A 142957-nucleotide genomic window follows, 5' to 3' on the forward strand; every position below is an offset into this window, starting at 1 on the left:
AATGAGAGAGGACACAGTGCCAGAGACCACGAATTGAACGTCACTGCCGACACGATTCGACGTCAGATGTGGAACCGATGACTGGCGGACTGTGATGACCTCTGCTCGCACAGAATCACTCCGACTCTGGTCGTGATTCGAACTGAACTGGGGTGCGCTCGACCTACTGACTGTCAGTGTCACAGACTCAGTGTCAGCGAAGTGCGTACATCCATCTGCTACAACAGACTCCGGATCATTGGTACACTCTCTAGCAAGCGGTGGCAGCTGGCCGAGCGACTCTCGTGATTGATACTGCCTAGCTCGAAGCACGTGCCCGACATGACAGGATTGTTGACAAATCAGTACTAAGTATTAGCATTGGATCGACGACGCGTCCGTGTCGCTCCCAGAATCCTGAAATACGGAACGCATCGTTGCCGTCCATCTCGGCCCGTCGACTCCCGCAGTGACCGTCCTAGCTGTGCTGGCGGGTGTCTCCTGATTTCATGTATCTGCACTCCGCGCCACGCGCTGTGAAGAATAAAAATAGGGAGCGGTGCAGAATTAATGACTATATGTTCGATTTCTAGTTTTGATTGGCGAAGGAGATGAGGGCAGAAAGGTCATCGCAATGCGTGATGTACATCCAGTTCATCGTCCTGCATTTGTCTGCTACTCCGTAGCATTGCTGCTGTGCTGTTCGACTTGCTTGTACGACCTGCGCCTTGTGTGCGTTGCCGCTGGTCAGGACCTCACGAATCAAACCGACACGACGGACAATGGAGTCCCGGTGACAACATCTAGTGATGCCGGTAACGCATCGGCTGCACCGGTGTCCTCATTATCCGAGGATGTCGCAGCTGCAATCGTGAATGTTACCACGTTACGCAATCGGCTGAAACGCTCTCAGCTCGTATTGAAGAACATCACCGAGGCGTTGCGGCTGAATCAGGACGGAGACAGTAAAAAATGCACTCCAGCTCCGCCTTTGAACATTAGCTACGCAGTATACCGGTACCAGAAGCAGGCAGGCAAACAGGCGGTGGCCAATTCCATATTTCTGTCCAACCTTTGGGCTCGGCAAGCCAACCCAGCTGGTGCATGCAGCAAGGTTGAACCAGGCACATGTGGACGTACTACTGTTGGTGGTAGCAGTGATCCTAGTGTATACGCCGACCAGCTAGTCGTGTTCGAGCGCTTGCGGACGTCTACGCTGTCTGATACGAACATCTTTGCAACCGGCGGCTGCTTCGGTGCACCCATAATGTCCTTGTCCTGCAACCTCACTTGTGTATATGCGAGTCGTAACGTTACGTATGCGCAGGTGAAGAAGAATTCCTCACTGGCAGACAAGTATGGTAAAAGTAGTTTGGATGAGTTCAGCCAAGTCATCATCGACGAGTACATCGGCAATGAGCCAGAATGGTTCTACGGGCCAAGAAACAGATTCAACAAAGCCATAGCTGATAATCGAAGTGAGGAGTTCAGGTACCGCCGTTTGCCAGCCTCCCTGGGCTGGTCACCAGCAGTGGGTGAAGACAGTGTATGGGACACCCGTGTTACGTACGAGCACGGCTACTGGACGCGGCCATACTTTGATTGCAAAATCAGCTTTGTGTGGATGATTTCGTTCATGATGCCCATCGTGATACCAACCACGCCATCATCACACAGCACAGCAGTGGTGTCGCAGGGTACTGGAAGTGAGTTAAATTCTACAGCAACGACAAGTGACGTTCAGTTCATGGGTGTGACCGGCGTGGATATTGAACTCGGCAAGGTGGACATCAACCAGTGCCTGGAAAAGAACACCCATGGCCAGGTGTTCTCTGATGACCTTACCAACACTCACCTATGCCCATCTAGCACTGACTGTGTATTCGTCAGTGGTGGTGGCTTCACAAGCGGCTCGTACAGATGTCGCTGCAAAGACAACTACTACTACGATGCCTCGGGCTCGGCACAACCGTACGTGAACGGGTACAGTGGGTCGGATATCGACGCGTTTGTCCTGAGCCTAGCCGAGGGCAGGTGCAATGAGACCGGCATCGACGCCCTGGACTGTCTTGCCGCCACCATCACGCGAGCGTTCTCGTGCAAGCAGTGCCACCAGTCCTGCCAGACCTGCAACGACAGCAGCCGCTGCCTGTACGAGAACAACCAGGCCATGGTCATCTCCATGTCCGTTCTCAACCTCGCCGGCGTCGTCATGGCGATTGTCTTTGCGGTCGTCATCATCGTCTGTCGCAAGCGCAAGGTCATCAAGGCGGCCAGCTGGCCATTCCTGGTCACAGCGCTGGTCGGTGCCATGCTAATGTTCGGTCCAGGCATCAAGCGGCCGTACGTCTCGGTGAGCATACAAAAGCTCCGCTGCAAGCTGGACGTTGTGCTGGAGACGGCGGGCTTCTCGCTGCTCTACGGCTCCATATTCATCAAGATCTGGCGCATTCAGCAGCTCATCTCGCCGAAATTTCTCAAGAAGACTCTTGTGCGTGGACAGAACCTGGACGGCCGTGCAATCGCTCGTCGCCTTCTGCTGCTTCTCGTTCTGACGGTGCTGTTCCTTGTGCTGTGGATGTTAGCCATGCCACCCGAGTTGTCCTTTAAGGAAGTTCCTGGTGATCTGAACTACTACCAGTGCAACAAAGGGCCTTTCGGCTATGCTTCGTTTGGAGGTAAGCAGCGGGGAAAGTGCCTGAGTGGTGACTTGACGATGCCATGGGCTGGGGGAGTTTGCCGTCACCAAGTGCTTCTGCTGTGTTCTGTGCACATGCTGAATGTTGTGCTATCTTTTCACACACATCAGCCAGTTAGCCCGTACGCATATACGCAGGCCAGCAACTTATCGATTCCACAGACAACTGGCAATATCCTGGCTGTTTTGTCCTGGGCAAGATGTATACATGGCAGATTCACATAAATAAAATCAATATTCAGAAGCCCCTTCTGCCCCCCCCCCCCCCCCCCCGCACACACATTTCCCGTAGCAACTGCTGTGAGTAGATCTAGGATCTTTGACTAGGTGTGTTTGTGTGTGTGTGTGCATGTGCATTGCTTTTCTCGTCTTCCTGTTTTTCTGCTACAGTTCAGCTTGGCTTGATGCTCTGGGGTGCGTACCTGTGCCAGCGTACCAGGAACGTTGCCGCCAAATTCACCGACAGCCGCGAACTCACCATTTCCATCTACATGTTCATAGCCGTCGTTTCACTGGCAAAGACCCTCGAGTATGCACTGCTAACAGGCCATGCAGACGAGGAGCAGCTGCTCTACACGCTGCGAGTGCAGATCACCGTCACCGTCACCGCCCTGATCATCTTCGTGCCCAAGGCGCGCGAGATCTACCACTCGTCGCTGTTCTACAAGCGGCGCGTCTTCAGGCGTGACTCGTCGCGCAATCGCCGCACCGGCCGCATGTCCCAGGTGTCGATCGGCTCTGTCGACCGAGGCCGCTCGTTGCATCGCGCCTCGATCCTCAGCCGAACGCGCAGTGATGTACTGAGCGCGCCGCTGGAGAAACGAGTGTCCAAAACAACCGTCAATGTGCCCGACAGTCTGCCGGTGAGCAACGGAACCCACAGGTTTATTCAAAGAACTAGCTCTATAGCGTCACCCAACTCTCTATTTGCATCCCAAGTTGTCGAGGCTGATGAAGCCAATTTGTAGCTAGTTCAACCAGAAAAATAGCTTTAAATGTGTCTCAGATATTTTCGCAGAGACCTTGAGAAAGTTGAGCAGCAAGCTGACACAGATATATAATTATATCTCTTCATCTGTTGATTCGCGAATAGAGATATCCGTGTGATTGGCTTCTCCATTTTTTGTGTGTCGGCTTTCCTTGCACCCACACTTTCTCCTGTATGCCTGGAGAAAACAGTGCCAAATTTATGTGTAGCAAATTTCCAATCAAAGTAGATCTATTATGTGGCTATTTCTGCTTGTACGTCCAAGCAACCATTTACTAGATTTCTATTCAACTGTTAGACTGGCATGCACCGCCTGATGACATTATTATAGCTGGTGCATCAAGGCTTGATCATTACACACCTACTTGACAATATCTGACTTGTTTTCCTTGCACGCATGAGCTGAAGAGAAGAGATCCAGTTGTACTGCGTTGTAACTTGATGGTTTATGCCCAATTTGAATACAAGCCTGATTTTCAAGATGGACTGTCGGTGCTTGCCATAGGCCTGGTTTTAGTGTTGACACACATGGAAATACTCGATTGAATACCATGCATGATATACATAGAAGCCTAGCACTGAAATCAGCTTCTACAGGAAAATGCCCTGCCTTTTTAGAGAGGGCACTACAGTAATTGCGTTTGTCAGTGCATGTACTTCCTGTCAGAACACAGAGGTTTCTGTTTTGTTTGCAGATTTACACTCAGTCACTGGCATGAATAAATTGTGTTCCCACCGTGTAAAGTAACTACTATCTGTTATCGCCCTCTTTTAAGAGGGCCGATAACAGAGTTGTGTTCATCACTGTTGAGGCTTCCGATGGAAAATAAAAGAATACTACTACCACCTCTGGTCGCTTCCTGCGTAGCTACATTGGTGATCCAGGGGGAGTCTCTTCCTTTGTCTGTAGCAGAGAGAGTGATTGGGTTGATGGTGTCCACTGTCTTGCCAAGGCAGCAAAGACGTACCCGCAGTCAGCACACTCCGCGTTCACGAGATCCCTCTCGTGCATGCGCGAGTGGACCTACCTCCCGCGGGTGTTGGAAGGCAACGAGACCGAACCAGTGTCTGCTCCAGCGCCGGGTGAGCCGGGTAATCCACCCGGTTGGGCGGCGCTTGGACCCGGTTGAAAATATAGTACCGGGTCACCTGTGACCCGGTTGGTACTTTACACTTTCGAACTTTGAAAGGATTGACTACATGGCTTGTATGTGTCAGATACTTCTTCTTCTTTCGTAATTTTCCAATTCCTGTCCTCTCTTTTCTAAATGCGGCTTATCCATTCGCCTTTATATCATTGGACCTAGTTCCCGTTTATTGTCCGAATTAAAATAAACCAACCAACCAGTTAAAGCATGTGACTCAGCTGGTGAGACAGCGCCAGTGTACCCGGCTCCGACCCGGTTGAAATGGTTGCGCCAGGTACACGTGTACCCGGCTGTCCTACAATCCTGGAGCAGACACTGTATACCCCCTGCGGGACACTATCCGGCACGTATTCGCCCCCAGTTTGCTCGGTCGCGAGGTGCTTGACATTGAGCAAGATCTATTTTTTTGTAGCTGTTGGCGCCCTTCCAGCCAAAGTGGGGGGCCTCGGCCTGGCCAATCCCGTCACGTCAGCTCCTGATGCTCACGCCACATCGAAGCGCGCCACTGAGATTCTGCAGGTCGCCATTTGCACCGGTGCACCGGTCGACATGGCTCACCACATCAGCCAGTGCCGTCAAGTCACCAGCGAGGTCAGTCGCGCTCGAGACTGCGAATTCAAATAAAGTATACAAACAAACAGACCTGCAGATGATGGAACGTAGTAGAGTCCAGCCTCGAATGCCTCACTACAACGCAGCCTAGATGAGCTTCACGCCTGGGGCAAGAGATGGAAGATTGCGTTTGAGCCATCGAAATCGCAAACTATCACTCGATCTATCGCACCAGCGGAAGGATACAGCAACTCCCCAGCTGTCATTCGGCGGAACTCCTCTCCCACCAGATGAATCTGTGAAGGTGCTCGGAGTGACGTTTGATTCTAAACTGAGCCACAGACTCCACCTTCGGCAAGCTGCCTCACGTGCGAAGCAGCGGCTGGGCCTCCTGCGGAAGGCAGCACCCCTCCTCAGTCACGCGGGCAGGGTGACTGTCTACAAAGGATTCGTCCGGCCAATGCTGGAATATGCCCCCCTTGCGTGGATGGGATCAGCTCCCTCACATGTGCACACCTGGCCATGCTGGATGCTGTCCAGCTCCACGCCCTAAATGTCATTGGCCCTGGCCTGGTACCATCCTTCCCAGCCTCCTTGTTCGGCGAAAGGTCTCTGCTCTATGCCTACTGTACAAACTGATGTGTGGCCATGGTCTGCCTCAAGTTGCAGCCATGTGCCCCCCCCCCCCCCCCGCCGGCGATTCGCCGCACACGAGCAGCCCAAGCACAGCACCATCCCCACCAGCTTGAGCTGAACCTCTCGCCACGAGCTCCTGACTACCTTCTGCGCTCTTTCCCATACCGCATCGTGCCAGTGTGGAATAGACTGCCACATGCAGTTCTGGACAAGCAGCTAACCCGGAAACACCCGCAGAGCTTCAAGATAGCTGCATACCGTCACCTGCAACAGAATGACTGGTGCTCTGCTCATGACTGGTGCCAGCCATGCACATGTATCACACTGGCCTGCCATCAGTGGACGCAAATCATTATGTTGACCCTCTTCTAAAAGTAGCATTATAGTCATAGCGATAATATGCCGCTGAACTCTTTCTCTGTATACTCATATCTCTCCACCTCTTTCTCCCTCTTTCCCTCACTTACCTATCTCTCTCTCTCTCTCTCTCTCTCTCTCTCTCTCTCTCTCTCTCTCTCTCTCTCTCTCTCTCTCTCTCTCTCTCTCTCTCTCTCTCTCTCTCTCTCTCTCTCTCTCTCTCTCTCTCTCTCTCTCTCTCTCTCTCTCTCTCTCTCTCTCTCTCTCTCTCTCTCTCTCTCTCTCTCTCTCTCTCTCTCTCTCTCTCTCCGCCATTCCTCTCACCCCCCCCCCTCCCCCATGGTGCTTGCTGTGTACGCCGATCCCGAGACCCTTGGTCGGGGGAGTCCACTACATCTCACCAGCGCAGCTCATGTAGCGCCTACACACCCATTGTTGTCTTTTTGTTCTGTCTTCGTTTTGTCTCCCCTTCTTCCGTAGGTATGTGCAATGTGATAAAATAAATAAAAAAGTCCTCCGTGCTGCGCTTCCGCGTCGCCAACAGCGGACCCTCAACCGCATCGTTGATGGCAATGCTTCCGGCTGGTTGACCATGCTTCCTCTCAAGCAGGAAGGTTATGTCTTATGAGTCGAACTTATGACATGTCGGCGCCTCGGCGGTCCAGTTCCGCGATCAGTTGGCTATTCGCTATGGCCAGGAGGCGAATGCTCTCCCGTCGCATTGCGATGGCTGTGGAGCTGCTTTCTCCCTACAGCATGGTCTGGATTGCATGAAGGGTGGGCTCATCAAGCGCGGGCACAACGATGTCCGCGACTTCGATGCCCAGCTAGCTGGCAGACGTTGCCGCTGGGGATCGGGCCGGGAGGTGTGGCTGTCGAGCCGGTGATCATGTAATCATGCTACTACCTACTACTACATATACATGTACTACTACAATGTACAATACATGTACATACAGCAGGCACTAGGCAGACAGCATGGCCGTACAGCTCACAGAACCAGGGAGAACTAAAAAGCTCAGAGCGGAATCAGCTGTATTGGGGGCCGTCCGTAAATATCGATATTTTATTCAAGACGATATTTTGTTCATCTCTACCCTCGGGCCTCCCTCCTCCCTCCCCCCTCAATACGAACATACACATGTTTATGCAGGGGATCAATATTTTTTTAATGAAGTGCAATCTCCTCATGAAACGTGACCAGCTGCAACTCTAATTCACCATACACCTACAAAAATGTAGGTTTATGTTGCCACGGTCGCACAGCCTTGCCATGGCTGTGTTCATGTGTTCACGAGGTTGACTTTCACTTTGTGTAGACTACAGTGTAGGTCATAAACTACATGTTTTGCACAGTGCCCGCCCGTACCCGCCGTAGATAGAGTTCGATATTTTTTGTTACAAAGACGAGACGAACAGCGCCCAAACCCCCTCCCCCCCCCCCAAACGAACGAATATCTTCTCTAAAAAATATCGATATTTGTGGACGACCCCTTATTACTATTATTTGTATTACTCATTAATATTATTAGTGTGTGTGTTGGGGGGGGGGGGGGTGTATACTTCAACTACTGGGTGCATTTTTCTGTGGTATGTACATGCTATGACATGCACAGATAAATTAATGAACACAATCAAATGTACATTGTAGATCTAATCGGGAAATCGTCAAATACTTGACGACTCCCTTCTGTAGATGGATGCCATGACAGTTGCCGAGTCAATGCTACATAGCCATAGGCGGCACAATGCCCACTGCTTGCTAGCTGTACACAATAGAGCTGAATAACACTACAACATGTACTTGGTGCACATACTAGCAAGAGTACATAATCCCGGGGGTTATGATGTGTGTGTGTGTGTGTGTGTGTGTGTGTGTGTGTGTGTGTGTGTGTGTGTGTGTGTGTGTGTGTGTGTGTGTGTGTGTGTGTGTGTGTGTGTGTGTGTGTGTGTGTGTGTGTGTGTGTGTGTGTGTGTGTGTGTGTGTGTGTGTGTGTGTGTGTGTGTGTGTGTGTGTGTGTGTGTGTGTGTGTGTGTGTGTGTGTGTGTGTGTGTGTGTGTGTGTGTGTGTGTGTGTGTGTGTGTGTGTGTGTGTGTGTGTGTGTGTGTGTGTGTGTGTGTGTGTGTGTGTGTGTGTGTGTGTGTGTGTGTGTGTGTGTGTGTGTGTGTGTGTGTGTGTGTGTGTGTGTGTGTGTGTGTGTGTGTGTGTGTGTGTGTGTGTGTGTGTGTGTGTGTGTGTGTGTGTGTGTGTGTGTGTGTGTGTGTGTGTGTGTGTGTGTGTGTGTGTGTGTGTGTGTGTGTGTGTGTGTGTGTGTGTGTGTGTGTGTGTGTGTGTGTGTGTGTGTGTGTGTGTGTGTGTGTGTGTGTGTGTGTGTGTGTGTGTGTGTGTGTGTGTGTGTGTGTGTGTGTGTGTGTGTGTGTGTGTGTGTGTGTGTGTGTGTGTGTGTGTGTGTGTGTGTGTGTGTGTGTGTGTGTGTGTGTGTGTGTGTGTGTGTGTGTGTGTGTGTGTGTGTGTGTGTGTGTGTGTGTGTGTGTGTGTGTGTGTGTGTGTGTGTGTGTGTGTGTGTGTGTGTGTGTGTGTGTGTGTGTGTGTGTGTGTGTGTGTGTGTGTGTGTGTGTGTGTGTGTGTGTGTGTGTGTGTGTGTGTGTGTGTGTGTGTGTGTGTGTGTGTGTGTGTGTGTGTGTGTGTGTGTGTGTGTGTGTGTGTGTGTGTGTGTGTGTGTGTGTGTGTGTGTGTGTGTGTGTGTGTGTGTGTGTGTGTGTGTGTGTGTGTGTGTGTGTGTGTGTGTGTGTGTGTGTGTGTGTGTGTGTGTGTGTGTGTGTGTGTGTGTGTGTGTGTGTGTGTGTGTGTGTGTGTGTGTGTGTGTGTGTGTGTGTGTGTGTGTGTGTGTGTGTGTGTGTGTGTGTGTGTGTGTGTGTGTGTGTGTGTGTGTGTGTGTGTGTGTGTGTGTGTGTACTCTTGCTAGTACATGCAGTACAGTCAACTTCGCTTATAACGACACTCGGCGGGGCATCAGAAAAGTGTCCTTATTCGCGAAGTGTCGTTATACCCGAAGTCTCATTATATGTATTACATGTATACAGTTGGATGGGACTTCGCTCTGGGCATGGAAATTCTGTCGTTATTCGCGAGTTGTCGTTATATCCGCAGTCGTTATTAGCGAAGTTGACTGTACATGTCGATTGTACTGTATGTTTATCTGCTGCTTGCATTGTATTGTGACGTGGGCCTGTACACTCTAGACTAGCACAACCCTATACCCTATACCCTATACCCTATCAGGGCCTGCTCTAGACATTCAACACAGCCCGGTCAGAGTGTACCTAGCGCATGCAGGCTAGCCGGGTCAAGCCGGGTCGGATCATCCGGCAGAAAACAACCAAAAAGCCTGCTCAAAACGCAGCAAAACAGAAAGGCGTATTTATCACCGGAAATCGGACATTTTTGAGAACAAGGCGAACTATCAAAGTCCGCAAACGTAGAAGGTAAACGACATTACGTGAAGAATGCAAAGCAGTTCCATTGGATTCTGATTTAACAATTTGAAAAAAGGAATTCTGTTTTCTAATTAGTGCTAGTAGCAGGACGAACGACCAAATCCACCGCCGCTCGTCTTCCTTTGGAAATGCGTCTTGCACACAAAGCGCATGACATGGATAGACTGGCATGGTCTTAGTCCAGCCAGGGTCGACCTTTCTTCCAAGAGTCTAGGAAAGCGTGTGTTCTTTTTCTCTTCGCTGCGGGCTCCATCGTCCAAATCACCAGTCGGCTGAAAACTTGCAACTGTGTCAAAAGCTATAGCCAAAGTAGTTACGCTTTTGACTGCCTGCCCCATCGACTTTGAATGTCCTGACTTCCTGCTCGCCGCTGGCCAGATCGCGCTCGAACCAGTTGACCCCAGTTGACCCTAGCCGAGTTTCTGTCGCTTGTAGACTGTAGTGTGTATGGTTGCGCTGTAGATTTGCAACAGATGGGGTCCGCGAGTCGTAAAATACCGGTATTTTAGGAATCCATTGTCAGTTTGAGACATTTTTCAGCCGGGTGAGACTGGACCCGGTGGTATCTGTTCAGCCAGGTCGTGCAGTTCTCCAGCCGGGCGCGTGACCCGGCTGACCCGGCTCTCCAGCAGGCCCTGCCTATACCGGGATACCGGTACTGGTTTCAAGTGGAAAGCGTAACAGCAAACCCGATGACCGTGTGGAACCTAACTGATCTCAAATACGCATGCACAGACGTTCACACGTTCATTTTAGTCAGCGTTTTCTTCGAATCGACAGCATGCAAGTCACACGGAATACAGCACACAAACCCGGTACATGATCATGATGACCGGGACTTGAGAGTAACCAGCATCCAGTATGGAAAAACAACAAGCGTAATGACCAGCACTACCGTGTCACATGCGCTGAACACGTTCTTTAAAAAAAGAAAACGGGGGAAAATAGGAGATAAAATAGTGCTGTCCATGGTTACGGGGCAGTACAGCAGTACACCATGCATAGCAGAGAGTCGTGAATTGATATTTTACGACTCCCTGATGCATAACTGTACATAGCATACCCTGCATGGACCTCTATCATTGCATACAATACATCTAGTTCGGCAGCTAAAAAAAAGCAAAGTTGTGCGAATAAATCCGTCCGCCCAATATGGCGCTGCCGCTAAGGTATTCCAGAAGCAGGAGCTACGAGACTATGGCCAATTGTGTTCGACTACATCCGGTATTGTGTGCAATGTGACCAGCAAAAGCACAGAACTAAAGAGGAAAAAACAGTAATAAAATAGCTGCATAGCAAACAGAGGCGGCAACATCAGCAGCAGCGCGAGGCATGGCGAAAGAAAGAAATCTCGGTTTGGAGGAGAATCCACATGTCTAATGCCTTGGTGGAAGATCTACACTAATCATTTCGTCAGTTCAGATCAGTGAAGGGTAAAAGCAAGAATACGTCCAAACCATTCCTAAACAAAAGAGAAAACTAAATAGCTTTACCTCTGATATATTATTACCGGATCCTCCTGATCAGCATGTGTGTGTGTGTGTGTGTGTGTGTGTGTGTGTTTGCGCGCGCGCGCGCGCGCGTGTGTGTGCGTGAGGAATGTGACGGTCATTGCGTTTCATTGCGTTGATGACTTCTCAGTATTGGAACAAGTCAAGGCCCACACGGCACTCTCTATTCTATGAACGTGGACGGTGCCCAACCTTCTTGCCCGGACGAGGTGCGCACATACCACCAGCCAGTGTCAGCCTTCTCGACGATTTCCAGCGTATCGCCCTCTTCGAAGGAAACCTCTCCTTCTTCACCATGGTATGCGGCGGATGCGCGATTGCCGCCCTTCTTGGGAGGTTTCGGACGGCCTGGCTTAAGAGCTGCAGTACCGCCACCACGGCTGCTGCCGCTAGCTTTGACAGTTACCTTCTTCTTTTCTAGATAGGTGGATGGCGCCCATCCTTCCTTGCCACGGGAACGCACACACCACCAGCCACTGTCGGCCATCTCCAGCACGGTGACATCGTCGCCGGAGCGCAAGGAGATCTCATCCGGCCCATCCGCAGTGTAATCAGCTGACACAACGTACAAGTCCTTGGTATCGCCAGCGCCCTTGCTACCGCTACCTCCAGTAGAAGGCGGCGCAGACGGTTTCTCCGGCTTTTTCTTGCCACCACCGGGCGAGACTGATCTTCCAGCAGGCTGCGGCGGCTTCAGTGCCGATTGGCGTTTACCAGAAGATGATGGCTCGGACTTGCTACTAGCACCCACTGTCTTAACAGAGCCAGGAGTCTTCGCATTCCCTGGAGCCGCAGGAAGTGTTGGAATCGGAGGGCCCGTTTTCTTCGGTTTCGGTGGGTCGTCCGCTATGGCGTCGAAGTAGGTTGATGGTGCCCATCCCTCGCAGCTACCGAGCTTCATCAACCACCACCCGCTGTCGTTCTTCTCGACCAGCTGCAGAACGTCACCTTCCTTGAAGCTCAGGTTGTCCTTGTCCGTGTCTGCATAGTCTGCTGTAGCTTTGTAGTTATTACCACCGGTAGTTGACTTTACCTTCTCTGGAGTTTGGGGCTGCGGTTTCGCTTTGGGCTTTTCATCCTTCTTGGCATTGGGAGTGGCAGTGGATTTCACTGAAGACTTATGACCTGCACTAGGCTTGGAAGTCGGGGAAGGTGGGAAGGTTGGCTTTGGAGAAGTTTTACCTGACGCCTTGTCCACTTTACCTCCTGGTGGCCGAAGGGGCCTGGGCGATGCTTTCGGCTCTTTCGCTGCAGGCAACTTGATTGGTTTGCTGCGTGTCTCGTCACTGCCATCAGTTTCGTGAGCCAGTGGACTGGCTTTGCTGCCCACAGGCTTAAGAGCCAAGGCTGCAGCAGCAGCCGCAACAGAACCATGTCCTGAGCTAGCTGCTGCAGTGCTGTGCACTGAACTTCTGGACTTGGAGCTGGTCGAGGAGTTGTCACTGCCCTGTGCTGCCGGTGTAGGCTTTGCCGTGCCGGTGCTCTTGGTGGGCCTGAGGGACACCTTGGCAAGCTGTGACTGCATGGCACCAACGCCACCATCCGTACTGCCGCTGGACTTGGCTGAAGTTGCCGCAGCAGGAGCAGCACTCTCCATCGTGGGGGTGGACTTGGTCGGACGCAGTCCCACCTTGCTAATGTCAATGGCCTGCGGTTGCTTCGCCAGAGATGTGTTGCGACTGCTGCTGCTGTTCTTGCCAGAACTGGGTGGCGATACAGGGGCTGAGGAGGACTTGGCTGCAGCATCTGACTTGGTGTCTTCCTTGAGATATGACGAAGGTGCCCAGCCCTCCTTGCCGTCGATAACAACATACCACCAGCCGCTGGAGGCCATCTCCAGCACTTTCACGGGCCGATCGGCACTGAAGCTGATGCCGTCATCCGCCGCAGCGCTGAAGTCGGCGACGGTCACATAGCTGGTATGTGCCTTGTCGTCCACTTTGGGAGAGGTGCGGCCAGGCGTATCCGGAGGACTGGTCAGGTCTGACGCACTCGAGAAACTAGAGCTAGGCACCCAGCCTTGCTTGCCGTTCAGGTCCACAAACCACCATCCACTCTCGTTGCGCTCAATGACCTCCACCTCGTCGCCTTCGTGCACCGACAGCTCGGAGTCGCCGACGGCCTCGTACGTGCAGGTAACGAAGGCATGGCTTTCGCTGCTTGGCTGCCTGGCAATCGAGCTGCTGCTGGCTTTCTTCTTGGCCTGAGTGCCAGCGGGGGTCTCGGCCACGGAAGCTGCCGCAGCGGCTGAACGGAGAGCACTGGACGTGTCCTGCTTGGTCCGCGTCTGGCTGCGCATTTTCTTCGTGACCTGCATCAAGCATAACAGATTCGCCAAAACACAAATACGACGATGAGCGCGAAAGAACGATTCTTTGCAAAGGCACAAGTTGACATGACTAAAAAGGCCAGAGGCCAGAAACGTCTCCAGACAGGTCCCTCTGTGAATGAAACGAGAGATAACCCCAATTGACGCAGAATGGCCAATGAGCACATAAGTCATTCCCGGTAGTAGCAGTACTTACCTTGATGGACTGTCGACGTGGAGGCAAAGCACCTAAGTACAGCAAAGGAGAAGATACACACACAAGATGTACACAAGATACACACCTTGTTGAAGACAAGAGGATGACTCTACTTGTGCACACACAGTCACACCCTTCAGACGACAGACGTGACTATTATTGAGGTAGATTCGAAGTCACTGATCACTTCATCAATGCTCTGATGCTCTCATCATCATCACACAGTTTAGCACACCAAAGGTGCACACAAAAAGAAACCAGCAACAGTTTATCTTTCTTTTTTTAAGTGAACATACATCAAGTTTTTTCTTCTTGGAAAGGATGCATGGGGAGGGGGGGGGGGGGGGGATAGGACTTTTAAATGCGACACAAATACGACCGGAATCACAGCTATACCTGATTGTCGATGGTTGCTCGGAGAGAGCAATGGATTGTCGGGAACTGTTGGCTTCCGCAAGCTTTCGGCTGCCAATCCAGCTGCGGCTGCTCCTCCTCCCGTTCCCGGTGTTTGCTTGGTGTTCTGGAGTGTGTCGGTGACGGCTGCATGTGCGGTGGAGACCACCTGCACTTCTGAAGTCGGTGCATTCTCTGCAGGCCTGGCACTCATGTACTGCAGATACGCAGCAGGAACAATACCTTCCTTGCCTTGATACCTGTGCATGAGACGCAGAAAGAGCGAGAGAGAGAGAGAGAGAGAGAGAGAGAGAGAGCGATAGAGAGAGAGAGAGAGAGAGAGAGAGAGAGCGAGAGAAAGAGAGAGAGAGGGGGGGGGGGGGTAGATCGATAGACAGACAAACAGACAGTGAGTGTATGTGTGTGTGCGCGTGTGTGCGCGCGTGTATGTGTGTGTACCATACGGAGTGGCGTGCCAATGCCCACCGACCACACAGGGCACCCCCTGCATCCAACTACAGTGCTGCTAAATGGAATCCAGTCACTGCACTCAAGTTTGCGCTTGGGTCTCGCTGTCAGTGTACCTACTAGTATGCATAGCAATCCCCCGTCCCCGTGTCTTTTTGTTCCTAATTCATGTATACAATCTCTACTCAATGTCTGGCCAGCTGGTGGAAAAAGACATACGGCTCGTCACAAGAGGAACGCACTAGACAGACATTTGTTAGGGTCAAAATGCCCACGCAACACCCCTGCGTCTTATTTGCAACGCCAGTATTCCGACAAATTTCGTCTGATCTCAGCCAATTCACTCTCCCTGCTCGTAACAACTTCAATTTTTTACAAACTGATGTGACTGCATGTGCCATTTTCAATGAGTTACCACGTCGCTGCATGGCCAAGTAGGTGGGGAAATCCCTTTGCAGAGCCCAATCACTGGCCAGAATTGGTTTGCATTGCCGTCAGCTGTAGAAACACACCTCCCCCCCCCCCCCCCCCCCCCCGCTACTGTCTTTCCAGCGGTTATTGCTATGCCACAGCATAACGCGACAAGTTTCAAAAGCAGTGGTTCACTTACCGTACGCGCCACCAGCCTTCAAGATTCTTCTGCACCACCTCGACAACTACGCCCTTCTCGAAACTGATCTCGTCCCGTGCTTGTGCCTTGTACTCTTGAGTTGTGACAAACTTCTCCTCTGCGATGACAGCACAACACAGCACAGTGCAACTCAAGCAGCGCCATGAACACCTAATTCTGTCATTGGTTTCCTCCTTTCGCCCTCCTTTTTTGCCTTTCTTTCTCTCTAACGTGGTGGGGGGGAAACACTCCACACTCTCCAAATCATGTTATCCACCAGATACCTTACGTCAGGAGTGCTACCAAGTCATTTCAAATAGAAATTTGCAAAGGCAGGGCCTGCTGGAGAGCCGGGTCAGCCGGGTCATGCGCCCGGCTGCGGAACTGCATGACTTGGTTGAACAGATAACACCGGGTCCAGTCTGACCCGGCTGAAAAATGTCTCAAACTGACAATGGATTCCTAAAATACCGGTATTTTACGACTCGCGGACCCCATCTGTTTTTTTTTGTTTTTTTTTAAATAATTAAAGCCTCTTTTACGGGCGAACAAAACACGGAGGATTGGAAAACAAATCACTTAATGATGACGTCACATGTGATCAGAGAGCAAGAGAAGCATAGCACAGTCCGCACAATCACGGGCCAAGGCTCAACGGGACACCCTAGCCTCCACGACAGCCAGGGAGGCACAGCCATCCATTGGAGGCTGCCAAACTCGGCGAGCCCCACGCAGACACATGACACTCGAACGCAGCAGGGCGAAAGACAGCCTGCAGCGGAGGTGGGCAATTAGCACAGAATACGCCTCCCTCCCACGTAGCGACTGGAGATGTGCAATCCGGCTCACCAGTGCAGCGGCACCCTTGCCGCATCCTCCGGTGGAAGAGAGCACAAAGGGGAGAAAAGTGGATCGCTCCACTTCTCGGACTCTCCGATCGTATCGACGCCGTTTCTCTTGCTCGTGGGACCCCATCTGTTGCAAATCTAGCGCAACCGTACACACTACAGTCTACAAAGTACAAGCAACAGACTCGGCTACGGTCAACTGGGGTCAACTGGTTCGAGCGCGATCTGGCCAGCGGCGAGCAGGAAGTCAGGACATTCAAAGTCGATGGGGCAGGCATGCAGTCAAAAGCGTAACTTTGGCTGTACAATGTAGCTTTTGACACAGTTGCAAGTTTTCATCCGACTGGTGATTCGGACGATGGAGGTCGCAGCGAAGAGAAAAAGAACTCACGCTTTCCAAGACTCTTGGAAGAAAGGTCGACCCTGGCTGGACTACGAGCATGCCAGTCTATCCATGTCATGCGCTTTGTGCAAGACGCATTTCCAAACTTTGGAAATCCACCGCCGCTCGTGTTCCGGGAACACGAGCGGCGGTGGATTCGGTCGCGATGCGTGGTTGAAAGGTAAGAACTCCGCGGCACTGCTTCGAATTATCGGCATGCTGCTCGGCTCCTGGGTGCTGCAGGCACCCCCCCCCCCCCCCTCCAGTGCTCTATTATGTGAACATGTTCGTCCTACTACTAGCACTAATTAGAAAACAGAATTCCTTTTTTCAAATTGTTAAATCAGAATCCAATGGAACTGCTTTGCATTCTTCACGTTATGTCATTTACCTTCTACATTTATTTTGCAGACTTTGATAGTTCGCCTTGTTGTTCTCTAAACGATTTCCGGTACTAAATTCGCCTTTCTGTTTTCCTGCGTTTTGAGCAGGCTTTTTGGTTGTTTTTCTGCTGGATGATCTGACACGGCTTGACCCGGCTGGCCTGCATGCGCCAGGCACACTCTGACCGGGCTGTGTTGAATGTCTAGAGCAGGCCCTGAGAGGATATGCATGTGCATCCCCCGGGTTCCTGTAAGAGAATCAAAGCCGGTGCTTATACTACAAGGAAGAATTGCACGGGTCACACAATGCAGGATGTGCAGTTGTTTTCACAACATCTACCACTACACGAGCGAGATGCCCAAAAGTGAGGGTACCGGCTTCGGACAAACAGACTGTAAACCACCATTGCCTTTCTTTCCCTGAGTGAGAATCAAGCTAATGCAGCTATGAAGCACACCACACAGCAAGTGCATCCACGACGGGTACTATATTTTCCGGAGTATAAGCCGCACTATAAACACCAGTAAATTATCCCCCCCCCCAAAAAAAAAGTCGGAGCGGCTCATACTACAACGGTCAAATTGTCTGTATTTCGTGACAACAAATCTGGGTGCCGCAGCTTATACGGCAGAAAGCATGGTAGGTAACCAGCCCTGTTCCGCTTTAGCAAACTGTACACTCTACTAGTATCTTACCATCGCCTTTAGATGCAACCGTCTGTGCTTCCTTGGCCTGACCTCCGCCCTCTGCTGGCTCCAGATAGGACGCTGGCACCCAGCCCTGCTCCTCTTCGACATTGACAAACCACCAGCCTGAGCAGAACACAAGAGCAGGTGCCAAGGTGTGAGCGGGCACTTAGTAACTTACTATAGCAGTGCAGAGTACAGTCAGTAACATGAGAACACCATTACCAAGCGTACATTACCCGCATGGGTGTGTGTGCAACTGCCTGCACTTTCTCTAGCCAATGCTGCGACGGAAGAGTATCAGATCACATGACATTGGAATGATTGAATCAACAAGTTACGCTGGCAAGTGGTGCAAAGTGGAGACCAGAGAATTGCATCCGCAGCAGAGTTGCGTACAACCCTGTGGCTGGCGTGCACATGGTGCAGACACGCGGTGCAGACAGGGTGCATTGGTCACGGTAATGTGATGTGAAGTTCTGCCGTCATCGACCCCATAGACTGCAGTTGCACACTCTTGGATAGTGTAACAAAGGTAGTACATGTTGTGATAAGGCTTGCCTTACATCAGCAAACAGCCTACACGGAAACAGAACCGTACATGCATGGACAAAGATCAATAGCGGAACCAATGTCAATTGAGATGGAAAACATATACATGTATCGTATAGTTAAGGCAAACCCGTCAGAGGCTTGAACTAGCCTCAGCGCTTACCATTCTCGTTCTTTTCCACAACTTCCACGCTTACTCCCGCCGACAGATTCACCTCGTTCTTCTGCTTCTTCTTGTAGTCGGCAATGGCCACGTATTGTTCAAGCAGCATTGGTTCGGAGATGACTTCGCCAACCACTGGACAAGGTACATACATGCAGCAGCAGCAGACAGTGAAGGTATGCCAAGTGAGAAGCCACGTCGTGCACATCACAAAGTCAACTTGGTCGAGCTGCACTCAAACGCCTCTCACCTGAGAGCCTTGGGACCGGGCACCCGAGGGCCGAGAGCCTTGGAGACCGGGCGCTGCCCATATCTCAGATTAGCCCGTTGCTCATGACAGCTCATCTATCATGTATCGTTTCACTTTTTGATGAAGTTAGTTTATTAGGCATGCATTGCACATGTTCAGGATAAGAAAAAGAATCTTTTGATGAAAATGAGTGGATTACACAGGCTGACAGTGACAAGACGTATTATTATTTTTTTTTAAAGCACACGCACGTATTCGATTGAATAAAAGTCCAATATCGAAGCAGTTTTAGCCTTAACAACTTACGCTGAAGGTGCCCGGTAGAGAGACAGGCCCGTATCTGAGGCGTCCAGATAGAGACGCTTGCGTGTATTTTGTATTCGTTACAAGACATTACGCACAGTGTTGTCTCCGAAGTCGTAACAACCTCTTCTTCACAGTGTTACCTGAGTTATCATATTACTACTGATTAAGAACATGCTCAAGTATTATCTCGTTATGAGCAGGTTATGACTCACTCTTCGATTTGCTCGTTGAGCTTTTTCCATCTGTAGTACAGCCCAACAACAATATTAGAATTGAAGAGCGTTAGCAGATCAGAGGTGGAGAGCATGTGTGTGTGTGTGTGTGTGTGTGTGTGTGTGTGTGTGTGTGTGTATGTGCATGTGTGTGTGTGTGTGTGTGTGTGTGTGTGTGTGTGTGTGTGTGTGTGTGCGTGCATGTGTGCGCGTGCGTGTGTGTGCTTGAGTGTGCACGGCTTTTGAAGTGTACAGTGTGACCATTTTCCCTGGTCATGATTGCATAAAGTGCTGCACACTAATTAATTGTGTGCTCTTCTAGTGTACGTGTGCTTGGAAATCTAGCCCTACAATATGCATGGTTCTTAGGTGCTCAGTGATGAGACAAGACCTGTTGGGTCGATACAGCTATCTGAGCGGTCAGTACCCGCTGAGTTGGAGCAGTTTTGTTGCTTGTTCGTGAACGTGGTTGGCCGGAGAGCACGTGCAGTAGTGGCAATGCGCTGTGACTCTAGTTGAATCAAAATGCTGAAAGCTTCTGCTTACCCGCTTCATATCAAGCTGACGGCACAAGTACACAAATTAAAAGGTTAATGTAGTCTTGCTCAAGGTAATACGTTATTGATTTCAAGGGAAACGAAAGTTACGTCCAACTCAAGGTTAAACAAATTGAGGGTACAATTCCCTGTATACATTGAGTTCAGTCGGTAAAGGATTAAATGAATCACAACAGGCGATGAATCAACATTCACCCGCACACAAAAGTACCGTTGATCCCCCCCCCCCACACGCCATGTCGCTTCCCAGCTGGGTTTTCGGCAGGGGGCGGGAAGGAATTAGATCAAGGCTGTCAAGTGCAGTACGATGTACAACAACGTAGAAGTTCAGACTCAATGTGCTGGATTGTGCACATTTTCATCCTGGATTGGCAAGTATTGTGTACAGCGGTGCATGCGTCGGTTCAACATTGTACTTTCGTTGTATACGCCGAAGTCGCTTCACAGGTAGAAAATCGACAGGGGGCGGATCAACGGTACTTTACGGTACATACATACACATGCATAGGGACTATGCATGAGAGAAGACATGAACTGCACTCAAGGAGCAGCGTGGTTCCCTACCTTGGTTTTTCCGCGCATCTTTCCTAAAACAACAAGCAGCATAAAGAGGAGGTATACACACAGGAAAAGTCTATTAATACCGAGCATTACGCACCAATGTGTGAGATACCGTCGACCAGAAATATAATGTTCATTGTATACCGGCAGCAACGACAACAGATTCAATCCTCAATACTGCGAATACAAAAACACATCACGAACTAAGAAGAGCTCCGACGTTCGGAGCAGACACTTTCTTCACGGAAACACATTGGCTTGAATTACGGCAGAACACAGAGTACTTACTCATCTCTGACAGGATTCAAGTCGTCATCCTCCACCTGAAAGAACTGCAGTACGTCAAAGCACTCCGAGATGTGCGGTGGAAGGCGAATAAGAGCCTGTGGAAGAGAATGTGACAGACACACAGACAGACAGACAGACAGACAGACAGACAGAGAGAGAGAGAGAGAGAGAGAGAGAGAGAGAGAGAGAGAGAGAGAGAGAGAGAGAGAGAGAGAGAGAGAGAGAGAGAGAGAGAGAAGTAAGGTAAGGTCATGATACGGAGAAAAGAAAATACCGTATTTCCCCGCTTGTAACTCGCAGCCCCATTTCCAGGTCCATGTCATATCGTTTTTATGTATTCACTTCAGTAGTAAGTCATGCTCGATTGTAAGTCCCCCCTTTGTTGGCCCTAAAGTTAGGGATAAATTGGGGAAATGCTGTTCATGTCCTTGATTGACAACGAGGGAGCCAACCGGAATACACACTCTTACCTTGCTTGGTAGTTAAACATGTTTTTTTCCGATTTTGACAGCATGTTACAAGGCGAGGACGCATAGTGCTCCTGACTACGACCATAACCCGGTTGGCAGAAATGGTCGCAACACCGGGACTCTGCCAACCGGGTTATGGTTGTAGTCAGGAGCACTATGCGTCCTCGCCTTGTAACATGCTGTCAAAATCGAAAAACACTCTTACCTTGCAGTACTCATCAATGTCGGTAAGGCGCTTCATGGCAACATTGCGAACATGGCTGCGGCCAAATATGATCTTGCCTGTAACACAAACATGGGCAAGTGTAGTCACATGACAATGACGTGAAACCACTCCACAGGCTGTGCTCCATCAAAAAGGGAAAGCATACATCCATGACATCAACAACTCACAATCAGCGACAGCATGCTACCAATGTGCGTGCGTGAGTGTGCACACACACACACACACACACAACAGGGGCGTAGGAGAGGTTTTGGAAGTGGTACGACCAAAGGTCGGTGCGGCCGAAGGCCGTGTTGGAGGGGGGTCCGGGGGACCTCCCCCGGGAAAATTTTGTAAAAAGACACAAAATCCTGCGTTCTGGGAACTTCTGGCACACTTCAGGCGCAGTGCAAGTGTGCAGTCGAGTCGAGTACAGTCCTCAGTATAGTACTATACTAGTACGACTGCAGATGCATAACAGATCTACGAGTACGAGTCTAGAAAAATGGTCAATGTCTGATGCGCATACATGTACATATGTATGCATCGATGGATCCTGATTTTTTTATTACGGTTTTGAACGTTCCAGACGGACCACACTTTTCGAAAAGTGGTACGGCCTTGGTCGTACCAGTCGTAGCGGGTGCTACGCCCCTGCACAAACCCGCACAGCTTCAGACCGACCAGGCGCACGTATTGCCGCACACAGCGGTACAGAGCTCTTCTACTTTCTCACCTGGCAAGAAGGGGATCATTCGCTGAGTAGGATCATCCTCACCGCCTTCCTCGGGAAACAACTCGAGGATCCGCACCTAACCAGCAAACACCAAACACACACAAACAGCCACGGATCGTCATCATCCACTACCCTCACGTACACATGCTCCTAACAGTACATGCAATAGCCCGTAGTACCAATGGTGTACGCTTGACTACACACGGCCTCTGGCGCCGCTTTCAGTACATGTTTCCATGGTTGCAGACGTCACTTCTCTCGGGCTCAACATTCTCCACCATTTCCAGCCAAAGTACTACTACACTCGACAAAACAATCTGGCCAATGCTGCACATGGTAGTCTATTTACCATGCATGCAGCATTGGCCAGATTTTTTGGGCAAATATGGTAGCTGACCCTATCGCCGGTAGCTTCCTGAGGGACAATTCTACATACCGTATTATCTCTAATATAAGCACGGTCCTTTATTTTTTCAATGTACCTCCGCCCCGTGCTATTATTGGAGACGTTCCTTTATTGGAGATTGTTCCATTATTATTTCAACCTCATTTCAGAGGCTTGTTGCATGCCAAATTCATGTCAGACACACACATTTCAGGGTTTTTTCGCCGGTACAGATAATGAATTTACACAGTGTGCTTATAATGGAGACTGAGCACTTTATTTTTTGAATGCCGCCCCAAGGTGTTCTATTATTGGAGACGTGCTATTATTGGAGACTGTGCTTATAATAGAGATAATACGGTAGGTTGTCATCTCCATTGTGCTGTCTGATACTCCACCCAGGGCACCCTACACCACTAACCGATGCACCAGGTGATAGCTACATCCATATCTGCAGCCTCAGTCCCCGTCGCTCATGGTGCCACCCAATCATGAACATCCACTGGAGCGCCGCCGGTACAAGCTTGAGTTCAACGACTTATCAGGCAGCTCAAGGTTTCCCATGATGCTTTACACTTGACCCTGTTTGACATCTCAACCGGGGTTGATTTCAAGGAACGTACTGCCATGATTACACGTGTAATTGGCGCCAGGACTGCAAACTCAGTGAAGCGATCATACTGTACTCCATACTATCAAAACGGACTTTTGTCGGCACATTGTAACAATCTCCTCAGGCAACCTGCTTCATGTACACACCCACAATTTTCCAACCGTACCGAATTTCAACCCAGGTTAAACCCGACCCTGGCTAAACCTGACCGGAGTTAAACTCGACCCGGGTTCATAGTCTCCCGAAAACACAGCCTCAGTACTATACACACAGACTTGGTAGAAACACAGGCAGGCTGACCTGTCCTATGCTGGCATACCTGAAGCTCAAAGAAGCGACTGTAGCGCCTGAAAACGACTGTCCGTGATCCGTCCGACCAGTTGACATTGACTACGTATACCTGTGTGTGTGGAGAGATTGTGAATGTGCAGCGTGGTGTTACCACGGTGAAAGCACAAACCCGTATGCAAACGCACACAAACAGTCACACACACACACACGCATGCTCGCACGCACACACACACACACACACACACACACACGTATGCGTGAACACTGTCACAGGTACGCATGCAGCCAGGCACACATGGCGAGAATGAGGTTCATTTACGATTCACTTCGGTCGGCGACGTGCACCAGCAACTTTAACCATCAGTAGTGAAGCCGTTCGAAGACGTAACTACCGGTATAATTATATCATAGCTAATATCTAGTTATGTTAATAAAGTAGTGTTGCTACATGATGTAGTATTGAAATAGCCGTCGACTGTTGTGTTCGTAGCAAGAGTGGGGTTGTCATTCAGACAGTAAACTACCACGCACATTCAAGTCAGATGCTCTGCAAAGCTGAAACCCTCTGATAGGCTACTTGCCTCGCGGTCCTCGCCTGAGTCATCCCCAAAGGGATAACACAACCAGTAGATAAATTCACAAGAACTATAGTGAATTTTGCATGTGTAATGTAAGTGTGACCAGCAGCACTATTCTATGCACATACGTAATGTTTTGAAGGCACTCTTCTCTTCTCAACGTCCACGACGTCCACGGAGTTGACCACGCGTTTCACCATCTTTCCACAACCCCGATTGCCAGTACTGAATTCCTCAAGCTCATGCTCTAGGCCCTCTCATCTTCATCAAGTTTATTAATTTCGAACAATTAATTTATTCGAATAATGTACTACAAATTGTACAATTGGCACAATCATGGAGCTTGGAGGAAGATCCGACGTTCCACTTCAAACTGGCTTTTAGTCAACTTAGAACACGATGCAGCGTCACTCCAAAAGGATTGAAAGGATTACGAACTACTTGGCCAACTTCATACTTCTCTGTGTTGTCCTCACTGTCAAACTCAAAGACACTTGTTTGTACTTCGGAATTTCTGGTTTTCCCTCCACTCCAGTTTCGGACCAGTCGATCGTAGATTTAGATTTACCGTAGCGTGCATGAGGCCGTGCGTGCACGCGTGAGGACGCTTCGAAGACGCAACCCACGGGTGTTTGCAGTGCATGAACTCTGGCCAGTCGTCCCCGTACGCAAAATGCGTACGCATTCGGATCTACCGTACATTTCCTCGTGTTTTGGGCGAACCTGAGCGGTACGACGCTGTCGAATTGGGCCTGAATTTGCCCTGAACCAGCCGCTATCGAAGTAAAATTAGGTGTTTTGAAGACCACACGGGAACACTGCGGCCATGTCTTCTTTCCTGCGTCGTTTGTTTGAAAATCGGAGTGTTTTTGAGCTCGTAGTTTCGTCTTCGTTGTGGAATGGCCGTGCGTACATTCGCCTTGGAATTACCAAAGTCACACCCCGTTTCTTACATTACCAGGAGTTTTGCCGGCAGCCACGATAGTTTTTATCCCTGCTTCCATACATCCTTTCATTGAATAGCCAAACGAAACTTTGTGGCGCGCCTTAGTTTTTTGTGGCGCGGGGGTCTCAAGTTTGTCACTTCGAGTTGTACACAACAGCCACATCATCTCAAAGGACCAAAAACACCAAGTGAGCAAAGTATTTCAACGTTGCGATTTTGCCTGACCTACTGTGAAGATGGAGACTTCTACTCGGTAGCAGATACTCGTATCAATAAGCTGGGAGGGAGAGCGTGGCGAGTAAAATGTTGGGATGAAAAGAGCCACATTCTCTCTCGGAAAAGTCGTCGTTCTCACACACGTACACTTGCTCTACCCAGATCTGCCAGAAGGCTAGATTTTGCATGCACGTGCGAGATTCGCATCCGCCGCGCACATAGCCAGAGTCGAAATATTTGTACTCTCGGATTTGCCGCCATCTTGACGAGTGGCCGCTGCGAAACACCCGTGAACCGGATAACCATCCTGACTGTGCATGTGAAAGTGTGCAACTGTTGTGTTCATGGTGTTCAGGTGTTCCATGTGTAGACGTGATTTTTCTTGCATCAGATCAGGGAGTACATGTATCGGTACGCGGTACTACTTGTAATAACTGCACTGGTAGGTCTATTATTTTGATGTGTATGCAGTGGGATGGGCCGGGCATGCTGAGGCGCTAGGCCCGTAGAGCTCTACGTGCGGGTTGCCATTATTTCTGGCCTCACTGTAGTGTAGCCTGACCGTCGAGTGAGACAGTTCAGGTTCACCACCAGTCCTGTCTTTACAGAACTCAAGCCTTGCCAAGTTTGGGCAACTGCGCAGTAATGACGGTGGCGATCAATGAAACAGACGAATGACTCAAACTCAATGATTATGTGGGCTGGGCCGATCTTGCATAAAGATAAGCCAACGCTAGGCACGGGAATTGACATCACTGCGTAGACTCAATTATTTTATTCCTCCTGGAGTCCTCTTCTTCTTGCACTAGCAACTACATGTACTAGTAATATTACCCGTATAAGTATCTACAGGTGGCCTATACAGAGTCCACGCAAAAATGTTGTTGTAACTCCTTTTTCCTTTTCCTTTTTTTCCTTTTTCTAGTCTTCTTGTACGAGTCTCGTACTGCCCTGCACCCTTTCTTCTTTGGAGACCGCCTGGTGTCATGTACATGTAACACAGTTGGAACCTTTTTTAGTTGCTAGTGCAGTGCAGGGATCGATAAATGCATGATGATCACATGTACCGGATTTGTTCTCAGTTAAAACGGTTTGCCTCCTTCCTGTGACAAACCTGTAATTTGAGACTTGGCGTAACAAGGAATTGCCACTAGCTCGCCACACAGGCAAACAAACGAGCCACATCGTCGTCCAACAGTGAACTGGCACAACAGTGCATGGCATGCTGTCCAACAGTGAACTGGCTCAACACTAGCAGTGCTGCATGGCATGCTGCATGGCCCGTAACCGGTACCTCCGGGACTAGACTGTACTGCCTCCCGGAGTTCAGGAACATCGCTTACTTACTTGTCAGTGCACGTGTTACACAACATTGCCGTGTTGGAATTCTGCAATACAAGAACTGGCAATGCTCTGCAATGTCGCCGGGTGTTCCAGCCGCAGTGTTCCAAGCGGGTGTGATTTTTAAAATGCACATAATTATTGAGAACAGGCGGTTTCGCCTCCTTTGATACATGTGAACGACAGAGGGAATGAGAGAAAGAGAGGGGGTGGGGAGAGGAAGGGTAGAAAATAATTTTAGCGAGTCAACCTCAGGGGCCTGGGCTACACTAAAGCAAAAATGGAATGGGAATATACTATTATACAAAGTAGCATCATACAACTTGATAAACTGAAGGTGGCTGGGCTCGGAAGGGTGCCTCAGAGATGATCAGGACAGGAGGGAGCTGGTACCACAGGACAGGTGCATGTCTTCTTCTATTACTAACAGTAACACGTATACCGGTACTAGCCCTGAAAGAGGATGCAGTAACTACATCAGTACATGTACATGATTGTACAGTGAAACCTGTCAGACGACCCCTCTGTAAAACCATGGTCTCTGTTTCCAGGTGGTCTCCTTATGTAGGGTCATTTGACTGGAAATAGCATACCTTGGCCCTGGCCTTGGTCCTGGGTTCAGTGGTCTTCTAGGACAGGTGGTCGCCTTGACAGGTTTTTACTGTACCGATAGTTACATTGTACAGTGTACATAATTATATGCCTCTCAGTATGAACCTGTTTGCCCGCCGTACTTTCGTTGTCGGTGTTATTCAGCCTGATCTAGAATATGCTCTCCCTGTATACCTTTCGTTTACATGTATATCCGCTAAAAATTGAAACAAGCTAGCCTCACTCCACCGGCGCGCTGTACGAGTTGCTTGTGGCGCATCACCCCAAGCTAATATCACGCCACTTCTTCACCACCTCAATGTTTCCTCTTTCCAATATCGATCAGTATTTTTGTTCCTTGTACTTATTTCCCACTGTTACTGTATTAAGCCGGCTGTTTGCTTGCAGTCCCTCTTTCCCATCTGTACGTCTACCCGAACTACTCGCGGCTCAACAATTCATAACATGAATATCAATCGCTATACAATGTGTAGATCTATGTCTGGCTTTCTGTCCTTTTCAAGTAAATCGGCTCTTGTTTGGAATTATTTACCAGACGACCTGAAGTCCTGCACTACTATCGCAGATTTCCGCGTCAAATTGGCTATTTGGCTAAAAGACAGCTTAACTCTTAATCATTGTTGTGATTTGCTTTCAAGCAATGTGCATAATCAGTAAATTGATGTTGCTGTTTTTGTTTTTGTTTTTTTTTTGGTTTCCCGTTCTCGGGCCGGGGCCTTCTAGGCTGCATTCGATTGTAGAAACTGGATCCCGATCCCCGCCGACCAGATCACTTCGATCGGACGGATACAATCGAATGTGCACAACCGATAATCCGTTTCAAGGCCTTAGCAACCGCGTTGCTACAGCTCATCCCGCAGTATCTCTGTACGCGTTGTGGTAAACTCTTGACCTAGTGTACGCATATTGCGAGTTTTGAGTAGATACGAGTCGTACTATCGAAATGAATCCGTCGAATCCGTCGAATCCGTCTCTGGGAGGTGGGTTGACTGGATCCGAATCCGTGCTCTCGGGATCCGGATTCGTACAATCGAACATGCACAAATTTGGCGAATCCGGGTCCGGGGCTGATGGATTCGTACAATCGAACATGCCCCTATTCGGTACTCTTTGTAGTTGTACTTCTGTACTGTTGAGCTATCCGAATTCAAATAAACATAAAAAATAAAAATAAAAGTACATGTAGTATCAAGAGTACATAAGCTTTGGGTACAACTCGCTTGTGGTCACTTGTCTTTGTACTGTTTGCCAGTGTAACCTTTTGAACCATGTCACGTGATTTGAAGTTCTGCCGTCGGAGCACTACGAGGTGAATAGCAATTTCTGGACATGAAAATAAAATAGAGGCCCACTGGCTGTGTGTTTTACATTTTTCATATCTTTTTGTATCTATTGTATGGCCTAATCCTTCATCTTTCCAAATATGTGACAATTGCTCATGCTGTGATCCCAGAGACTGTATAGCAGGATGTTTTCGACAGGCCAATTTTTTGGCCTAAAATTCAGTGTGTGGAATTCTGGACATGAGAGTAAAATACTGAGCGTCAATAGGCATCCTATACTGCACCATTTTTGTTATTTTTTCTATTGGTGTACTGCAGTTGGCCTCTCCACACTTCCAGCCAGCAGGTCCAAGACTATACAGCGTCTGAAGTGGAGTGCACATGGGGAACCGGAAGCCAACGATTCGTCCATTACTTCTTATTTTACTCAAAATTCAAAATTCTCTTACGACATAGTACCACAAAACTCGTTGAAATGCCTCCCAAGAAAAGGCTATCAACAAGGCACCGACACGAGGAGAAACTACAACAGCCCAGCTGTCAACTACAACAAGAAAAAAGTTCATCAACCTGACTGACTTGACTCTACACGCGACGAAAAATTATTTTACTCGAAATAGCAATTCACCTCGTAGAGGTTGTGCAGGCAGTTGCACACTCTTGGGGGTTATGTACTCTTGGTAGTATGGTGCATTGTGCTGGAATTATGCCAATGATGCGGCTTCGGTCCAATCTAATGGTATGGTGAACTAAATACAAACAACCCTTGGCGGATTATGCTCGGTAAATTGCTGAATTACCGGTATGCCGCTTCCATTTTGCCCAAATTATGCCAGTGAGTATGCTACCGCAATATGCTGGAATTATGCCAATGATGTTGCTATTGTACCCTTGCACTCTTGTTGCACTTTGCAACGACTCTGGCACCATGACAGCACAGCTTATAAGCGGTAACATTCACCAGGTTATTTCCTGTATCGACATGTATAAACATGCCTAAATATGCTTGGAGCATTAAAATCTTCAGCCAGCATCGTAAGGTTATGCCGACCCTCTGGTCTCAGGAGTTAGCCCTTTCCCAAAGATGCCATAATTTTTCGCAACTTTTGCTTTTCGCAACCGTGCCAAAACAAGTGCAAGTATTGGTTGCTGAAATCACATCTATATTTTCAGAAAAAGGTCAAAAGTTGCTAGTATCGCAACTTTTAAAAAATTGGAGAGGGAAGGGAATGCACATTATCGTAACTACCGTTGATCAACTATTTCTCTGAAATGAGTCTGAAGGCAGGCGAGAAATGAGCGAGTATGCAATTATCTGTCCGACATCAACGCCGTGCTATACACATCTGCCTTCGGATTCCCCTCTTTGCACCAGTTCACCACAGCTCCCTCCTCCATCACGGAAAGCTTCCCACCCTTAGCTCACGACTCCACAAGTCCTACTAGCATGGGACATCCACCACCAAACCTCCCCATCACACCTGCAACAACCACATCTTGCACCACAACGTCAACCATACACCCTTCGACAGACAAGGACCTACTCCATCGGACGCGCACACACAAACAGGCACCGAGATTCCCCCATCAACAGTGCCCTCACCCTCTACAACTCACTCCTTATCGACATCACAACCCAACATCGTAGAAATTCTTCCCGAAACAATGCATCCAGTCTTCTTTTGAGCAGTACCTGTTCCTGCTCCGCGCACGCGGTTTCTGATATCTCGAACTAGTAATTAACTACCTCGATCACCCCTGCTAACGTTTTTGCCCCCAATCGTTTTTCATGATCAATTGCTTCTTGCCTCCCCGGTTAATTTCCATCTAGCTATTTCTGCCTAGTATCAGTTCTATCACACTTATCAATCGTCCTTATTGGCGTTACGCCATCGTGGAATAAAATAATATAATAATGTAGTTCGTGATTTGACCGTTTGACCCCATGCCATGGGGCCAAGGTTGCGGAATAGTTGCGAAATAGTTCGCAAAAATGAAGAAAGTTGCGAAAGTTACGATTTCTTCCAAAACAACGAAAAGTTGCGAAAAAAGTGGCGAGCATCTTTGGGAAAGGGCTATCAGGAGTCCTTTTATGCCAGGGCATAATTTTTAGACAAAACCCGAAGATTGTGCCAGAAAATATGCCAAGATAATCCGCCAAGGGCTTGTGCACTGAGTCTGTGTACAGTGGATACACTGAACTGAAGACAAGTATGAGAGGGGGTATGGAAGTGCACATCGAGTCACAGCCAGGATAACATCAGTGTCAACGATCATTCCAGCGTTTCAGTAACATTAGCATTATAGTATTGAACAAGGGCCCGACGAGTGGGGGTGCCGGGGTGGGTATCGACAAGGTTGGCAAGTAACAGTCAGAAATAACGTTACTACGTGGAGAGTGTGCCGGTCTATTTCGGCTAACGGCTGGACGATGCATTAGAACCGTGAAAGCTTGAAATGGGTATGCAGTGAATTAAGAAGAACACTGTTAAGACAAGCATTCGCTTTAGAAGAACTACGGTAGTATTCGTACCTCTATTGGATAAATCACTGTGTACTCACTGGGTATAAATTGTGGATAAGAAGAACTCCTGCTATTGTGAACAAATACATGCACCATCAGTCCCTTGATGATCGTTCTAAAGAGGTTTGACTGTATGTATTATTAAACTCATAGCCGGCTGCAATGCATAATCTCCTGCCTGCCACGGTACATGAGTTCACATGTAGCGGTATGTCAACGGTTAATCCCTAGGTGGATGAGCTAGGATAAATGGAGATTATGGGAATGGAACGGGGTAGCGGAGGGCATGCTCCGGATTGCCAAGAGTTATTCCAAACGATGAACTCCACTTCTGCTTGGCATTTAGAATAGTCAATCCTATGAAGTTGTTGTATGCGTCCGTCTCGGCTGACATTGGTTCTATTGCGACCGCCTGCTCACCGCTTATTGATGCCGAGCCAGTGAATGCCTGAACGAAGCGGAACTCTCTGTCCTGGAAAAGGAACACGGCTTCCTTGGCCACTGTGTCATAGATAGTGGTGGTCGTTGCAGTGCAATTGCTTTTGCTGTCGAATGCCGCCAGTATAGCAAAGCCGTCGTCGATGTAGGTGGGTGCTGACGTGCTTCCCCCGATTGTATGCCCATTGGTGAATAGCTTGGTTGGTTCAGTTTCTCCGGTCGGGATTAACGATTCTGGATCGGTCAGGACGTGACTGTAGTTTGAACATTGCTGAAACTCCACGACTGCATCGGCTGTTTTGGTGACCTTGATGTACGGGTGCCAGCCCATGTAGAACGGCAACGGGCGCGCATCGTCCTCGTTCGTGGCACGAATGTTCAGCACAAAGGAATTCTCCGTCAAGATGTATGTCAAGAGGACGGAAAGTGGGAATGGATAGCCCGGATCGGTGCCATCGAACTTGTACTCCAAAGTCACGATGGCATATTGGTCACCACCAGCAGAATAGACCACCGATAGCTCCTTGTTGTACAGTAAGCCGTGGATCGCGTTTCCCCGCGACGGCTCGTTTATGTGCAGACGATGCGTTCGGCCCATGAACGTGTACGTTCCCTGCAGCAATCAGCGAGGCAACATGAAAACACCAGCATTGGCTAAACGGCAATACACACACAGCCATGCATTATAGACTAGTACATATACACTGTGTTACTACGCCATGGACTGTGGAAGCATGGTCTGGTAATCATAGGGCCAACCTGGGTGAAGACTACCTGTCAGCACAACCAAGTACACTGCAAGTGCTCTGATGCAAAAAGAACACGCACGCATCATCATCATTGACTGGAGCATAGTCAGAATTTCTCTCCCTTGCTTCTGCTCTTGTGCTTTGCGGTGTGGCTGATTCTCAGTTCACATACAGTTATTGTACTAACTGCTTATTGTGCTTCTGCCTCTCTCCCTCATGGTTTCAGCCGTATCTATTTGATTGATAAGTTAGTTATATTTTCAAGGATTATCCAGAGGCAAATGGATGCTTATTTACATGCGGTTGTGTGTTTACTCTGCTGCTCAGATAAGGAATGCAAAAAAAGGCACCACACCTTCATGTACATGCACACACACACACACACACACACACACACACACACACACACACACACACACACACACACACACACACACACACACACACACACACACACACACTACTACTACTATGTACAACTGCCACAAAATGGCCACGTCGCTCCCAGAAGCGGGAGACAACAGCGAGAAAAAAAAGAGACAAGGAGAATAATTGAGGTGAAAGGGGACCGTTCTACACATAGCTAGTGTTTCTGTCTTCGGTGGCGGGTGAGGTCCTGCGGGCGGGAGAATCGTTCGTTACATAGGCTGCATTGAATGGGCAGATTAGTCCTCTGGTCCTTTCGCAGTCGTTTGCCTCGAGTACAATTATGGCGGTTAAAACCAGCCTGACTCTTCATGCAGCGATCACAGATCGAGCAATGGTGCTGGCAGCAGTCCAAATTCAGGCTGCATCACACACACACACACACACACACACACACACACACACACACACACACACACACACACACACACACACACACACACACACACACACACACACACACACACACACACACACACACACACACACACACACACACACACACACACACACACACACACACACACACACACACACACACACACACACACACACACACACACACACACACACACACACACACACACACACACACACACACACACACACACACACACACACACACACACACACACACACACACACACACACACACACACACACACACACACACACACACACACACACACACACACACACACACACACACACACACACACACACACACACACACACACACACACACACACACACACACACACACACACACACACACACACACACACACACACACACACACACACACACACACACACACACACACACACACACACACACACACACACACACACACACACACACACACACACACACACACACACACACACACACACACACACACACACACACACACACACACACACACACACACACACACACACACACACACACACACACACACACACACACACACACACACACACACACACACACACACACACACACACACACACACACACACACACACACACACACACACACACACACACACACACACACACACACACACACACACACACACACACACACACACACACACACACACACACACACACACACACACACACACACACACACACACACACACACACACACACACACACACACACACACACACACACACACACACACACACACACACACACACACACACACACACACACACACACACACACACACACACACACACACACACACACACACACACACACACACACACACACACACACACACACACACACACACACACACACACACACACACACACACACACACACACACACACACACACACACACACACACACACACACACACACACACACACACACACACACACACACACACACACACACACACACACACACACACACACACACACACACACACACACACACACACACACACACACACACACACACACACACACACACACACACACACACACACACACACACACACACACACACACACACACACACACACACACACACACACACACACACACACACACACACACACACACACACACACACACACACACACACACACACACACACACACACACACACACACACACACACACACACACACACACACATGGAACACATTGTGACAACAGCACCACGCACCATTGTATATACCCCCCAGTGTTCTTGCATAAGCCCATCATAAGTGATTGCATGCGACTTAGAAGGAGAATAGAAATAATAATTACATGGAATAGCCTTGACCCGTTTCGATCTACAAGACTACAGCCCCACCTGCAAAGTATTTTGAAGAACTATGTTTGGTTGTAGTCCTCATGGTCATGCGTGCAACAGTGCATGGGAAATCTTTCTGATGCACGAGTCCTACTTACGTTGGCAATGCGATTGGCGAAAGGAAGTAGGATGGCTCCTTTGAACAAGGCATTCTCCTTGATCGCAGCGGGATCGCCGTTATGCGTCAGAATCACGTCACGAACCCGATGGCTGTTGGGAGACATCAAGCGGACAGCCTCGACGCGACCACCTTGTGTGGGCAAGACCCAAACGCTTTGTTGGCTGACGGTATCTACGAGCTGTTTTGTGGGAATTGAACCACCGTGGCCGTCGATTGTTCCATCCTCCACGATAAATCTACCGGCTGCTGATGATTTGCGCTGGCTTCGGCTAGGAACAGAGCCACAGGCGGCGACCATCAATGAGAGGAAGGCGCAGCACGCAATTTCATTCAGGCGCCACATGATTGCGGCTTTCCCTTGGATTGCCTGGGTAGATCTACTCAGTCCGATCTACACCACAGCCGACGAGCTCCTCCGCCCGGGCTTTCTCAAGATTGGTTCGGAGTGGCCGCTGATGACCTTGATACTCACGTTGGTCTTACTGCTTCAGTGCTAGCGCTAAGTTTGGTCAGAGGTGCTGCAACACGTGTTGCTACTTGCTAGACTCGACAAGGCAGTGTGCGGTGCGAATGCGCGAGCGGAAGTCCCACTACTATCCTGGAGTCACTGAGTGTACAGCACCTGCACGGCTGTAGGAAGAATTCTTATGGGGAAACCCGGACAGGAGAGTGATACTGATAGTGTTTTGCGAGCCCAGTGTCTGTTAGTCGTTAGTTCTAGCAGACTAGGTGCGTAGACTACTAAACCCAACCCTGGTTTCACTGCCGATTTTACGCCAATTGACTCTAGTGGCAATGCATGTACTAGTTATAGGCATGGGGAGGTCTGGTCTGGCCCCATCCAAACTCATTCATCATTCAGCACAGACCGCGCAATCATTGCAGACATGATTCACGGTATGTCAGTTCTTGGCATTTTTGGCGTCATGATCACGTGCGGGACAAAGTGTCGGGGGGGGGGGGGACTACGAACGTCACGCGTCACCAGATCAAGCCGCATACATGTATACAGTCATACTGTAACATAGTGATGGCTCACTGAGGACTACGCACAGGGGAGATAAGAAGGTAGGGCTACAAAATAGGGAGCGTCAGTCATCAATTATCACGTCATCGGTTGTAATGAACCAAAAGAAAACAGTGCCTGAGTCTTGGGGGCTTATGTCAGGATTATAGTCTTGGTAATTCGCAACATCATCAGTTGCAACTCCCGTGAGTTTCATTGTCAGGGTTACTTGCACCAAGCATGAAACTCATGCAGAGCTACATGCCTTTTAAAAGTGCCCCCTATTGTTACTGCAACATTGGACCATTCTAAACACGCTGTGTACACCCCACTGTGTATTCTCGGTACATGTGATATCAATAGTTCATGCTGCGGTACCGTTACAACCAGGGAGTAGTAAAATAATAATTTACTACTGTACTTTTACTACTCTCTGTTTTTTTTCATGTACATACATGTATTTTTTTTACGGGCAAAACTCAAAACAATTCATTGAAAACTGGCACGTTCGGACTGTCCGGCCGCCTACTCCGTGGAAAATAAATAAATAAAAATACAGGAAAATGAAAATGCCATAACACATGGATCAAAAAGCAATGAGAGAGTAAACCTACTCCCTGGTTACAACCAATGCCACCAATGCCACGGTGCAAGGTCAGTGCGGTGCAACTGAGGATCAGGTACTATTATGTTGGCAAAGAGCAAAACGAGCCAAACCAGGATAAAACCATTCATGTCTGTAAAAAGTCAATGTGGAGGCTACGGCCCTGTCGTACACTATCATTCCAGTGAACACTAGTACTAGTGAGGAGGGGAAGTGTGGAGAAAATCACGGAAGCTAGGCCCTTCACTTGCCTTGCCAAGGCTAACTGCAACTGAGCTCCTCCACTGCTGCTGGGCGTTGAGTATGGACAAGCCAATGTGATTATTGAATGCGTCTGTCTCAGCCGACATGGGCTCCACGGCGACTCCTTGCTCCCCGCTGATTGACACGGACCCGGTGAACGCCTGTGTGAAGCGGAAGTCGTCAGTCTGGATCATGTACGTGGCCTCCTTCGACAACGTGTCGTAGATGATGTGCTCCAGCGAGGTGCAGTTAGCATCGGTGGGCGCCAGAGCGGCATAGCCGTCATCAATGTACGTCGGTGAGCTGGCCGTGCCGCCTATGGGCTTCGAGTCAGTGAAGGTGCTCGTGGGTTCCGTGGTGCCGGTCGGGATCAGCGAAGTCTTGTCCGTGACGATGTGACTATAGTTGGAGCATGGCGCGAAGAGAACAACGGTGGAGGCCGTGGCCGTCACCTTGAAGTACGGATGCCAGCCCATGTAGAACGGCAGCGGGCGCGACGCGTGCTCGTTTGTGGCACCGACGCTCAGCACAAAGCCGTCGGCGGTCAGTATGTAATCCAGCTGCACCGTAAGACGGAACGGGTATCCGGGATCGGTGCCGTCAAACACGTACTGCAGCACCAGAATGGCGTACTGGTTACCGCTCACCGAGCTCAAGACGGTCAGCTCCTTGTCGTAGAGCAGGCCGTGCAGAGCGTTCTGTCGCTCCGGCTCGTTGATCTTCAAGTGATACGTCTTGCCTTGGAACATGTAGGTGCCCTGCAAGAAGAGCAGCACACATGCCACACAGCATGCACAACACACACGCCACACAGCATGCACAACACACATGCCACACAGCATGCACAACACACATGCCACACGCCACACAGCATGCACAACACACACGCCACACAGCATGCACAACACACATGCCACACAGCATGCAAAACACACATCTTCACAGTATGAAAGGAAGTAAACTATAGCGCAGCAGCACCGGCAGAAGCAGCAGCAGCAACAACAACAACAACAACAACAACAACAACAACAACAACAACAACAACAACACCAGCAGCACCAGCAACAACAACAACAACAACTATCTCTTATTGGCGATGGTGCCATCGTGAGAATAAAGAATTCAAATTCAATTCAAACAACAACAACATAAACAACATCGTGAGAATAAAAGATTTCAAACAACAACAACAACTGGACAACAACAACAACAAGCTCAAGTTACGGCCCAGTACAGCCTTCGACACGCACGCACTTGGCACCTCCCACCCTCCAGAACCGATCGCTGTAAAGACTCCCCACTGTACAAGTCCCTAGAATACTACAATGCCCTCCCTGCTAGCATTCGTGACGTCTCCTCCCGACCTGCTTTCAAACAAGAAATCTGCTCACTGCTGATTAACTCAATCTGCTCCTGCAGCGCTCACCCTCTCCCATACTTGTAAAGTTCAAAGTGATGTAAATCACTTTCCAACTGTTTAACCCACAATCTCACCTTCTCATAAATTTATCTCATATATGGCGATGGTGCCATCGTGAGAATAAAGAATTCAATTCAAAAACAGCAGCAATGGAACGCGGGCATAACCGAACTCAGGATCCCATGCAAGTGTACGGGAAATCCATTGTCCTGTCCTAGTCCTGTGCATGTTGATTCAGCTGGTATCCACACACTGCGGACACAGAAGGGAAGTTAGCATATAGCCCACCTGCTTGCCAGCCTATTGCCAGTATCGTGTGGGCATGACATGGCATGCAGCCAGCCAGCTGTTTATAATCGATATGGATATTACCGAAGTACAACTTACAGCTGCCCGATGCTGCATTTTCACCCAAGGGCACACATCCGTTGGCTGCATAACGTGGATCGACCATTCTGCCACTAGCTGGCTGGTTAGTGATGGTTACAGTGCGTACAGGAATGCAGGGGCATTGAGGACCTTGGCTGGGCTCAGGTAGCTGTTTGGGCAAGAAATACTGGCCTGCATCTAACCATTAACAGCACCAGTGACCAGTCATACGTGCTGGGCAGCTGTGAGCAATCCGACCTCACATCCAAGGCACTGTGTCAAGGCACTATGTCCAGTGCCTTGAATTGGAACGTCTTGCCTTCACATTCTTCTCTCACTGGTAAAGTAAGATATTTCAGAAGGTACTGGATCGTGTGCACTACTGCACACTGCACTACAATGTGTATGAATGGTCAGTATCTAATATTGACTGAGTACGAGGTCTATCATAGGAAAAAAGGCGCGTAAAAGACCGAGGCGACGCCGAGGTCTTTTACAAGGTTTTATTTCCTATACAGTTGAACATCGATTATCCGACCACCTCCGGGCAGACAACTGTCAGGCGGTGTTCAGATAAGGCAAATGTTCTGGATAAGAAAAAAACTGTCACTCACACACTTTCAGTGGTTATTACTAGCCGCACGACCTTTTTACTTTTTTATAGGGGTGAAAGTTGGCACTGAGATCCCGAGTTCGAGTACTCTGATTTTCTCCGATCGAATATTCGAGTATTCGAGTATTTTTCATCTCCTAAAAATTGCACACCAAGGGCTTTAAAATCACATGATACAACCCTGATTGAACCGAGTAGCAGTCATTTTTCTCGGGTATATCAGTTGGTGGGTCATTTGGGCTCTCTCTACTCGTGAACAAATGTTCACCACACAGCCTGCACATCACCATCTGCCGACTGCTGCCCTGAAACTGCAGATTTCTGTAGTAAATGCATGTACCATGTATGAACGAGTACTCTGATTTATTCCGAGTACGATTATTTTTGAAAAAACCGAGCGAGTACTCGAGTACTCGGTATAATTGTTTCACCCCTACTTTTTTACTTTTCAAAATTTTCGTATTTTTTGAATGGCTCACTACATGCACAGTGCGTACTCTACGGCACATGCGCCCAAAAAAACTGTTACGGATAATCGAATGGTCGGATAGTCGATGTGCGGATAATCGATGTTCAACTGTACTGACCAAATACGAAGTCAATATTTGATTTATCACGACTAACCAAAGCCTGTGTTCAATCCCTTAAAAGGAGTCAAGTAAAAGCAGTCAATATAGCCCTATTGAGAAAGGAGTGAAATATGCAGGAGTATTTGACTGCTTACAATAGGTAGCGTTATAGCAAAAATCCATGGGAGTCAATACTAAGGGAGTGATAATATTCTATATCAGTGCATGTTTATGCGAACCTTACGTTGGCAATGCGATTAGCAAACGGCAACAGAACGGCTCCCTTGAACAGAGCGTTTTCCTTGATCGCAGTCGAATTACCGTTATGAGTCAGGATGACATCCCGAACAACTCCACTCGTGGCCGACTTCATGCGAATGGCTTCGACACGACCGCCTTGCGTGGGCAAAATCCACACGTGCTGTCCTTCAACGTTGTCCGTGAGTTGCTTTCCGGGAATGTCGCCCACCATGATATCCTCCACTGTGTACCGATCGCGGGCAGAGGATTTTTCTGCTTTGCGATCACTTCTTTCTGGAGCAGATTTAGCGGTGACTGCAGCCAGCAATGTCAGCAGCAGGAAGGTACACACACTTCTCCTCTGTCGCCACATGATTCTCGAGCGGATGGTAACTGTGTTCTTTCGAGGGCAATGCAGGACTGTAGAGGATCTTCACGGACACGCGTTTTCCAAGCCGCCTACAATATGGGCAAATCTCGAAATGGGGAATGTTCGAATCAATCAACCCTTTTGAAGGATCGCTCGAACATAGTTCCACCATGCACCCTGGTTCCATCCGTAATTATTATGTAGCACCTGCACCATGTGCACTGCTACTGAGCAGATCTGTCTGTTGATCACGGGACTCATGTCATTCTCAGGTCTCATGCCCACAGACCCTATGTCATAGATGCTGCTATGACATAACCGTGCTCCGTAATTACAGGACTGGTACATTTTTATCATGTCCCGGTATGTAAAATGTAGCGTGTGTATACAGAACAACAAGGGCAAGCAAGCCTTCCAAGGCTTGTTTGCTTCTACATTGTACTTAACAAAGTTTCGTGCTTTCGCAATCATCAGGCAACATGAGGATGGGGTGCCGACCATGCCGGTATACATGCCAGGAGAGGGTGGGTCTACTTGTAGACACATACAAATAATCGTAGGAGCTAGAGATTGAGATTCGAATGCACGGGCCACTGGTAAGTGGTAAACATTACTGCATTTAATACTGGGTCCTGAGTTCACCTCTGAGGCGATGACTAAAACCCGCGTGGTAAGGCACAATCTCGTCGGTATAAATGCCGTATTCGACATAATTATAACGGTACGCAAAGAGAGGAAGGCTTATGGCGCTGTATCGCTGAGCTGAAACTGATTCCTCTGGGTTTCACGGGAGGTGGAGAGGCTAGCGACCCCCACGGCCCCAGTCTCGCGAGCGAATCAATCCACTCTTTTGAAGGATCGCTCGAACATATCCTATAGAACCAGCTCCCGCCTGATTTCCGGTCCGAGCCCAGCCACCTTCACAGTTCTGTGCCCTGCTAAAAGCGCATCACGGCTCCATTTAAATGCTTTTCGGCTAGTGTGTGTTCTGTGGTATAGCGGACTGAAGAATAGGAAACGTGTTTCGCAATATTTGTATGATGCTATTTTGTTCCCATTCCGTTTTTGCTTTAGTGTAGCCCTTCCTCTACGTATTTCTGTCCCCCATCTCTCTCATTCCCTCTGTCGTCCGTATGACTTGTATCAAAGGAAAACGAATGTATGAAAGGAGGCGAAACCGCCTGTTTCAAGTGTTTGTGGTACTTCTACAACATGGTTCCACCATGCACCCTGGTTCCACCATGCACCCTGGTTCCACCATGCACCCTGGTTCCACCATGCACCCTGGTTCCACCATGCACCCTGCTTCCACCCATATAATTATGTAGCACATGCACTGCTATTGACTGTAGGGGTAAGCGGATTATGCTCGGGAAATGACCGGATTATGCTCCATCGGATGCTCGCAGGATGCTCGAGAACACAGCCAATTATGCTTATTATATTCTTCACCAAAAGACCAAAAGAACAGATAATCGTCATGAAAAAGGGACTCAGACCATGTCATGATGTGGACTGGCAGCTTTGTGGACGTACAAGACAATAATATGCAAGAGGAATACCAAATTCACAAGCAAACGCTGAACCTTTGGGCGATGTCCTATAGTGGCTGCTAAAATATTATTCCAAATCGACAGGAAGCGCTATGTATAAAAATTTGCCACTTACCCCTACTACTAGTCACTGAGCAGATCTACTGTTGATCACGGGACTCATGTCATTCTCAATCTCAAGTCTCATGCCGGCCCTATGTCATCATAGATGTTACTATGACATAACTGTGCTCCGTATTTACCGGTACATTTGTATATGTACCGGTATGTACAATTAGTTAGCGTGGCAGACACATACATAATCCTGGGAGAGATTGAGATTTGAATGTACGGACCACTGCCACAAGTCACTCGTAAGTGCACTAGTGGTAGACCTTACTGCATTACTGGGTCCTGACCTGAGTTCACGCCTAAAGGCCAGTAAGGCGATGACCAAAACCCGCGTGGTAAGGCTCGTCGGTACAAATGCCTTATTCGACATACCGGTACGCAAAGAGAAAAAAAGGCTTATGACGCTGTATCGCTGGGCTGTAACTGATTCCTCCGCGTTTCACGGGAGGTGGAGAGGCTAGCGAGTAGCGACCACCAGACCAGACTGCACGCTCCAAGTATTCGACGTACAATGTACAGTAGTTACACACAGTCTCTGCCTGTGAATGTGATCCTTTGCATAAGTACAATCATCATGTAGATCGTACCGGAGAAACAGCATAGCACGAAATAAAGCAGGCTCTTCCCTTTCCTCCAAGCTTTGTCTTCAGCAAGTCAGTTTAAGTGTTTTTTAGCACTCTTCATTCAGAAGTATCAGGCCAGCTATTCGCTTCATTTCTGTAGTAGGTAATAAGCGTGAGGACTAATCATAGCTGTAGGGTGTGCATGATGTTCCCTTCAAAATCGCGATGCTGTTGTAGCTGTACTTTTGGCAGCAATTTGTGGTACTAGAGTAGAGTGACATTCGTGGTCTGCATTAGGGGGTGGGAAGGAGGGAAGTACCAGGGAGTCGTAAAATGTAAGGGGCATTTCACGACTCCCTGGTGGGAAGCGCGGGTTTTGTTCAACAAGACATGGAAAGAAGGAAGAACACCAAAGATATTTCAGTCCAAGAGATGAACGACTCCCTGGTAGTACCGCTAGTACTAGCGTAGTCTGCTTGCGAAGACCTACACTCCAATCCTATTTCTATGCGTGAGCTTGTATGATGATTCGCACAATTATTTTGCCCGTGCAAGAGGCTATACTACCTGCATGGGGTACCACAACTGCCGCCAATTACAACGGTAAAGGAGCCAACAGTATCGCCATTGAAAGGAACATCACACCCTAGCCATGATGATAATAATTATTATTATGAAATGGCCGCGAACTTCTTGCCTCATCACAACGAGTACATAGTGTAGTTAGACATGATACCTTAGGTACTGTTACTAGTACTGACTATGACTATGGTATTGTATATAACCCAATACTAGTACACATGTGTAGTATTAGATAAACCTTTGTTATCTGGTTATAGTTCACACTTGTTGTTGGTTTGACAGCATGAACCATGGATGGTTGTAGTAAGGTCACTGTTTCCGAACACAGTGTCCTCCACCTTGTTTCATGCTGTCAAACTAATATTATATATTATAACAACTGTGAACATTGTGTAGTACTGACTACTGTCTGATGAGTGTTTCTAAGCCTATTACAGCCTGGCTAAGGTTTATAAACACGAAACTGCTCAGAGTCGGAGTAACCATGGTAAGGGAGAAAACAGATTTTCACAACCCTTTGCCTTCTGAATGTGGTCTCTTTGAAATGATCTACCTACTGTTGTTTGCTGGTGTTTTGCTTTGTGGTGTACTGTCTTGTTGTTCAGGGTAGCAGGTGAGAGAATCTAGACTAGATCTACAATAATGTAGTGTAGGAGTAGGAGAGTGGGGACTGCCCATCAAAGCATCATGCGATACCAGTATGCATGTTCTATCTGCCTGCATGTAGATGTACATGTATGATACATGTACATGTACATCTACCATTCACGGACGATTACATCTACATGTAGATCTACTATACCACTTACCAGGCAAAAGCCTGCATGGGGTTTGGCCTTTGCCAGGCTTTGGCCGTTTGGGCTACATGTACATCAGATTTTATTCTAGCACGCTACAGCCTAGAGCTATGTTGTTAGATTGACAGCATGAAACAAGGTGGAGGACACTGTGTTCGAAAACAGTGACCTTACTACAGCCATCCGCGGTTGGCAGAGCCCCGTCCCTGCGGACCATTTGAACCATAATTATGGGTGTTGACTGTTGAACCCGGTTCTGACCCTCATTATGCTAGGGGAGTTTTAGACTTCTCCTTACGTCAGTCGTGTATTCTTTGATCGCTCCTGGGTGTCGTCCTGTTAGGAGAAGTCTAAAACTCCCCTAGCATAATGAGGGTCAGAACCGGGTTCAACACCCACTATGGTTCAGATGGTCCCGACGGACCGGGGCTCTACTAACCGCGGATGGTTGTAGTAAGGTCACTGTTTTCGAACACAGTGTCCTCCACCTTGTTTCATGCTGTCAATCTGACAACATGTGTGAACTATAACCATAACCTGATAACAAAGTTTATCTAATACTAGTATTGGGTTATAATAATAATAGCCTACAGCTATGTTTCGCGAGATCAGTGGAGGAGCAGGCGCTATCCGGCGGCTCGGTGCAACTACAACTAATTACTTACAAAATACAAGACACAAGTACAATCAGAATTATTTCGCCGTTACCATGGTTACCTTGGTGTGCCCTGATCTGGTACTATGGTCACCACTGGCACTGGCACTGGCATGGTCACCAGCCTACACACGTACACAGGTGCTGAAAAGTTCAAAATACCAACCCATATCATGCGACACCGCGAAGGCGAAGAGCACGAGACCCCACAACATGAATCATAGAATGGAAGTACATGAAATACGTTTTGCTGAGAATTGGAAGCACCGTCTTCAAAGGATAGCCTGATTCAGCGCAAGGAAATAATTCGAATGGAGAATGACGACGGATCACTCGTCCTTCGCTGACCATCACACCGCCCATTCCCTTGGTAAGACGATCCAGTCTGTACTGCACTGAAATAAAAGGTGGAACGTCGTCAATCAACATGACGCTGTTTATTGGTGTACTCGTGGTGTTTGTAAATAATTATTGTCTTCTTCTTTGGACTTGCATTTGCAATCGCTAGCTAGTGCGTGTTATAGGGGCATCGAGTGAGTCCAAAGATCAACCATAGATTACTAACTTCCTTCCTAATCATGCCCCTTCTTTCAATGGTAGGGTTTCATTGAGCAATGCCTTTCACAGCAGTGTCTGTCATTGAAATGGCATTACTGTCTTGAAAGGCTTGCCGAGGGACCCAGATTTATCAGGATCATTCCACCTCTTTTACGTACACCACTGATCCGGTACCATTGTTGGAGGTCCTTTGGGACAATCAGATCTGCCAATTTCAATTTTTCCGTGCTAGGGAGATATTCCTCCAGGTTGGGTAGCCAGTAGGGAGGCAACCTGCCCTCAAAATGTAGGTGTAACAATGGGGCATGCTATGTACTTGTAAGCACGTTTGAATATGCACAAGAAAAAGTGTCACGCCAACCAGTGCACCGATAATCCGATATACATGTATGGTTAGCACACTTGCCGCAAAAGCGTGCCGACTCGGGATGTTTTCAATTCTGGTCGGGTAGTAGGGACATCAACAAAATCAGGAGATCTCCCGCCTGATAGGTGGTAGATTTGGCCTCTCTGGGCAGTGTACTGGCTGATAGGTATGGATGAACTCAACAAGGTGCTGTACTGGCTCTGAGATCTTTCCTTGAAACTCGGCACCGATAGGTTTGGAATGCTTGTGTGACGTAAGCTGCGTGAGAGCACATGATGATTGCACACATCCACATTCTCTCCTGGATGACAAAGTAATGATATTATGACTTTCTGTTCCTTTACTACGCTACACCCGCAGCTGTGCAGTATGAGGTGCGTCTCAAGGAAGACCTTGCCCGCTACCCCAGCAAGCATGGCCCATCGTCCGAGAGAATGCAGAGCTGCTTCCAGCTAATAGGTAAGCCCACTGACTGTACCTTCACCGCATGATAGCTGGCAATATCTAATGTGGAGAACACTCCTGCTTCATCTATCAGCTGCCGGGTCAGGACTTGTAGAAAAGATCATTGAAATGGAATACGGTATATTCCCCTCAAGCAAAGGTCCCTGGTTCGAGTTCTGGTGGTGACAGTAAATATTTTCTTCAGACTTTCCCTATTCCCCATTCCCTCAACTAGTGAATACGTATAGATTATAGACCGGTTAGAAGGTCTATATATCCTGTATAGACCAACTATGAGGTCTATAATCTATTTATCGTGTTCTCCACGCAATAGTTTCTCTTCATATACGACATATCCTTGTAATTTTAGTATTATACTATAGCCTTTACCGCATTGTACGACATTGCAGGATCAAGGTCATTGTTTAAACTAGGTTCAGCATCGGTAGCACAGTGGCTGGGTGGTAAGGAAGAGTGACTGAGATTCACATGGTTGTGGGTTCAGATCCCATCTTGTGTATTTCTGCTCTCTTAAAAAAATTCTTTTTCTAAGTTGGAGAGAAAATTTCTAAGTCCAAGAAATTCTAAGGAGTCAAATATAAGTAGTCAAATATATTGTGTATTTTGACTAAGCAGTCAAATACGCGATATATTTGACCGCTTAGGTATCAGGGAAATTAGTGGGGTCAAATACTAAGAAGGCGATAAGTATAGATTATAGACCGGTTAGGAGGTCTATACAGGATATATAGACCGAGTAAAAGACCGAGGTCCCCCGAGGTCTTTTACGAGGTCTATATATCCTGTATAGACCAACTATGAGGTCTATAATCTATTTATCGTGTTCTCCACGCAATAGTTTCTCTTCATATACGACATATCCTTGTAATTCTAGTATTATACTATAGCCTATACTGCATTGTACTGCATTGAAAGTCAAGATCATTGTTTAAACTAGGTTCAGCATCGGTAGCACAGTGGCTGGGTGGTAAGGAAGAGTGACTGAGATTCACAAGGTTGTGGGTTCAAATCCCATCTTGTGCATTTCTGCTTTCTTCAAAAATTTCTTTTTCTAAGTTGGAGAGAAAATTTCTAAGTCCAAGAAGTTCTAAGGAGTCAAATATAAGTAGTCAAATATATCGTGTATTTGACTTAGGCTGCGTTTACACGACAACGCTGGGGGCGAAAACGCAACGAAATCCTTTCGGATCCATGGTTCATTTACACGGTACAGGTCGTCCCCCGTTAATACGAGTCCGGTTAGTACATAAACCCCGTTAGTACATAAGAAATCTCAAGTCCCGGACGAAACGTGGTCACTTCCATACAAATTTTGTCGGTTAGTACATAATTCGTTAGTACATAAACCCCGTTAGTACATAACATTTCTCCGTACCCGCATGCCACCTACCTCAATAGTACATAATTTGTTGGTCTTTTGGCCTTCCAGTGGAGGCACGTCGTGTTCTAGTTTCTACTTGTGGACGCAATTAGCTCAGAAATCAGAGCGCACATCACAAACCGACAAAGCTCTGTTTTTTTTTTCGAGTGACTGCATGCAGGCGCGGCTGGGCATGTATCATGTAAACTGTAGAATCTTCGCTGACTACATGTACACTGTGACCGTTATAACATAATTTTTATGTTATATCGAGGGAATCAAGAATATCTCGCTCCCTAGTCATGGCAGCAAGAAACACTCAGAAAAGTTGAAAAAAGTGAAAAATTCTAGTATACAAGCAAGTTATGTACACTTTCGTTTAGTACATAAACCCCGTTAATACATAACATTTGTCAAGTCCCAGAGATTATGTATTAACGAGGGACGACCTGTACGCGGAGCAAAACGTAAAAGTTGTACACCAAAACGGAAGAAAACCAAAACGCTGGCCAAGGTGGAAGAATTTGAAAACGGAAATGTTCTGCCGGATAAATTTGGGTGTGTAAACAGTCGAAACGGTGTGCTGGCCTCGTTTTCCGTCACGTTTGTTTCGTTTTCGGCCGTTTACACGGATCCGACAATCCATAAAATTGTTTTTACAATTTTCGTCATATGACGTGTGTTGTCGTGTGCCTGTTTTCAACCATTACTTGAGTGTGATTGGTGCTTCCACGGCAACACTTGGCACATGACGAACTTTGGCGGATCCTTTGCTCTCGTGTAGACGCTTGAAAACGGTACAAACGGAGACCACCTCGGATCGGCTTTGATCGTGTAAACGTACGAAAACGAAAAAAGAAATGCGGGACTGAAAACGGAAAACTGGCCGTGCGTTGTCGTGTAAACGCAGCCTTAGGCCCTCTTCAGACTAGGTACAAAACAGCCTATAAGTCACATTTACATAGAAGTTTCCAGGACAACAACAAGAATCTGGCGGGAAGCCTAAAAAGCTGCCCAATCCTTTCAGGCAGGGTGCCAACCCTTGTACAAGGCAACTTTCCTGCATTTATCGTACTTTCACCAGGCAGTTGTACGAACTTTGTACCCGGGTACGACTGTCCGCTGCTTTCACACATCCCAGGCCCCTTGCGCAATTTCGTAGGGTCAAAGGTTGCCTGTATATTGCATGTAAAATGTGTAGTCTGAAAGCAGGCATGGAAAAATGTTGCCTTTTAGGTTTTATGTGATTTTGTACTGGATGTTCTATGTACGTAGTCTGATGAGGGCCTAAGCAGTCAAATACGCGATATATTTGACCGCTTAGGTATCAGGGAAATTAGTGGGGTCAAATACTAAGAAGGCGATAATGTATTGTAGTATCCCAACATACGATATATTCGTGTTGTGTGTCATTCTCCACGAGGAGCGCTGTGTGCTTGTTAATCTATTTATGTGTGAACGCAATACCACGTATTTACGTACGGTTTTCTGTGCAGATGATCTCCTTCCAAAGCTTGGTGTGTACACACCGGTGTTGCAGAGCTTGCGGAAAGAGCTGTTTGGTAAGTGATCTTGTGATGCCCGGCATAACCATATTACGCAGATTATGACTGCGTTGCCCAGCTTTATCTTATGATTGTGATGCCCGGCATAACCATAATACGCAGATTATGACTGCGTTGCCCAGCTTTATCTTATGATTGTGATGCCCGGCATAACCATAATACGCAGATTATGACTGCGTTGCCCAGCTTTATCTTATGATTGTGATGCCCGGCATAACCATAATACGCAGATTATGATTGCGTTGCCCAGCTTTATCTTATGATTGTGATGCCCGGCATCACCATCATCATCATGTGTCTGCCATGCCCAGCAGCATCGTAATTATAAATACAGTCAACTTCGCTAATAACGACTGCGGATATAACGACAATTCGCGAATAACGACAGGATTTCCATGCCCGGAGCAAAGTCCCATCTAACTGTCCTATTGGCGATGGTGCCATCGTGAGAATAAAGAATTCAAAACTGTTATACATATAATGATACTTCGGGTATAACGACACTTCGCGAATAAGGACACTTTTCTAATGCCCCGCCGAGTGTCGTTATACGCAAAGTTGACTGTACATGGCCCAGTATGCTACATGTAGCAACTGCTACTGCTTGCATGGAGGTTATGCGATTGCGTCATCATTTGAGATGCTTTGCATGGAGTGGCGAGATTGTGGCACCACAACTACACACGTGCTGGCTTGCCACTCCATAAAAAGTCTATGCAATAATGTCATCTGAAACGCCTCCTTCAGCTTATTATGTGAGGTGGGGCACTATAGGCAATACATACATGTATCTACTATAATAGACTGCACTGTATGATTGCACAGATACTATTCTGACGAGAGAAATCTGAGCAGTGTGTGCACCGAGCTCCATGCAATCTGAGCAGTGTGTGCACCAAGCTCCATGCAGGGCTTTCTAAATGGTGTACTAGTATGTCCCAGACTAGTGCAGTGTATGCCAGTCTTCTAAAACTAAAAGCATGGAGCATGTGATTCGTATCTGCTTGCCTCCATTTTTCTATCTTCTAACGGTTTGGGCATGCACACTACAAGTCAGTTTACTTCCTTTCTCACTGTCTGGGTTCTACAGACTAAAGCAAGGCTACCAATCTCTTGGGCAGGAGAAGATGAAGACGAGCCATTGAGTGTGGAGGCACACTTTCCAATTCTACTAGAAATTGATCCACAGTACGCTGATGTTCCTCTTTTGCCTCGGCCTTGCTTTCAGATGCGGTGTACAGTGACGAATACACTTCAACTGTCCTCGTGCGTAAGCCGCAGGTTGCAGCGGATGCGCAGCCTGCGCAGCCGCAGCTGCAGCGCATTCCCTACTTTGTCTTAGTCAATCGTCTGTTTGACCAGAGGTAAGACAACATTGCAAGCATGACCGGTAGTGATAATGCAAAACTAGATACCAAGCCAGCCAAGCGCGTGCATGCATAATGGGCTAGGGCACTCTGCATGGGCAGTTTCAGATAGAGGACACGTTTAACCAAGTGGTAGCTGCCAGTATGACTTGAAGTTACAGTTGACTGTGACAAGTACTCCCCATCCAATTGTTGCTTGGCTCATTGGAGCACATGCACCACTGAGACTGTGAGATAAACGATGCTTGTGTTATGGTGATGCTTTGCTGGACAAACCCATTTGCTACCTTCCAACGGTTCTTCTGGTGTGGACAGGAATGAAAAAGCGGAAGCACTTCAAGACCAACTGCTGAAAATGACCAACACGTATGTACCATTCTCATGCAATTCTATGACACTAGTGGACTAGGTAATAAACTTACCTCTCTCTTTCTCTCTCACTTGCTCTCTCTCTCTCTCTCTCTCTCTCTCTCTTTCTCTCTCACTTGCTCTCTCTCTCTCTCTCTCTCTCTCTCTCTCTCTCTCTCTCTCTCTCTCTCTCTCTCTCTCTCTCTCTCTCTCTCTCTCGCTTTTCTCTTGCTTACCATCACCACTTACTGTTTACCAATATGGATGATGCGGAGTACCCAGCGTTTGCTGAAGCTGCTGTGCTGTGCTGCTCTCGTTTAGGATGAGGAAGAAAGAAGATGTGATCAACGAGCTGGAGCAGGAGCACTCACGGACTCGGTAAGCACTGCTTCACATTCTGCTGGACTCCCAGGATAGTGATGACTTGAGCTTGCACACCAGGGAGTTGTATAGACCTATACAACTCCCTGGTGCACACTGCGCGACCACAATATGCAAATTCAATTTTATTCTTATCTCTTTTATAAACAAATCACTCAATCAACTTCCAGACAACTAGCTGTTTCAACCTTCCTAGGTCTCATCGGTGGAGCTCAGAGTGACCAGTCAAGCCGATTGCACTCAGACTTTTCTAATATTACCTAGTAAGAACCCTGCAAGCTCTGCATGAGAGCTTGTATGAGGGCATGGGCTTATACGCCAACTGAGATATTCATCAGTAACATTTGTGTCCTTACATTTTTAACCCATAATAGTCTAATACCATTTACTAAGTTGTATGACCATGGAGTGGCATACAAAATGTCATTTTGTATGTGTTGGGGGGGGGGGTGTACCGTTTGCTCAATGATCATGATCGTGACATGTAATCTGCAGAAACAAGATGGCAGAACTGGAAGAGCGTATGCACCAAATGAACAACACAATTCTGGAACAAAAAGACATCATCTCAAGGTAAGACCATCATCAGAGAGGCCATTGAGCTTCCTGTTTGAGTCTGAGTAACCTGGCCACTGAGCGTAGGCAGTCCAGACATTGTAGGTACATGTACTTCAGTTGCTGTAGGTGGTCCACCTGCTGTAACTGGTCTATCCAGTGTAGGTGGTCCAGTCGCTGTAGGTGGTCCAGTCGCTGTAGGTGGTCCAGTCGCTGTAGGTGCTTCATTCGCTGTAGGTGGTCCAGTCGCTGTAGATGGTCCAGCCGCTGTACGTGGTCCATGTGCAGTAGGTGGTCCACCTGCTGTAACTGGTCTATCCAGTGTAGGTGGTCCAGTCGCTGTAGGTGGTCCAGTCGCTGTAGGTGGTTCATTCGCTGTAGGTGGTCCAGTCGCTGTAGATGGTCCAGCCGCTGTACGTGGTCCATGTGCAGTAGGTGGTCCAGCTGATGCAGGTGGTCCAGCCACTGTAGGTGGCCTAGCCACTTTATGTGGTCCATACGTGGTAGGTGGTCTGATTGCTGTAGGTGGTCTGATCGCTGTAGGTGGTCCGGTCGCTGTAAGTGGTCCCTTCACTGTAGGTGGTCCGGTTGCTGTAGGTGGTCCGGTCGCTGTAGGTGGTCCGGTTGCTGTAGGTGGTCCGGTTGCTGTAGGTGGTCCGGTCACTGTATGTGGTCCTGTCGCTGTAGGTGATACGGTCGATGTAGGTGGCCCGGTGATGGTAGGTGGTGTAGCAAATGTAAGCGTTCAACCACTTCATGTAGTCCAACCACTTCAGGTAGTTCAACCAATCCAGGTGAAAAGCATTTCGCCTGTTGACAGCGTCCCTCATTCTCCCATGCTTTTAGATATTGGTAGCCAAACATGTCTGGGTATTTGGAGTGACCGCAGCTGGTATCATTAAGAAAATTCATAGAATGGGGATACATATTGCGCTATGATACGCGTCGCCTATGACACCCTCAGAATTTCCCACCTTGCTCCCCATTATGTTCTGGCTGCCCGTTTTGGATCCATCAGTTGCCTGATGATCGTAGTAATACGTGAAACTCAGAGTTGTAACAAAGCTTCCAAACTCTCTCTCGTGTAGAATGGGGATACATGTGATCTAATTGAGCACATGACTGAGAGTGCAACTGTGGTGTGGTGGGTGATGTAAAATGATCTGCAAAAAGCTGAATGCTGCTGCTTACCCTTCTCGCACATGACTGTTTGGCTAGAGACTAGTCCAGTCAAAGACCGATCAGTCGGATTGGCCTCTACTCTCCTGATACACATCCGACGCTCTCTACACCACACTACTTACAAGTACCAAGTACATCTATATGATTGTACAGTGCTGGCAACTGAAATCCAACCCCCTGAGCGGTGTGCTCACATCGCAAAGACCCGGCATGGGATTGTAACACTACGAAATAGAGGCCGCTAGAAAGTGCACGCACCGCCCAGGGCTACTAAAATAATGATATTGGCTAGCATGGTGCAATGGCGCGGTGATGACTGAGGGTACGGTTTGGATCTATGTTGTGTGTTTAGCTTGAATGCCACTGTGAAGGATCACGAGCAGCAGGAAGTCGACCTGCAAGGCGAGATGCGCAACCGCAAGCACGAATACCAGGTACGGTCGAACCCGTGCACTGACAGCTACAGACTGTGATGTTGTTTTGTTGTATTTGGTGATATGTTGTACGTGTTGTGAGGTGTCTACCGTATTTTTCCGGTTGTAAGTCGACCTTTTACGACTTAAAATAGAAGGAGAAAGGGTGGGGGTCGACTTATAACCGGGAACTATCAGAATCTTACAAAAAAATGACCTGCACTGCATGCACGAGTGCACTATGTGTACACATTTTTTCCAGTTTATTGGTCTTTTCAAGGATTGGGATGTTATAACCTCCAATAAGGAATGTTTACATGATTTGTTGATGTGTTAATAGCAGGGAGTGGTCAGTAGTGCTTCTTTGGGTGAAAACTATAAAACGCAGAATTGAGACCTCCGGATACGGGGGTCGACCTATAACCGGGGTCGACTTACAACCAGTAAAATACGGTAACTACGTTGAGGAGTGTGCATAGGACTTCACACAACGAGGCTGACACTGTTTCGCCACCGCACATTGTAGGCCGTGGAGCACCCCTCCTCCCGCCCCCCCCCCCCCCCTCAATAACAGCTATGGCTTACAGGTACATCTGTGTCCCCAGCAGAGACTCTGATTTAGCTAATTAGCTGGTCATACATGCATATAGGAATGTACTCCAAGCCATCTGACGGAAACCTCTTTTCGACCCACTCGCCAAGGGATGCAAAAGCACTGCGAACAACACCTCCATGTCTCCCCACTGCCATTCCAATACAGGCGTGTAAGACCCGGTCTGACCTTAATTCGAAAAAGTTGACCTGCCTAATTCGTGCAAAACTAGGTTGCTCGTCAATGGTGTTCATTTCCGGTCAAGTATCTCCTTTGGCCGGACCACTTGAAATCCCGATGCTACGACACTGCCATGCTCCAATGGCGAGAGTTCCCAGATTGCACACTGCCATACTACAATCACCGACATCTATGTCTCGAAGTAAAGAGTGCATCTTTCACCCCTGTGAATGCCTGTTTGGCCAACATCTCAGGAGTGTTGGATGTCGAAAGATTCAAATTTTACATTCGCTGACTTGGGATGGGCTACGTACAACGGTTCCAGAGTGGAAGTGGTCAGATCCTGAATGATAGTACATGCATGAGCTGCAGATAGTACAAGTGTGCATGCCGGCCAGATTGTGAATACGGTCTGATGCCAGAGGTTGGACACCGGTGAGCAAATCTACCAGCCACCATGGATACTTTTTCATATACTGTAAGTCGACAAATTTTCGGCCCATTCAAATTTCGGCCTCCCAGGGCTAACACACATTTCGCCTGCAACAAATTTTAGTATACCCCCCCCCCCCCCCCCCCCAGAAAACATCCACACATTTACAACGTACGCAATGGTGCCTAATATCAAAAACAATCAGTGCGACTGGTATTACAGTACTACATGTATCCAGTGTAACGGCAGGGGTCAGAGCCGTAGCACACTGGCCATTCCTATTTTTCATGTACAACTGTCTATATAGTTGAGCCACCATGTACATACGGGTGTCCAGTATCTGGTAAACTTCTAGCCTGCATGGTTGTTCTTCGGCGCCCTACAGCACTGTAGTAGTCTTCCGGGCACTTAGTTTGATGGTGTTGGCCCAAGGAGTCTGAAATGCTCCATTTGTGGTGTACAAGTAGAGGCCAAACCAAATTCTTGAACATTCAGTCCTTATCACACCTGATAGACATTTAGAGCAAATTATCCTATGTTGGGGTCCGTCCGGCTTCTTACACTGCCATCAGCAGGGAAGTGCAATGCCTGCTACTAGCGTCTGAGCCGGAGCATCCACCCTGGTTCAGATGTACAAGTATAGGTGAACAAGCGCTCGTGCAGGCCAAAGGAACCCAACCACAACACGATACGCATGCACCTGGCGCTCGTGCAGGCCAAAGGAACCCGACCACAACACGATACGCATGCACCTGGCACTCATGCAGGCCAAAGGAACCCAACCACAACACGATACGCATGCACCTGGCACTCAGGCAGGTCAAAGGAACCCAACCAAAACACGATACGCATGCACCTGGCATTCATGCAGGCCAAAGGAACCCAACCACAACACGACACGCATGCACCTGGCGCTCATGCAGGCCAAAGGAACCCAACCACAACACGATACGCATGCACCTGGCACTCATGCAGGCCAAAGGAACCCAACCACGACACGATGCGCATGCACCTGGCCCTCATGCAGGCCAAAGGAACCCAACCAAAACACGATACGCATGCACCTGGCACTCATGCAGGCGAAAGGAACCCAACCACAACACGATAAACATGCACCTGGCGCTCATGCAGGCCAAAGGAACCCAACCCGGCACAACACGATATGCATGCACCTGGCTGAAACCTGCCAACCAGGACAGGTCCGCACACCCTCTCAGCCAGGTCTGCACACCCTCTCAGCCAGGTCTGCACACCCTCTCAGACAGGTCCACATGCCCTCTGTCTCAATCGGCTCCTTGATGACTTTGCGGACCTGCCTCCGAAGCAGTGAGTGGGGCATGGTGGCAAGCGCTGCAGCGCATGCCGAACTTCCGTGGATGGAAGAAATAAGTCAGTGAAAAACTGAAATGTGTTAGACTTGGAATCTCCGTATTAATTGAAAAATAAAATAAAAGGCCAGTTTGTAAGCTGCAGCAGCATAATTTATACCGTATTGCACGGGTTGTGATTGTCCCATCCTGGTTACATAGCTAATAATCAATGGGCTGTGATTGTCCCACGACACGTGATTGCTTAGTAGTTTCTGCTGACTACATGTGCGATGTGCCTGCATGCTGCAAGCACATAGCATATCATCATTGAGAAGCTCAATTCCTATTCTTATTCCGAACGGCATACAGCGTCGGGCCTAATGATGTGGACCAATATTACATGGTTTAAATAGGTTGCCTCAAATAGTCATTGAAATGATAGGTTGCCTACTAAGAAAGACTGATATCAGTGGATCAATGCCCAATTATGGCGCTGTGCAACTGGACCTGTTATCCGAGCGTAGAATGGATGCAATGTGGAGTGCATGCGCAATATACGCATTGGCCAAGCGTGTCGCAACTAGTTGCTTCCTCTTTTCAAATGGCTAAGAGGAGAGCTGGATGGAAAGGAGGAAAAATCGGAAAATACTGTTTGCTCGGCCTGTGGTAACGCGAACGTGCAAACTTTACATTGCACTTACTCCTCCTACTAGTCCTAGTCCGTCATCATGGTCATTGCCATCCATCAACAGGGACACAGCATACACTGCTGATTTTAGCAGCGCCGGCACAGCCCCTCTGTGATGCCTCTAATCCTAAAGTACTCATCATCATGGTAGAGCACATAGAGGCCGTCCATTTATATCTAAAGACTTGAAGATGCTCGTGCGTTAGTTCTCGCCAGTATGTTCAGGCGCAGAAGAGCTATTTTATGCACTTGCTGCAACGAGTTGGAGAACTCGGTATCCGCGTCGTTGTCGATACGCGAGGCGAGCGTCTTCAGGACATGAGCGCGTGTTTGGCCACGCACAGCCACGATGAACGGATGGCCAAACTTGGCCACGTACAGGCCGTTCAGACGCTGAAACTCTGCGAATTCTTCTGGCGAGCATTTATCCAAGCCGGCACTGGCGTGCTCGGCTACGGAGTCCGGGGTCAGCTTACCAGCAATGGCCAACTTTCCAACCAGTTGTGGATACGATCGCAGCACTGCCAGACGTGTTTCCTGCCCAGCCTCGTCGACAACTTTCTTCATTCTACTAGCCAAGTGTTCGACTGACGTATCGACTTCGGACATTCCTTCCAACAGAACACTTTCCGCTACCCACTCGCCATGCTCGTATATACCGCCGAACTTGGTCATAAATTCATCGTTGCTCAGCCTACATGGTTCCAATTGGAAAGACGACATTCGCTTCATCTCTTCTTCTGTTTGCATAGTCGAGGCCAAACTACCTGTAATGCAGAGAAACCTCTTGAGAACTGCCCAACAATGGAAAAAGTGTACACAAACATTTGAAACAGCGAGTCGTTTCTATTTTTTATGTGTGACTTGCACCGTTTCAGCTGGATACATAATTACATCCAAAAGAGAGACATCGTCACATTACATGTACGTCGACAGTCGACTAGTCAGTGCAGTGCTAGCCGCCATCATGCGCCTGATTTCACAGCGCTAGCGCTAGGCCTTGCCGATGTCCAGATGTCGGCTAGCATTATTTATCATGTTTAGCGCAAAACCGGACGTTTTCCGAAAATAGCAGAATCTGCATTTTTGGAATAATTTTAGCACTAGATATTGCTGAAATAATTGGAAAATTAGCATAAACCAGGATAATTATGGAGTTGGATAGATGGGCAACACAACATTTGAATGATTTGATAAACTAGCACCCCGGTACGCGGTACTCTTCCTCCTGGCACTCGAAAAGGGAGCTACAGTACGTGTATGTGTGAGGACTTTTGGACGGCTTGCACCCCGAATCTGTTCTGTGTATTATATGCATGCTGTGTATTATATGCATGGACACCACTGCAATAATACTAATAATAATACAGTACTGTGATTTTAAGGTGGCAGACTACCCAAAAATTCGCTGAAAAATCGAATTTGTAAATTCATATTGAGTGCTACGTCAGTTGAAAGAGCATGAATAGCTGCAAATTCTCTGAAAATTGTGTCCCTATCTGACCAGCCGTTCAAGAGTTATGGCCGAAAATGTGCCCTTGCAAGGAAAGATTTTTTTGTTGCATGCTGTCATTTGTTGGCAGCACTGTATTTGAATGTGAGCAGACCGTGTGCAACTTGTCGTATCATGGAAACACGCGAAAGTGTGCAGAATTTTGCCCCAAGTCCAAAAAAGTCCAAAAAATCACGTTAAAAAACCATGTATTGGGCTGCACGGCGGCGGGCTTCGCCCGCCGCCGTGCAGCAGGACTTTTGCCAGCACCCTCGTGACGTTGCAGATATGTGGCTTGATTATTGTAGTTGACGTTGATTTAGTGACTTTGGCAAGTTTGAGTCGTGTCAAGAAGTCAGGTAGGATTCAGTACTAGGCAGTAGTGAAACGTGAGTGGCAGTCTTTGCCGGTTTCTGAGGGCATCCTGGATTTGGTGTGCAGCGCTGTGGAAATGGCTTGCTGTGGAGGTCCCAGCACTGGATGTTGTATCAAAGGTACGACCTCGTAGCACACCCTAAACCTAAAAAATTCAAAAATTGACTTGGGTCTGTGGGAGTCCGCGAGAGAACGCCCACTCGTTCCGTTGTGACAGATTCCAGGGCCACGTTGAGGGGCCCTACCCCACCACCCATGGCTGCTTCTGGACTTGTTTTAGGTTTGGGTCCCGCGCACGGACAGAATGGGCACGAAAATGTGAAAAAATGTAAATGCATTTGTTTGGCTCCTGGGTGGCTCGCACACCGTGGCACTATGCCGGAAATTTGAGTTTTTCCGGCCTGGAAAGCCTGTCAGTGAGGCGCAAGAACTTGTAAATCATGTCCTGAGGGCCAGCATAGTGGCAGGAGTGTGTGGTCAAAATTTCACTCAAATCCACTGAGAAACACCAAAGTTACGGTCAATTGAATGCCATATGAAATTTATGGGTAGGCTGCCCCCTTAAAGCAGTGGACAATGGGAAAAAAGCGTAATCAAGCACATGCACAATCATACTTGAAGTAGTTGTCTTGCAATAGCAGAATCCTGGAAAAAAAGTGCCCGGGAAACGCTAAAAGCACATTCTGCTCAAACAAATTACCGATTTCGGCAAGGCCTACACAGCGCCAGCTACTTCAGCGCCATGATTGCCAGCGCGGTAAAGAACAGCGCTAGCAACTCAGCGCAAAATAGTAAAGGGCGGTAATTTACAGCGCGAAGAAGTACGGCGCGATCAGTACAGCTCACTCATAATTACCTGTGGCAGGTTCACCGGTAAGGGGCCGTCCGTAAATACATGTTTTTACTTAGGGCGCGTTCAGACTACCGATAAAAAGTGACGGAATGGACAAGTTGCCAAGGTGATTTGATTACGTGACGTTACTGGCACGTTACTGGCGAAAAAGTTTTACTGCCGCGGCTGCTGCGGCAGTAAAGTTTTCCCGGCAGTAAAAAAGTGCTCAGGCTGCATGCGCGCTGTGAAAAAGGGAAAATCCCTTCTCAGCGCCGCGGTGAGAGGTGCTAAACTTACGTACCGGTAATGTTAGTTTATCGGTAGTGTGAATGTCCTTCACGGTTTATCGGCATTCACGGTTTGACGGGATTCACGGTAGTCTGAACGCGCCCTTAGAGACGTCTTACAGGCGTTTCTGGTGGGTGGGTTCGCCTGCAAGGCGTTTCTAAAAAATACATTTCGGAGTGCGTGCATACCGCGTCATGGCAGAGTAGACAGGGACACATAACTGTTCGCTATAAAGGGTCAATTTTGTATGGGTTCAAACAGGGACATGGACAAGGGTTCACGATATCACGAAATTCGCTATATGCGAGTTCGTTATAAGTGGAATAGACTGTACTGTGTACTGTAATGTCTTGTATAAAAGCCTGTTTTGTATAGAAGCCTGTTTTGTATACAAGCCTGTTTTAGTGTTGACATACATAGAAATACGTGGTTTGAATAGAAGCCTAGCACTGACACCGGCGTATACGGCCGTGAACACCTGCTTTTATACGCGACATTATGGTATGTGTGCATAGTATGGTGTTTATTATGAGTGGTATTTAATAATAATAAAAAATCTGCATTTTTGGGGGCGTTTCTGGGGGGGGGGGGGTGGTTGGTTCAAGAAAGAAACGCCTGTTAGATGTCTCTAAGTAAATGCATGTATTTACGGACGGCCCCTAACGTGGATACTACTGGATACCCGAGTAACCCGACTACCCATGCAGGGTGCTTGCAAGTTTGGAGGATGCCATCCCTCCAAACCCGTTGGGCAGATGCAGGACCAGCGGAAGCAGTTTTTGATTGGTCCAGTCTTTCATGCATACTTTGTGTATGATGAGTGTCATTGTTATGGAGGTCTTTGCGCCTGCTGCATACAATGCATACGTTGAAGTACTGTAAAAGTCCGTAAAGAATTACAGTAAAATCTGTAATGGCGACCACTCGAATATGGCGACTGTAGTGATAGTGACTGCGTTGTTCTTACACCACCTAGCTGTCATATGTTGCATTCTACACATCACTGCATGTGTCGTACTCACACCTTCATGATGTGCTACATTCACACTGCTGTATGTTATAGTCTCTTGTCATTCCAGTAATCATTACATTCTGGCCAGCTCACTACACTGGCGCAGTGAACAGCTCAAGCAACTTGACGCTATGGCAAAGGGACGGCCTCTGAAAGAATTTTCTCCTGGCTATGGTGGAGGCATAGTGGGATGGTCTAAGACCATGATTGAGAAACAGAGGGTACCAGGTTCAAGTCCTGCTTGGAAGCGGAAGGAATTTTTCCAGCCGTGCTGCGACCCACAGTTAATTGGGAACTCGTGGCCTGGCACGAGGGAAACATGGATGCAGTGAATGGGATTTTGGTCTTTGACCACTTTGTGGTGGGTCTGATCTACTCACCTCCCACCGTTTAGGAGCTGCATCTGCGCCTTGATCCAAGAGGGTGGTGGCGTTCCTGCGGATGCGGAAAACTGGGCCTTTGGCCGAGTCTCACGCGAACCGTGAAATTTTTTTATTTTTTTTTATGGTGGAGATACGGGCGCAGACTTCAATCTCTGGCTAGAAGATGTCGATGATTATATGAAGATCTGCCAAGTGACGGACCCAGGAGACAAGAAGTGCCTTTTCTTGAATCTCGCCGGTCTCAATGTCAGGAGGATCGTCAAAGGTTTAGTCGTTCCCGTTCCAGACGATGCACCTGACGATAACCCGGGAGACACTTACAAAGCCCTCACTGAGTCACTTCGTTGCCATTTTCGACCGTCCATCAATGCGACGTCAGAGCGGCACAAGTTTCGTCAGATTAGGCAGCTGCCGGACGAATCGGTTTCAACCTTCATGAGTCGGCTGAGAGAGAAAGTGGAACTGTGTAGTTTCGCATCGACAGATGTTGACACGGTAGTCAATACTCAAGTCCGCGACCAGTTAATTGCTGGATTGAGGTCGCAAGACTCGAGGCGCGAACTATTGAAGGAGCCTAAGCTGACTTTGGCGGATGCTCTCTCGAAGGCAGTTGCTTTGGAAGCATCACTTTTGGACTCTAACTTGTACAACAGTGAACCAGGACCTGGTGTAGCAGCATGTGTGACGCCAGAGACCACAGCGGCTGTGTCAGGCAGTGAACCCAAGCACCAGCTCAAGAGGAAAATGATGAAAGGTCCTGGCTGCAAGTACTGTGGTCGAATGCATGCCAATGGAAAGCAGTTCTGCCCAGCAGCACATGTCCGTTGCAACAGCTGCAGGAAAGTTGGCCATTTCGAAGCGGTTTGTCTCTCACGCAAGCCTAACAAAGCCAATGCAGTAGATGCGGAGGAAGACAGTGACACTGCACAAGTGGTGTATGATTCTATTTTCGCGTGCAGCGATAAGGCAGCCAGAGGCCAGTTCACCATGACACTGATGGTGAATGGCAAGCCATGTGAGGGATTGCTTGACACCGGAGCAACACGCACCATTCTCACGGATGATGTGGTGCAGCCTACCCGCTCAAGTGACCGCATACTTCGAGCATACAACGGTGGCGAAGTGAAGACTCTTGGCATGGCGGACGTCGATATTGCTGTAGGAGACAACACCATTCTCTGTGAATGTTTCGTTGTACCGGCTGGCAAGCGTTCTGTATTGTTTGGACAAGATGTCATCTCACAATTGGAACTGCTTGTGAATGCACACATGGCAGATACAGCACGTCTTGTTGAAACTGCTCCAGTTTCTATCACTGTGGACAAGAGCGCTAGACCGGTAGCCCAACCAGCTCGTCGCCCTCCATTTAGTGCCAAAGCCGACATAGAAAAGGAGTTGGCACGCCTGGCTAAGGCTGACATCATTGAGCCCGTGAAGGAGGCATCGCCTTGGGTCTCGCCCGTTGTGCCTGTCCGTAAGTCTAACGGTACACTCCGGTTATGTGTGGATTATAGACAGCTGAATAAGTCCATCATTAGAGAACGCCATTCTCTCCCAACGGTAGACGAAATAACCAGCGAGTTAGCAGGAGCACAAGTATTCTCAGTGTTGGATACCGAATCGGGATTCCACCAGCTGTTACTGGAGGAAGAATCACGATCGTTTACAACGTTTGCTTCACACTGTGGATCGTATCGATTCAAGAGACTGCCATTTGGTATTTCATGCGCCCCCGAAATCTTTCAGCGAGTGGTGTCGGATATTCTAGTTGGCCTGCCGGGTGTTATTGTGTACATAGATGACATATTGATTTTCGGAAGGAATCAAGTTGAGCATGATGCTCGCCTGGCGAGTGTCTTGGAACGCCTGAAGGCAGCAAACCTCAAGCTGAACTGGGCCAAGTGTCACATCGGCAAAGACCAGGTCAAGTACCTGGGCCACACGTTGACCAGAGATGGAGTTCAGCCGGACAGCAGCAAGCTAAGCGCTATCGCCGACATGGCCGCCCCAAAGACTGCAGCGGATGCACACCGCTTCTTGGGTATGGTCACGTACTTAGGAAAGTTTGTTCCTCGCCTGACTGAAGCCACAGAGCCGTTACGCCAGCTGATGAAGCGTGAACCATTCACTGTGAACGATGATCTTCTCAAAGCGTTCTCCACAGCTAAGCAAGCTGTAGTCTCTTCATTGCAAACACTTGCATATTTCCAGCCGGATGTAAACGTACCGACAGCAATCAGCTCCGATGCCTCACCTTCTGGTCTGGGAGCTATTCTGTGGCAGCAAAGCAAGGCGGGACAATGGCTGCCCATTACATGCGCCAGCCGCACGCTCACGGACACAGAGTCCCGATATTCGCAGATGGAGCGCGAGATGCTCGGCATAGTGTTTGCACTGACCCGTTTTCGCCAGTATGTTCTGGGTCGTCATGTACAGGTGTACACTGATCACAAACCTCTCATACCGATTGTGCAGAAGGCATTTGACGATGTGCCGCCTCGATTGCAGCGCTGGTTAGTCGCGCTCATGCCGTACGATTACTCCCTCAAGCATGTTCCAGGGAAGGAGCTCTTCTGTACTGATGCACTTTCCAGAGCCCCGGTAGCGTCTACTGATGCTTCTCCAGCCGAATCGCGTTCTCTCCATGAGTATGTTGGCCTAGTTTTGGAAGCCGCTCCAGTAGGCATTGCAGACATTCGTTGTGCTGCACAAGATGATCCAGTAGTGAGCAAAGTGATTCAACGCGTACTGTATGATTCGTGGCTTGACATTTTGCCACCGGAGCACCCCTACTATCTCGTCCGTGATCAGCTGACAGTGGTAGATGGCATCTTAATGTTCGGTGGCAGATTCGTTATTCCTGAAGGTTTACGAACAGCGATCATGACCCTAGCACACGAAGGACATCCTGGACAAGAGGCCTTCCAAGACACCCTGCGCCAGAGAGTCTGGTGGCCAGGAATGACTAAGGATGCAAGCACATACGTGGAACGCTGCTCTGAATGCTGGAGGAGACGTACCAATAATGCGCAAGAGCTCCAACCAACTGAGGTTGTTGGCGTCTGGAGAAAGCTGGCAGTGGACATCGTATCCATTGAGGGGTACTCGATTCCATAGTCGATTATGGCTCCAGGTACCCTATTCTGAAGATAATGCGCTCGACAACCTCAGCTTCCGTCATCAATGAACTTGATGAGGTATTCTCTGCATTTGGTCTTCCCGAGACTTTAGTTTCGGACAACGGCCCTCAGTTTGTCTCTGGGGAGATGTCTTCATTTCTCAGCCGGCTTACAATTACACATGTACGATCCAGCCCAAGGTATGCCCGCTCGAATGGCATGGTGGAGCGTCTGCATCGAGTGTTAAGGGAGAGACTGTCTGCTCTTAAGCCACATCTCCCTTTCCAGAGGCGTCTTAACCAAGTGTTGTTTGACATTCGATGTTCTAGGCATAGAATGCTCGGTACATCACCAAGTGAAGCTTTGTTCTCTCGACCACTGCGTACAAGAGTCCCGGCACAACTCCACCCCACCGTTGTGAATCCCCAGCACCAGCTGAAAGCAAAAGCTGAAATGTCTGCACAACACGACTCCCGACGTGGCGTGAGAATGCTTTCTGAGCTTCGGCCCGGCACAAAAGTCACTGTGCAGGACGGGTACTGCGACAAGTCTCAGTCATGGACCGTGGTGAACCAGTTCGGCCGTCAGGTAGGAGTGACCGATGGCTCTCGCTACCTACTGAGGAATAGGCAGCATGTACGAGAGTTTGTTTCACCGCATCGCCCCAACGATTCTCCACCCATGTCGTCAGCGAACCCGTCTTTCAGCCGTCATGAGGTGGACCTTCAGCGAGCGCCAGCACAGGCGGCTCCTCGGATCGGTCAGCCATCAGTGCCGGAACCAGATAGAACCGGAACTGGACAGTCTGCTCGGATTGGTCAGTCTACAGTGCCAGGTGCTGTTTCGGCATGTCTACCGTCTGTGGATCGGCCTCCGGGCTCGCCATGCCACAACATGCCGCTCTCTCAACCTTCATCTGCACGTGAAAGCCAGCCTGCTCCGAAGGAACACACTCCAGCTGCTTCCGGCAAGCGCTCATTCGTCGATGGTGCAGTCACTCGCTCCGGACGGCATATCAAATTTACTGAGAAGGCACGGCTCTACGCAGACAGTTTATCCTAAAAGATTATTGCAACAATGCATCATACTCACTCTGAAAGTTCAACTTGACAACTTTTTGTGTTTTTTTGAAGTTGAGTTCCTATCTTCCTCCATTGGGTGCTTTGAAATTCAAAACTTCATATTGTGTTCTCTCTTCTTTTTCTCTTTTTAAATTCCTTCTATTGCTTTCCCCGGCACCGGCTTTTTGTTTGGGAGAAGGAGTGATGTAGTGATAGTGACTGCGTTGTTCTTACACCACCTAGCTGTCATATGTTGCATTCTACACATCACTGCATGTGTCGTACTCACACCTTCATGATGTGCTACATTCACACTGCTGTATGTTATAGTCTCTTGTCATTCCAGTAATCATTACATTCTGGCCAGCTCACTACAGCGACCACTCGACCATGGCGACCACTTTTCCTTGTCGCGGACGCATTCACATTCAAAACAGCTCGGATAAGGCGACCACTCGCCCAACGCGACCAACGACTACCCACCCGCGACCGCTTTGTACACTGCTACATGTACATATTGTACACTGTACAGTCGTGTACATGCACGCATTGCACTGTCTGTGCACCGTGCATGGATTGGTAGATATCTACTAGGGGTGAAACGATTAGTTCGAATATTCGAGTATTCGTTCGAAAATTTCAAACGAGCGAGTATTCGAAATTTTGCACTCGATCGGTTTTTTTTTTTTTTTTTAGGATTGGCATTGTATTTTTTTAACTTTTGTTGTACCGCTGGTCCACTGGTATGCATGCGTTATGCATGGCTTTGAGTCAGTATTTTAAGACTTGGACGATGCGATCACCACGGCAAGTAACGTTCTGAGATATGAAAGTACTGATGAAAATCGTTACTTTACACTCTGTACAAGACGTTGGCGACTTTTGTTCTATGTTCACAGATAATTTCTTCCGAATTGGTTGAGAACTTGCAAATCTAGCGCTTTTGAATTTTGATAAAATACTCGAAATAATCGGATACTCGATCGAATATTATGAACGAGTGATCGGTTGGTCAAAATAGATACTCGTTTCACCCCTAATATCTACACATGAGCCGGGCAGTAAGTGTACATGATTGTAGATGTACATGGTGCATGCACAGACACTTAGCATGTCTGAGGGCCCGGCCAGGCACATGACTCATGAGTCATGCGTAGGTGTGTACAGTGTGATACACTGATCAAAATGGTATGTCACATCATGTATATTGTGAATAGTCACGTGACCCATGGAACCTGGATACGAAGACCACCTGGCCAAGGTGACCACTTGTTCTCGTCCCTTGAGTGGTCGCCTTAGACAGGTTTCACTGTACCTGGTCGTCGCTACTTCTTCTCAAGAACTACCTACCCGAAATATATACCCCTTCATCCTTTTGACCCCGTCTGTTGAAGTGAAGACAAGCCCAATAAACATATTGCCCGAAATAAGTACACATGTACCGGGACGGTGCGCACAGGCAGCACGTAGCATGTACATCTACACGAAAATGACTTCTCGGACTCCACTACACACAAGTTTAATATAGGTCCGAACGTTAGTTCGTGCCCGAAAATCAGTATCGCCCGAAAGTTAGTACGGGTGTGGCCACTAAATTTGAAAGTAAATACGTACTTATTTACGGACTTTTGCGGTATAGCTGCTCGCATTGGTGCATGGTATAGCTGCTCGCATTGGTGCATGGTGTACTGCTCAAGAATGACCAATGTCCTCATCTTTAGTTGTTTTCATCACTGTCCGCTTCTTTGTATTACAGACAGCACTCCATACTGCTAGCAAGGAGATCAAGGCCCTGCATCATTTCCGAGAAGGCTTCGAAGCCGCTAATGAAGGTGAGATTTGAATTTCAAGTAGTGATTGGCCTAACTAGTTAGTATGTAAGCGAGAAGTGAAATAATTAATACTTAATGTATACAACATTGGGTGTACTTTAAACATATATATAGGCGTTTCAGTGTCACGCCGTTCACCGAGTCAAACGTTGTACATACATGCATGTGGTGTACATGTTCACGTGTGGGAACCAGGAGTTGTGTTACCAGCACTGTATACAGTGCATGATCAGGTAGTCATGCAACATGCGTAGGCCCAGATAAGCCTTGGGATCACATGCTACGATACACTGGTGGGTCTCAACTAAGAACGCTGGACACTTTCTGTTTGTTTAATCTGTCCCGTGACAGCATTTGCTGAGGCACAGCCGGTTACCAAACGACTGCGGACGGCATTTGCCACTAAGCAGGTATGTGTGCAGGATACATGATTGCCAGATTTCCGAATGTCATCCGTTAATAACCATCCTTGCTACCTGTCCACTTAATTAAAGTCTTAAATAGAATTGACACCCTACCACTGCGTGCTCCTATGCTACCGGGAGCAGGTATTATAGTTAAGCAGTTATGTGGCAAAGAAGGTCTCATCTAGAACTGGTAATAAATGTTATGTTGGGCTCCATGTCCCGGATCTTGACAGCCTCCTGCCTCACCTAGCCAGCTTCTTGTTTTTAAGTCTGCCTTGCTTCCTTGCCTACTGCATTCTGAAGCTGGTCATTGTGACCGAAACATCGAGCAAAAACTTCCGACTGGCTGTGTGAATAGCAGTGCAACTAAGTGTTGCCATACTGACCTTTTTTTTGTTACAGTGTAGCTGCGTGAAGCGTTGTTCCGGTTTGGGACGCTGTAACTGTACTACAGAGACCTAAAATGGGGAGTGTGACTTATAATTGGATGGAACTTCTAGCCAGGGAAATACTATATTATGTGTACGACATACTGTGGAGCGGGGTTTTCTCGGAAAGAGCCTGGAAATATCCAAGATGAATAATGTGGCACGTCAAGCTGTGTCACATGCTGTGCTGTGTTGTCTTCATATGGTGCATATGTGTTATGTACCAACCATTGGTCAAACATCATCAAGTCATTATTGTTATTGGAAAAAGCCTTGGAAGAAGACCAGACTAAAATAAGAACAAGAAGCTCTTGTGCGCATGCGCAATACATAGATAGTGAAGTAGTGCAGAGTAGTAACATTAGTACTACAGAGAGAGACACCACAATATGGTTCTATCGTTCGTATTGATTCTTACCGTCTTGATGCAGAACCAGCTACTGAACAACTTGGCGCAGGCGAGACGCCTCCAGCAACAGCTCATAGAGATGCAGAATATGACAATTGAAGGTATGCCAGCCAGTACCGGGTGAAAACTTTAGAGAAATGTTCATCAAAGATGCAATTCCGACTGCTTGATGTAGTTATAGGGTTAACCCACATGCACACCATTCACTTTTAATACTTGTCATTGTTGTTGTAAGTGGTTAGTTTAGAAAGTGCAATAGTGGCTGTTGTGTTTCTGCTGATAAATTGACAATTTACCAGTATTTGACTGCAATTATGATTGTTATTTCAGAGTATGATGGCTTTGTGGAGAAGAATAAGCAAGGCTTGTCAAAGTTTGTGTTTGACGAGACGGATCAAGAAGCACCGCTGAACAAAGCAGTAAGGGAATCCAAGCTGAACTGAAGAAACAAACCCTCTTGTAGTGCATGTGTGTAGTTAAAAGTAAGGGAGAGTGGTGTGTGTGTGTGTGTGTGTGTGTGTGTGTGTGTGTGTGTGTGTGTGTGTGTGTGTGTGTGTGTGTGTGTGTGTGTGTGCGTGTGCGCGTATGTGCGTGAGTGCATGCGTGTGTGAGTGCATGCGTGCGTGTGCGTGTGTACACATATTCACTGGCCAGAAAAATCCACTTCAATCAACTGTGTGGTGTAGACCAGGTTAAAATTAGTGATGGGCAATTTACCAGCCTTGCAAGGTGGTGAATGCCAGCACAAGTTGCTATGTCTAACATAGTGTGTTTGCTATCATTGCTTCAGCGATGGCCATGTGGAAGTAGAAGTGGAAGTGTGCACATGCCCTGACCCTACACCACTCCGCTGTTGCTTCTGATCATGGTCGGTCGGGCATCATTATGTACGCTTGATCTTTGGTTGTATGCAGCTGAAGGCTGCCCAAGACAGATACAAGAGAGGAACTATGGAGACGTCTGATGAGGTACCCACTGCAAGTGTGCAGAATTGAAAAGGTCCAGTTTATAGTAACAGTATGTCTGATCTTCACTCTTTCCACTATCAATGTATCGTTTCAAACTCACATAATGTTTCCTAGGAACAAGTGCAGATGTACCAATTATGCAATCAGTGGTAACTCTACCCAATTTCTATACTGTACATCCAAAATCCACTTCGAGCGTCTTTAGACTACGTCTTTTGAGTGGAACCATTGTTGTAACTCCTTTGTCATATTTGCGACACCGTATTCTCATATTCTGCACAACATTGGATTATGAATAGCTGAGCCTGCTGGCAGTGCAGATTGAAGCAGTGGAGAAGGAACTGAAGACCATGCAAGAAGAGCAAGAGAAAAAGAAGCAGCAGAATTCCGTCCTGGGACTGGAGAGCAGTTTGCCGGGCAACACGTCTGACGGGACTGCGGGAGCGGCAACTGCGGCCCACAAGGAAGAGCAGGCCGAATCACTGATACCCAATGAGAGCCTCATCAGCAAGTATGGTGCAATGGTAGGTGGACCCCTGCTGATGCCTTGTAATGTACTGACTGTATCCCAATGTGGCTACGCACATAGACATTAGCTAGCCAAGTGTCCTCGTGGAATCTTTTGAAACTGTGAAATATTTCCTCAGTGACATGTTTCAACAGAACTTGATCATTTTTGTGTTTTTAATTTGATTGCGAGTTGCAATGAGAAACAGAACCAACTAGAAGTTTGTGTGTCTTGCATTTCCCCTACTTTCTTTTTTTCCAGATGTACACATCGACAAACCAGGGCAAGACATTCGCACAGATGAAGGACTCTCGTTTCTGTAGTAGCTGCGGGGAAAAGGTATAGGATGCTGTTTTCTCTCGATGTTGCCTGTTGGGATAACCTTGAGTTGCATCACCAGGCACGTGCCCTGGTGCACTAAAATGCAGGTGCCAGAGTCAAGATAAAAATGCGTGACTCATCCATTCGCTGTGTCAGCAACACTGATGAGAGCATACTGTGTTGGAATGTGGCTCTACTGATGATCCGCAGCATAACTGCTGATGAAGCTGCGTACGTTCTCACACACATCGGATCATAACATGCACTGTGCTGTAGTGGCAACGACTTCTACAGATGTGCCAGGCAAGTAGCGCATCACTCAATCATGGAAACTTCTCCTTAGATGGAGTATCCCTCTGACCGGTGCACCTTGCCTTCTTCTGTTCACGCTAAGGTGTTCTTGGTTGTGAGTGCGCTCTTTGTGCGGCTTTGTGGCTCTGTTTGCAACTGTAGACGGTTCTGTGTCCGCATCGCTGCCTAGAGCGGGAGCACGTCGTCCAGCTGCCACTCAACTGCTCCCACATCATGATAACACGGCCGGGCGTGAAGCTGCTGGCCAGCAAACCAGAGGCACCTGTGGACCGTCTGTCTGGACAGAGCATCGGGTGAGGTTGTAGCCGGAGCACCGGTGTGGGAAAGCAAATGGCTTGGTCTTCTGCTAAAATACAATCCCAAGCCTCAGCAAGTAGATCATGTGTGTTAAAGGTAGGGTACTCCTCAGGACCGCCGGAAGCAGTTTTTGGTTGGTCTGTCTATACCGTAGCCTTTCATACTTCGTGTATGGTATGCCAGGCACGAATAACCTCCTTAGCAGTAACCATGTGTTGGTGGCCACAAGGCTGGTCCGGTTACGACTTGACCAACCGGACTGGTTCCGGCGGGCCTGCTCCTAATAAACGAGTAGGTGCGGCACACGAATACATAGTGTCTAATCATGCTGTTTGCTGCTTTGGAACAGGGGTTTTGTGTTGAACAAGGAGAGGAGTCGTCCGGAGTATGAAACCATTGTTCAGAAGGTCTGGGAAGACTATGAGAAGCGAGTGCAGCAACCGCGGCCCATCCCGAGGCAACTGTCGCTGGTATGTCCAGGTCCACGATAGACCGTGGCCTTGCACTCATCTACACCCAGTACTCTTGTCATTCTAACTGTTACGAAGAGTGCTGCTAGTTAGTTAACCCCCAAGAGTGTGCAACTCCAGTTTATGGGGTATGAGACAGCAGAACTACACATCACAAGGAGGCTGTATAGGCAGTTGCACGCTCTTGCAGGTTATCGTACTCTTGCCCCTTATCCGCATCGAACCACACTACATGGAGTGGAAATAGGATGCTGGGGATTGTGGATGTCCTACGGTACTTCATTATAGACCTGTACTTCAAATAATAATCAGTTTATGCTGCTGCCCGTGTGCTTTCCCATGCTAGAGCCGGTGTCTTTCAATCATTGAGCAGTTCTATAGCCGAGTGATATGGCAAGATGAGTACGATGTGGACGAGGAGATACCAGTGTCCATACTGGTAAGTTTGCCGGTTAAGTCGCATGTCTCATACAATGCATGAACGCGATAGTTATCATGATCTGGGGGGGGGGGGGGCTCGTCCACTGTTTTGCCGATACGGTTGCTATCTACATGTAGTGTACGGGGGGGGGGGGGGGGGGTAGGACCATGTACATTTCATGGACTTTTGATGCTGATCCGGCTGGCCCAATCACGATCACAACGACTGTGTACGACTGCATCGAATATCCCTGCACAAACCAATGACAGGAGTGTTGGGAAAGCTCCCATCAAATAGGCATGCTACTTGAAGTAGCTTTTGTATTGTAGAATATTCCCAATAATTTTACTGGTCTTTCCCACTGTGAAGCCTCCCCTTGTGTTACCCAGCTGAAACCCTAAAAGGCACAAGTTTCTTGGTGTCATTGTTTACCCACTCCATTTGAACCCGTCTTTGGCTGCAGGATATGCTGTATCGCTACTTCAAGGAGAGATACGTCATTGCTGATATTGCTTATCACGGAGCGTTTGACTTCCTGCAATCTGTCGTCACATACTCCGGCGAGAAGAGGGTAAGATAAGGAAATATTGAAACATGCCTCTAAAGTATTCCAGAAACACTGATAAGGCCAGGATTGACGGTTCTTTTAGAATCATAATTGCAGCTGCGAAATGATGTTGTTTCATGAAATGCGGCGTACAGCAGATTTTTTTGTCGACTTGACCCAGCTGCATCCGTGACAATGCTAGTACTTCGACGTATGTGTGTACAATAATGTGTGTACACGCTTGTCTGTGTGTGTATGTGTGTGTGTGTGTATGTGTGCATGCGTGCGTGTGTGTGTGTGTGTGTTCAACGCAATTCCTTGATTCCTTGCAAAAGGTGGTGTGGCTGTTCGGTGAGCAGCTCGCTGGTACCATTGATCCGGCATGCTTCCGCTATCTGACACTGCTCTGTGAACTTCTCGGCATCTTGGAATGGTACACAGTTACTGAGTATGAGCAGTTTGCAGCCATCGTGTACCCATTCTACACGGTACGTGTGATGCTGGTTCAGGATTCCGCTAGCTCGGTGAACGTGATTCTGTCTGGTGTTACGACATTTTGCATCAACAACTTTTTTTATACACTTTCCAGCGGCACCCCAGACTCGCCACCTTCAAAAAGGTTCAAGCTAGCAAAATCAACCGGTGACCTGTAACACTGAAGCATGCGTACATGTAACATAATCAGGAGATAGCCTTCATAGCATGTAGCTGGTCATGTTTCACACACAAACTCTAGTGATGTGTTGCATTGGAAAAAGGTGTTCTGCCCCCCCCCCCCCCCCTCTCTCTCTTCAATCTATGGTTTCGGATTTTGTTTTGCAGGAAGATGACATTGAACAGCTGACGATGGGATTTGCGTCGTTTGTGGAGAACCGTCCGACGAAGGATGGAGCATTTGAGTACACGCTGTACATGCTCATCAAACGCATTGAACCATGGGTGTCTGAGGTAATCTTGAAACATTCAGCGTGCTAGATCCTAACTAGTATACTGGCTTCAGCAACTTTCTCTCAGTGCCTGCATATTGCTCATTCCAACTTACTGTGAAGCATTACACTGTATCTGCATCATAGTGCCATGCCGGGTGTACTAATATTCTATCGGTGTTTGCATTTGCTTTCCTGGCTCTGTGTGCATTGTGCGAACAATGCGGCCCTGGCAGTGGGAGTCTCGACTGAAGCTGCATCCTACCCGCGAGGCACTGTGGATGAGCGAGATTGAGTTCACCGAGTGTCTGGAGATGCAGTGCCCGCCCGGAGCGGAGAACCTCCGCCGCCGCCTCTTCCTGGAGACGCTGGTGCACATGCCGGGCGAGCGGGACATCGTGCCTTGCAGCCGCCTAGCCTGTATCCTTTCATTTTTCTGGCCTCTCGCTCTCTCGCTGGCGGCGTGAAAAAGCCGCTTTTACGGACAAACAGAGCGTCACCGGTGAATAGTTTTCAGTAAACCCAACACAATTAATGAGAACCATGAACAAAATGACTCTTATGTATAGAGTCCGATAGCGAACACGGTACTGTGTCCTTTCATCGTTGTACTTGTAGTCTGTTACCCTTGTACTGTTGCTTATGTGAATACAGTACATGGGGCTTGCAGTGGTTGTTCATTCTAAATCCGAGCCGTGAAATGAATGGGTCCATTGTGGGTCATCTACTACAGTGCCGGCGAGTACGGGTAACATCCCGTCGCAAGTGTACTTTCCGCTCTCCGGGTCAAGCAGCTCCTGAATTTCTGGTGAAACCCACCATGTGCACTATAGCTCCTCAGTGTAGTTATCGAGCAAGTGCTCGGACTTTCCTAGCCATTGATTCCCTGTGGGTCTTTCCCGTGTAGTGCTGTTGTGCGGCACTGCCGGGGTAGTGCCTGCAATTTTGTTCAATGCGGACAGATGCATGTCTGCCTCCTTAGCGCAGTAGGCAGCGCGTCAGTCTCATAATCTGAAGGTCGTGAGTTCGATCCTCACAGGGGGCAGTTTCTTTTTTTCTTCCTTTCGACACAATCGTATCAAAATACATGTACCGGTACCAGGTTAATATGTGCTCTTGATGCATCTTGATGTATCTGTACATGTACTGCTGTATTGTTTTTAATTGACCTGCACGTGTGTGCAGTCGGTTCAGTTTGCCTTGACTGGTGGATCACTGCAGATATTGCAGCCTATCTGAATATATTAGCCAACGCACAGACCATGACATCAGAGCTCTCCAAGCTGAAGACTGCACGTAAAGGAAGAAACCAAAGTAAGTACAAGTTGTACCCAGCTATGCAAGCGCCATTGAAGTCATAACTATGTACACAACACAACCGAGTATTGTGTTCTAGGAAAGCCAAAGCATAGTTAAGCCAAAGCGTAGTTGCATACTGAGCTGACTTCTGTGGATGGTATCTTTAGTTTACTGCATTCCCAACTCGTCACCAACACGCAACACGCGCTCCCAGCCGAACCAATGCACGAAGCATAAAGACACCAGCACAGCAAGGACACTTCCGTTGACAGATAATTTTCACGCCTCTAGCAGCTGTTTCGCTGCTTCGAGCTCATCAATAGAAGATGATAATGATGTTTTGGAGTGTAAAGGAATGATCATTCTTATAGAGGAGAAATGGCGCAAGTGCACGTTTTCCACATAGAACGTTGGCATATGCAAGCTGCTAAATGTGAGAATAGTGTGAAGAGCCATTGTACGCGCTCATTGGTGGAGGAGCATGCCATACAGGCACCGCAACCCTTACGAGGAAGTGACACTACAACTGATGCGAGAATGATTATTATTATTTATTATTCTTTTACTAGGGAATCCCCAACAGGCGTCAGCGCCTTTTTACAGGGAACCCTAGGTATAATTTGATGGATGAGCGAAATTCAGCTGGTGAACTAGACATGCGGCAAGACGGTGGAAGTGTATTCCACCTGGCAGCGCCCAAATAAGAAATTGCACTAAAGCCATATCGGGTGTTAGCGGGGGGCAGGACAAGAGCAGCAGAGACTTGGCCACGGGTGGTGGCTCATTCCTTTACACTCCATTATCATCATCATTATCTTCTACTGATGAGCTCGAAGGAGCGAAGCAGCTGTCTACGAGTAGAGGTGTGAACATTATCGGTCAACGGAAGTGTCCTTGCTGTGCTGATGTCTTTATGCTTCGTGCATTAGTTCGGCCAAGAGTACTCTTATGTACTCTTGGTTTGGCTGAGAGCGCTCGAGCGCGTGGTGGTGACGAGTTGGGAATGCAGCAAGTGTATACTATGGCATGGTTGGGAGCAGGGAGTCGTAAAATACCGGTATTTTACGACTCCCTGGTTGGGAGGGCAATAATGGATTTTCAGTGCCCGACAAGTGAGCCCGAGGGCCGTAGGCGCGAGGGCTCACTTGGAGGGCACTGGAAATCCATTATTGCCCGACCAACCATGCCATAATGGATTTATCACTTTCAGCCTAACATTACTGAAGACCTGAAAGAATCGAAACTAAAGGAGAAAGTCGACCTCGTGTGCAGCAACACTTGAAAGGAAAGAAAGGAAAGAAAAAGAAAAGCTGAGATCGCCACTTTCAAACACACGTTCACATGTGTACTGCACTGTACGCAGTCACCGTCTTCAAATCCCGGAGATTTCACGCGTCCAGTGTCACTGTCAGGGTTGTCACGGACGACGAGCTTTGGACTGATTTATTGCCCGCTCACACAGATCGGTGATTGGCCCGATCCAAGGAAACACTCAAGTGACATGTGATAAATTGGAGTATGGTCGAAACTCTGCCGCAATATTTAATTGTGAAGGTATCTTTAGTGTCACACATTGTGCAAAAATTACTCCTGAATTTAGCCTTTTGTGCATTGCCTTGTTTCCAACAGGTTCATCTTCCACTGACCCGCAGAAAAAGCGCATGGCCGCAATGTCAGCGATAAAGCCGCCAACGTAATGCGCTTCGCGTCCATCTGGCTGGCTATGCACCGCTACGAGTACAAGACCAGCTCGTAGGCTAGCTTGGTGGGCTTGTATCTTTTGTATGGAGAAGTTATGTAACAGCAGTGCATTTGCGTTTGTGTTATCGCACCTTCCCTGATACTTGAACAAGCCCACAATACATGTAGATATGCTGTACATGTGTTCTTGAGTCTGAGCCCTGTTTACGCTATACAATACACATTACACTAGCAGCGTACTGTGTGTACACCTCCGTTATTCATCTGTACAATCGTCACTGCTCCGTGCATGTCAATGTAACAGAACCTGATAAAGTATTGGATACCAATGATTGCCTAAATTTGCGTATGCGACAAACAGCAGAGGACTGCGAGAAATCAGAAAAAAAATTATAAAACCTTTCTGACACAGTCGAAGGTCGCGTGCAAGTCAAAGTATTCTTAAATAATCCGAAGGGCAGCGTTGCTTCGGAAATCAGAACTAAAGCTGCCTGATATGTACATGTAGCAAATGCCTTCTGTATGATACTCACTGGCTGGAGAAAGCAATTGCCAGACGAGCGGTAATATAGATGAACATGCGGTGGTATTTTATGAGAACATGGTCCGTCACTAGGTTGGTATGAATCGTATATGCCTCAGAATTGTCAGAATTGTCTTGGGAGTGTATCCGGCTGATCTGCATCATGCTGCACGGCACAGCGGACGCGGGGTCATGAACTGCTTTAGCAGCTCGTCGGTTACGGTTGCGCGGCGCTCCTGATGCTCGGCGACCATGGCTTGCAGAACACCAATCAGCTCCTTCTTCAGCTCGCCAGTCAGCATACGACCTGCCTCGTAGTCCTAGTATGATCACGATTTACACGCACAGCAGACACAATGGAAAAACACAAATTTCATACAGAAATAAGTGGATGATGCTACATGCGAAAGCAAATGCAAATGCATGTGCGTTGCGGATAAGAATCGAGAAAGAGGGCATTTGAAGCCTGAGTTTTGTTTTCGATTCCTCGTCAGGCCAGAGCTAGTTTCTGTCCTCTAGCGGATTGTACACTCACACAATGTCAACGCCCAAAGCGGAAACATGAAGTTTTGTGAAATTATCACTACCAGGCACATGACTTGCAACAGCAGCTTCACACACCACTGGCTTCTGGTCATCTGTCATCTGCCACATGTACCACAGTACCAGTGCTAGGCTCATGTACAACGTCACTCCTGGTCACATCTACTACCGTATTTTACCGGTTGTAAGTCGACCCCGGTTATAGGTCGACCCCCGTATCCGGAGGTCTCAATTCTGCGTTTTAAAGTTTTCACCCAACGAAGCACTACCAACCACGCCCTGCTACTAACACATCAACAAATCATGTAAACATTCCTTGTTGGAGGGTATAAAGTCCCAATCCTTGAAAAAGGCCAATAAACTGGCAAACATGTGTACACATGGTGCACTCATGCATGCAGGGCAGGTCATTTTTTGTAAGATTCTGATAGTTCCCGGTTATAAGTCGAATTCCGGTTGTAAGTCGACCCCCACCCTTTCTCCTTCTATTTTTAGTCGTAGAAGGTCGACTTACAACCGGAAAAATACGGTAGTAGTACATGTAGTGCCTCCTCCCAGACACCCCCCCCCCCCACACACACACACATGTACATAGGCCAGTATACACGATACACATGCGATCACACGAGCCTAGCAGCTTATGCACATTATGTATGCTGTCTAGAATTGCGCAACCTACCTCCTTGATTTGCTGCAGCTTGGCGTCATCATCCAAGAAGAACGTCAGGTACTTGTACGCCACATCCACAGTGGTGTCACCGCCGTACTTGCGATGCTCCTCCACCGACACACGGCCACCAGAGAACGCTTCTTTGTTGACCTGGGCACCAGGGGAAAACGGACATGGAACACGATGAGCTGCATGCCTTACAAAGCCAACATTACACCACGACTGCGTCCGCTGGCCACAGACACTCTGCTACCATGATGAGGGCCTAAGGCCATCATTTTTTATATCTATGTTTCGCGTCAGGTCAACTTCCAGAATCGTATGCGAGAGGTGGAAAGAAATAAAAAGTTGCAAAATAATAAAAAGGATCATCAGAGGTGAATAGAACTGTACATACCACATAGCCTATTGACTACTTATTGTCAATAGCTCGTGCATGCCATGGTGTACATTCGAAAGAAAAATCGTACATCGAAGCACAAAATCTGGGTTATCAGCAAGAGGAAATACTGTAATTTCACAAATTTTCGGTGTACTTTTATTTTCGGTACTTTCGGTGCATCTGTTTCATACCTAAAATTTCAATACACCGAACAAACACTAACACACATAATCCAATAGGGAACTGCTTCTCTGTACCGAAAATTTCTGTTCACCTAACCAAGCCTTTTGCTTTCATACCGAAAATATTGAGCACCGAAAATTTCTGAAATTAGAGTCATGATTCACTTTGGACAGAGGAGGCAACCGTTGGTGCCCATGCTTCGCTGGATTATTGTACTCAGCCTTCAGCAGCGGTGCAAAGAGCTCCGAAACGACGCATCCTCTCAGCTTGAGGCGATCGATGCGGTCTGGTGTAAGCTCAAAGAATTCTGCTTGCAGATGCAGAACAAACGATCTACCAACGCTGGCCTCGAGGCCAATTCTGAATCCCAGCTTCGCCGTATGCAACCAGTCCACACTGATGACTCGCACGATCGTACACTCACTGTGCATGTTCGATTATTTTATTTTTTTCCGGAAAAAATCAAAACGTATGCGTGCGGACGACGCGAAACATAGATATAAAAAATGATGGCCTAAGCATACTGTCCTTGTCCCCCCACCCCCTTGCAGAACTACTGGCATCTTGCACATGCTGAATAAACCACACAGGCATTGCCTGCTGAAGCACACATCCATCCACACCTATTCACGCTTATCCACACACACCAACCTTCTTCTGGATCTGCTTGGCCGTGTCGGTGAGGAAAATAGACGAGTTGCCATCACTGGCGCTCATTTTCGTCTGCGAGCCTTGCAGGGCGGGGAAGAACGTGGAGTGGATCAAGGCTGGCTTGCAGTGACCGAGGCGATGTGCAACATCACGTGTCATTCTAAAATAGGGATCCTGCAAAAGAAAAAGATAGGTATTGGTTATAAAAAGAAAACAAGAACAAAACATACATTGTAGCTGCCCCCCCCCCCCCCGTCATCATCACATTCACCAATGTGCTCTAAGAGCACAGAGGTTTCTAGACACGCAAAAAAGCAAAAGAGTTGGCATCTCAACTGACAACTACTCTATCCAGTTACTCCATAGTTTTAGTGCCCACAGTGTTGCTACTACATACCTGATCAATTGCACAAGGAATAAGGCATTTCACTTTCTTCACGTTCTTTTCGCGACCGAAAATATCTGGGAACGATGTGGAAAACGCGGGTACCGCCTGAATGGCGGGGAAAGAAACCTTTCCTAAACAAACAAAGAGCAAAGAACAAAACAGTATTGACCATCACTGGTTGTGCACACAGGCTGTAAACATGGCAACAGCACTTGATTGTCGTTCATCGGTAGCTGTGCCCACGCAAAAGTCAGTTGCAAATATCAAATGCATGTGCGTACTAAAGAGTTCAACAGACGTCCCAGTTGGCCAGAGGCAAGGCTCCCCGATTCATCGTCATACTAGCTTTCAACCACCATACAAGTGCGGACGTTTGACTGCACCCACATACGATGACATACCTATGCAATCGGTGTCAGCGAAACCGAAGATGGCCCTGGCCTGATTCAGTGTGACACATTTCTGCACCTTGACAACATTTCTGTAGAAGTCCGGGCACGATCTGCAGACAAGAGAGCACAACCAAGTACAGGGCACAGCACAATGACGATACGAACGCAAACAAAACAAACACATCTTTCGTCCATTTGGCTTGTGCGAAGGCTAGCCAAGCTTGCTGGGTGATGTCAACGCGAAAAAGCTAATAATAATAACATTACTTTGAAGTATATCAAACACGAACACGCTACATTGAACAACACATAACAACACCTTACAAGAACAGGTCTAAATGTAAAAATTAGTCTAGCAAAAATATAAGAAGTACTCAGATCAACAAAGGCAACTTATGGGTGTTGCGCCGGAATCAGAAGGTGGTGCACGAATAATTTTTTTGTTTCGGTGCATAAAAACTCTCTGGCCCGAAACAATTTTCATTATGCATCACCTAAAAATCACACTCTCAATGGTCCGAAAGGAGATACTGAAGTAAGAATTTTCAGTGCTACCACTGTCACCTTACCCCATATAGTCAAAGTCTGAGAAAATGAAGGTCTTGTCGACATCGAAACCACACGCAATAATGTCCTTGGCATTCTTGTACGCCAAGTCGTGGCACTCTTCGGCCGTCAGGTTTTTCCACAAGAACTTCTCATCATCTGTCAGCTGGACGACCAGCGGTACATTGAAGGCGTCCTGAAGATATCTATGCATGACGGCAGAGGGGAGTAAGACAAACACTTGAAAAAGAGGCATGGATGTGAGGATGTGGAATGTAAGCATAGAATGGGGCAACAGGCTGCAGTTGACTCTGTTCAAAGACCTCACGTCATGGTTATGATGGTGACTATTAGCAAGCGGGCCCGAACTGTACGACCGATTTGTTTAACAATAGAAACGATTGTATCGTTCATCATTGGCTCTCACAGACCCCAGCAGTACACGATGTGGCATTTGTAGCCTTTGACAACGGCTGAATGCACTCAGCACAAGCCATTCAGCGTTTCCAAAACGGTTAAAAGTGGCTGAGAGCCCCGGAATTCCGCTGTTTCCATGGACACACAAGCTGAACAAAGACTGCAAATCACAAACAAATAACATTTCTATCCGACCAAAAACATTCCTGCCAAAATGCTCAGCAAGGCCCATCCATGGAGTGCTTACTTAGTAAAGATGAATGGAATCAAGTGTCCAAGATGCATGGACTGCGAAGACGGACCACGTCCAGTGTACAGGTAGAAGGGTTCCTTCTTTTCATAGGCATCTAGGATACTGGACAGGTCCCTAAACAACACAAGCAGCGCAAATAGTACAGACCACATTCAGCATGAACATGACATTGCATTGTTGAGTACGTCATGACGTACTCCGTGTCTCTAGTTCTAGTGATTTTCGGCATTTCGGCTGGTTTTAGTGGGGTACCCATGATTTATGGTACATGTGATGTCAGGCTACATGAAACTTGAAATCATGGTCAAATACAGAGCCGAAAATTTCACATATCCACCCCGCCAAGTGTGCTCACACTTTCCTGATTCGGAAAATATGAAGTTTGTATTCATTTACGGCGAGAGTGTACGTTAGAAGCGTGTCCACGATTCTCATGTCAATTACTTATTTACACATCCATCACCTTCGGCATCCTTCGTAAGAGAATGAAACGAATTATTAGTTTGCTACTTGTGTTGGACAATTGTAAGAGCCTGATTTTCTGAGGTGGACTTCCATCTCATACAGCATTTGCTATTGGGTGCGAAAGATCTCTATCACGAAATGCAGCTGCGATATGCGAAGTCCAACCCCACGAATACACAACAGGACCGAGGCTGCATAGTACTATAGTAGCATACCCCTGCCACTGTGAACACTGGACTGTGTAGTGGGCAGACTCTGTTTTATGCATGAGGTTGGACTTCACTTGCTGCAAGTGTACTTCTCAGCGCTATGGCTATAAATCTCTCATCGTGTACAGGTCTTGGAATTTGAAATGTTTGTAATTCATGTAAATAAATTTTGCCGGAAATTAGGAGCAGTGAACAAATTATCAAGGGCACACAGCGAATGTTGCAGGGAAATAACTTCTGCACGTTACAGAACAAATAGTATGCCTGTGACGTCAAACGTGAATGTTCAAATGATCTACAGTCATACCTATGAGAGAAAAAGACACCACGTCTTAGAAAACGATGGGGCGGCTTGCCTGTCAATCTCTCGAATCGCTCTAGTAGTTCAGGAGACACCTTAGATGAGCCAAACTGTCCTGCATGTCGCAAATAACCAATACAGGCATGTCTTAGCTCTCTCAACTCATTGGAAAGCCGAAATCGAGAAGAAGCACATCTGCACCGCTGATTGCTCACTCACTGATAAGTTTATCGTAATCAATTCCTTGATTGCTACCAGTTTTGACTTCCCATGGGTTCACGACCTGTTCCTCTGCTTCAGCAGCAGGGGCAGCGGGTGCTGCAGCCTCAGGTGGTGTAGCTTCAGCCATTGTCCACAACTGTTCTTCGCCAAGATCACTCGGACTATTATAATTATGATGAACTGCTGTTTCTGACACTACCGACTTCTTTGTTTGATTTGCCGCATCGATTTCTCTGAAACTTGCAACACAAAATAAACTGCATGCATGCCTGACATGATGATCTTCGCACATGCTTGGGCTAGACAACAGTAAGCATGCTCATTTACCACTGAACACAGCACGATTGCAGTGACCACGTGTCCGACACGCGTTTTTCACTTTTTCTCGCGATTTGAACAAAAAGAATGCAAGACGTACGTACGTAAAGTTAAAAAAAAGTCGTTAGTTTTCGCCTTACGTCATCTAGCCTGATAACGCGGGAAATTTTGACTTCACGCTCTGGTTGTCCGAAGTCGAAAAGCTGATGATTGTTTGTTCGAGTTCTGTTTCTGTTATGTGATTGATCTTCTTTCGTAACAGAATTTTGTAGTTTCTGAGCCGTGGATAGCTTAGAATCATTATTATAGCTAGGTCCATAAAATATTCCTCTTCCGTTCTCAAATTGTTCTGATGTCTGAGGATTACTTCAACAAAGTTGTTCCACTGCGGTTGCAGACAGCAGAGAGAGATGAGAGGTACGAGTCGTACTTGAGTTGATCTTGATCCAGATCACAAAAACTCGCCCAGTCCTTCTGATCAACATGATACAAATTGGTGTGTATTGTTCAGACGCTGTCTGGTTCGCGTGAAAGTCAGCCTGGGAGGTTCATCCAGTACCACTCATAGAAAGGTAGAGATGAAATAGTCTCTTACAGTTTAACACACTGTGGCTGCATAATTGTTATATTGCATGATATGTACCAAACCTACAGTTGTGTGCAGCACACACGCACACATACACACTCAGTCACTGTCACACATCGTGAAACGCACACGTACCCACTATCACACACCTCAGACCTCAGACATGCCCATCGCGGAAGCGATGATAGCGAACAGCTATGTTTGTTGCTATCACACACACACACACACACACACACACACACACACACACACACACACACACACACACACACACACACACACACACAGTCACACACACACAAACACACACACACAAACACACTCGTGCACACACACAAACACACTCGTGCACACACACACACACACACCTTGACCTTGACATACAGCTGCTGTGAAACGGCTAAGCTGCTCTCATGAGGAGGGAACAAAGTGGTAGCATCACGGCTAAGCTGCAGAACATCCAGTCTCATGCCGCTGCAGATCCTGCTGCCTCCGAAATCTCTCGCCACACGCACAGCAGAACTTACTTGAACACACACATACACACACACACACACGTAAACACAAACCCTTAGCTTTAGACCTTAGTTGCCCATTGCAGGAGATGATGATGATAGATAATAATACTACACCAGAATCCATAGCAACGATGTGCTGGGATTGCACCATCCAACAGCTTGCAAGGCAGAAGAATTGAGGGCCACTGTTTTAGCCTGATCAACAGGATACATCACACACATTCCAGCTCAGGCTGTTAGAAGGACATCCACGCATTGTTAGTTCGGTTCAGTTGTCGTCTGTTGTTGTTGTCACAATACATATCACACCTCTTCACACATTCACCACTAGTGCGCAACTAGGATTTGCTCTGTTTCTATGTGAGTGGGGATCAGCACTTTACCACCTCAGGCCTCTTCTACGGGCAAAAACTAACACAGTGGATTAACGTGCAATACAACACTGGAGAAGGAATCAGGAAAATGCATGTGTAAAATAAAGATTTTCAAACGCTAACCAAAAAAAATCAACACTTTACTCCTTTTTTTCTGTGTACGTTCTCGCCAGTCAAATAAAAAAATTACTGCTGCTTGTATCACATGTACATGTATACGTTGTTTTAAAGATTAGTGTGCTGGTTAGTTTCTTCTTCTGCCTGTATCCGGGATATCCGCCTGAAGAGAAGGCAATGAAAGTGCATGTGAAACGTCAGAATGTTGCTTGTGAGGGGAGGCTTGTTCTACTATTTAGTCTGATTGCTCTTTTGTCTCCGATAAAACGTCTGCTGTTTGCTCTCTTTTTCGTGTGCATGACGACAAGGACCTGACCGTGCTACTTACTGATGATGAAGAGCCGTACTTCTTCTATTATGTATCAATATCAGAAGATGACTTTCACGGGTGAGGTGCACAGGATAGTATCTATGAAACCGGTTCTTGTAATATAGGGACATACCCCTGCCCCGAATGGGGTATTTTCAAGAGTGCATAAGCAAGAGTATGAAACCGTGGTTATGGGTGAGTGCGTGGCGTGCTGCCTTCATTACGTAATTTCTAATTTGCCTCCATCAATCTCTGACAGCACGCACTCAAACCCACGATTTCTCGTACAAGCCCATCCGTTTATGCTCGATTCGTTCCAGTACCTATGCAATCTCTAAATTTTGGCTGTGAATTCCAGTTCCGTACGAAAGTTCATTTCAAACCAGAGGGAAAGTGTAGTATTTGATTTTCCGCAGTGCGCAGACTGCAGCTGAATGATGTAATAAAGGCAGCACGCCGCGCATCTGGCCCATAGAAAAGAGACCACAGTTTCCTACTCTTGTTTATGGACTCTTGGTATTATTGGCACCTCCTTTTTCAGTTTTGGGGCCCATTTTTTTTACGGCTGAAAATCATTTTAGCCTATTTTCAGGGGACTAGATGCAGCTGCTAGATATTACCCCATGTTTAAACCCCTGTCCCTGCAATCATCAGAGATACAAATTCTGGAAAATTACATCAAATGATAATTATATGGGTTGGAAGAATGTGAGCAGATGTAGAATCTTTGAAAAGTTGAGCTCGATCGCACACATCTGTCAAAAGTTATTTGCGCAATTGCATGCAAATATTGCTGGGTGAGCGTCTCTGAACTCACGGTCACGTAATTTCCACCCAAGCACTAGTCTGTAAGCAGTAGAGCCTTTCTTATTCGGACCTCCCATATCTGAACACGCCATCCCTGCGCCAGAATCAGCGTGGAGTTTAAACGGGTGCCCGTGTGTGTGTGTGTGTGTGTGTGTGTGTGTGCGTGTGTGTGTGTGTGCGCGTGTGTGTGTGTGTGCGCGTGTGTGAGTGTGTGTCTGTGCATGCGTGCATGTCACAGTTGGTGTGCGTGCCGGCATGTGTGTGTGTCTGTGCGATTTAACTCCGCGCTGACTAAATCCATCACTTAGCACATTTGCTTTGTATTTTGCCATTTCTGTTTCTTCTGACAGGCTGAAAACCCAGCAAGGTCTCCGGGTTGACTTCTCCTCGTTTCCGCACAATGTCGTCAATCTCCTGGAGAATTGTCTTCGTGAAAGCTCCAGCGACGATCCCAAGTATGTTTAGCTTTAGCTACCGTTGCTTGACCTCTGTGTCAAATCGATTAGCACTGAAGAGTATGTGCTAGTAATCATGTGTAAGCATAATTGCAGTATGTGCGCCGCTGGATGAGCAGGTGTTTGCTCGGGTACATCTTTCTCTCTTGCTATGTGTACTATAAACTCAAATAAGGGAACAAGACTTCTCCAAGTCCAAGCCATAGTCTGGCTCCTCGGAAGGGATTGTAATACAAGGCTTACCCTACGTCATTCCGATTATTTGTGTCTTCTCTGTGTGCTGTACGTGCAGGTTCTTGCTGCACCTTGTCTGTGGCAGTGGCTCAGCAGCACAGCTTGAAATGATCGAGACGAATCCGTTCAAGCACCTGACGCACCTGTCTCTCAAACTCGTTGCCGGAAGCGACGCTGCGCTGAAGAAGCATCTGGCACAATGCGTCAAGACGCTCAAGGTGAGCATACCTAGTCTGATGACTTCGCTCTTGTCTCTCAAATTTTCTTCCAAGACGACGATACGTCGAAGAAGCATCTTGCGCTCTACATGAAAATGCTTGAGCTGATCGATCTTGTGTGATCTGATCATTGACTCTTGTGGAAAAACAAGCTGTTCATATTCCACACTTTTCTTCTCTCTCTCTTTTTTCTGTCTCTCTCTCTCTCTCTCTCTCTCTCTCTCTCTCTGTCTGTCTGTCTTTGTCTTTGTCTTTGTCTTTCTCCTCTTGTCGAATGGCCAGGAAGAGAAGGCGTTGGTGCAGGACAGGTTCACTGCAACTCAGACAGACTTGAGCCGAGCACAGCAGGTGAGGTGCATTGCAATGTGTGCTTGTTGCCACGGCATGGGGGCTTAGTTGATGCGGTTTCTTAGTGATGCTGCTATTGGATAGCCGGGTACCAGTTGATCCCGGTTGGGTAGTACCTGGCAGGACACTTCATTCTGTTTAACAGCCGATCTACCGTGCTCATGATATTTTGGCAATATTGGCACGCAATTGGGTGCGTGTGCTACCCGAAGCGCATTACCCAACATCCCTTACTCATACAGATACCAGCCTGTGCAGTTAGCTTAGATCTGTAGCACTTTAATTTAGCACCGGCAACAATAACTTTAGTCATCTGGTTGTCTAGATAATCAGTGCTATGCGACAGTAGTGACAAGCTACACTACACATTGCCATTGATAGTGCTGTTTTTGTTTTTTGTTTTGTTTTTTGCTTCATCTTGCTGCCTGTTCAGCTTCTCGATGAGCGCACACGCCAATTGGCAAGTGTCCGTGCCGAGTCCTCTGCTGAAGTCACTCAGCTCGTGAACGCACATGGTGCGGAGGTAAACCGTCTGAAAGAGGAATCCAGAAAGGTACCGTTACTGATTCTAAGTGATGCTATGCAGCATATCTAATGCTGGTCCAGCTACTTTTGCTCTGGTACTAGGGGCTGTTTCGCTTGGAAGTTGGTTGGGTATTGTGTTTGTTGTTTGTTTTGTCATGTTTGTTCTCTACTACAATGAGACATGGGCTCAATGTTCATGCATACTACTATACATGTGACTGCTCTGTGTTCAGTGACCATGCATATACATGTGACTGCTCTGTGTTCAGTGACCATACATGTACATGTGACTGCTATGTGTTCAGTGACCATACATGTACATGCGACTGCTCTATGTTCAGTGCATAATGCGCACATAGCCAGTGCCTTTGGCCTCGCTAAACAGTGTTGTATCTGCCCAGTGATTCATGCACACTGCAAAAAATGGTAACGGAGTAGCAAGATATATTATGTCGATTGTCTTTTCTTGCCATCCTGACAGTCTGTCTACCCTACTACTTAGTATCTACATGCGGCACATGTTATGCTCTATGCCATTGCTCAGGCGCTATCTGCTGCGGAGGAGAAGCTTGAACAAGCGCAGATGTCCTCCCAGGAAACTCACAGTGACACGGTTAGGGAAATGGAACGGGATAGTTGTTGTGCTTACAAGTGCCTGGTTTGGGCAATATTTTGTGCATTCGTTGTCGAAAAGGAGCCCTTTAACCTTTGTCATGCCTTTCTTCCTGTTCCATATGATAACATAGCTGATATGCATGTTGTGAATCTGTCGCACTGAACACCATCTTGTTACTTATAACTTATGCTTATAGTTGCCAGTGTTGGACAACGATGGGTAACTTGTAAGCCTTTTATCCTTTCTTCTTAGGTTTCATCATTGGCTCTCCATTCGAGTTTTATTCGTCTTGTTATTGTTTGTGTTTTGTAGGTCAGACGGCTGGAAAAGCAAGCTGAGCTACTCTCCGAATCTTTACAGGTAAGAGGCAGTGCTGCCTGCCCTGGTGCTTTGTGTGTCCCGTGGCCAGCTACTTTGGTGAATACCGTACTTTTCCCGTCGTAAGCCCAACATTTATGACCTAAAACCGATTTAAAAAAGGGGGTAGTCGACTTACAGCTGGGGTTCAACCGCTATTGATCATGCTGATATTGAACCGGTAAATCGAAGCTCCAAGTATTGGGGGTCAACTTATAACGGTGACCGTTGAACTACGGTAGTTCAGCGAACATGTAGTCCAGGTGGAGCTTTCCCACGTCTTTGGCCGACGAATTCGATGGGAGCACCGTTTTGTTGATGGCAGTGTGATTGCGCATTTCCAAGTCGCGGTATGTCTGTGGCTGTGTGTGTGTGTGTGTGTGTTACTATCAATTTACCTCTCCTTAGCGTATCACCAGCGAGAAGACGGACGCACTGGATAGACTGCGCCAGGCGAGGCAGGAGTTGGCCGTCAGCCAAGAAGTAATTGACAATGACCTGCATACTCTACCTCTAATCAGCCGATGATGCCTTTACATTCAGCTTCCTGCGTGTGCTCCTGTCAATTTAATTACATCAGGTTATAGAGAAAGCTGGCAGTGTAACACATTTACTTTTGTTGCAAATGAATTCTTTGTTCCGTATCTAGCAACGGCAGTCCGCCTCTTCTTCGCTCGATGGCATCAAGTCATCGAAGGAACACTTGGAGAGTGACATACGTGAGAAGTCGGTGAAGATCGGCACGCTTGAGGAGCGTGTTGCCACACTTGAGCAGCAACTACGAGAGAACGAGACGGTGAGCAAGAGCTTCCATTTTTAATAATATTCCTCCCTTGTGTTTTGCCTGGCGTGTTGTTTGCTATCTCCTTTTGAAACTATTTCAAACTACACTTTTCAAACCAAGAATGAAATGGACATTGTATAGTATTTTGACAGTGCAACACTAGGAGAAGGAACTACATTGTGACACCATAGTCCTCAATTTTGATTGGCAAATTGTATCATAGTGGTTTGATAGCACAACGCCAAAGTGGTTGTGCGCAGTGTGATTGGATCAAACAAATTCTTTTGCTTCTGACTTTGTTTGACCAGCTGGTCTGTTGTGCCTTGCCCCGACAACGTGAAATGTAATGCACAGTTATGCGCACGAGCTCGTTTTGTAGGTATTTCTCTCCTCTCTCACTCTATCTCTTTCCCGGACTTTCTCCCTCTATCTCTTTCCCGCCCTCTCACTCACTCTCACACACACACACACACACACACACACACACACACACACACACACACACACACACACACACTCGCTCTCACTCTTTCTCGTTCTCTCCGCAGGTGGTGAGGAAAACAAGCGAGCTGTTGGAAAAGACTGCCGATCAAAAGGTTAGTGTCACCTCAACTCACTGCTGCACACAAGTGTACAGGTCACCATGGTGTGTGAACTTTAAAACTTTAATTTACAGTGCTTCTGTGACTGTGATCGTTCACAAGACGGGGTCACGATCGCCAGCCGTGGCCAAGCTTCAGTAGCGTTGTAGATGCATTTTTGGCGGTGACCTAATAGTTAGTACTGACCTAGTGCTACCAGACCTAGTGACAGTCAGGGAGTAGTACAATACAGTGTTGTACTACTCCCTGGTGACAGTAGTGACAGCAGTGACCTAGTGCTACCAGACCTAGTGACAGCAGTGACCTAGTCTAAGTTAGTAGCCAGTGCAGGCTGTCGTAATAAAACGACTCATCCGTGTTCCATTCCCGTGCATGGTACATGCATGGTGCGACGGCACAATGACAGCTGTCGCAAATCACACTGAGTATTACACTTGTTTTTTGGTGATTCCTGGTTAGCTGCAAGCTTTTCCCTACTCGAAGATGTTGCCGCCGCGAAATCTGGGGGTTTGTGTTCGTCCTGGCGAAAACCGTGTTTTGATCCGTTGAGGGAGACGAGAGATACAGTGCGAAGACGTACGATCTGTCCGAGAATCGGCGAAGAAGAAAGCTTCGCAGACGACCCGTAGTGGTTGGGAACAGAATGGAACATATACCAGTCGATGCCTGTCATGGTAGGGATGACTGCTACGAAGTTTTAGCCCCATGCTCCCCAGCGCTTTTTAGCGCCCGACGATAATTACCAAATTTCATCGATTTTCCATGTGGATCAAAGCATAGTCTCCTCAATCTTCTCCAGTCGAGCTGAGTCTGGACGCTACAATGTCGAGACGCGAAAAGAGAACATGCATGAACACACCGGAGCATCACATGCAGCTGCATTCTGCCTTGACGAAGCTGAGAACAACACCAGCACCGCGCATTTGGAAGACATTTCGAAGAAGACGAAGAACTACATATCTGCGTTCAAAAAAGCCTCTGTACTGTGCAGTATGCATGCGTGCATGCGCGAAGCACGGGGTCCGCGGATCAACTTCGTTCAAAAATCATTGTGCCACACGGGTTGTATGATTTGTGTGCGATCATGGTCTTTCTTCTTGACAAACAAAAGTGAAGTTTTTCGATCTTCAAATCGCCATAGCATCCTTGTCATGACTCCAAATCAGCTGCAATTTTGCAGGAGGAATGAAAATGCCATGCTGAATCGATTGGTACCATTTTCGAAGGGTTTCCTTGAAAATAAAAAATAGCCTGCACTGGCTAAAGTTAGCATACATGCAGTACAGTGGTCAGCAGGCGCAGCCGTTATCTTCAGTGGCGGCAAGTGATATCCAGCCCCCCCCCCTGACTTCTTGCTGTTCAACGCAAGCAGTCGGGTGCGTGATGTTCACCATGCTTGCACATGCATTTCAATCCGGAAAGGAGTGAGACATGTGTACATGGAGCCATGCAGTTGTTGTGCAGTTGTGTACCCAGTGACGTAAGGCCACACGTTTTTATTTCTATGTTTCTCGTCACCTGAAAATCTAAAAACATATGCGAGAGGTGGAAAAAAATAAAAAATGACCGAAAAATAAAAAAAGTTTATCAGACCTTTGTTCACACTAAAATCCACCAATACCCCATGCAAAATAGCATCCATAGTTAGCAACTAGTATGTGGTAGGAGCTTCTGTCACAATCTGTGCATGTGCAGCTAGATTGCGCACAATAATTGGTGACCTCGCATCATGTGTCGCGCAGGCCAGGCCACATTATGTACATGTGCATGAGTATGCACAGTCAGTGCAGTGCAGCACATTTTTTCTTTTTTTCCTCCAGACTCCTGAATCGTATGCGCGCGGGTGACGAGAAACATAGATATAAAAACGTGTGGCCTAATGTACATGCACCTGTGACCTGTTCATGTTTGGGAAGGGAAGACAATGATGTAATGCATCTGTTCATGTTTAGGAACCAGGAAGACAATGATGCAATGTATCTGTTCATGTTTAGGAACCAGGAAGACAATGATGTAATGTATCTGTTCGTGTTTGGGAACGAGGTAGACAATGACGTAATGTACCTGTTTATGTTTGGGAACCGGGAAGCCAGGGGTCGGGTTTCACTTGTCACAATGGTCGTTTGCGACTGTAGTTAAACCAGACAACGGCTGTTCAGCGTGCTCCCGTATTGCGGGTGAGCGTGGCTGGACTGCGGTGTTTGGTCTTCCCTGTGGTATGTGTACTAGCAGTGACGTACTGGTACATGGGCGAGCAGTCACATTCGTCCTTGTTCTGTCCTGTGTTTGCCTGCGCACGTGTGTGCATTCTCCCTGCTGCAGGACAGCGCCATCGGAGCACTGACCGGTCAGCAGGGCCTCTGTGCTCATCTGGAGGAGAAAGTTGAATCACTCACTGCTGAAGTGGCCAAGGTAGGTCTTTTAGCACATGTTATTGTTTAGGGTTTTACTTCGGCCCTGGACGACGGCTGCTTTGGCCAGCCAGACAACAAAGAAGCTGAGGCCAAAGAGGCCACAGAGAAAGATTTAGTTCTTGCGTATGCTTGATATGTGATGAGTGAGTGACGTAAGCGTCAGGCCACTACACATCTACAGTCCTGCTCAATGAAATCCAGTCACAGCGTCACTCGAGTGTGCGTCTTGCACCATTTCGCAGCCCAGTGTTCGCAGGTCTAGGGCTGTGCAACGCCCGGCGCGAACTTGAGTGACGACGCGACCGCATTTCACTGAGCAGCACTGTACTTAGTAGATGGTGTTAGGGCCGCTCAACTCAACTCAACACAACATTTCAAGTGACTTGTGCAACAAAGAGACCGTGTTGAGAGTTTGAGTTGAGGTACTGTACAAGCAGAAATATTCGTCTGGAATTTAATTTCGTCTTTTTCGTCCAAGGAGCTTTTGGACTAAATTAAATGTAGGACTAATGTCGATTTGCCCAACTTTTCTATAATGCTTTTATAATCCATGGACGAAATTTACAGCCGGGCGAACTCCTATTCTTTGGAGTTGGACGAAATTATTGACCGACGAAATTTTCTGCCTCTACAGTACCCTATATAATACACTCCTATCTCGCTTATCCGGGCGGTCCGGGGCCGGGCGGTCCGGGGCCGGGCACTGCCCGTAACTCTGAAATGCCCGTAACTCTGAAACGCATGCGTTTTGATGGAGAAAGGCCGGAGACATGGCATACGACATCAATATTTCCACTAAAACTCGCCCAAAGGGTGCCCGGTAGACCGAAGTGCCCGTCGTAACTTCGGTGTCCGGATAACCGAGGTATGAGTGTAAATGTGCAAATGGCTGCAATGGAGTCCGCAAGTACTTAGAACAGTGGGTAATATTACAGGACATTGTTTTGTGGACCAAGACAGGGCCTTCACAACACAAGTGTTATGCTGGTCGTACTGACACATGGGTTGCTAATGGTGACCTCGACACAACGGCTGCATGTTTGGTTGGAACTCATGGAAATCATGGAAATCATGGGTCTGCGTGTACATGCATGTCGGTGTTGTTTGCGTAGGGCAACGAGATAATCAAGCGTATGCATCAAGAACTCAGAGAGTGTAAGACCAAGGTATGGTGCTTTTCTTGCCAGTGTTTGTGTAGGCTACCCAACCTCCCCCCCCCTCATTTACTGGTGGAGTGCACTGGTTTTGATTTCACCAACTTGGATGGCCGCCTGCTTCAGTCCTGCCTGGAACAGCTGTTCCACTGTTCGACTGGGTACAAGTACAATCCTGTGCTCTCTTTTTTCAGCCAGTCTCTGAGAATAGCATTTCGTTTTCTGTCAGTGTTGCATGTACATTATTCTCTGAATCCTCAGAGTTCGGGTAGGGTACAGTAGACAAGCTTGGTCTCTCGCGTATGTTTGTTCAGATTTCCACCAGTGCCGCCGAAATGTTCTCAGAATCACATACACCCGTTTGTGTGGCTCCTGCTTTGCTTGCTGAGCCAGTAACTAATTTATTTCATCGTGTTTGGTTCAAGTTCCATGAAGCGCCCACAATTTTTTGGCAATTCTTGCACGGCATGCTCTTTTGATTTCGTAAGCAACTCCAGCCCGGGCACTCTTTGGTTGGTCACATTCCCAAATGGGAATCACTTGGAATCATTCTCGCCCGATTGGTTGGTCAAAAAAGTGCGTTTGGTTGGTCCCATTCTAGAAGGGGAATCGCTCAGAATGATTCTTTTTGGAGAATGATCATTCCACCTCACATGCTAGAATGAGCATTCTCATTCCGGAAACAAAAATGATAATGGGTGCCACGAGCCAAACAATGTACTTCGAAGTAGCATCAAGTTCAGCCAAAGGGGGGTAGGGGGGCGCAGCGCCCCCTACTCTGTTTGCGCGCCGCCCCCTATTCATTTTCCGATTTTCGTGTTTTTCATGCATAGATGGTCCATAAAGGTACATTTGTCTGGGGTGAAGTCAGGGATTCGCCCCATACATTGCATTTGGTGTGGCAAGACAATATTGGAAAGTGGAAAAATGGGATATAGGGTAACTGTTTCCCATGCCCCCCCCCCCCCCTACTATTTTGACCTGGCTAGAACCCTGCTCAAGGAAACTAGAGTCGGGTAAAAGAGAAGAGAGCCGCCGTTCCACAACGACATGGAATTGTTATGCCAAGTGATTCCTAGTTGATTCTGGCGCGTTTGTTTGGTCAGGTGATTCTTACCCATACCCATTCGAGAATGGTTGTCATTTACATTCTGAAAATGCCCAACCAAACGCAACCTTAGACTCCAGCTGTTACTGCAGTGTTGTAGCCACCAAGCTGATCACAACCCCCTCCCCCCCCCCCCCCCTCTCTCTCTTTCTCTCTCTCTCCTGTTCCCTTCAGATCAAGAATCGCAACTTACTGGCTGTGGAGCAGGAGAAGCTGCTTGCAGGCAAAGAATCTGACCTGCAGCACCGTCACCGGGAAAGTGAGACGCTATCTACTGCTTTGCGTGAGACGGAAACAGAGGTGCGCAACCCTGAGGTCGAGAGTTAGTCATTGATTTATATAAGCGTATTTTGAATTCAGCAGTGGCGATACTGGCCCTCGTGTTGTTTCAGCTAGCTTTTGCACTACCCTAAACTCACCTGCGTGGCTTAAATATCTTGCTACTTACGCCTTGTGAAGTCTTCTGAGTCTAGCCGTGCATGCCTTGGGAGAAGCTGTTGTTCTATAGATCTGGCAGAGGAGCAAGGTATTACATCCCAACACGTTCTGTTCCGTGTTACCTGTGATGTGCAGTCTGCTCGCCCCTGGATCCAGATATGAAAACATGGCCGCGCATGCGTCTTTGGTCTCTAGGCAAGAAAGACAATTCTCCGGTCTTATGGACACCATTGACAGTGTTCTCGGTGTCGTGATGGCACTTTTGTGTGTGTGTGTGTGTGTGTGTGTGTGTGTGTGTGTGTGTGTGTGCGCGTGTGTGGTTTTTTTCTCCATTTTTGTTTCATGTGTAGCTGGGCAGTGTACGTGCGGCAAAAGAATCGCTGGAGGGTGAAGTTGCTTGCATTCAAGAGGAGCTGAAAAAAAGCCAGAATGGTGAGATACTGTGCAAGCAGGCGAGTTTTGTTTCAATGTAATTGCTGCATGTGTAATTGCTGCATGTGTGATATCAGTATGACTGTGGTTACGACGCACGAGTGCAGACAGAGCCAGGTCACCGACCTCCGTGGCAGAAAAAGCACCCGGTCGGGAAATGTTTGCCGGGGGAGGGGGGGGGGGGCTGGGTCAATTTATATAATTATTGTGCCGTATGCCTCTAGAAAGGTAATCTGCATCGCACCAGGCATATTCAGTCCTTCCAGAGAAAAAAAACGGTTTCACCCTGGGAGGGCTATACATAAATTGCCAAGAAACCTTCGATATTGTTAACCCTTTGTGTACGGACTGTACAACTTTCGATCCCCTGGGATCGAAACTTTTCAAATTTTCAATCGATCGTAACTCAGTCATTTCTGGGTTATTTCCAAAACCTAAAATTATGTAGGTCGAAGAGAAAACTCCCAGCTGTCCATTGAAACAATTGCAGAAACACTCCGATGTGCGGTTCCAGAGTTACGAAGCTCGAACGTCAAATCGCGGCAATTGTCGCTCAATAGCCGCGTGCGCAGATTTGAATGAGGGATTTCCCCATCTTTCTGGGCATCGAGTGACGTAGAAACACATTCAAAATGGCAAACGGACTCGTGGCAGATGGCGGAATTTTTTGGAAGTAAAAATTAGTTGTTACAAGCAAGGAGAGCGAAATGGCTGATACAAGACGACTTCTGTCGGAATATTGGCGTTGCAACTAAGACGCTGGGTTGTAGCGCTGGAGTTTTGACCTTCGTGGTGGCAAGTGTGGGCTCAATGTGTTCCTCTTGCGACGAGCTTTCCAGGAAGCTCAAGATTGAAAAAATCGTCAAAAGGAGACGAAAGTTATGTCCCGGAGAATTATGGAATTTGAGGCGAGTCGAGATCAAATTCAGTCTGCGTACATTTTTTCAGTACATATTTAAAAGGGTTAATATCACAACTTAGAACTACTGTAAAAGCCATTATTCTAACGAGGCGCATATATAACGATTTCCCGAAATTGACTGGTTTACGTGTACCAAAGGTAACGATTCTCACTTATTCTCAACGCTCAATAGGACCGTGTATGTGTTGATTTCAGTATAACGATTTCTATTTTAACGACAGATTTCTCCTTGTTAACTCGTTAGAGTTAGCACTTCATTATATATATATGGCTTTTACAGTAACTCTCGTCCTCCATGCGCTCTAAAGCCGACCATTGCTACCCTCGGCAGCCATTTCTCACACCAATAATTTCAAACTACGAAGGGGTCATGGGTAAAACATTTCCTTCTGACAGCTGTTTCGCCTATCAAAGTCTCGTCAGAGAAGGTGATACTGGAGATTGTAATTGACATAGCAAAGTTTATAGTGATATTTATACGGTACATTATGGGCGCAAGAAACTAGGCAAGGTGTAACACTGAGAAGTTACAAGAATATTCTCAAAGCAGCACGCAGTGCCCAGGGTTTTAGAAAAAATAGCAGGTGAGAAACTGTATTCGTCCAATCACAAGCTGCTAACATTTTGCATGGCTCGATAATGCAGCACAGATACAGTCTACGAGCGTGTAAATACGTAACTCCTCATCATCAGCCTTTTTCGCGTTGACATCGCCAAGCAAGCTTGGCTAGTCTTCGCTTAGGCCAAATGGAATAAAGAATGAGGAACGAGCGGGGTCAATGAGGTGCTAATACGCATGCAAATGCAGAATAGGCAACAACGAAAAATTTATATCAACGTGACCAGTCCTAAACACACACGAACTGTGAACTATTTACTTCAACAACTAAAACCTGAAAACTGCCGAGTATGATACATGTACAGATAATTGACGTAAATACGTAGCTGATCATGGAAGAGAGTTTTGGGCAAGCAACTAATTACTAAACAAGAATATTATGAATACTATGAGTACTGAACGCCCTCACGTGAATGGTCGCAGCTCCACAGCTTAGCATGCACGCACCACGATGACTGTCCCCTATTGTTAATATCGTTGAATACACTAAGAGTGTATTTCCTTTCACAGGACCGTGGCTGAGGACAGAGAATGTGACCATGTGCTACGCGATGATGTGAACAGATGTACTGTAGGACGGGTAATTTTAGCGACGTAAAAACCCTAGCGAATTTAGCGATCGACTCATTTTCGCTTAAGTTTCAAGTTGCTAATCCGTTGAGACATTAGTAGTGCACTGGTGATCCGTGAGTAAAATCGCTGCAAATCGCTAAAATAAAACGTCGCGAACCGGTTGACAATGGGAAAACGCTAAAATTAATAGTCGCTAAAATTACCCTGCGGATGCACTGATCTGCTTTGGGGTTTTTAAATATTTTTTTCATTGAACCTTTTTCAGAGTGCACAGGCTCCACGATATAATCGCACAGGTCACATTGTAGAGTGCAGATCACCTAGTGCTTTCAACAATAATTGTACTTTCACATTATGGGAATTTGGTATAACCCAACACCCGTCATTAATGAATATTCGATAATAGCGTGGATTTCCCAAACAATATATTTTTATTTTTGCTATCCTCTCCCATGCCGTTGTACATAAGCGGCTTGCTGCGGATATGTCAATACTACTACTACAGGCTCCACTGCAGCCAATTCATGTTAAAGATCAATCAAACATACACATACAAATGTACATGAATACGGTCTCACAACTGCGATTTAAAAAAATATCCCAATCAATATTTTGGCCAAACCTGATGATGGCCCAGGGTCGAAATATTGATTGAGATTTTTAAATTTTTAAATTGCAGTTCAGAGACCGTTAAAAAGTCGGCGTGGAGACAAGAAACCTAATATCGATGAAAGTAAAGTGGGCGCACTCATACCACGAGAACAATGGAACAACATTTTAAGATTTGAACGTCGTTTTCATGTGATTTTCATCAGAAATCATCATCACACTGGGAGTTGGACTACAAAGGAAAGATATATGGTACCATAAAGTGAACAATGTTGGATCTAAAGCTAATACCAGAAACACTGATATTCTAAAGCTAGCACTAGTAAAGGCGTTATTACATGGGGAGCGAGCGGAGCAGTGTGATAGCATGTGCAAATTGAAGAAATGCAGATGAGAAAGGTACATGTATGTGAGTGGGTATATGAGTGGGTATGTGAAGAGTGTGAGTGCTGTAACGAATTCTTTTTGTTTGCATAAATCTGGATTACGAGTACGAAAAAAACAGGGCTTCAAATACGGAGAGTAGACGAAAACTACTAGCATAGCACACCACACTAAAGCACGAATCATCATACAACTGCAAACACTGGGGGTTGGACACCAAATGCTTGAATGCAGCAGGTTTACGAGTACTCACAAACACTGCATGATCAGCGGCAGGCTCCTGGGTACCCTCTCCCTCATTCTCGCTGCTAACGTTATCACTCTCACGATCTTCATCCACGACTTCCGATTTCCGTCCCTTGCGTTTGTGTCTTGTCCGTACTCCTTGATCCTCCGGCGCATTCACTCTTCCATAATTGGCCGTTGTGCGTCGTGGGCGTGCCGGCAACAGGAGACCAGTGGAACCTGTTACAACATCCTCATTCCGTTGTTGCCAACAATCCGTGTCCGAGTTATTCGACTGAGTTAGACCTGTCGGTGGCCTGCTGCTCATATCCAGAGCGTCAACAGCGTTGTTGTTCTGCCTTCAGTCCGTTCCTATTTTTTCTTTTAGCTGGTGAGGAGTTTGTTGTGACATTCATGGTAACCTGGGGCAGTGAAGACTCTATGACTGATGCCGCATCAAGACCATCCATGGATTGCGCAGCAGGCTGCAAAGAGGGTGGAGGAAGGGATAGGGGATAGGGGTGGAGATATTGGCACAGGTGTTTTACGAGGCCTACCTCTCTTCCTCTTTGCTGTTGATGGATGTTGTTGCGAAATCACTATGTCAGGAACTGAGGAGGTAAGAGGCTTAGTTGAAGGTTGTGCCCTGTCGTATTTCGGCTGTTTACTGTACGCAGGGATGGAGTTAGCCATTTCAGATGTTGGCAGGGGTATGTTCGACAAAAGTTTCCCGTGCGCTAGTGGTATGTTCTCGGAGTCAGACTTCGGTATATCCGGGACAGAACCGAGGAGCACACATCCTGACTCCTGTGATGTCAGCGGAGTAGGGCGGATGCGCGGTCTTCCTCGCTTTGGCCGTTGAGCTCGTGCAGACGGTGACAGGATATATAAAGGTACATGGTGGTTAGTATTACCAAGAGTACATAACCCCAGGGTTACTCAATCTGCGGACAGAACTGTTTCGTCCTTTGTGGACTCGTCAGCGCAGCACAGAGGAAATGAGGCCGAACCTGATAGCAATGGAAATAAAAATTTCCAATCAGGCCCGAACGTACCTTGCCAGAGTGCTCAAACTGACAAGTCAGTGAGCTCTGCATAACGCAAACAGCAAAGGCACTACCCCACGCAAGAGTGCTCAACTGCTACAAGAGCAGGAGCGAAATACTCAATCTGCGGACAGAACTGTTTCGTCCTTTGTGGACTCGTCAGCGCAGCACAGAGGAAATGAGGCCGAACCTGATAGCAATGGAAATAAAATTTTCCAATCAGGAGTACATAACCCCAGGGTTATGTACTCTTGGTAATAAAGGTACATGCTGTTTGATACACCTTTACTGGTGCTAGCTTTAGAATATCAGTGTTTCTGGTATCAGTTTTAGATCCAATATTGTTCACTTTATGGTACCATTATATCTTTCCTTTGTAGTCCAACACTCAGTGTGATGATGATTTCTGATGATAATGACGTGAAAATGACGTTCGAATCTTATAATATTGTTCCATTGTTCTCGTGGTATGAGTGCGCTCACTTTACTTTCATCGATATTAATTCAGAGACCGTATAATTATATTATGTGTGTTTGAGCGTTAATTACAAATGAGAGTCATCCGGCTCGGTAGAGTGCTCAATATTCATTCAAATAGAACTATCTTACACACGACACAGAGCACCACGCTTTAACCTGAATTTTTTCTTGTTAAAGTAGCTACATGACTATTAGGACGACATCCAGGAGCGGTCAAAGAATACACGACTGACGTAAGGAGAAGTCTAAAAAAAAACCTAGCATAATGAGGGTCAGAACCGGGTTCAACTCCCATATGGTTCAAATGGTCCCAACGGACCGGGGTTCTGCCAACCGTGGATGGTTGTAGTAAGGTCACTGTTATTGTCCTCCACCTTGTTTCATGCTGTCAAACTAACAACATGTGTGAACTATAACAAGGTTTATCTTATACTAGTATTGAAACACACTACTCACTTATAGTAGTGAGGAAGCGAAATTGACTGCATCGAACATGGCTCAAGGAAAGAACAGATCGGCGCTATAAATCATACCGACTTGCACGGAGTGAGGCTACATCCTGCAACCGTGAGAAGAAGCGGTCCCACTACTTAGCAACATTCAGCCAATGTGAACGAAATCCTAGACGCTCTTGGCAGGTCATCAAAGAACTGACAGGAAAAGTCCGTGTGAACCCTCCACCACAGTGCTCAGCAGAGGAGATATCTGCAGTATTTGCGACTATTGTGGACACTAAAACTAGACCGCCAGTGCTCCGAATCCCCTCTGGTGCTGCCCCGCGGATGAACTTGTACTCGTTTCAGCCAGTATATATAGCCAAGGTCAGAAAGCTGCTGCAATCAGTGAATTTTACTAAAGCAACTGGAAGCGATGGTATACCAACTGTCCTTCTCCGTTTGTGTGGGGATGTGCTGGCCCCATCGCTGACTTTGCTGTTCAACACTAGACAACAGATCACTGAGGGAGGGGAAATTCCCAGAATCAATGAAAGTGGCATGCATCCGCCCACTGTTCAAAGCCGGTGACCCCAGCCAACCTAAGAACTATAGACCAGTTTCCCTACTCCCTGTGGTCTCCAAGATCCTTGAACGGATTGTTCATGAGCGACTGTCTGATTTTCTGGAGAGCCAAGATCTGCTACCAATGGAACAATTTGGTTTTCGTAGCCACCACTCTACCTCTGATGCCCTACAGTCCATTTCAAAACTATAGACGCGCAGTGTTTTTGAAATATTTCAAATTTGGCTGGAACTTTTTGAGAATAGTTTTCGGAATATTGCTCAGGTCCGCTCCACAATTACTCTCATATAGTGTCTAAACGATTGGATAACAGACGCCCAAGTTGGAAAAATTTATGCACAAAGTGATCACAGATTTTATGTGGTATAGATGCTGGCATAACGTTTTTTGCCTAGGTACGCGTCTATAGTTTTGAAATGGACTGTAGTGTTAGCGGTAGAGCAAATTAAACAGGCACAAGCGGCACGCCTCTACACTGGAGTCGCTTTTGTAGACATGTCGAAAGCCTTCGACAAAGTGCAGCATCAGACTCTAGTTAGTGACCTCTACGCTCTCAGCATAGGCGGCGTTGCTCTGCAGTGGATGGCCCACTACCTGACCGAGCATCAACAGTACGTCCAGATTGGCCCAAGCAAAAGTGCCACCTACACAAGTACCTGTGGTGTTCCGCAAGTCGAGATCTGCCGGTGGTACCATCGTCCAAGTATCTAGGCCTACATTTTGACACGACAATGTGCTGGCAGACAATGGTTCAACGTGTTGCTATCAGGGTTTCTGCTAAAATAGCTGTCGTAGTCCGCCATGCTGCATCTTTACCCCTCTCATGTCGTATCTGCTACTTCAAATGCTTTGTGCTGCCTGAGTTTCTGTATGCAGCCAATGCTTATGCCCCATTATATCTATCTGTTCACCAGGAGCTCCGTCTGGAAAGGCTCTTCAAGCGTGCACTGCGTGCTGTATGTAAAGTGCCCCCATGGACCCCCACTGTTACGCTGCTTCAGCGTGCACATGTCTCTCCCTTGCGCGCTACCATTCAACTTAACTTGCTCTGCTTTATATGGCGTTGTCTAAATTCTTCAGGAAGTAGATTGTTTGAAACTTTTTTCGACCTCTTCCGTCACGAAGAACTCGAGGAGGCAACAGTAACCTGCTTATTGTCCCTGCAGCTGCTTCTGCACATTCTACCAAATTGGTGACACATGCTGGCGCAGTTCTCTGGAATTCCCTCCATGCGGATATCCGAGGCGTCACCAAACTGGCCGCCTTCAAGTCAAGCGCTTTGCAACACATTCTTGCCTGCTTTTAGCTTTACGCCCATGTTTCTGTAGCTGTGCTGGAACTGCTCTATTTCGCCGCCACTATTTACCATTAGCCATCTCTCCCCCCTCCTCCACCCTACACAGTGGGTCCATTGTTATTAGGCGTCTGCCTGTTTTGGTTTCTCCACTATAAACGAGAGAGCTTGGAAGCTCAGGGCCCTACCCTATGCTTTTTTTGCCTTGATGACCTAGACAAAAAAAGCATATAATAGGGATGCTATAAATTCTTTTAAAAAATCCTTTTTTTAAAGACATAACCTGGGATTCGAACCCGCACTATCGCGCGCCCTGCATGCATCCCCCGATACACTTCGCATACATTTGTTTGTTTCACGCCTGGCGCTATCCGTATCTACCGGCAAAAAAAGCATAGGATGTTATAAATTTTTCAATTCTCCTATTTTTTTTTCAGGCATATCCTGGGATTCGAACCCGCACTATCGCCCTACATGCATTCCCCCATACACTTCGCATTCATACCCATTCTTCCAAGTTGTTTCACATTGTGATCTTGCATTTGAAAGCCCTATTTGAATATGCATTGTGGCCAGCCGTCTTTGATGGCACGGTATGGTAGGGGATAGGTACGGGACAGGTACGATCGAGGGTAATACAACACCGTCTCCCGTACCGTACCGTACCATCAAACACAGCTGGCCACATACAGCTGCCCGCAATATTCAAATAGGGCTTTCAAACGCAAGATAATAACGTGAAGCAACTTGGAAGAATGGGTATGAATGCGAAGTGTATGGGGGAATGCATGTAGGGCGATAGTGCGGGTTCGAATCCCAGGATATGCCTGAAAAAAAATAGGAGAATTGAAAAAAATTATAACATCCTATGCTTTTTTGCCGTCAGATACGGATAGCGCCAGGCGTGACACAAACAAATACCAAATTAAAGCTGTGTGGACCCTGGCTAGCGCCAGACGTTACTGAAGTAACGTCTTCTGCATAGCTACGGGAATAAAAGAATACTACTACTGTACTACATGTAGTACTGTACAATAATTCATGTACAGGTCTGCTAGCATGCTCTCGATATAACAACTCTCACTTGTACATAAACCTCGCTAGTAAGTAAAAAAATCAGATCCCGCGCCGAAACAGCATCACTCCCACGCAAATTTTGTTCTACACAACATAATCCTACATAACATAAACCTCGACATAACACACGCTACGGCGCGGTCCCCGACGTGCGCACTCTCGATACAACATAAATTCACGTGCACGGTACGATCAAGCGGTAGCTGTAGCTAGGCAGTTTAGTCCTACATAACGTAAACCTCGGCATAACGCACCCTGTGGCGCGGTCCCCGACGTGCGCACTCTTGATACAACGTAGATTCACGTGCGCGGTACGATCAAGCTGTAGCCGTAGCTAGCCAGTTTAGTCCTATTGTGCATATATTCTGCGGCATTGATGGTATCTGATGTCGATGGTGGTACAGTGTGTATATGTTTGCACGGTTAAACCCGCCTTGTAATACCCTTCATTTTGAGGTACATCTTGTATTTTACACATGGTTTTCTACATAACATAACTCTCGATATAACATAATTTGTGCATGGTCCCAGAGATTACGTTATATGGAGAGTAGACCTGTATATACATGTACATGTATGGTATGTACATTGTACATTATTATTATAACCTAACACTGGTTAAAAAAACCAGTACAATGTATGTGTTCATGCTGTCAATCTAACAAATGTACAGTGGGCCACTTGGCATTGGGTGTCAGTAGGCTACAGCCTACATTACATCAAGAGTACATAACCCCGTACTCTTGGGGGTTATGTACCGGTACTCTTGATTACATGTATACACAGACTCAGTACACGGGGCCCCGGTAGGCCTCCGCGGAATGTGCGGGCATAATTTCGGGAATTATCGGTGTGATTTTTAAAACGGGAATTATTGGCAATTTTTGTGGAATAATCGGTCAAATTAGAGCAATGCCCCCCTTTTTTCAATTTTTTTCCATTTATAACACCCTGATTTGTACCAAAAAGCTTGTGATCCTGATCGCCCGGTCTTTCAAAAAAGAAAGAAAAAAAGCTTCCAGCCGAGTTTCACGCGAACCGTGATTTTTTTGCCCGTACAAGTGGCAAAAAAACCCGTACGCGGTACGGTATCTGCAAAAAAGGGAAGAAAAAAGCATTATTGTGAGAATTATTGGTGGAATAGGGCTTGAAAGTGATGACGTCAAAACGGCCAGGGAGTAGTAAGTTGACATCAGATTTCTATTTTTGGATCCACTAAGGTGTGACTTATGTATTGCCAAAGTATGTGGGTGCATGGCAACCCACTCATGTCGCATGCAGGTGTGACTTTTATTTCGCCACCAGTTGTAACCCCGCCCCCAGTAGCCAAATCAGTCAGTTTCACTGGCTACATCACCATGCTGTGGGTAAGACCGCTTGAAATGTGCTTGGATCCATACAAAAACTGGATCCAAGTGGATCCAGTTTTTGAATTTTTGAAATTGTTGCTATGCTGTGACGTAGCACTTTCAAGCCCTATTAGGCCATCAATTTTTATATCTATGTTTCGCGTCGTCCGCACGCATACGTTTTGCCTTTTTTCGGAAAAAAATAAAAAAAATCGAACATGCACAGTGAGTGTACGATTGTGCGAATCATCAGTGTGGACTGGTTGCATACGGCGAAGCTGGGATTCAGAAATGGCTTCGAGGCCAGCGTTGGTAAATCGTTTGTTCGGCATCTGCGAGCAGTATTCTATGAGCTTACACCAGACCGCATCGATTGCCTCAAGCTGAGAGGATGCGTCGTTCCGGACCTCTTTGCACCGCTGCTTAAGTTTGAGTACAATAATCCAGCGAAGCATGGGCACCAACGGTTGCCGCCTCTGTCCAAAGTGAATATTTACTCATGCTGATAACCCAGATGTTGTGCTTGGATGTAGGATTTTTCTTTCGAATGTACACCATGCACGAGCTATTGTGCTATGTACAGTTCTAGCTAATTCTATACACCTCTGATGAGCATTTTTTATTATTTTGCAATTTTTTATTTCTTTCCACCTCTCGCATATGATTCTGGAAGTTCAGCTGACGCGAAACATAGATATAAAAAATGATGGCCTTACGCGTATACGGGATCCCGGTCCCGAGAATAATCGGTCGAAATTTTGAGCAATGCTCAAAAGAATTATCGGTAAAAATACGAGCATATTCCGCGGGGGCCTAGGCCCCGGGCCGGCCGGGGCCCCGGGGGACAGCTGAGTCACGTGTGTCGAGCACGTGAGAAAAGTTTGTGTGGCGGGAAAGTGAAGCACCTGCATGGCCGGCCATGGCGGACATGTATTTTCCCATTTTAATATATTCACAATAAATTACAGTCGCTGCGGTGAGCATACGTTCAGAAGAGGTGCAGTTCAGTGGCTGGTGTCCCCTCTGTTTCTCCTTTTTCCGAGCATCAGTGCAAACCTGCTAGTTCAGTAGAAGCAGCCATGAGTCTCGCTCTGAGGTGTGCTCGCACTCTGCGTCCTGCTGGAATCCAGCTACGTTGTGCCTCCGTTATAGAAATTCATCGTGGAACTGGTGATAGGTCCACTGAAGCTGTGAAAGCTCAAGTGAGCAAGTTTGATCAAAACCAGCAGGTCTACATTGACATCAGGAGATTCTTTCAACCAGAAGGCGAAAGTGATTTCAAGCCGACGAAGAAAGGTGTGTCGTTGAGTGTGGAACAGTTCGAGAACCTTGCTCGAGGTATTCCTCAAATTCGAGAGATGATCAAGGAAGAGCAATAATTCTCTCTCACGCGCAAGTTTGTGGATGGAATAATTCATTGCGCAAAGACAAGGGCAGATATAGACGGAGACACAGAGCACGGGCGTCTTGTATAATCACCATGGCAGTGCTAAGGCAACGCGGCAATTCCACACTTCATCTCCAGTTGAGTTGGAGAAATATCATCGGTCTGGAGTGACTTAGCCGTGCTACACCAGTCTGCTGCTGGCTGTGTGTGTGTGTGTGTGTGTCTGTCTGTGTGTGGTGTGTGTCTGTCTGTGTATGTTGCTAGCCCTGGCCTACGCGTACTAGTAACGTTAGAAACAAATCTTCACGTCTGCACTTTCTTTCCACGATTCCAATAGTTATTCCATTTCGACGCCTTTCTTGTGTTTCTCTCATCATATGGCTTCCGTTTCTACACTTTCTTTTGCGTTATCCTCACCAAGGCTTTCGGTTTCCAAAAAAAATTGTAGTTGATGTGCGAGTGTGCCCTAGTCCTGTCACTGTGTGCTGATGTGATTGCCACGAATATTGCGTTTACTACCAGTGTAAGTCGACAAATTGTCGGCCCATTCAAATTTCGGCCTCCCAGGGCTAAAACCCATTTCGGCCGCGTTACATTTTCGGCCTGTACTGCTGCTAGCATGCTGCCTGTGTACACGGTCACACTGAACATTGCAAAACAGAATTTCGGCTGCAACACATTTTCGGCCAAACATGACCAGGCCGAAAATAGCCGAAAATAAATATGTGCCGAATATGTGTTGACTTACGGTACTTGATTAGTATTATGTACTGAGTACCTTGCAACGCTCGTTTATTAGACTCGCTTTCCTTTACTCTCTTCCGCCGCTTTGCACAGGAAACTTGGAAAGCCCTTTTGATAGGCTCCCACAGTCTTTTGGTCAATACGCCAATTCAAAAACCAATCGATTTACTTGTGGTGCGATGAGCAAGCAGAATAATGTTCTGTTTGCTCCGGCGTTGAGGAGAGCAGCCGCCCGAGCGGTTTAATATTCCACAGTGAAACCTGGCGGGAACTTGGATTTTTGTCCAAAATAATCACGTGCATACGCGCTTTTGGGCTGCATTTGGCAAGCACTAGTACCGTACCAACTTCAAGTGACTTGTACACATTGTGACGAATGCAAACAACCAACCAAGTTTGGTGGACTTAACGGCAAACATGTATTTTGTTTCCTGAGTTTCGTTTGGTTTGAGGCTGTTCCTTGTGCACCAGTTGTTCGCGCCTGTTCTAAGATTATGGCAACCAAATGTGCCCCAGTTTATTGTTGGTTTGTTAAAATACTTTTTTTACTATTAAACATTGGCACGGATCAATGGTCAGCTGACAAAGTGAGGAGGAGACACTGCACCATGAGGCAATGACAAGACAGCGGGATCTTGACACACTGTAACAAGACCTTAGGGTCTGTGGGGAATGCCCAAGTAAAAATAATAAATACAATACAAATACAAAAAAACACATGCATGCACTGTATAAGTACAAATTTTCGTTTGAAATTTACTTTCGCTATATTCGTTCAGGACTCAGGCGGCACGAAATAACTAAAGCTTGTACCAAACTAAAGGTTTTTTTCTGAACGTTCGGTGTGTGACAGACCTTGACCAAAAACGAAATCTAAGGGTGCGTTCTTATATTCTCTAGCTTCTAGAAGGAGAAGAAAAGAGAAGTCGAAGAAACTGGGATTACTCAAGAACGGGTCTCGAAGAACTCGGGGATATTTTGCACTGTCAAACAAAATGAAGCGTCAACGCGGCCCGCGATCTTGAGTGATGAATGTATGTGCGTATGCGAAAAGGGAAATGCGTACACTCATGATGAACACGTGGCTTTTAGTCGTAGTTCGCATGCGCTGATCCCAAACCGCGGGAATCTCCAAGTTTCAACCACCTCTGAAGCTTGGAGAGCTTTGGAGAGCCTCCTAAAAGTCGGAGAGGATATAAGAACAGCTCTCGAACTTTTCGGAGAGTCTCCAACTTTTCCGAGAGGATTTAAGAACGCACCCTTAGTACGTAACAAGCCTGCTGGTGGAGTGATCTAAGATTTCGTGAACGAAAGTCTGTACTTACACAGTAGTTGCAGGTCACTGTGATGAGGTAGCTTCTCCCCGACCAAGTTAGTTCGTTTTTGATCTACTTCGAGTACAGGTTTGGGTAGAAACTACTGTAAATCAACTAATTTTCGTTGGCGATTTAATTTCGCTGATTTCGCCACTGGGTACCAACCGGCCAAATTTTGTCATAGTGATAGAGGCAAATGATGCATGGATGCATGCTAGAGCCCCAACTACTGACTGATTTCTTTTTTGAACACCCTAATCGGCCAAAGTTTAATGACGGCCAAAAGTTTCATTTCGAGATCGGCCAAAGTTTCTCACCGGTAAAAATTTGTTGATTTACAGTACTTCTTTCGGTAGATGCGTTCCTTTTTCTACTCAAAAGAGTAGATTCTACCTTTCTCTACCGGCGCTACCAAACAAAAGCTGGTAGAAGTCGGTAGAACTTGGTAGAGGTACGGGATTTCCATAAAAATCAAGGAGTTATACACGACTCCATACAGAAGAGAAACATTTCAAGTACACATCGTGAAAGACTACTAAATCCGGTAGGACAGCATTCGTGCATTTACCTCTACCTTCTACCTCTATCGGTAGAATGACTCTACTCTACTCTACTCTAGATCTACTAGGTAGCTAAAGAAGAACGCAGCCCAAGTGGTCTTGGTGGGTCAACACAACCAAAGGCAGTCAATTATGTGGGAAATGCACTATGCATGTGCTAGCATGAAGGCACCACTTTATTATTGCTGATTCAAATGGTGGTATATAAGCACTTGGCAATATGGCGGTAAATACACGTCTGCCCACACACGCTCTCTAGGCTGCAAAGTTATTTTGGCACAGAGCTCTCCTTCTTACCACCACCACCACCACCATCAGTTCGCGCCTGACGCCTAGTCAATGCATGGTTAGTGGTATCCGACATAGCAGGCTGGTACATCAGGGCGCCAGGCACGAACTGATGGTGGTGATGGTGGTGGTAAGAAGGAGAACGTGTGTGGGCAGGCGTGTATTTACCGCCATATTGCCAGGTGTGTATTTACCACCATTTGAATCAACCACAAATACAGCTGCATCGGTGTCTTCAACTTCATTCTCACTGTATTATTATTCTCGTAGCTATGCAAAAGACATTACTTCAGTAACGTCTGGCGCTAGCCAGGGTCCACACAGCTTTAATTCCGTGTTTGTTTGTTTGCGCCATCGGCATGCCTGGCGCTATCCCGTACCTGTCCCGTACCGTACCATCAAAGACATCAATACGGTGTTGTACGGTATACGGATGTCGTATAGCATGTCGTACAACAGTACGATGAAATTGTGGGAGAAACCAGCGACCGCTTGGGAACGATGAGCATTACAACAGTCTTATTGTGAGTGAGAGTCAGGCCAAGTTTCTGAAGATCAGTAGCGAGTGCTATCCCGAGCATTATGTTAGCATTGCAAAAGCATAGACAGGATGCGTATTATAGGAGACCCAAGTTGCTGAAGATCAGTAGTCATTGCTGATAACGTGCAGAAAAACTAAATCTGCAGCCTCTTTTTGCCGTCGGACAGGATGCGTATTATAGGAGACTGCAAAGGTATGTAATGTGCTCCACAGGCAACCATGCACTCGGCCGTCAGCAACAGTTAAGCACAAGCACACTATCAAGTTAAGGACATTATTGTATTATTGTATTGTATAGTATGGAATATAATTTTACCTCATTGGCTCAGCAGGTCAATGTATTACTACAAAAAGGCCAGAAAATCCGATTTTGAGGGGCAGTTCTAATAACATGCATGATGTGCTAGGCAAAAAAGCATAGCGTAGGGCCCCGAGCTTCCAAGCTCTCTCGTTCAAAGAAAGCCTGACCACCATATTCATTAAACATCCCTGTTCTTTTCTGTTCTTTGTGTCTACATAGTAATAAACTACCTCAATCGGCAAGTAACCGAGCATCGTCTTGGACAGCAGCCTGCGCTAGCTGCTACCGCTGCGGGACACGGCGGCAGTTTTGAGTGCTCAGCCGTGACTGGTACTGATGGCTCTGCCTTGTCGGCTATCAATCGTCCGTTCACCGCCACTGGAGCCTGGACGGCTGGTTGCGCCTCCGTTTCTGCTGCTGCTCCTGTTAGTGCCAGTGCTCACAGTCCCGATGCGATTGCCAGTGCTGCGGCACGCGTTGAGCAGGTGAGTCCAGGAGCATGGCCGATGCTGTCCTACAGCCGCGACCCGGCTCAGCCATCCTTTACTGATGCATTGCCCAGGGTGCCAGACGTACTATGTCGCTATGTTTCCGTCATGCACCTTTGGCGGAGCCTAGGAAAATAATTTTTGTTCGCCTGAATGCCTACCTTTCAGGTGTGGGATTCCTGCCGGCCGGAATGCCTAGATTTGCGACAGCTGTACTCCGCTGTCAAAAATATTCTTCAGCGGAGAACAATATAAAGTCATTCTGTTGCACCTTTTAACCAGTACAGGAGGTAGACATGATTTCTAAGCATCGGATGAAGGAGATCTCAGAGCTTTGTCGTTTGAACCAGTGCTTCGAATTGAAATTCTGGATGTTTTTTGGATTTCTTTCATGAAGACTACGTCCGATTTTATGTCCGATTCTGACGTCTACTGGTAGTTCTGCTGGATTTGCTGATATTTCCGTCAATTGTTGTTTTTGGGTTTTTTTGTTCTTCCCCGTTGTTGGCTATCACCCTCTCCCCTCTGATTGGCTGTTGTTGTTTTTGTTTTGTTTTGTTTTTTGTTTGTTTTTTTCAGCTATGGGATGAAGCAATAATAATAATTTAAAAAATAATAATTGAAACTTGGATCTGGACAGGGACAATGAACTGGTGGGTGTGCTTGCCCAGGTGTTTTGTCATCCAGTCACTGTGTCGTGATGCTGTTTGAATTTTTGTTCCTGTGCCTGCACTGCACTCTGACCGATGCAGCAGCAGCGTCAGGACATGCCCAAGCCGCCACCAGCGGGATACGCGGCTCGGCAACCTTTGAGCGCCATCCAGGCGAATGTGCTCGGCAGAGCAAGCAGTGTTGGCGTGCAGCAAAATCCAGTGCAAGTAAGTTAGTTGAAGACAGTTCAGGCCAAACAAATTCATTTATGTGATATTCTCTTCTAATTTTGTGGATTTCTAGTACAGTAAAGGACCAAGGAACTACAAGTTACGCTATAATGTCCACTAACACCACCAGTTACTTGACAATCAGCTCATGCGATAACAGTGCACAAAACTGACCGACAGTACTGACGTTCTACAATTAGCTGGTGATCAGCTCTAGCACGTCTATGATTCATGGTAAATTGTAATCTATTAAAACAAAAAAACTTCGCTATGGGATTGGTTTTATGGAGCATACTGGTAGATGCGGAGCTGCACACTCTGGTTTATGGACTCTTGATTCAATTCCCTTTCAGTACGCTTCACGTGAGTTTTGCATTCTCACCTCGCTTTTCCAACGTGCATGTTATGTTATGTCCTGTGTGTGTGTGTGTGTGTGTGTGTGTGTGTCTGTGTGCGTGTGTGTGTGTGTGTGTGTGTGTGTGTGTGTGTGTGTGTGTGCAGGCTAACCATAATGCTGCGGTGAAACGCAGCGGCATTCCTGTGCCTGCCGCCAAGGTTCAGCATGGACCAGCCAGCAGTGATCCAACAAAAGTGTCTAGTACTAGTAGAGATGCCAACACCCGTGCGCCGAGGACTCTGTCCACAGCAAAGCCTGCCGCTGATGCTACTATCCCACCCAAAAGCCGGCCACCTCTGCTACCTCCTCAATCAGCATCGACGGTTGTGGCTGGTGCACTGCATGGTGGACTGGACCCCTGCTATCTGCAATCAGCGGAGCCTGCACTACCGTCCGCTCCAGCTTATGGCCAAGAGAGGCCCATTGCCGCTCGTAAAAGCAGTGCAGCAAATGTACCAAGCTCTTTCAATTCAGCATACTTTCCTCGGTAATTCGCCCGGACAGGTACGTTCAATCCCTCACCCCTCACCCTGGACAGGTATACATACCCCCCCCCCCCCCCCCCGGACAGGTACGTACAACCCTTTCCTACCTATTTTCTATTTATCCAGCGTTGTCTTGTCTTCTTTTCTCTTCGCTTTTCTCTGTGTTTGATACTCTGTTCAGTCCTGTAGTACTAGTACATGTATCTGTCCCCGCGCTACCTGCATCCCTGCATTAAATGTATAACTCTGCCCATCGCGTTTCCCCTTGAATTTTTAGGTAGAGTCTGTCAGATTAGGTAGGTACATGATAAAATTATGTTGTTGTTAATAGGGCTGTCCCGCCCTCCTTTGCAAGTCTGTTGTTCACCATTGCTCCTTCATTCCTGTTTGAGTTGTCCAAAATGAATGTGTAAGTGATCATGTTCTCTCCAATGTGCACGAGCTGGCCAGAGTGGTGGCGGGTTAAACACTTGTTGTGCTTGTTGGCGAGACTGGCAGTATCCGACATTGGCTGCTTTTATCAGTTGGTAAGCACCACTTGGGAAGTTTCGCACGTGCCAGAACTTCACTGCATAGCCGGTGGTCTTGCCGCTGGGCGCTGCATCTGCCACCCAGGTATCTAGAAGGCCTGGTGATGGCTGACCATGTGCAAACCATTCTAAGCTGGTTGCGTTTCTAGACACAATTGTATAGCCGGTCAGTCGGTGGTATCGTGGATGAGCACACTTTAAGTTTACTCCAGAAGTTAGTTCGTACTACTCCCTGATTATATAAGAAGCCTTGCTTGATATGCTGTCGACTTCGAAAACATGCCATAGTCCCTGATTACCACTCGCATTGGCTATTTATTTTGCAGTCCAGGACCCCAAGAGTTGTCCGCACTTCAGTGGTCTTCGCAGCCAGTCATACAGCGCACTCAGGGAATATTTCAGCCACACCAAGGCAAGAGCTCTGAAGTAAATTTTCTTCTTCAGGCTTTCTTCCCCTTTTACAACACGACTCACTCAAGCTATGGAGTTCGTTATGAATAAGAGCGCCTTGCGCTGCAGGGTGTGGATTGGCACGAAGTGCATGGGCGCCGGTACAAGTGAAGGTTGTACTCCACCTGCCTGTGCAGGGGCGTAGCAGCCGCTCCGGCCGGTCCGGCTTTGGCCGGACCACTTTTTCGCTTGACCACGACCACCATAGTAAAACAATGCCAAAAGTGCTCAGAATGCAGGATTTTGCACCCTAATTTCACCCCCCCCCCCCCCCCCCCGGCCGCCAACGGCGGTGCTACGCGCCTGCTGTGTAGTATCACACTACAGGTTCGAGCTTCGAAATCCGAAGAGAACGTTGAACAACGACCATGCCATGAGCGGTCGAGCACCGCAGGCTTGTGACAGTTCCCTGGTTGGAATACTGTGGCCAACTCGGTCAACTGCCTCAAACTGTAGTAAACAAGAACTGACACTGTAACAGTGTGAGCCACTGCACTGTCCCTGCGGGAATTTACAGAAAAATTCTCGAAAACTTGCGCAATAAAATTGCGGCAGAAAATCACGGGTTTGGGCCAAAATCGCGAAATTTGTTGCATCGGTGGAATCGCGATTTCCTGGAGGGACAGCCTGCGTGGTGTTGCATCTATACAACGTGCAACTGGTGGTGTCACATTGGTGCAATGCCAATTTGTGTTTTTCTGATAGGGCTGAAACGATCATTCAATAACTCTTAAAACGATCAACCAATATCATTAACGATCGATATATTGGTATTATCGATTCTTGCCGGCTCTACCCGTGTACCTCGAACATCAGTTTACGAAGAAATTCCACGATACCTTTGCTACGTTAGAAATTTGTGGCACCGCACTGTTGACATCTGTAGACATCTGGCGGGTTTACCAACATGACCTAGAGAATTTCATGTTGTTTCTAGAGCGAAGAATCTTGTCATCACCCTCCGGCAACTCCTCTTATCTCTGACCTTTCCCAAAAATGAACTGAAAAGATAAAGAGTATTCTCTTTCGATCTCTTTCAAAGCCACAAATCAATTTTACTGCGCTTGAAAGCACATTATTGTACTCGTATTCACTATCGGATGGAGTGCAAGGGCTAGAATACTGTCACTTATACACATGCATAAAAAATCGTTAGCACTCGTTTTGAGCACTAACGACTATCGATTGCACTCCTAATGATCGACATGCGAGTTATCGGTATAATTTTTTTTTAACTATGTTCACATTTGTTTCAGCCCTAACTTTTTCATGCCCTATTTTCAGTTTGAGCGATATGATTTGTCAAAACGTTTATAACAGATATGCTGTAAGGGGTCGCCACCGCTGCAGCAGGAGTTTAAAATCAGCGGTGGTTGTATTGTACAATCTACATGATAACAAGAATAGCCGATTGGCATGGTGCAATTGATATCGGTTATTTTTTTTACTGGATTTTGGCCATTATCAATTTTCATCCCGCTTGGTGTTGGCATTCTATATCACAATTTGTGTGTTTTTTCGAATAAAGGCACCACGTAGTACATAATAACAAGAACACAGAAAAAGAAAAGAAAAACATTGAGACCATGTGATCAATCAGGATGATGTAGAATTTCAAGGAGCGATTATCAATAGGAGTACCAAGTGTTGGCAAAATTGTGTTCGTGGAACAACACTTGGGTTGTGTGTGTGTGTGTGTGTGTGTGTGTGTGTGCGTGTGCGTGTGTGTGTGTGTGTGTAGCAATGTGGCATGCATCGGTACCAGCACCCATGTTGTCCACAGCACGGAGAGAGACAGAGATACACAGACAGGCAGACACACACACAGACAGGCAGACACACACACACACACACACACACACACACACACAGGGAGAGACAGAGAAACACACAGAAGCATATGCAGAGACACCGAGCAGGACCATGGAAGGGAGTATATGCAGTGTTTTAGCCACAAAAATAGTCCCTGTAAAGCGATAGGAACTACATGACTAGTGCGCTAGAAGCTGCAATTACCTTTCACTGCAGAGTGTATGACACTTGGTGCCTTTTGTAAATGAGCAGAACACCAGCAGTAGCAGTACATGACGTTTGGTGGAATCGCAGACAACAATCCAGTCTACCACGACTGCAGCAACGCCTTCCCTGATGTTGAGAAGGTTTGTTCAGTGAAAAGCGGTCAGTCATCCCTGGCAGCCTTGAGGGAATCCAGAAGGGATAGGATTGTGGTGCTGTACTGGAAGTACAGGCGTCCTCTCAGTAGACCTGTGCCGAGAACCACTTTGTCGCTGAACTCGTTGCCGTCGAGGCAGATTGGATCGATGTGGCGCGCCCCCGATGTCAGCCGCTGAGCCTGCATCTTATTCAGATCAACCGTATCGCGTAATCGATTGAACGATAGATCCAGGATGCGCAGGGTCCTGTCTGTGGCAAGCCGCTCGCACAAATACTTGATGCCAGTGTCCGTAAGGCCGTTTTGCGCTAGCGAAAGCCAGCGCAGCGAGGACCGACGAGGAAAGTACTTTGCCAGAACCGCAACACCGCGGTCGCCAATCCCTGTCGAGTGCAGACCAATCAACTCCAGGTTGGGACAGCGACTGATCAGCCTGCGGAGTGTATGCTCCAACCGCTGCCATTGACCGTCACCCATTCCCGCAGTGGCCAGTGGGTTGCCCTGAAGGCTGAGGTAACGCAGTGTTCGATTTGGCCCATTTGCCTCGACCGCGCTTACAATCGTGGCCAGCCCATCTGCATCAATCTGGTTTGAACTGAGGTCAAGTGCTTGAATAGATCTGTTGAAGCACAGGACGTTGGCCAACGGCACCATCCCGACGGACGTCAGTCGGTTTTGCCCGCAGCTCAGCGATTCATAGCCTGTAAGAGAGGATAGGTGTTTCTCTAGACGGCCAATGTACTCATCGCCGATACCCATGAAGGTCAGGTTTAGTTGTGAGTACTTGCCATGGGGCGGCAGATAGCGGTCCTCGTCAATCGACTCGGGGCTCAGCTCTCGCATGCCCCCGCCACAGATGCTTGCGTAGCCGAATTGCAGAGTGATGTAGGGGCTCTGCACCGTTCTGCCCAGGGCTTCCAGTGCATGCCGTGTGAGCTGATTGCCAGCTAGCTTCAGGACGTAGTTCACGGAATCGCCGCTGCCGCCGTCACCAGGTGCCTCAAACAAGGATCTTCGCTGCAGCTGCTCGACAGCATTCTGCAAATGCGGCAAGATCGAGTCCGTCAAGCAGTTGAACGACAGGTCCAGGCGATGGCAGGCCAGGACGGACACTGCTCTGATGCAGGCCTTGGCGCCAACATCACCTATCTGATTCTCGCGGAGCAGGATCTGATCGATCTTTCCTTGCTCGATGGCCGCCAGCGCCAGCTCCTCTGCTCCGGCGTCTTCGATGTCCATGCACGAGCACACCAGGCGAGTGAGCGACTTGTTCTGGCGAACGGCTGCAGCCAGCACAGCGCAGCCCTCGGTGGAAAGTTTGGGAACAGTCTTGTGCAAGTACAGCTCATCTAGACTCTCGGTGCTCTTCAGAAAGTCGCAGATGGCCTTCAGATCACTCTCCTGCAGACCGCAGCTGCGGATTGACAACCTTCTCAACGAGCATAGCACGTCACTCAGTGGCCTCAGAAGAAGCGGCAGGCCTTCTCTGCTGATGTTCTTGTTCACACCGATGTGCAGAGTGTCGAGTTGCCCTAGGTTGTCACAACGCGACAACTTTTCACAACGGCTCTCATCGAGCAGACAACTCTCCAAGCTTAGCGTATGAAACGTCATGTCGTGCTGTAGCTGCCGAATGAGGATGTTGAAATCTTGATCATTAAGCTGATGGTGGCCAAGGTCCAAGTTCCCATCCTCCAGCACGTCAGCAAGTCGCACATCTGGTACCTTGTTCTGCGTGCTGGTTGGCTGTACTCTCCAGCACGACTGTGTCTCGTCATGGAATTGTGCCATGCTGTGCAGCAGCAGACGTGCTGCCATCTTCCGGTGTTCGAAGACACCTTTCTCGGCAATGTGGAAAGCATGCCGAAGAAGGAAACAAAGGCTCTCTCCGTCAAGCAGGCCGGCCAAGCACAGCCAAAAGTTGAACTTGCCCTCGTCGAACGGGATCTTGTTGTTCATGTGGGCTTGGATCAGTTGTCGGCAGTCTGGCTGCTGGGCAATCCAGCGTGCGGCCATGAACTCCTGCACTGCTAGATGAATGTACTGGCAGTAGACGCCGAGTTTGTCGGTCTTGGACATCTCCAGTGCATCCCAGTGCACCAGCAGACCCGTATCCAGTGCCTTGGAGTCCAAGTACATCACTTCAAACAAGTACTGCTGATCAAGGATGCCGTCCAGGGCCAGCTTCTCTAGGTAACTCAGCACCTCAACCAGGTATGTGACTCTTCCATCTCTGATGCTGTCCTGTTTCTTGACAACCTTCTCCACTGACGGACCAAGGCCATACGTCTGCGTGATGTCCTCGTCTTGACTCTGATGCGCCTCGCTGGTTTTGCGTGTGACATATCTCTTCAGTAGGCTGATCACCACGTGGCCATACACCTCACACAGGCCACTGGGCAGCTTGCCGTCTCTGAGAAACTGCGTGATGATGAGTGATGCATGCAGTGGGTTGGCCATTAGCAGCTCCACTTGCTGCAGAGATTCTCGCTCCCGTTCGAACTTTGCAGCAAGCTCGTCGGCTTTTTTTCCGCCGATGCCTCTCTGCTGAATGCGTCTCCTCAACATGGCAGTTTGCTGCTGAGATGACAGCTCGCACATCTGATAGTGCATGGCCGTGTTGCTGAGCAGCCGTCGTGCCTGAGCGCAGGGACGTGATGTGGCTACAACATGACACGCACTCAGCTCACCAGTACCAGCCAGAACTCTCAGTACGGCACTCTCCTCGCCAATCAGGCTGGGGCGCAGCTCATCAAGTCCGTCCATTACGACCAAGATCTGCTTGGAGTGCTGCGTGGCGTAGTCTCGCACCTCGGCCATGTCAGCCGCGCTCAGTCCGTACGCCGCTGCGCCCAGTCCCAGAACGTCCCAGAACGTCATGTCCTCTCGCAGCCGTCGAGCAGCCACGTACAGCGCTAGGCTGTACTCAGTGAACATATCACAGCAGCCCCAGCGCCGAAGGATCTCCAATGACGTCATTGTCTTGCCAGCACCTGGCGGTCCGATAAGCAGGCACTTGGTCCTGAGCGGTTGCCCGTCTCCGCCAGTGAAGATGTCCTGCAGGTCGACGCGACTCTCCTCGTCATGCGCCCTATCCCTTCCCAGGCGTGTGATTGGCTGATTGTCCAAACTATCCAGCGCCTGCTTCCCGGCCAGTGGCAGCAGCGAAATTGGAATGTAGCTGATGTGATCTCCCACAGCGTCGTTAGCAAGCAGGCCATAGTCGCTGCCACAAGCACCGAACGGCACAAAGTTGCCCACCCGGTAGCGCTCCTGGAGATGTCGCCGCAGCTTCTTGACACTGTCCGGCATGGCGGCAAGCTGCAGGTGGTAGAGTGATGGCAGCTCCGCCAGCTCTCGGTCACTCAGGGTCATGAAGTTGATGCTGCCCCGTGACAGGGCATCATATTCTCGCTGCAGTGCACCCGGGTCGGCAGCAGAATCCAGGATCAATGTGGCCAGGTCCATCTGGCCAGCTCTCTGCCACCCCGCCTCCAGCAGCACAGCAAAGAACTCCTGCAGTGCCGAGTGCTCCTTGTCGGGACCGAGTGGCTTGTCCTTCATGGCAATGAGCCGTTCCAGCAGCATGTGGCTCAGCGTGAATCCACAGTTGCGCTTGTTACTGCGAGGACCCAGCATCTCACTGTCCAGCGAGTTCAGCTTCACCACTTGCCTGTTGATCAGCTTGTCGATGATCGGAATGCAGTCAAGGCCTCGCACCAGTCTGTCCCAATTGACCAGGATGGCCTGTAGCAGAATATGGTGACTTGGACGAGGAGTACTATTGCAGCTAGCCATGATAGCCGATCGCACTCCGTAGCGTCCAGCGTACTTCAGTTGAGTCTGCACATAACGGAGCACATTAGTACAGTACATTCATGAGCACCTATTTTGTTGATGAGCCCCCCCCCCCCCCCCCTCTCCCTCCACAGACACGCACGCACTATCTGCTATCCACGTGTATCTGACGTAAGGTCCTGCGGCAACAGGCAGTGACGTATATGTACACCAGACGTGCTACATTATTTTAATTTTAGATTTAATTTATTGTTCAGTCTGTCGAGGACTGGGGTTGATCCACCCCCCCCCCCCCCCCCCCCCGGAGAGTCCTAGCCATTGGCGGACTATGCTCAGCCAATCGTCAAATTATGCTTTTGATTAGGGCTGAAACGATTATACCGAATAATGAGTACTCGTTTGATAACTCTCACGATCGAGCAATCGTTTAGATTACCGATTACGATTATTTTGCGTTTTTTTAATTTGTGTCCAGAAAGTACTGTAAACCCTCGTTTTATGAAGTTTGAATCAGTTTCCGCTGGCAATATGCAGTTGCCAGGGGTATGGTTCATGTTCTGAGGTTAAATTGACTTCAAAACTGCCATGTTTCGGAGCTACTCTTTCACTAATGCAGATTTGTTGGTATTGTGAAGGCATAGTTAGTGGAAACAGAGTAATGTCAGCACAGAATTATGACACTATTTGCTAACGATTATAATCGATTACTCGATCGTTAAGCTAACGAGTAATCGATACATGAAAATCCACGATCGTTTCAGCCCTACTTTTGATTATGCCACAATTATGCCAACAAATATGCTGAATTATGCTCGGTTCCACTATGTATTCACGCTGTACATAGAGGATTGAGAAACCACGCATACACACACGGCCATGCCCTAAGCATAATTTTTGTCTAAACCGAAAGATTATGCCGACCTTACACGTTGGAATCCGTATATTATGCCGGAGCATAATTTTTTGACGAAATCCCAAGATTATGCCAAATATTATGCCGGCATAATCATGATAATCCACCAAGGACTATGGCTGTGTTTACATGAAGCGTTTCAACCCGGGTTGAGTTCGACCCGGGTCAGATTTCAACCCGCCATGTGCACAAAATGAATGGCGCGTTTACATGACGCATTGCGCTTGACCCGGGTTGAAATTTCGCCCCGGGTTGATTTCAACCCTCCCCCCAAGGGGAGGGTTGAAATCAACCCGGGTCAAGAAATTCGTACAAACGTACTTCTGTGCGTATCTCGCGCCAGGTTTGAACGGCACTGCAGATGCAAATTTCGCGCGAACGGATTCACGTGACCATACAGGACTGTAGAAGTGGACTTTTGGCGGCATATCAGTATTTGACCCGGGTCAACTGTCTTCATGTAAACGCTCACGTCTTTTGTCTATCGTACAGGCTTTCAACCCGGGCTGAACTCGACCCGGGTTGAAATTTCTCATGTAAACACAGCCTATGACAAGGAGTCGTAACTGGGGTATTAAAAAAAAAACATCTGCAGGCTTTCTGACAAAGCTGTATTATGCCCCTAAGCATAATTTTTGTCTAAACCGAAAGATTATGCCGACCTTACACGTTGGAATCCGTATATTATGCCGGAGCATAATTTTTTGACGAAATCCCAAGATTATGCCAAATATTATGCCGGCATAATCCGCCAAGGGCTACCGGAGACTGTACTGGGGGGGGGGGGGGGGGGGGGTGCAGATCATAGTAATCGGCACTCTACTGTCTTTGCGCGAAGTGACTTGCACCCCCCTCCCAGAGGTGGACCAGCTACTGGTACGCCCCTGGGATAGGATTCAAGAACGGATTCAAGTGGCAGAATGTATGTACTAGTAATCGAATGCAATCGAATGCGCTTTTCTGACCGGGGTGGGTCTCTGGATTTACCTGTAGCATCACACGAGGATGTACAGGTAAATCACGGAGGATCGTTGAGACAATAACACGGGTCCTCTATTCCAATTCCAAGTGGTATCAGTAAGACTTTTGTAGTACCATACATCATTTACTCAGTCTCCGCCTTTCCCACGATACGCGGTCAGCTCAGTGTGTTGCCATAATCTACATTTTCATGTATGAACACAGCCCTACTGGCCCTACCGGCTGACAAACGTGTGGAGAACACAAGTCTTAAGACCAGACACAATGAACATGGACGATCAGGGCCGCAGCGACCGCCGATCGGTCCGGCAGGTCCAGCAACTGCCGGACCAATGTTCGGGCAAAAAAAAGAATACAAGAGGCGCTCGCCTGCACAGGATAGGACTTGAAGCGGCAACTTGAGTGCATTCGATCAGTTCGTGAAAAAGGTGGTCGAAGAAGAAGAGTGCTGGCGGTTTTTCGATTCAGTCGTAGTTGTCAGTGGTGGATGTATGGAGCCAAATTCAAGTTATTCTGTATGGAAAATGATGCAGGTACTCAATCTCAAGGCTGTGACTTACAAGTAAAACATCATGTTTCCTTGCGAAAAGAAATTTGGATCTATTTCCTTGCGAAAAGAAATTTGGATCTGAACTAAAGGGGACGTTTTCACGCGGTGTTTGTGAAGGTGGTGGGGGTTGGGGGGGGGGGGGGGGGGGGAAGGTTGCATCTTGCCGGACCAACCAGAATGAGGCTGCTACAGGCCTGATGATGTGCTGATGTACTGGGAGCAACTGACCAGAGGTCCCCACGGCGGCTTTAGCGTTGCAATCAATCATCGATAACGATTGTGTGTGAGAGGAGCAGGAGGGGAGGGGGGGGGGGGGTAAGATGCTGCAGAAGTAGACTACAGAAGAAAAGAAAATACTAAAAGAACCCTGAATTGTGGTAGCGACCTCGGCTTTTTCTAGTGTGGGAAGCAGCCAACTTCCTTATAAAACCTGAGGTGTATTGAATACGTGTGTAGGTTGCCACCACCTAGGCCAGGGCCTGGGGTATCTTAGTTCAGCAGATAAAGTCTGACTTACGTGAGGGTCAGGCGATTGAGATGTTGGATATTGTGCAGAGAGATCTGCACTATCGCTGCCTCGATGAGCAACTACTGCTACTGCCGACCGCGCATTCGACTCGAACTCGGTTGGGAAAGACGGTTTCTTTACGACCGTCAGTTCTTATGATTCGCTACCCGCGCTAGGCGCGTTGCGAAGCCTTCTGCTCCTGAATCGATTCCGATGCTACCAAGATCAGAGGGGCTGTGGTCTCCTGTTGCTACTGATATGTAATACATGTATTAGGATCTCTGGGCGCGCGAATACTTTGTATGTTTTTGCTCGCCGGAAGGACGGAAGCGTCCAGCTGCCAGTAAGCTAGAAACACGTCGCAAGCATTAATTAATTATTTTATGACTGTTGGCATCACTGGATCATGGAAGTTGGTACTCTGTTACCGTCACGGCGTCACGATAGTAGATCTACTGACTGAGTCTGTGACTCTGTGTGCCACCAAGGCTGCACCAGGATACTACAGTTCAAGTTGTATCTACTACATTGTAGTATTAAAATTGAGTAGTAGTAATGTAGAAACTTACTTACTAGAAAGTAAGTTAGGCTGTGTTTACATGAGAAATTTCAACCCGGGTGGAGTTCAGCCCGGGTTGAAAGTCTGTACGATAGACAAAAGAGGTGAGCGTTTACATGAAGACAGTTGACCCGGGTCAAATACTGATATGCCGCCAAAAGTCCACTTCTACAGTCCTGTATGGTCACGTGAATCCGTTCGCGCGAAATTTGCATCTGCAGTGCTGTTCAAACCTGGCGCGAGATACGCACAGAAGTACGTTTGTACGATTTTCTTGACCCGGGTTGATTTCAACCCTCCCCTTGGGGGGAGGGTTGAAATCAACCCGGGGCGAAATTTCAACCCGGGTCAAGCGCAGTGCGTCATGTAAACGCGCCATTCACTTTGTGCACATGGGGGGTTGAAATCTGACCCGGGTCGAACTCAACCCGGGTTGAAACGCTTCATGTAAACACAGCCTTAGATACAATGATTATGTATGCTGAGCTTGTTACAAGCATAGGTCTACGCTTTGCATTGTGTTATTGTATCGCTTCTTTAGACTTTTATACCCAGTTCGGCTCGAACACAGCGCGCGTGATGTTGTGCCAGGGCAGAGGTCATCAAGGTGCAAGCTGCAGTGCAAGGCGACGTGCACTCTGACCTCATGAATGATGGACAATGTAGATCTACAGGTACTGTACTGCATGCATGCGCATGTCCGGCATGCTTATGCATGCATGCCCTACTATACATCATGTGCATGCAGTGTATGCCGGGCCGGGCGGGGTTACAGTCTGTCAAGCAACAGCAATGACCACCACCAAGCACCATTATAATATTATTTTCTATTGCATGATTTGCATCAGGAGATCCCCTCGACAGGCCATCGCCTCTGGGAGATCCATAAAGCATAAAGATTATTATGTTATTATGACCAGGGAGTACTACTCCCTGATTATGACAGACCACCACCATGACCGTATCAAAGTTTACCATGACTGGCTTGACCGCGTTGTGTGAGCACTGAGCAAGGAGTCAAGCCTCAAGGAGTGAAGGAGTGAAGGACACGTGACAACCGCAGTACATGTACTACAGTAGCTTGCTGAGTGTAAACTAGCACTGTGACAATTGACATGTCATTTTCGGTAACTTATGGTTGTGGTGTCTTTGTCTCCTTGATCTTGCATGTCCAAACGAGGGGATCTTTGTCACCCAAAGCACCTCCCCCCCCCCCCCCCTCTCCTTCCTCCGGGTACTGTACACCACTAACGTCGAGTAATGAAAAGACACGGAGTTATAGTACTCCACGGTAGTCTACCTGTGGCCCTGGGTTGCAATGAAACCGAGACACCTTGTCAGGCTAGAAGTAGGCTGTGAAGCTGTCTGTGAAGCTGTCCCTATTCCCCCTCCTCAGGCTCCTCCCCCCCCTCCCCCCCCCCTCCCCAACTCTTCCCCCTTTCTGACGAATACATCATGTTGTAGCGTCCCTGACGTTCTCGCATCATGATATCATCATTTGTTTGCATGTACACGTCATATTTTCCTCATCATCACAAACACTGATTCACCATACTCTCGCACACATTGTAATACCTACTACACGTACTTCGCTACCATAATAATTACGTAATGTTTGGCTAGCATAGTTCCAATACACATTACGACATCTTTTGATGTTACGCACTCCTCGCCTACAACGCTATTGTAGAAAAGTAGTCTTTACTCATCTCTTGTAAGTTCTGTTTGCATCCAAACACTTCTTCCAAACAGCACACGTCAGATATCTAACAAAACAACAAACTTCATTGCACAGTCTTCTATCACAATCTCTTTCCTATATAAACCTCCTTTCTCTTCACTTTCTTCATGACATTTAGTGTTCGCCAGTCTTGTAAAGATCTTGGAAACTAACACTCGTTGCACTGTATCTAGACTACTAAATTGGTGACCTCCGACGTGAGTAAAGTGCAATATGTCCAGCGACGATGGTTCTTCCGCTTCCGCCTCTGGAGCTTCAGCTGCCGCTAGCTCCTCCGCCCCGGCCCAAAACCAACCACTCGCCCGCAACGACCAACACGACGCACCGGACCGTCCGGTGTCTGCCATCACCTTCCGACTGCCGCAGTACTGGCCCGGCGATCCGCAGCTTTGGTTTGCACAGGCAGAAGCGCATTTTGCCAACCATCGCATCACCAACCCGCGGGCCAAGTATAATGTCGTCGTGAGTTCGCTGGCTCCTGAATACGCCGCTGAGATTCGGGACTTGCTCCTAGCGCCGCCAGCCGAGGAGCCGTACCAAGTCCTGAAAGAGGCGCTCACCGCACGCACACAAAAGTCCGATCAGGCACGGTTGCGTGAGCTACTCTCGACAGCGGACATCGGGGACAGCCGACCAAGTCGCGTCCTCCGACGCATGCAACAGCTTTTAGGCAGTAAGTCGCTAGACCCAACTATCCTGCGCGAGCTATTTGTACAGCGTTTGCCCGTGACGGTCCGCCTGATTCTGGCTGCAACACCTGCAAGCCTCAGCCTGGACGAACTTGCAGCGCTTGCTGACAAGGTGGTTGAAAGCACGTGCTCAACCCCACTCACCGGTACAAGTGTTCACGCTCTGAGTGAAGCCCCTAGCCCTGCTCGGTCTAGTACGTATACGGCCTTATCATGTAGATCTACAGCGTCCACAGATGCGGAACAGGCCTGCACCGCTGACAGGGCTGAGATGGCCCAGCTCCGAGCTGAACTCGCCAAGCTGACGTCCGCTGTGAATGTGATGACCCGTGACACCGGTGCCCCTTCCCAGCGTGGCCGCCAACGAGAGCGTAGTCCCGGGCCACCGTCACGCCACCCAAGTGCCTCCAGGTCTCCCGGCCGTGACAATCACGACGACCTTTGCTGGTATCACCGTGCGTTCGGTGCGAAGGCGAACAAATGCCGAGACCCCTGCCGATTCCTGTCGGGAAACGGGAAGGCCAGCCACTAGTCGCGACCGCTAGTGTGGTTGGCCCCTCGAATACCGCTACCGGTCGCCTACTATTCGTCAAGGATCGCTCCCAGTCCGTCGAGTTCCTTGTCGACACCGGCGCCGCCGTCAGTGTTCTTCCTCCGTCATTCGTAACTCTGTCTCGTCGTGTTCATCGCAATAGCCCTCGCCTCCGTGCAGCGAATCAGAGCAGCATCGCCACGTACGGTCAGCAGCTGCTAGATTTAGACTTAGGTCTCCGACGCACTTTCAAATGGGTCTTCGTCGTTGCTGACGTCAGCTATCCGATCCTGGGTGCGGATTTCCTTGGCCACTTCCAACTCACTGTCGACCTGGCCGCCAGATGTCTCCGGGACTCCACTACTCAACTTGCCGTTGTCGGATCCGCCTCGGATGTCAGCACCTCCGCTACCAACCTGCTGGACACTGATAGCCCTAGTGAGTATTCTGCCCTGCTGAGTGAGTTTCCTGACCTTGTCCGACCGACCACTGGTGACTCGCCTGTCAAGCACAATGTGACACACCGCATAGTCACAGATGGCCACCCCGTCCACGCTAAGCCTCGCCGTCTGGCACCCGACCGCCTTGCTGTCGCTAAGTGTGAGTTCCAACACATGTTAGATTTAGGCATTATTCGTCCCTCCTCTAGTGCATGGTCATCCCCTCTGCATATGGTGCCAAAGAAATCCGGTGACTGGCGACCCTGTGGTGATTACCGAGCCTTGAATGACTGCACGATCCCCGACCGCTATCCCATCCCGCATATTCAAGACTTTACGTCCCACCTGCATGACAAGATCATATTCTCTAAGATTGACCTCGTCCGTGCATACCACCACATTCCTGTGCACCCTGACGACATCCCGAAAACTGCCATCACCACCCCCTTTGGACTGTTTGAGTTTGTCCGCATGCCCTTTGGCCTTCGCAACGCAGCCCAGACATTCCAACGCTTCATTGACCAGGTAGTTTCAGACCTTCCCTTCTGCTTTGCATATCTGGATGACTTGCTCATTGCTAGCGCCTCACCCGCTGAACATATGGCCCACCTTCGCTGCATATTCTCCCGCCTTGCTTCACATGGCATCTTGATCAACGTCCGGAAGTCGCAGTTCGGCCAGGATGAGCTTGACTTCCTGGGACATCACGTGACTGCCTCAGGTATCCGACCTCTCGACGCTCGCATGACCGCCATTCGTGAATTCCCACAGCCAGCTAGTGTTCGTAAGCTCCGTGAGTTCATCGGCTTCGTCACGTTCTATCACCGATTTCAGCCACATCTTGCTGCTAAGCTCGCACCTCTGCACGCTATGCTTGAGAAACGCCACCGCACCAAAGGCGCGCTCGTCTGGTCCGACTCGGCCATCGCTGCTTTCAATGATGTCAAAGCTGCGTTCACTGAGGCCATCACACTTCACCATCCTCGCCCGGATGCCGCCTACAGCTTGATGGTCGACGCTTCAGACATTGCTGTTGGTGCCGTCCTCCAACAAGAGCTAGATGGTGAGTGTTATCCTGTTGCCTTCTTTTCACGCAAGTTAAAGCCTGCTGAGACACGCTACAGCACCTTCTGTCGAGAGCTCCTCGCTATTTACCTAGCCATTAAGCATTTCCGACACTTCCTGGAAGGGCGTGTCTTCCATGTGTGCACCGATCACAAGCCTCTGACACATGCCATCCACAGCCGTTCACAGACCCACAGCCCGCGTCAACAGCGCCATTTGTCGTACATTGCTGAGTTCACGACAGATATTCGTCATGTCAAGGGTTCTCAGAATGCTGCCGCTGATGCACTGTCACGATGCCACCTACCCGATGAGCCCGTCTCTGCCATCACTGCCATTGACACAGCTTCCTTTGCCGCCGCTCAACAAGATGATCCAGACTTGCCCAGTCCTGGTAAGGATCCATCCACTTCGCTATGCTGGCAATCTATAGCTCTGCCCATGACTGATCACTCGCTCATCTGTGACACCTCTACTGCGTCTGCCCGCCCGTATGTACCTGCCAAGCTGCGCCGTGCTGTTTTCAATTCGCTTCACGGCCTCTCCCACCCTGGTACCCGCGCTACCAGGCACCTGATTACAGCTCGCTACGTCTGGCCCGCAATGAACAAGGATATTAGTGAGTGGTGTCGTACCTGCCACGCTTGTCAGCAGTCTAAAGTTCAGCGCCACACCACATCTCCCGTGAGTGCATTCAAGCAACCTGATGCCCGTTTCTCCCATGTCCATGTCGACATCGTAGGCCCGCTTCCATCTTCTAGTGAGTCTCGCTACCTCTTGACGATGGTAGATCGCTTTACTCGCTGGCCCGAAGCAGTACCTATTCCCGACATTACAGCCGAAACCGTCGCTCGCCAGTTTGTTGCCACCTGGGTCGCCCGATTTGGTGTTCCCACTGTGCTCACAACCGACCGAGGTGCCCAATTTGAGTCATCCCTGTGGTCATCGCTCATGTCACTACTTGGCACATCTCGCATTCGCACAACGGCTTACCACCCGGCTGCCAACGGCATGGTAGAGCGCTTTCACAGACAACTGAAAGCTGCACTCCGAGCTTCCGACAATCCACAGCGCTGGACGGAACATCTGCCACTAGTCCTGCTCGGCATTCGCTCCTCCCTGAAGGCTGACCTCAACTGCTCAGTTGCAGAAATGGTCTACGGTTGCCACCTCCGCCTGCCAAGTGATTTCCTCACTGACGAGCCTGAGCCATTTCCGGATCCGACGTCCTATGTCAGCCGCCTCAAACAAGCCATGTCCGAGCTCCGCCCTACACAACCCCGCAAGCCACCCACCCAGCATCCGTTCATTCCAGCTGACCTCTCGACATGCTCTCATGTCTTCATTCGCACAGATGCAACACGAACGCCCCTCCAACGTCCTTACACTGGTCCACACCGAGTCCTGGAACGTCATGATAAGTACTTCCGCCTCGACCTCAACGGCCGCTCCGACACAGTATCCATCGACCGACTCAAACCCGCATTCCATGACAACCAGTCTGTCGACCATTGCCATCCGACCAAGCCGACGCCATCGCTCGCATTCGACGTGCCTCCGCCACGCCAAACACGAGCTGGTCGTCAAGTCAGATTTCCCGCCTATTTCTGACACTCTCTCGCTTATCCCATTTGCTTGCTCTCACTTTATCGCGCTAGTTATCGCTCATTACTCATTCACTAGGAGGGGAGCTCTGTAGCGTCCCTGACGTTCTCGCATTATGATATCATCATTTGTTTGCATGTACACGTCATATTTTCCTCATCATCACAAACACTGATTCACCATACTCTCGCACACATTGTAATACCTACTACACGTACTTCGCTACCATAATAATTACGTAATGTTTGGCTAGCATAGTTCCAATACACATTACGACATCTTTTGATGTTACGCACTCCTCGCCTACAACGCTATTGTAGAAAAGTAGTCTTTACTCATCTCTTGTAAGTTCTGTTTGCATCCAAACACTTCTTCCAAACAGCACACGTCAGATATCTAACAAAACAACAAACTTCATTGCACAGTCTTCTATCACAATCTCTTTCCTATATAAACCTCCTTTCTCTTCACTTTCTTCATGACATTTAGTGTTCGCCAGTCTTGTAAAGATCTTGGAAACTAACACTCGTTGCACTGTATCTAGACTACTAAAATGTCATGTACAATGTACACCATGGCATAATGCCAGTACACATTGCACAATATTAGCGCGCTGGAAACGGAGCCGAGCGTCTCATTGTAAGTAATAGTTTGGCGGATAAAGCTCCAAAAATTGGAAAATTCTACTCGAAAAGCAGGCAGAACCATACACGTAATATGGCAGCTCAGGCACTTCCTTGACTGGGAAGGCCTCTTTTACGGGCAAAGCGAAGCACAATCATCACCATGTGGCATGTATCATTGTCGATTGATGTATCACTGCTACTATCACACAGTATTAGTATAGTGCAGTGTCAAAAGTCATGATTCTGACGGCATTGTTTTATCCTGCATTCCTGGTCAGGCCGGTCTCTGGCTCCTCCTAGATCCTGGATCCTCAGCTCAGCCGCTCCTGTGACTTGTGAGTGTGACTGCGACTGTGAGTTGCGTGACTCGACCACCTGGATTATTAAAATAATAATTTATTATTGGACGATCTGGCTTCTGCCTGGTCCTGTGATGATACAGTCATGTAGTGATGGTAGATCTCATCATACTCATGTACATGTATGCATAAATCATAGATCTACCATGATACAGCCAGTACTACTACACTGTACAATGACTTTGTAGGTTAGTCTACACAGTACAGGCGATGGTAGAGTCTACCCGGTAGATCTACCCGTAGATCTACTACTACTAGTATACCGGTACGTGTGTGTACTACTCAGTAGGTCTACATCTTAGCTATCATGTCATGGACTCATGGTAGATCTGTAGATGGTAATCATGGTAGCCATATGCGTTGACCAGCTGCCAGCTTTATGTTTGAAGTGACATACTGGTATTTATTATTTTTCGATACTGTAATGTATATGTACATGTATTATAAATAGCTCTTGTACAATATCGTGAAGTCACTTTGTTGGCGAAATCAGATCATCCTGCTAGTAGGGGCGCTGGAATAGCTGCACTACCGGTATCCTACCAGATCAGACATCGGATTCATAGATTTCCACGTATGTAGCAGCGGAAACTGAGCGGTGCGCACTTCCGTCTTCAACGACAGTCACCCTCCGGAGGTTCCGCACTTCACCTCAATCACATTCTTCTTGGCCACATGGATGACCGGACCGGGATCCTGCTGCATTGCACCGTTATCTAATTCAGCTGGAGGTAGTTTGTGACACGCGGCATGCGCTAGTGACTAGTGGTGGAAGATTATCCGTCTACAACTTACAAGTCTAGGAGAAGGAGGTGAGCACGGAACCTCCGAACTTCCTTCACGTTTTGCCACGGTATTTTTTAGTTGAAATGTGGCAAAATTGATTTTACCAGTTTAGGAAGTATGAATTATACATTCAGCCCCACACGTATACAACTGGATTCCATCATTGCTTTCAAGTCGGATTGCGGAAGGTGTAGTGGTCTTTGAAAGCACAGTGCGACTTTGGAAATCCAGTCGACTGACCGGGGCCGGCGCCCTCAGCGCGTACAGAACGCTGCGTGCAGTGCACTTGTTGATCCGATGCGACCAGCGCGCTGCAGCGCGTAAACATGATAAACGCATGTGTGCACCGCTTATCCTCGGCTGCATGGCCAGCGCCCTGGGGCCGCTTGACGTGCGACCGGATTTCCATGTCCACGACAGTAGCATACGTTTATCTTTGCATCGCTTTTGCAAAAGACACTGCGTATCATCTCTCCAGTCATTGATCTGGGCTATAAAACACTGACTTTCACATCACTTGGACTGAGTACGGTACTAGTATAGTGAAGAGGGCGGCGCTCGCCGAGGATCAGTACAAAGTATTGTGCTACTGCTAGTCAAGTTTTGCAGCTGTTGAATGATACTGTATCCGGACTTGTAGACCGGCTGTATTGTACTCATTGCGACCGAAGTGCATTCGGGAATTGGCATCTTATGCCACGGTTTATACAGCTTACCATATCATGAGGCGCAACTTGCTCCGTCGATCATCTTACATCACTCCAGTATGATTTTTGACCAGGAATCAGAGCGAAACGTGCTGATATATATATATATATATATTACTACAGTGGAGATTGGATATAACGACACTCCTTCGGGAGAAAACAACATGTCGCTATATTCGATCTGTCACTAAACCCGATCTTCACATTATGTATATCAAAAATGACAGAAATATATTGCAGATATGCATGTGCGTAATATCATGCATATGGATTTCAGTTGTGCATGTGTCTTGCATGCATAGTTCAAGCCAAAGGTCATGCATTACAACATACTTGAACTATACCGCTGCACTGCAATGACCAGCACGCGTGGAGTGACCCAGATGTCCGAGCATGTGACACAGGCTGAGACATGTTCCATGCATGCCACTCCGCCTGATACAAGAGGAAAGTCGTTATATTCGATGCATTTTCAGGTCTTCGGGCACCAAAAGTGTCAGTAAATTTGATCTGTCGCTATTTTCGAGGTCGTTTACTGTAATTTCACAAATGTTCGGTGTACTTTTATTTTCGGTACTTTCGGTGCGTCTGTTTCATACCTAAACGTTCAATACACGGAACAAACACTAACACACATAATCCAATAGGGAACTGCTTCTCTATACCGAAAATTTCTGTTCACCTAACCGAGCCTGTTGCCCTCATACCGAAAATATAGAGCACTGAAAATTTCTGAAATTAGAATATACCCGATCTATAATGTACAGAAAGGACTTGTTTAAAACGACTTGGGCAACAGAATTTTGTCGTTAAACTCGATTTGTCATTATATCCTAGGTCGTTTCATCCGATCTCCACACAATACTGGTCAATCATAGCGCTGTTTAATATCCGGACGCCGACGTTACGGACACTTCGGTCCTTCGGGCACCCTTTTGGGCGAGTAGCAAGGTAGGACCTGTACTGTGCAGCTAGCCAGATAGATAGTCTGACTACTGTACAGCTAGAGTACATTGTTATGTACATGTAGGCTATTGGTTTTCTTTTTCTGTGATGTCTGCTGAGCCTATGTTCACTTCATGTATGCTGTCTAGAGCATGGATTCGGACCAAGAAGACGAACTGCTTTTAAACAACAGTGAAACTGACAACAAGCCCCATGATAAGGTGTCGCTGTTGCCCAGTCAGGCAGCAAAGGCACCACCAGCAGATGCAGATTCACTGTCGCGCTGGCACCAGTCCAATCATCCCCAGCATCTCAAGCAAAGTAAGGCATTGCATTTGTATTGTATTTTATTATTTTACTTGGGCATTCCCAACAGACCGGGCCCTAAAAGATCTTCTTACAGGGTGCCCAAGGCATCAGTTGTTCTCACATATAAAAAATTTAGCTGTTCCTCGTCCAACTTGTGATCAAAGACCGAAAATCCCATTCGCTGCATCCATGCCAGGCAACGAGTCGTAGAGTCGAACGAAAACATGTCTAAGAATAAGATGTGGAAATGATCACGATGTGCACTGAGCAGGCATTGGGGTATGTACTCCTGCTCACGATGTGCACTGAGCAGGTACTGGGGTAGGTACTCCTGCAGGCATACTGGGCAGCAGTGAGGGTTGCACTCAGGAAGCTCTTGCCACCGGCCCAACGTTCTGGGCTGCACTGCAGCCCAGAACACTGCCTCACACCGTGAATACCGTGTTCTAACCATTCGCGTAGGAAATAGGCTATGGGCATACGGCCACAGCAGTATGGCCACTGTACTCCACTCGATGTTCTATCACGAAAAGGGTTCAATGCTTCGCTCTATGATTATGATCAGTAACGAAGAATTGGAAGAGAAGCTATGTATTTACGTACAGGGTACATTCTTCTCGCGTACGCTAACCAGACACAGCCTACATGGGCTAATGCATACACGTTTTTGTTTTCAGCATTATCACTTCATCCGATTAATCACTACACGCGATGTCACATGCGCATGCACATGTCTACATCTATACGTTCTGCTATAGCGTCTACCACTATACATACGCGCAAGAGTTCATAATCCCCAAGAGTGTGCAACGGGCATAGACCAGCGCTCGGCGAACTTCCTACATTACGTCATGCGCAGCTTGTCATCCGAGGTAAATTTGGGTTCTTTACGATTTCTGGAAATTATACCCTGAACCGCTCCTAACTGAAGGCTCAGTGTAGCCTCAACTTTTCGAAGCTTTTTTTTAAGACATTTCGGACGTACGTCCAAGTTGTACTTTCTCAAAAACAAACTCTTTCTCCAAGAATCCATGGACATCGCGACAGGAAGAAGAAGTGAGGACGCTGTTAAAAATATTGCATTGCCGTCGAGGACAATCATTCTGATAGCTGTGCAACTCAGCCGAAAAATGCTCCTTCGACGTACTAAGTATTCTCAAGTTCCTCAACCATTTGAAATCATCTTCGAGGAAAGCACCGGAAATATGCCGATGGCCTGGGGAAGAAATTGTTCTTGAAGAGACTGACTGCACTGGTGAAAGAAGAAGGCGATGAAGAGTCACCATTGTATCGAAAATATAAATAGTTTTGTCTTTTATCGTGTGCTTTGTTTCACTTTTGCTTCTTGAGGCTCAGACTAGAATCGTAGTTTAGGCAGTTTACCCTGGAGAAGCATCCTGGTTTGACTGTAAATTTTAGAAGAATTCATCGGCGTGACTCATCGCACTGCACCAAAAATGACACAATGAAGGAATCCCGCCGAGCGGGCTTCCATACAGGGACTGATCAGGAGTTGCACACTCTTGGGGGTTATGAACTCTTGATACGCGCAAGAGTAGATAAACAAGAGTGTGCAACTCACGGATGGGTTGGCTCACAGCGGAATTTTTTGTTGACGTAATCTTTTCAATGACGCACACGCTGCGAGTCTTTTTAGGAGTTTTGCCTCGTGCACTTGGCCGAGCTTTACATTACAAGGTCGGTGCACAGCATGTGCTCTCACACTGCTCTGCGGCGAAATGCACATGCTCTGTAAAAAAAAAGGGGGGTGATTGCGCCCTACTACAGGTCAGACCTAGTTATAACGTAATCTCTGGGGGGTGGGAAAAATATGTTATTGTGAGGTTTATGCTATAGTGAGTTGGGCACACCAATATGCAATATGTATGTCAAAATGACGCTCTTCACTTACTGGTTACAACTGGACTGTTTTACATACAAGTATGATGATGTAAACTAGCAAAGATGTGTACAGGCTTGTCAGTAAAGGGGTGACATGCAGTGCGTGTACGTGTACATGTGACCTATCAGTGCATCTCTGCCACCGCCAGCATATCCGACTCTGCAACACAACTCCAGGAAGCTGTGAACGCCGTCTCCCACTGGGGTTCCAAGTGGACGGTCACCTTCGAGCCATCCTAATCTCAGGCCCTCATCATCGACCACCGCAAGCCTCCCCCAGCGCTCCCACCAGTGCTCTTCAATGCTGTGACTGTTCCCGAAGAGAAGGAAAATAAACTTCTGGGCGTAGCATTCGACTCGCAACTGTCCTACTCAGCACACCTCCGGGCCGTGGCCTCAAAGGCTGCTCAACGCCTACACTTCCTGAGAAAGGCTGCACCCATGTTCAGTGGCGTACCCAGGGGGGGGGGGGGGGGGGGGGGGTGCTTTGGGTGCTCAAGCACCCCCTCAAATTGTTTCAACATAGGCCAACTTGATGTACCCATGCCACTAAAAGTACCATAACTTTGCGACCGATTGTCCGATTTACGCAAATGACGGCCCATTGGAAAGGCCTTGAGCAAGGCTATTCATTGAGATGTGATTGAATTTGATATTAATTTTAGAAAACTAAACTGTATTGTACCCAAACTCTGAAAGAAGAAATGGGAATGTTCATAAACCAGACTTTTGAACGCAATATTGGTGGCACAATTATCAGATTTTTCTAACCAAGGTTCACACCAAGGTTCAACTCAAAGGTTCAACTCACGTAACAGAAACTCGCCCAAACATGCAGTAAGTTGTAGCCTGCAGGCACGGTGACCAGTTGACTGGTGTACGCAGGAGCACGTGACCGCTTGTTCAGCCATGTTCGATTGGGAATAAGGACCGAACGCTACATCTCCGCCTTTTCGGACCAAAACCAGTCGACTCAGCGTCCAAAAGACTACAACATATGGGCCAATCGCGGTCATCTGTGCTTTTATAAGAACGAAATGGCGCTTTTAGGGGACGTCCGTAAATACATGTATTTACTTAGAGACGTCTAAGAGGCATTTCTTTCTTGACCCATCCACCCATCCCCAGAAACGCCCCCCAAAAATGCAGATTATACTACTCATAATAACCACTATACTATGCACACATATACTGTACAGACGACTCCACTTATAACGAACTTGCATATAGCGAATTTCGTGATAATTATAGCGAACCCTTGTCCATGTCCCTGTTTGAACCCATACAAAATCGACCCTTTATAGCGAACAGTCTCCCTGTCTCCCTGTCTCCCTGACCACTTTGCCGTGTCCCGTGCTTTGCAGTGTAGACTGTAGTGCTTTCTTTTGAATTATCTTCTTTCTTTCTTCTTTCTTATACATGTATGTCTACTACAAGTACTTTTCTTTTGTTGATTTGGCCGTGGTTGGCTATCACCCCTCTCTCATTCAATGTTGTTGTTGTTGTTGTTGTTGTTGTTGTTGTTGTTGTTGTTGTTGTTGTTGTTGTTGTTGTTGTTGTTGTTGTTGTTGTTGTTGTTGTTGTTGTTGTTGTTGTTGTTGTTGTTGTTGTTTCTTTATTTTACTTCACCATATGAACAGGCAAGACTGCCTTCTCACCGGGGCTATTAGCCCACGGCTCTCACAATATGATGAAAATGTTTAAAATGTGTATGAAGAAGAAAGGAACGGAAAAGAAGATGAAATGAAAGGAAAGAAAACAGTAGGTATATTGGCATTGCTAATGCTTATTACGAGATGATGATGATGCAATAATAATAATAATAAGTGGGTCTCAACGCCTACCTGTACTATAGCTGTAGCCGCAGTGCTACATCATGTACATACACGCTCGGTATGGTATGCATGCACTCTGAAATGTACATACACGCTCGGTATGGTATGCATGCACTCTGAAATGTACATACACGCTCGGTATGGTATGCATGCACTCTGAAATGTATTTTTTAGAAACGCCCAGGCGAACCCACCCACCAGAAACGCCTGTTAGACGTCTTAAAGTAAATACTATTACGGACGGCCCCTTAGTGACATTTTGCATACAAATCCCCATCTAGTAGGGCGCAATCACCCAGTTTCGGTGGAAGTGCGATTGAGAATAAAGAAGGAAGGGAGCGTCTCAGCTTCCTCGGACCACGACCATTCGACTCAGCACCCCGAAGACTACAGCTGGTGAAAATTTGATTTTAGCCGCTTAACTTCCCCTTTAACTGATATCACTGTCACTACAACCAACCAAAACAACCAATATGTGCATGTGCTGGTGGTCCCCACAGTGCACAGAGTGCAGCACATTTTTTTTCTTTCTTCCAGACTCCTGGATCCTATGCGCGCGGGTGACTGCGAGAAACATAGAAATAAAACGCGTGGCCTTACATGAATTTGTACACGTGCACTGTACATGTCATCTGCGACTTCGGGTATCATCCTGTCCCTGGGGAAAATCGCGATTCCGCGGCCGCGTTTTTTCCGCATTTTTGCGATTTTTTAAACGACCGCATTTTCCGCGATTTTCCCGCGTTTTTTGAACTTTTTTGTTTCACTACACGTACAGTGCACTGTTCGGTCAGCAACGTCTCATCGTGGCGGCTTTGTACTCAAATATGACGAGTGCTTACACCAGAGACTTGTAACTGATTGATTTCACTACATACTCACTGAAAATTGCCTCATATCAACTGCAAACCTGCCGCATATCAATAATATTCACCGCATATTTACCGCAAATTATGCCATATTTACCCGCAAATTCTGGGATTTTTTCCCGCGATTTTCCCCGGGGACAGATCATCAAGAGTGTATAACCCCGGGGTAATATACTAGTCTTGGTACTATTCTGTACCCGTCTACCCGAGGTCCTCACGATCACGGGTAGACCGGCGGGTGCCCGACTACATGTTCACACCACTAAAAATAATGTACTCTTGGTAGAATGACTCTACTGTACCAGATACATACTAAAGGGTGCATTTGGTTGGTACGACCTAGAACAGGATTCACCAGAACAGCGCGTTTGGTTGGGACTGCACCTGTTCTGGGTCGGCCAGAACATGTTCTGCTTGCTCTGGCCTCCGGGCCGGAGCAGACGGAGCAGTTTCTGGCGGGAACATCGATTTAAATGATCATGTGCATACGCTTTTGGGTTGGACGCGTTGTACTGTACACTGAAAGTGACCATGGTGACCCATCATGTGACACATTTTAAAGAATGCACCAAGCTTGGTACATTTTTCACAAAATGTGCTCTGTTTCTGGAGTACCATTTAGTTCAATTAATTGGTTGACATGAGGCTGCTCCATGTGCACCAGCTCAGTGTTCGATTCTGTTCTAGATCGTACGAGCCAACCAAACACACCCTGCAGTGCAGGCCTGCACTGGCCTACATTATGAGTACATAGCTAAAAACGAACGCAGCCCGGTTTGCAATAGGGCTTGAAAGTGATGACGTCAAAACGGCCAGGGAGTAGTAAGTTGACGTCAGATTTCTATTTTTGGATCCACTAAGGTGTGACTTTGCTATTGCCTAAGTATGTGGGTGCATAGCAACCCACTCATGTCGCATGCAGGTGTGACTTTTATTTCGCCACCAGTTGTAACCCCGCCCCCAGTAGCCAAATCAGTCAGTTTCACTGGTTACATCACCTTGCATGCTGAGAGTAAGACGGCTTGAAATGTGCTTGGATCCATACAAAAACTGTAAGAAGGCCTTAGGCCTGTGGGGATTGCCCTATCAAAAATTTGATAATAATAATAATAATAATAATAATAATAATAATAAAAACTGGATCCAAGTGGATCCAATTTTTGAATTTTTGAAATTGTTGCTATGCTGTGACGTAGCACTTTCAAGCCCGCTTGGGCACAAAAAAGTAATATTACTTATTAGTTATGAATGCGGAATGATTATGTTGCGATACTAGTATGACCACGTGATCATGTTTTTGGCGGGAAAGTCAGGCAGGCCATGCATGCCGCCGGCGATAGCGCCACTCGTACTCTCGTGTTTTCTCTTCACACAAAGCAAGACTTACAGTACTAAAAGCAGTTCTCTAGCTCTGTTGTTTTATTATTTCCTCTCAAGCTTTCTGAAAACAACCATGAGTCTTGCTCTGAGGTGTGCTCGCGCTCTGCGCCCTGCTGGAATCCAGCTACGCTGTGTCTCCATTATGGAGCTTCATCGTGGCGTAGATCAGTGCCTGAAGGTGAAAGTATCGAAATTCGACCAAAACAACCAAGTGTACATCGACATCAGGAAATTCACTATGGAAGAAAAGGATGATTTCGTGCCGACTAAGAAAGGAATATCTTTGAGTGTGGAGCAGTTCGAGAATCTCGCTCAAGACATTCCTCGAATTCAACAAATGATCAAGGAAGAGGAATAATTCTCCCCAGGTTAGCGGAACACTTGACGGAACCATGTGAAAGGAAATAGGAGATATAGCTGGCGATGCGGAGCCATCTTCACCTCTACTCTTGGTGCTGTCTTGCCTAGGCCATAGGCGTAGGCCACGCAGCCTCAGCATGCAGCTCCTTCGGCCTTGCTCCCTTAGTGAGTCCCGCATCTGTGTCCGTGTCAATTTCTAAATGTCTCGAGTTGGGTTGCAGACTATTATTCAAAGGTCTCCATCGATTTAGCCGTAGGTAGTAACAGTGTGCTGTGCATGTGTGGTATTATAAATAATGAGTACTAGAAAACTTTTGTACTAGTATCATGAATAGTACAATACATGTGACTGCGCAGCTGCATGCACTGGTCGTGTGTCTGTGTGTTCGTGTATTATTGCTGCCTCTTCGCCAACTACGAATTGATCGACATGATCATATATATATGAACTAATCCTGTTTTTTCATGTATATGTACACGTGGTATTGTTCATGTCCAAACTAACTTACTGTCTTTTTTTTGAACTTTTTGGTTTACCAATGATACGGCCCAAGGCATCTCCCCTGTGAAAAAGTGCCCCCCCCCCCACCTACTCATTTTGCGATGTTTGTGTTTTTTCATGCCATTCAACAAAAATGCAGTCGATAGTCAGTAATAAAGGGTTCATAAAGGCACATTAAATTTTGTCTGGGGTGATGTCAGGTGTTCGCACCGTACGTTGCATTTCGCATTGCAAGACAGTTACACTTGAAAAGGAAAATAAATTGGTTATGGGGTAACTGTTTTCCCTGCCCCCCCCCCCCCCCCTACTATTTTGACCTGGCTAGAACCCTGCTACACGATACGGTTCATTTTGTATGGGTACAACCAGGGACAGAGGCGTTGCTGAGCCCCCATTACTTTTTAGGCTGTGTTTGCATGGGGCGTTCAACCCGCCATGTACACAAAATGAATGGCGTGATGACGCATTGCGCTTGACCCGGGTCGAAGAAGTTGTACTTCTGTGTGTGTCTCACGCCAGGTTTGAACAGCACTGTACATGCAAATAATTTCGCGTGAAAGGATTCAGGTGACCATAGTCTGTCCCCGGGGAAAATTGCGATTCCGCCGCGGCGGCCGCGTTTTTTTGCGATTTTTTAAAAGGCCGCGTTTTCCGCGATTTTCCCGCGATTTTTGAACTTTTTTGTGGCACTACACATACACACAGTGCACTGTTCGGTCAGCAACGTCTCATCGTGGCGGCTTTTTACTCAAATATGACGAGTGCTTACACCAGAGACTTGTAACTGATTGATTTCACTACATACTCACTGAAAATTGCCGCACATCAATATTATTCACCGCATATTTACCGCAAATTCACGGCAAATTATGCCGTATTATGCCGCGTTTTTTCCCCGCGTTTTTTTGCGATTTTTTCCGCAATTTTCCCCGGGGACAGCATACTGTGGCATACAGGACTCTAGAAGTGGACTTTTGGCGGCATATCAGTATTTGACCCGGGTCAACTGTCTTCATAATCATGTAAACGCTCGCCTATTTTGTCTATCGTACAGACTTTCAACCCGGGTTGAAATTTCTCATGTAAACACAGCCTTAGGGGGGGAGGGGGCATGGCTGTAGTTCGCTAGCTAGCTGCATTTTCATACTCGTAGGCTAGGTAGGATGGCTGGTGCTTGTCATCATGGCCAGTACGTGCATGCAAAACCTACAAGGCTACATGTAGGTCCAGATATTTAGGAGCCCCCCCCCCCCCACCTGTGCTACGCGCCTGAGGGACATGGACAATGGTTCTCTATATCACGGAAGTTGCTATATACGCGTTCGTGACTAGTGGTGCCGCGTCCAAGTGCATGAATAGAATACCGTATTATTCCCGTAGCTATGCAAAAGACGTTACTTCAGTAACGTCTGGCGCTAGCCTGGGTCCACACAGCTTTAATTCCGTATGTGTGTGTTTGTGCCGTCGGCATGCCTGGCACTATCCCGTACCGTACCATCAAAGACAGCTGGCCACAATATTCAAATAGGGCTTTCAAATGCAAGATCATTATATAAACGTGAAGCAACTGTTACTTGGAAGAATGAGTATGTATGCGAATTGTATCGGAGGAATGCATGGAGGGTGATAGTGCGGGTTCGAATCCTAGGTTATCAGGTTATGGCTTTAAAAAAAAAAAAAGGAGCGTACACCAGTCACCTGGTCACGGTGCCTGCAGGGTACAACTTACTAGCCTGTTTGACCTTTTTTGGGTGCAGTCCTGTAACTCGAGTTGAACCTTGGTGTGAAAGTTGTCGCCTGCTGGCGCGGTGACCAGGTGATTTGGGCACCCAGGAGCACGTGACCGCTTGTTCAACCATGTTCGATTGGGAATAAAGGAGGAACGCTGCACCGCAGCTTTCTCGGACCGAAACCAGTCGACTCAGCGTCCAAAAGACTACAACATATGGGCCAATTGCGGTCATCCGTGCTTTTATAAGAACGAAATGGCGCTTTTAGTGACATTTTGAATACTAATCCCCATCTAGTAGGGCGCAGTCACCCAGTTTCGGTGGAAGTGCGCGAGTTCGATTGGGATTAAAGTAGGAAGGGAGCGTCTCAGCTTCCTCGAACCACGGCCATTTGACCCAGCACCCCGAAGACTACAACTGGTGAAATTTTGATTTTAGCCTTAACTTCCCCTTTAAGCAGCGGATCGGAAGACAACAGGTTGTCAATCATGATATCCATGGTAGTCTTGTTACTGTTTTCTGATGATCGCTTAGTGCGTGAAACTCAGAGTTACACATTTTCCGCCCTCTTATTGTTTGGTAGTCTTGTGTACATGTAGTTGTCTGTGTGCATGAGCAAACCGTCCTAACCTGGTTTCCCTGATAGTCCGTGGAGGTGAGGTAGTTGGATGTCAGGGAGCACGATATATGACGACGGTGCCGCAAGATCCTAGTGCCCAGAACGACGTGCGGTTCGACCCTGGACTTGGAAGTCCTATATGTGATCCGTGCTTTATGCAACTCGTTATGATAGTCACAACCTGTACATGCTGACCCAAACATGGCCCGGACAAGTGATGCCGCATGTGCATATAAAACATGGCCCGGACAAGTGATGCCGCATGTGCATATATTCGAGCGTGTATAAATCGGTCCTGCCCCAGGGGTGACTGTAAAAGGCAGCCCTTGGTCGAAACCCGGCACATGATTTAGCGTTGCAGTTGCCCGTGTCGTCCCGCTGTGCTGGAGATTAGCGTTCCACTGTAAGCGTTGTCTTTGCAGAGGCTACAGCATAACCAACAGAAAGCCCACTCAGTGGCATCGCCGTATACCGTAAGTCCGCGCATATAAGCCCACGGGCCTATATCCATAAGCCCACCTTCGTTTATAAGCCCATGGGCTAATAAACAGACACAAATGAAACTCGCGTTTCAAGTAGAATTTTTCACAATATGGACTCTTCCTCAGTACCATGGTACAGCAGGTCAGTGCAGTTTACCAGTAGAGTATGGTACACCCAATATGGCCACGGACTTGTACTTTTCGGGAACCGTCAAAATTCGAATATTGGCCCATGGGCTAAAAAACGAACATGTTTTACTGGATATTTTATCCCCAAACTACATTATTTCACATAATTATAAGCCCATGGGCTTATATGCGCGGAATTACGGTACAGACTTGCCGGGTCTGCAGAGACCGCACTGCTGTGAATGGTGAAAATCCGCCCGGCGAACCCAGCAGCACGCCCAGGTGTGTGTTCGTGGCCATGGCACACGCAATGCAAATGCACACTCGAAATTGCACACGGTGGGTGGCCGTGATGCAGTCACGCGGCCACTGGGTGCTATCCAGGCAGTCACACAGTTTTCATGACTCCAAGGTGTTTTGTGCGGTCAAGTACTCTACCACTAGCCATGCACACTACTAGTGGTACTGAAGAGAACACTGCGTCAATGAACCCAAGTTTTTGTATGGCAATATTCATGCTTGTTTCTCTTTGTAGATGGCTACTATACGGCTGGGGATGTCATCGAATATATCGGTGTATGTGCTCACCAATATGAGCTGCTCTTCCTCCTCTGTGCTACAGCGGTGAGTCAGTCCTTTTCTTGAACACTTCATTTTATAGTAAATTCATGTACAGTCAACTTCGCCAATAACGACTGCGGATATAACGACAATTCGCGAATAACGACATAATTTTCAACCCCGGAGCAAAGTCCCATCCAACTGTGACACATATAATGAGACTTCGGATATAACGACATTTCGCGAATAAGGACACTTTTCTGATGCCGCGCCGAGTGTCATTATAAGCGAAGTTGACTGTATTACAATATCCTTTTCACTACAGCTCCAACTAGAATAAGCTCCCCTGGGTGAAACGTTGAAGACAATAATGTTATTGTGGTACGTGGCAACGTAGCCAAGGACTTTGTGCGTTGCGACTTGGAGGTGTAGTGACAAGATGACAAGGCTACAGCGGAGCTTCAAAGTTCTGAAAAAACATTATGATATTCCTTTCTTCAAGTTGTTCCCAATGGAGGGATGACGGTTAGCTTTGCATTGTAGATTATCATAGATTGTCTCATTGACCCCATCATCTGGATACTCTCCTACTCATCTGGATACTCTCCTACTCATCTGGATACTCTCCTACTCAGCGCCCAATGCTTCTGCCATAGGGGTCAGGTAGCTTAGGTTGCAATGTACTGTAAAAAATGCCAGCTATCACCGTATGGTCACCAATCAACTACATGTAATGCAAAATATCGGCCGTCAGAGTGCCACTAGTTGTACATTTAAAATAATGCATTGTATTACCGGCATGCAGGTGTTATGCATGGTATTACGGGCATGCAGGTGTTAGGGCAGTGGTCAGAGTGTATTAGAACTGTGAATACCTCCCCCCCCCCCCCCCTCTCGGCACTGACCCCCCTCGGCACTGACACCCCCCCCCCCCCTCGGCACTGACACCCCCCCCCCCCCTCGGCACTGACCCCCCCCCCCCTCGGCACTGACCCCCCCCTCGGCACTGACCCCCCCCCCCTCAGCACTGCCCCCCCCCCCTCGGCACTGACCCCCCCCCTCGGCACTGACCCGCCCTCGGCACTGACCCCCCCTCGGCACTGACCCCCCCCTTGGCACTGACCCCCCCCCCCCCTCGGCACTGACTCCATCCGAAGGGTGTACACTTATACTTATCTCGCTTTGTCCAAGTGGTCCAGGACCAGGCACTGCCCAAGTGGTCCAGGACCAGGCACTGTCCAAGTGGTCCAGGACCAGGCACTGCCCAAGTGGTCCAGGACCAGGCACTGTCCAAGTGGTCCA

At 47.7% G+C, this 142957-nt stretch overlaps 9 protein-coding genes and 1 non-coding gene across 16 annotated transcripts in view; 5 read left to right on the plus strand and 5 right to left on the minus strand.

Annotated features, from left to right (window-relative positions):
* Positions 1 to 4151, plus strand: part of LOC135815507 (uncharacterized) — a 5449-nt gene extending 1298 nt beyond the window's left edge. The window contains exons 1-2 of the mRNA XM_065328815.1: positions 1 to 2657; positions 3068 to 4151. The exon at positions 1 to 2657 is cut by the window's left edge and continues 1298 nt beyond it. Coding sequence (XP_065184887.1) covers positions 614 to 2657; positions 3068 to 3645 — 2622 coding nt within the window. The 5' untranslated portion in view covers positions 1 to 613 and the 3' untranslated portion in view covers positions 3646 to 4151. The remainder of the gene's footprint in view (positions 2658 to 3067) is intronic.
* A 7323-nt stretch (positions 4152 to 11474) lies between these two features.
* Positions 11475 to 24384, minus strand: LOC135815509 (SH3 and PX domain-containing protein 2B-like). Of its 3 annotated transcripts, XM_065328816.1 has the most exons (13): positions 23959 to 24384; positions 23281 to 23361; positions 21964 to 22039; positions 21228 to 21304; positions 20553 to 20647; positions 20268 to 20290; positions 19147 to 19176; positions 18379 to 18513; positions 17673 to 17789; positions 15364 to 15481; positions 14289 to 14545; positions 13893 to 13924; positions 11475 to 13678 (listed from the first exon to the last, which is right to left on the minus strand). In XM_065328816.1, the coding sequence occupies exons 1-13, from the start codon at positions 24028 to 24030 to the stop codon at positions 11531 to 11533; spliced, it is 3261 nt and encodes a 1086-aa protein (XP_065184888.1). In that variant the 5' UTR covers positions 24031 to 24384; the 3' UTR covers positions 11475 to 11530. The 3 variants fall into 3 exon arrangements, with proteins under 3 accessions (XP_065184888.1, XP_065184889.1, XP_065184890.1); XM_065328817.1 differs by lacking the exon at positions 19147 to 19176 and having other exon boundaries at positions 23959 to 24383; XM_065328818.1 differs by lacking the exons at positions 19147 to 19176; positions 20268 to 20290; positions 20553 to 20647; ... (2 more) ...; positions 23281 to 23361; positions 23959 to 24384 and adding an exon at positions 18935 to 19074.
* A 6104-nt stretch (positions 24385 to 30488) lies between these two features.
* On the minus strand, positions 30489 to 35075 carry LOC135815510 (uncharacterized protein YihR-like). The gene is made up of 2 exons (XM_065328820.1): positions 34285 to 35075; positions 30489 to 31803 (listed from the first exon to the last, which is right to left on the minus strand). The coding sequence occupies exons 1-2, from the start codon at positions 34648 to 34650 to the stop codon at positions 31009 to 31011; spliced, it is 1161 nt and encodes a 386-aa protein (XP_065184892.1). The 5' UTR covers positions 34651 to 35075; the 3' UTR covers positions 30489 to 31008.
* Positions 35076 to 35635: 560 nt separating this feature from the next.
* On the minus strand, positions 35636 to 39890 carry LOC135815511 (uncharacterized protein YihR-like). Its single transcript, XM_065328821.1, has 2 exons — positions 39376 to 39890; positions 35636 to 36918 (listed from the first exon to the last, which is right to left on the minus strand). Exons 1-2 carry the CDS (start codon positions 39742 to 39744, stop codon positions 36115 to 36117), a joined length of 1173 nt encoding a protein of 390 aa, XP_065184893.1. The 5' UTR covers positions 39745 to 39890; the 3' UTR covers positions 35636 to 36114.
* A 4296-nt stretch (positions 39891 to 44186) lies between these two features.
* Positions 44187 to 75506, plus strand: LOC135815512 (uncharacterized). Of its 3 annotated transcripts, XM_065328822.1 has the most exons (25): positions 44187 to 44372; positions 45288 to 45386; positions 48249 to 48314; positions 49546 to 49681; positions 50000 to 50050; positions 50354 to 50410; positions 50909 to 50986; positions 52503 to 52584; positions 66085 to 66160; positions 66512 to 66570; positions 67427 to 67505; positions 67735 to 67823; positions 68319 to 68372; positions 68672 to 68896; positions 69142 to 69219; positions 69655 to 69806; positions 70160 to 70280; positions 70627 to 70719; positions 71165 to 71272; positions 71584 to 71736; positions 72071 to 72196; positions 72411 to 72594; positions 73396 to 73488; positions 74403 to 74481; positions 75103 to 75506. In XM_065328822.1, exons 1-25 carry the CDS (start codon positions 44321 to 44323, stop codon positions 75116 to 75118), a joined length of 2406 nt encoding a protein of 801 aa, XP_065184894.1. In that variant the 5' UTR covers positions 44187 to 44320; the 3' UTR covers positions 75119 to 75506. The 3 variants fall into 3 exon arrangements, with proteins under 3 accessions (XP_065184894.1, XP_065184895.1, XP_065184896.1); XM_065328823.1 differs by lacking the exon at positions 74403 to 74481; XM_065328824.1 differs by lacking the exon at positions 71584 to 71736.
* On the plus strand, positions 73147 to 73219 carry Trnam-cau (transfer RNA methionine (anticodon CAU)). The gene has a single exon. It is a non-coding gene; the product is annotated as a tRNA-Met (tRNA).
* Positions 75412 to 81538, minus strand: LOC135815513 (tryptophan--tRNA ligase, cytoplasmic-like). The gene is made up of 9 exons (XM_065328825.1): positions 81317 to 81538; positions 81104 to 81212; positions 80117 to 80236; positions 79476 to 79658; positions 78916 to 79016; positions 78524 to 78645; positions 78127 to 78300; positions 76920 to 77060; positions 75412 to 76017 (listed from the first exon to the last, which is right to left on the minus strand). The coding sequence occupies exons 1-9, from the start codon at positions 81444 to 81446 to the stop codon at positions 75859 to 75861; spliced, it is 1239 nt and encodes a 412-aa protein (XP_065184897.1). The 5' UTR covers positions 81447 to 81538; the 3' UTR covers positions 75412 to 75858.
* Positions 81539 to 81802: 264 nt separating this feature from the next.
* Positions 81803 to 111456, plus strand: LOC135815514 (spindle assembly abnormal protein 6 homolog). 3 transcript variants are annotated; one of them, XM_065328827.1, is made up of 19 exons: positions 81809 to 82054; positions 82149 to 82209; positions 83541 to 83620; positions 84700 to 84804; positions 85097 to 85256; positions 85539 to 85604; positions 86038 to 86157; positions 86674 to 86742; positions 87058 to 87105; positions 87511 to 87585; positions 87752 to 87898; positions 88435 to 88482; positions 90811 to 90900; positions 92015 to 92068; positions 93339 to 93464; positions 93953 to 94034; positions 108989 to 109254; positions 110013 to 110135; positions 110640 to 111456. In XM_065328827.1, exons 1-19 carry the CDS (start codon positions 81990 to 81992, stop codon positions 111024 to 111026), a joined length of 2172 nt encoding a protein of 723 aa, XP_065184899.1. In that variant the 5' UTR covers positions 81809 to 81989; the 3' UTR covers positions 111027 to 111456. The 3 variants fall into 3 exon arrangements, with proteins under 3 accessions (XP_065184900.1, XP_065184899.1, XP_065184898.1); XM_065328826.1 differs by having other exon boundaries at positions 81811 to 82054; positions 110010 to 110135; XM_065328828.1 differs by lacking the exons at positions 108989 to 109254; positions 110013 to 110135; positions 110640 to 111456 and adding an exon at positions 98044 to 98260 and having other exon boundaries at positions 81803 to 82054.
* A 1964-nt stretch (positions 111457 to 113420) lies between these two features.
* On the minus strand, positions 113421 to 121283 carry LOC135815516 (uncharacterized). The gene is made up of 2 exons (XM_065328829.1): positions 120933 to 121283; positions 113421 to 118016 (listed from the first exon to the last, which is right to left on the minus strand). The coding sequence occupies exon 2, from the start codon at positions 117969 to 117971 to the stop codon at positions 114180 to 114182; it is 3792 nt and encodes a 1263-aa protein (XP_065184901.1). The 5' UTR covers positions 117972 to 118016; positions 120933 to 121283; the 3' UTR covers positions 113421 to 114179.
* A 7695-nt stretch (positions 121284 to 128978) lies between these two features.
* LOC135815518 (uncharacterized) overlaps positions 128979 to 142957 on the plus strand; it is a 39824-nt gene continuing 25845 nt past the window's right edge. The window contains exons 1-3 of the mRNA XM_065328831.1: positions 128979 to 129351; positions 131127 to 131298; positions 141630 to 141718. Of these exons, the coding sequence (XP_065184903.1) occupies positions 131130 to 131298; positions 141630 to 141718 (258 nt within the window). The 5' untranslated portion in view covers positions 128979 to 129351; positions 131127 to 131129. The remainder of the gene's footprint in view (positions 129352 to 131126; positions 131299 to 141629; positions 141719 to 142957) is intronic.

This window comes from Sycon ciliatum, chromosome 4 (assembly GCF_964019385.1).
Source record: "Sycon ciliatum chromosome 4, ocSycCili1.1, whole genome shotgun sequence".
In the NCBI taxonomy this organism is placed as follows: domain Eukaryota; kingdom Metazoa; phylum Porifera; class Calcarea; order Leucosolenida; family Sycettidae; genus Sycon; species Sycon ciliatum.

Bases quoted from the DNA above. Each gene is read 5' to 3' on its own strand.
- LOC135815512 (XM_065328822.1), top strand. From the start codon at position 44,321: ATGACGACGGATCACTCGTCCTTCGCTGACCATCACACCGCCCATTCC. The intron at 67,506-67,734 runs GTATGCCAGCCA...TTGTTATTTCAG, and splicing joins GCAGAATATGACAATTGAAG to AGTATGATGGCTTTGTGGAG. The intron at 67,824-68,318 runs GTAAGGGAATCC...GGTTGTATGCAG, and splicing joins AAGCACCGCTGAACAAAGCA to CTGAAGGCTGCCCAAGACAG.
- LOC135815516 (XM_065328829.1), bottom strand. From the start codon at position 117,971: ATGGCTAGCTGCAATAGTACTCCTCGTCCAAGTCACCATATTCTGCTA.
- LOC135815510 (XM_065328820.1), bottom strand. From the start codon at position 34,650: ATGTGGCGCCTGAATGAAATTGCGTGCTGCGCCTTCCTCTCATTGATG. The intron at 31,804-34,284 runs GTAAGTAGGACT...TGATTGCTGCAG, and splicing joins TCGCCAATCGCATTGCCAAC to GGAACGTACACGTTCATGGG.
- LOC135815513 (XM_065328825.1), bottom strand. From the start codon at position 81,446: ATGGCTGAAGCTACACCACCTGAGGCTGCAGCACCCGCTGCCCCTGCT. The intron at 80,237-81,103 runs GTATGACTGTAG...TGTGTTGTTTAG, and splicing joins GGTGTCTTTTTCTCTCATAG to GGACCTGTCCAGTATCCTAG. The intron at 78,301-78,523 runs GTATGTAGTAGC...TTTCTTTTGCAG, and splicing joins TTCCTTGTGCAATTGATCAG to GATCCCTATTTTAGAATGAC.
- LOC135815509 (XM_065328816.1), bottom strand. From the start codon at position 24,030: ATGGTGAAACGCGTGGTCAACTCCGTGGACGTCGTGGACGTTGAGAAG. The intron at 22,040-23,280 runs GTATGCCAGCAT...TTTGCTGGTTAG, and splicing joins GTCGCTTCTTTGAGCTTCAG to GTGCGGATCCTCGAGTTGTT. The intron at 17,790-18,378 runs GTAAGCGCTGAG...TGTTCTGCTCAG, and splicing joins TGTGGAAAAGAACGAGAATG to GCTGGTGGTTTGTCAATGTC.
- LOC135815511 (XM_065328821.1), bottom strand. From the start codon at position 39,744: ATGTGGCGACAGAGGAGAAGTGTGTGTACCTTCCTGCTGCTGACATTG. The intron at 36,919-39,375 runs GTAAGGTTCGCA...CTCTTCTTGCAG, and splicing joins TTGCTAATCGCATTGCCAAC to GGCACCTACATGTTCCAAGG.
- LOC135815514 (XM_065328826.1), top strand. From the start codon at position 81,990: ATGTCTGAGGATTACTTCAACAAAGTTGTTCCACTGCGGTTGCAGACA. The intron at 83,621-84,699 runs GTGAGGTGCACA...TTCTTCTGACAG, and splicing joins TCAGAAGATGACTTTCACGG to GCTGAAAACCCAGCAAGGTC. The intron at 110,136-110,639 runs GTAAGTTAGTTG...GTGTGTGTGCAG, and splicing joins TGCAGCAAAATCCAGTGCAA to GCTAACCATAATGCTGCGGT.